Genomic DNA, 144179 nt, shown 5'->3' on the forward strand with positions numbered 1-144179 from the left:
CATTAAGGGATTTGTTTACATGAAGGCATTTATGATTTCAGTTGTTAAACTATGATTTTTTTACAGCATTTATTCAGTGCATCCTGATTCATTTCCAATATCGAAAACTATATTATACTCTATTCTGAATAAATAAACATCACTTTTGGTGGTAACATGTTTTAATGGTTTTTCCTAAATAACTAAAAATGCTATTCTGGTAAAGGGCCTGCAAATATTTCAAAGTTGTCTGGTATGTTAGTTCCTACTGTTAGAATTAAAACAGCCTTGAGATGGTATTGTCTTTTTTTTTTTTTTTAGAAACATCAATGTGTGGTTGCCTCTCACACGCCCTACACTGGGGACCTGGCCCACAACCCAGGCATGTACCCTGACTGGGGATTGAACCGGTGACCCTTTGGTTTGCAAACCAGCTCAATCCACCGACTCACACCAGCCAGGGCAGAGAGTGTTAAGCGTTATGAACACACTTTCTTTTCATTGTAAACTTCTCAAATGCAGTGGGTTGTTTAAAATAAAAGGTCATTCTAACCCACAGCCAGTAGGTCTTTTACTCAGACTTACAAGTCTGGGTAAGTGTGGGATTATTCCTTCCTCCAGTAGTGATGATATACAGGGGTGGGCAAAACGAGGTTTACAGTTGTAATACAAATAAGTAATACAGTAATTAATAAGTAATAATACAAGAATAAACTGTGTACTCTTGACTATAAAACTACATTCGCACACCCTGTATATTGACTTTTGTTCTTTCCTGGTAACCATGATGAGCACTGACTATGCTTTCTGCTGGCTACAACTAAAACTCAACAAGTTTAACCAGATCCTATAAGAATTAAGCCCGTTTTCTTTTAGAAAAGATTTTATTTATGTATTTTTAGAGAGAGGGAAAGGGAAGGAGAAAGAGGGAGAGAAATATGTGCGAGAGAAACTGATCGGTTGTCTCTCACACACCCCCAACAGGGGACCTGGCCAGCAACCCAGGCATGTGCCTGGACTGCGAATTGAACCTGCAACCTTCCAGTTCACAGGTTGGTATTTAGTCCACTGAGCCACACCAGCCAGGGCAAGCCTGTTTTCAGTAAAACTGGAAAATCAAGTCTGTGATCTAGTAAGTAGAGGTAATAGTTCAATTCATCATAATGGAGTATTTTTGTTACTGCTAAAGTATGTACATCATAATCATCCTAATAGCCATTAAGTGCCTAATTTTGTCTGCCATTCCTGCACTTAGTCACAACCGGATGGAATAAAATGGCCACATCACTCGACAATTGTTAACTCTTGCATGGAGATTACTGCAGGGCATAAATATGATGTGAGAACTGAGCTATATCATAGGCCCCTATCAAGTGAGTGTGGCACAAGAATATAATGCCACTAGCGAAATTAGTGTAAAGTGTTCTTAATCTAATGAACAGAATGCATGCTTGTGAAATTAAAGCATGAAAATAGACACCACTTAAAACCTGGACAACACCAAAATAATTTCATAACAAGAACATGGATGCGGTTTTACTGTCCACATTACTGTGCTTTTCGAAAAGGGCTAAGCCCGTGAATCTCTCAGCCTCAGGCAGTGACCCTGCACTTGAGCAGCACCTAGGAGCTTCAAAAATGCTGAAGCCCAGCCCACCCCCAGAGGGACTAATTGGCTCAGAGTTTAGCTCTGAGCATAAGATTTTTTAAAAAAATTTTTGCAGGAGTCTTTTTTTTTTTTTTTTTGAGAGAGAGAGCAAAACATTGATATGTTGTTCCACTTATTTATACATTCACTGCTTGATTCTTGTGTGTGCCCTACCTGGGCATCAATACTGCAACCTTGGCATATAAGGATGATGCTCTAACCAACTGAACTACACAGCCAGGGTTTGAGCTTAAGGTTTTTTAACAAACTCGCTAAGTTGTCCTGATAGGCAGGCAGGACTACAAAATGCTGGCCCAAGAGAAAGAGGCCTGAGGAAAAAGGTTTGCTTAAGCAGCATCATACCCCACCAGGGGGTGTTCATCTGGTTCCTGTGAGAAATGAACAAGTAGGATTAGATTGTTTTAAGGTACATCCCATATCCTAAATATCCTATTTTAAGAAGTCTTTGTAAAATAGGTAATATTTTATTTCTGTTTTCATTGTTTAATCTTCTGAAATGTGAAATGTCTTAGACTTGCAGATTGAATATGGCAGATTAAATAAATGCATTTATCTTCACTCCATCCACAAACCCCACTAAGTTAAAGGTATAAAAAGAAAAGGTATAAATTTGTATCCCTGGTTGGTGTAGCTCAGTGGATTGAACGCCTGCCTGCAAACCAAAGGGTTGCCAGTTTGATTCCCAGTCAAGGCACATGCCTGGGTTGCGGGCCAGGTCCCCAGTGAAGGGTGTGTGAAAGGCAACCACACATTGATGTTTCTCTCCTCTCTTTTTCCTTCCCTTCCCCTCTCTCTAAAAATAAATAAATAAAATCTTTTTTAAAGGAAAAGGTATAACTTTGTAATAATGACAAAAAAACAGGACAGCAAGCAATAGCAGTCAGGTCATGACAAAGACGTTTTGATGCTTCAGAACTCTGGAAAGGCTCAGGAAACACTGTTATCAGAGTGGGCAACTGGCAGTCTCTGTCATAGCTTAAAACTGAAATTCAAGGAAAAGTAGTATTAAGTGTGTTAAGCAAACAGATGAAGCCGTTAAGACTTTAAAATGGCAGTTCCTGCCCTGACCTGTGTAGCTCAGTTGCTTGTATCACAAAGCAAAAGGTCGCCAGCTCAATTCCTGCTCAGGGCACATGCCTGGGTTGCAAGTTCAGTCCCAAGTTGGAATGTCTACAAGAAGCGACCAGTCGATGTTTCTCGCTCACATGGATGTTTCTTTCCCACTCTTTTGCCCTCCCTTTCCATGTCTCTAAAAAATAAGTAAATAAAATCTTCTAAATAAACAATAAAATGGCAGTTTCTGGGAAGTGGGAATTGGGGATGGGGAAGGGCAAATCAGGGGTCTACTGTTTTTAAAAGCCTTGTGTCATTGGATTTCTAAAATTAAGTATATGCATAATTTAGATTTAAAAAGGAACACTTTTAAAAAAGATTTTATTTATTTTTAGAGAGGGAAGGGAGGGAGTAAGAGAGAGAGAGAGAGAGAAACATCAATGTGCGGTTGCTGGGGGCTGTGGCCTGCAACCCAGGCATGTGCCCTGACTGGGAATCGAACCTGCGATGCTTTGGTTCACAGCCCGCGCTCAATCCACTGAGCTACACCAGCCAGGGCTAAAAAGGAAAACTTTTAAAAAGCTACTTTTGACACGGGTATTGGGGGAAGGTATGTAATATAGATGGGAATGTAAAATTGTAAAATCTTTCTGCAGTGCTGTTGGGTAATATGGATCAAAATTTTAAATGTGCAGAACATTTAGTCCAGCATTTCCACTCTTAGAATTTATTCTAAGGGAGTGATTGGACAAACACTACTTTGATTATTTTTTAAAAATTGGAAACTACTTACATGCCTCACACCAGAATCTTGATTTGAAAAATGACAGCTCATCCACACAATGGAATTACAGATATTTCCAATGATGCATTTCACACCCAACAGACAGTCAAAAATGTAATCTGAAAATGTCAAGAGTTGTGAGCACATGAAACAACAGGAATGTTGATATTCTGCTGAGGAGAGTGTATACTGATACAATCTCCTTGGGGGAAAAGCAAATGTTGGCATCACGTAAATGTAAAGTTGAAAAGGCACTTCTGTTTGAGCAGCAATTCCTCTCTGGGGGAGTATAAAATGATATAAATGTGAAGAAAATTACCATTACATAGTTAAACGCAAGGATATACACCCATGTGCAACTAGGGGATGTGCAAGAATGTCCATAAAACATCCAACAATTGCTTCACGGTCATGTGAATGAATCTATAAACCTCACAAATACGTTGAACAGGAAAAGCAAGACCCAAAACAATAGAATGACTTTACCTAGATAAGCACCAAATACAAGTAAAATGAAACTGAACAGGAAAATGAAGAGGTGACTACCTCAGGAATCATATGCCACAGAACTAGAACAAGAGAACAGGGCTTTAGCAAACTTTCAGGGGAATAGAACAATAAAGACGTCACAGCCGCCCAAAAGAAAACAACAGAAGTTACCATACACAAATAGTAGCTCGATCACAACACAACTCTACTTTTCTTCATAGAAGTTTTTAGTAAAAGGTAAAAGATTAGTTCTATCTGAAGAAAAAGGATAGTAGGACTGTTGCAGAGACAATGAACAGAAAACTACCACTCTTGGTCCACAGAGGGTGAAGTTAAGCCCAGTTTAGGGGCTTGCAGCAGCTCTTTTCATCAACCGGGTAAAGGAAAGCCTCATTTTTTTTTTGAAATAACTGATTTAAAGAAACCTATGGCTTTTAACTTGAAAATGTATTGCGTGCAGTATAACTATGCTATGCAAATAAGATCTGAGTCATTGCCACGTAGATTTATACTGTAGCTGAAGCTGTGCTAAAGCCTGCTTGGCAGGGAAAGACCAAGGTCTCCTTCTACCCAGGATCCTGATTCCATTTGTTTTTGTTAATCCAGGCTCTGGGTGTGGTTTCTTTGAGATAAAGTATCTTGTTGACCATTTACGAAAATGATGTCAGAACCCTGTATTTGACATGAGAGAAGGTTCACAGTATAATGTTAAATGAAATATAAAAGGCAAATTGGAAAAATATAGTTAATGGATCTACACATTTTCTTCCCACAATGTGCGTGTATGCGCATGCTGGGCGTGTGTATGCATAGGAAAATGCTTGCACCAAAATATTATCAGTAGTAAAGTGGGTGGGGTGCGAAGTAACACAAAACAAAAGAAGGTGATGTAAATTTTGGGAGATTCAAGAGCAGACTAAGTTGATTCTTTCCACATCTGGGAGGGTGTGTTGTTTTTTTCATTCCTGAACTTCAAGGGAAGACTTTCATACTGTAAAAAATGCCATTGCTAAGAAAAAAACATACTTAAAGAAGAGGGAATTAAGTGCTTAAGCTGGCTGTTTTAAAGTGAAGGTAGTTAAGGTGACAGGTATTTCTGGTATATAAACGAAAGAGGAAATGTACTTAAATTTGTTATACTGTAAAATATAAGCTTTATTACAAATATCTCTTCACAAGGAGTATGGAGCCTCTGATTCCATCTGCATCAGGGTTTTCTGCGTGATGACTGTTTCTGAGAAGCTGCCTTTTTCTTTTCTTTCCTTTTTTTTTATTGTTGTTCAAGTACAGTTGTCTGCATTTCTCCTGCATCACTCCCCCGCACCCCAGCCATCCCTACCTCCCACCCTCGATCCTACCCCGCTTTGGCTTTGTCCATGTGTCCTTTATACATGTTCCTGACAACCCTTCCCCCTTTTACCAACCTTACAAAAACTACCATTTTTCAAGACCAAACGAAGTAATAATCACCAATGATGCTAAAATCATTAGAAGAAAAGTTGATAGGCAACTTTCCAAAACTTCATAAAACTAAACAAAATTCTAATATCTTGAATGACATATTAGAAAGTATTGCATCCATGAGAAATAACAGTTTCCTATAGGAAAAAAAACACTAAGCCCTGGCAGCTTAGCTCAGTCAGTTAGAGCATTATCCTCATATGCCAAGGTTGTGGGTACGAACCTGGGCAGGGCACATAAAAAGAACCAACCAATAAATTTATAAGTGGAACAAAAAACCAATGTTTCTCTCCTCAAATCAATAATTTAAAAAAATATTTAAAAAGAACTTTAAGAGAATAAGAAATAGGTCTAGAGAATTAAAAATATGATGGTATAGATATCAAAACTTCATTACAAGTATTAGAAGACAAATTTGAGACAAGGAAAGTAGAGAAAAACAAGATGTAGAAAAGTAGGAGAGAAAAGATAAGAAAAAATTAAGGGAGCATTCTAGAATGTACATCTGAGTAAAAGAAATCCAGAAAGAGAAAAATAAATGGAAAGGAAAATATTATGAAAGAATTAAAGAAACTTTTTCCTTTTTGTATTTTTTAGGACTTAAAGAAAGGTTTCCATTGAGTGTGGGCTGCGAGCCAAAATGTCGCAGGTTTGATTCCCAGTCAGGGTACATGCCTGGGTTGCAGGCCATGACCCCCAGCAACCGCACATTGATGTTTCTCTCTCTCTCCATCTCCCTCCCTTCCCTCTCTAAAAATAAATAATAAAATCTTTTTTAAAAATTAAAAAAAGAAAGGTTTCCAGCACATACACATTTCCCTACCACCATCCTCCTGATATAGTTGTTTTAATTTCATTAACTTATAATCCTTTCTTTACATTATTTCCATGTGAGTACTATTCACAACCCAGTCATATAGTATCCTATGAATGCATTACTTTCCTTGTTCAAATTCTTTTGGCCTTTGAGTTAATATTTGCCTTAAGTTTTCATTCGCCTCTCTATACGCTTACTACCCATTTCTTTTCCAGAGTGTCTGCTAGAAACGTTACTCTCCTTTCAATACACTCCAGTGCCTCATGTTGTTCAATAATTTTATCTAATATTTATATCACATTTTTTAGTATTTTTTAGCTTCCAGGAGCTTTTTTAAAAAAAAGATTTAATTTATTTATTTTTAGAGAGAAGGGAAGGGAGAAAAAGAGGAAGAGAAACATCAATGTGGGAGATACATCTATTGGTTATATGTTACTCACCTGCAGTTGGGGACCTGGCCCACAACCCAGGTATGTGCCCTGACTGGGAATTGAACTGGCAACCTTTCAGTTTGCAGGCTGAGCCAGGGCTTTATATCAAATTTTGTCTGTGCAAATAACTGTCTTGTTTCTGTCTGTTGACAGGCATGACTGATGCATCACCTGTAAATAGTTATTCATTATTTACTTAATAGCTTTTTATATATCTGGAATTTCATTCTAATATTTTAGTTTTACCATTTTAATTAGCATTAAAAATATAGAGTAGCTAGGAATACACCTGACAAAAGATGTACATGCAATGTAAGGAGATATTAAAGAACACCTTAAAATGAAAAGATATACTATTCATGGATGAGAAGGTGATAAGTAACCTTAAAGAAGCCAATCTTCTCCAAATTAGATCTTGGAGGGGGGTCCAGAATCCATATGTTATCATATAGGAGAATCTGAAATTGTGGTTCTCAGATGAATTTTGGAAAACATTGGTAAAAAAGAATAATATTTTAAGTCAGAAATGTTTTCTCAAGGAAAACTTAATATTTTATATAGTGATTTTTCAGTAGAGCCAACCCCCATAGGTATTTTCTATTTTCTTTTTTTTTTTTTAAGATTTTATTTATTTATTTTTAGAGAGGGAAGGGAGGGAGATAGAGAGAAAGAGAGAGAAACATCAATGTGCGGTTGCTGGGGGTTATGGCCTGCAACCCAGGCATGTACCCTGGCTGGGAATCGAACCTGGGACACTGGTTCCCAGCCCGCGCTCAATCCACTGAGCTATGCCAGCCAGGGGTATTTTCTATTTTCTTTACCATTGCCTTTATACATAAATATAGTTTTCATTTTCTTGAATGTTTATAATCATAAGCCAAGACTTGGGGAAAGAAATCAGAACAAAATTCATGAACCAATACTCTGAAGTCTACAATATGTATATTTTAATTTTTTAGTAAATTTATTGGGATGATATTGGTTAATAAAATTATATAGGTTTCAGGTGTATAACTCTATAATAATCATCTGTATACTGTAGTGTGTGTTTACCCCCAAGTCAAACTCTTTCCGTTACCATATATTTGACTCCCTTATCCTTTACTAACCTTCAACCCCTTTCCCTCTGGTAACTATTATACTGTTATCTGGGTCTATGAATTTTCATTTGTCTTGTTTATCCATTTGTTGCTTCCGGTTTTATGTCCCATATATGAGTGAAATCATATGGTTCCCGACTTTTGCTGTCTGATTTATTTCACTTAGCATGATATCCTCAAGATCCATCCATGTCATCACAAATGGCAGGATTTCATCTTTTCTTATGGCTGGTTAAATTTTTGAAATTGAGTGTTCCCTCTGCCAATATTCCATATCTGACGCCAGTTTTTATTTGATGTATCCTCTCGCTGCTGGAGCTGGCACCCCAGCATGTGCCAATCTAAAAGTATACTCTACAGCCTGCCATCAATATTCCTGAGCCATCTAGGTACAATGTATAATCATTTTCTAAATCTTTCAGTGTCTGCCAGACATGTGGAAGTGTATAGCAAATGCTGAAATTGGCCAAATTCCTATAAGGACTAAAATCAGGGTTAGCCCAGAAGGATGGTATTGGGTAATCGAATTAAACAATAAGCTGTTTGTTCTGTGAAAAGGCAAATACTCCTTTTCACTACCTACAACCCCAATAGTGTGCAACAAACATGAAATTCAACTCTTTTGATGAAATAATACCCTTGCCTGTTTTAAAGGTTACTGGGAGTGTTTCTTTCTCTGGAAATACTCTAAATTGGACAAATCAAACTAGCATGGTTAATTTAACTCCTGTTGACCATTCAAGATGTGGCTTAGATGTCACTTTAAATCTCCCTTAAATTGTCTCCCCCCACCAGAAGAAAATAAACCTGAAGCCTGGGTTGGTGTGGCTCAGTGGATTGAGCACCAGACTGTGAAACATAGGGTTGCTGGTTTGATTCCCAGTCAGGGCACATGCCTGAGTTGCAGGCCAGGTCCCCAATTGCAGGTGAGTGACAGGCAACCAATAGATGTATTTCCCACATCGATGTTTCTCTTCTTTTGTTTCTCCCTCCCTTTCTCTCTCTCTAAAAATACATAAATAATCTTTTAAAAGTTTTTTAAAAAAGGAAATGCGGAACACCAAAGACAAAAAAGAAAATAAACCTCAAGAGGTTATTTTGCAATACCTCTGTTTTATAAACGATGTCATGGCTTGTTGAGTACATCACTGTTCTGTGTTGGATACCCTTATTCTAGATCACGGTACGCCCTTTGTCTAATAAAGTGCTCAGAATGTAGTAGGTGCTCAGTAAATATTTAATCAATGAATGAAAGCTTTTGATTGCCACCAAGGTTATCTTGAGATGATCTTTGTCCCATGGTTGCCTGGGGTCTTCTCAGTGCTGTGGAGGGACATTGCCACCAGGAGACTCCCCAAGAGGTCCCATGCAGGGATATTACCTTGAGAAATTGAGGGTTTGGCCCTCTTCTGTACAGACACAAAAAAACTGAGTGATCAGTGCATTTTATCTATTCAGAGGTTATTTTTCTCAATAAGTATGTATTGAGAACTTTCTCTGAAGCTGGCATTCTGCTAGACACTGGGAGTCCAGGAATTTCATGGGCACAGTTCCTGCCTTTATTTCCTTTACCACCTGGCTGAGGGAAAGAATAAATTAAACAAGCCCACATCCTGAAGACTGGGACTGGCCTGGTATGGGAAGTATGGAGTGCTAGGAATGCATAATAGGCACACCTAAAACACTCCAGGCGCCAGTGGGCTTCTGGACACACTTCCAGAATACACTCTCAGACCTGGTCTACAAAGTCAGTGTCCCTTTACTAACAATGAGCAATGGCAGTGTCTCACCGAATGGAAATGTATACATATCTACATTCTCTGTCTCTGTCTCTCTGTCTCTCTGTCCCCCTGTGTGTCCCTCCCCACCCGTGTAGTGAGGCCCACATGGGAAACAGATTATAATGGCAAGGTTGTTTGTTAAGAAATCAAAACAATTCTCCACGTTCAAAGGCATTAGGTTTGAAGGACAGCGCCTCCAACCCCACACTAGGGATAGCCTTGCAAACAGGGCCATTATTTTTGAAGTTGTCTTTTTTGACCAAGGTCCTCTCTCCTCCAAACGTCCCCCAAACATTGCTAGGATGGGCTCTGCCAGCCTGGCCTCCTTGACCCTCCCTTTGCTAGGTTTCTACTCTTCTGATAAGACACATTGCTTCTTTAGATTTTTCAGTCCCTGTGATCGTATTACAGAGTATGAGAATGTCTGGAATTTACTGTCAGGAGACAGTGTAGTAGTAGTAGGAGCTTCTGTGTGTGTGCTAAATTCAGGGCTGACAATGGCCCTTCAGGACTTCACATGCCAGGGGTGGTCAGCTATATTAATTAATCAAGGAGTCCATATTCCAGCTCCTATAAATGCTTCTGTGAGCCATACTTCAATCAACACCAGATACTTTGCTAAGTAGCAAAATGAAGTTTAGAAATGGGTGTTCATTGGTGAAATGAGTAGCTTGTTAGCCAGCATAATGGCTGTCAGACATGAGCTCACATGGATGAAATCAGTGATTTCAAGATATGCCCATTGTGTAAAAATCTGTGAGACTCTCCTCACCCTTGCACTGACAGGGTATAAAAACCTGGCAGGTAAAACACACACACACACACACACCCTAGCAGGTCTAAAAACCAACAACAACAACAACAAAAAACCCATACAAACAAACAAAAAAGGAAAGAAAAACCTAGCAGGTCTGAAGCCTCTTCGCTTAAGGATAATACTACAGGCTAACCCTCTAAATGGTCCTGTGTCCAGCTATGAACTCTGGTTCCACCTTTCCCAATACCAGCTACAAGGCCAACAGAACCTTACCTCTGTAATAGTGGTGAGTCAGGCTGCCTTGAGGGCCTTGCATTTCTCGCAAAAGGACAGCGGGAGTTGAGTTTACTGTTCAGAACTGTTTTTGTGCCTCAGGCTCATGGCTATTTCATAAACATCTGAATAAATGGGCCTGTACTCAGGTTCTATTCATAGCCCTCAGGGAGCCTGGGAAGAATCCCCCTACCCTTGAGGAGCTGTTTTCCTTGTGACCTTCACCTTCCTTTCAGGCACAGTTCTTAACTGACACAATAATCCCTTCAGCACCAGTGAGAATAATTAATGCAAGCAGAACACCCAGTGCCCTTAAAAGACTTGATAGCCCTTGAAGACCTAAAATATTCCAGCAGAGATAAGCAAAGCGCTTCACAGGGCCTTGGGCAAAACCTTGACAGTAACCTCTTTGAGGCATTGAAGATAAAAATCTAAGCAAAGAATGGGTTTATAAAAAATCAGGTTAGTCTGACTCCAGGAAGAAGAGAGTGACCCAAGACCTAGAGAGCCAAGCAGAAGCAGTTGTTTCTCTCACCAGAATTGGAATCTTCACAATTCTGCTCTGCTGTATTTCTTAGCAGCTGATCACACTAAGCCTGGCCCACATTCAAGAGGAGAGGAATCAGATTCCACCTTTTGAAGGGAGGCTCATCAAAGGACTGGTGGGCAGACTTAAAAAGCACCATCGTCTGCATTAAAGATGTTCTAAGAAACAGATCTCTAAAATTCATGTCTTGCACGAGCAGTAATAGCTATGTTTCTCTTGAACAACCAGTTTGATTTTGAGATATTGTGAACCACTCTGAAAACTGTGTTTTTCTCTCTTCTCAGCTGTCAAGAAGCTCAAAACACAAATATGGTTCACGTCCAGCTTGTGTGCAAAACCTTAAGGCATGTATTTTATACATTCAACTCACCCATGACTTCATCTTATTTTCACTATCCTTTCACTTCCACTTTCTTCTTCTTCTCCTCCTCCTTCCTTTCTCTCTCTGTCTCTCTCCCCCTCCCTCCCTCCCTCTCTGAATGAATGACATGCTATATATCTATATATCTACACACTACACACATAGGTCATGGCATATTGTATATGTTTATAAGCTACCCAAGCTCTTTAAAATAGAAATGTGTGTACAAGTAAATATTTTTTGCCCTGGCCGGTGTGGCTCTGTGGATTGAGTGCTGGCCTATGAACCAAAGCATCGCCGGTTCAATTCCCAGTCAGGGCACATGCCTGGGTTGCAGGCCAGATCCCCAGTAGAGAGCACGCAGGAGGCAACCACACATTGATGTTTCTCTCCCTCTCTTTCTTTCTCCCTTCTCCTCTCTCTAAAAAGAAATAAAATCTTTAAAAATAAGTAAATAAATAGTTTTCATTTATCTTAAAACAAGGTCACTTGGAGATTTTTGTTTTCTTAATAAAGATCACCATTGATTTTTTTTGTTCCATACATACTTATACTCAAACAATACAGAAAATCATGAAGTAAAAATACTTCCAAATCTCGCCACCCAGGGAAAAGCATTATTAACATTTTGGTCAATATTTTTCTAAACATTTTTTTATAAACATACAAGCAATTCTATAAAAATGGAATTTAAAAAATGTTGTCATTGATTTTGAGAGTGAGAGACAGAGACAGACATCAATTTGTTGTTCCACTTATTTATGCATTCATTGGTTGCTTCTTCTATGTGCCCTGACTGAGGGTGGAACCACAACCTTGGCACATGGCAACTTTGGCATATGGCAACCTTGGTGTTTGGTGTATCAGGACAATGATCTAACCACTGTGAGCTACCTGACCAGGGCCCAAATGGAATTTTTTTAAAAATCCTCACCCAAGGATAAATGTTCTATTGATTTTAGAGAGATATGAAGGGAGGGAGGGAGGGAAGTGGGGAGAGAGAGAGGGAAACATTGATTGGTTGCCTTCCATAAGAGCCCTGACCTGGGATCGATCCTGAAACCTAGGTCTGTGCTTGGATGGGTAATTGAACCCACAACCTTTTTGGTGTATGGGATGACTCTCCAACCAACTGAGCCACCCAGCCAGGGTCCAAATGGAATTTTTTAATGCTTACTATGCTATATATATTTTCTAGGTCAATGTAAAATGTGTTTATCATTTTTAGCAGCTCCACGGTGTTTTATTATACCATAATTTAACTACAGTGCATTTTGACACTCAATTCCCTGGACACATCAGAAGCAGCATTATTGATTATTCTGCACCTGGCTAGGACTTTTGCCTTTAAGAAGGTGAAACATGGAGGTGCAGCCACTGTGGAAAGCAATATGGAGTTACCACAAAAAAAATTAAAAATGGAACTGCCTTATGACCCAGTGATTCTACTTCTTGGAATTTATCTTAAGAAACCCCAAAACACGAATTCAAAAGAATATATACATCCCTATGTTCATTGCAGTGTTATTTACAACGGCCAAAATTTGAAAGCAGCCCAAATGTCCATCGGTAGATGAGCAGATACAACTATGGTACATTTACACAGTGGAATTACTACTCGGCTTAAAAAAAAAAAAAGAAGGAAATCTTACCCTTTGCAACAGCATGGATGGACCTGGAGAATATTATGCTAAGTGAAATAAGGCAGTCAGAGAAAGACAAACACCATATGATTTCACTCATATGTGGAATCTAATGAACAAACTGAACTAACAAGCAAAATAGAGACAGACTCAAAGATAGAGAGCAGGCTGACAGCTCTGGGGACGGTTGGGGGAACCCAAAGGGATCTAGCAAAAAATGAAGAAAAAAAAAGAGAAAGAACTCATGGATACCTACAACAGCGTGGTAGTTGCGGGAGGTGTGTGGATGGAGGTGGAAGAGCATATAGCGGGGATAAATGGTGATGGAAAAAATAAAAATCTTTAAAAATATTCTTAAAAAAAAAAAGGTGAAACATGATGCCTGAAGCTATCAGCTTTATACAGAATCCGGGTATGGGTTCACTCTCTACTGTTTTAGTTTTGAAATCTCAAAGCTTGACTGAGGTGTTCTGCCAATGAAATAAAATGATATTTTCCTCAAATTTACAGAAATAATTAAAATTAATCAATGGAATTTCCCCAATATTGACATGTAGTCACAATTTAATTTTTGGCATCTGCTACCACTGTTTTATATCCAACTCTAATAAAACTGCTGTAGGATTTACACACATTTTCATAATGAATTACTTGAGACTGTGTGTCAGGATTTTATGGCGGTCCGTGACTTTCAGAAGCTCCTTGATTGGAGCTCTGGTTCCATCAGATGGAAATAGGGAATATTCCAGAGGAAAACTCCACCCCGCCCCCAACCGTGTTAAGAAAAAAAATGATTCCACAAAGAGTTCGTTTAAAAAATTCAGTAACCGAGACTGCAGGATGCATTCAACAAGTATGAAGCGCCAACGAAGGGCCAGAGGCCAGGGCGGTTCAGCTAAGGCGAACAGGACGCAGCCGCCACCCTGCAGGAGCTCCAGGCAGGTACTGCGTGCAGAGAGCTGCGGTCGAGCGGCAGGGCTTCCGCAGGTGTCCGAGCCAGAAACCTTCAATTCCGAAAGGCATTAGATCTTTCCCTCCTTGAAAGTCAGGAATTATTTCCCTTTACCCTCAAGTCAGTCGGGCTCAATTCCGAAGAAAAACATCCAAGCGAAACACACAACCACCCGTTCCGGCTCCCTCCCAAGCCTTGGGCTATTTCTCAACTTTTCCCTCAGGATAATAACGAGTGCTTTCCGGAGCCTGTACATCGCCCCCCAGAAAACTACAATTCCCAGTAGGCTGAGCGCGCAGCACGGTAGATACTCTGCGCGGCTCAGGGCGCCGCATTAGGCTCCAATCCCGATTGGGGGCTGCGAGCTGAGGCCGCGCTGCTTGCTGGGACTTGTAGTCAGCTCCAGAGTTCCTTTACCCGTCTGCGCAGACTCGCACGGCCTGTGTTCGCCCTTCGGCCCAGCAGAAGCCTAGTACCGGCTTCAACGCTCCCCACCCCCATTTTGCTCCATCCCCTCGGGGGCCAGCCTCCTCCGGTCACGTGGGAAACAGGGCGAACGGCGATTGGCCGTGGGGCTTAGGGGCGGGGCATGAGGTCCTGTGAGGTTCCGAGCCCCTTGTAGGACCGCTTGTTTGGTTGCTGCCGTCACCTCATGGCGACGCGGGTAGAAGAGGCAGCGCGGGGAAGAGGCGGAGGTGCCGAGGAGGTGACTGAGGCCGGACGGGGCGGACGGCGCCGCAGCCCGCGGCAGAAGGTCAGTCTGGGGGCGTCCGCGTTGTTGCTGGGCTGGGGGAATGCTCCGGCTAGCTTTTTCGGGGTCCACTTCTTCACTCTCCTCAGTTACCTTTAGACACGGGACGAACAGCCGGCTGTCTTCCTTCTCGGGGGTGACGACCGTGGAAGCGGGTGTGGGGGGCGGTGGGACCAGGATGGATGGAGTAGGAGGGAGCGACGACTGCGGTTTGGGGGCGCCCGGCGAGGCGGGGACGGAGGGCAGCGTTGTGCAACCTGACGGGAGGGGGAAAGAGTGCGAGGCGGGGGCGCGCCAGGTGTGACAGCCACGTGCGGCCGGCGCTGCGGGTGCCAGGTGTTCCCTCCCGCAGCCCCCGCCCCCCGCGTGCTCCCCGTGTTCCCTGCCCTGGGCGCAGCCTTCGGGGGTGCTGCCGCGGGCCACCGGCTCGCCCCCCTGTCGCCGGGCAGGTGCGCCGGCAGCGCTGCGGAGCGCGTCCGGGCGGTGCGGACGAGGCTGTTGCGCAGTAATATAACCGCGCGGGAGCCGGGGCTGACCTGGGCCCCCTTCCCCCGCGCTCCCCGGCACGAGGCGGGCGGGGGCTGCGGGTACTGAGGGGCTGTTGGATGCCCGGGACCCAGGCCCCCGGGGGTGGTCTGTGGGCGCCACGGGCATGGGTGCACGTGGGGCCGGCGATGCTGGAGGACCTGGGTCCCGCACAGTTGGGAGCAGCGTTGCGTGATAGCCGGTGTTCCCAATTCAGAACCCCCCTTCCTGCTATTTTTAAATTTTTTTTGTCATCTTTTCTTTTCTTTTTTTTTCTTCCTTTTTTTTTTTTTTTTTTTTTGGTTAGCGTAAACTTGAACGCCTTCCGGCCCCTGTCCTTTGGTCTCTCGTAATCTGGGAGACAGGCTGGCAGGCTGGACGGTTCCCCTTGCCTTACTTGACTCACGTCAAGGAGTTTTCAATGTCTCCCTGGATACAGGAAAATCGAGACCTTCAGAGTGGGAGAATTCCACTTGTTCTGGAGTCAGTGGGTGGAGTTCGAAAAAGATTGCACAATGAATGGCAAACAGGGCTTTCAGGGCCCAGGAATGGAGAACTGCGCCTAAAGGGGCTGGAAAGGTGGAAACCCCCTCCCTTTTCTCACAGTTAAACATCTCGAAACATTGGAGGTCCTGCTTGATCACTCAGGACTATTTAATACTCAGTCGACCCTTGAACAATGCGGGGGTGGGGTTATGGGCACCCTCCCTTGCATAACTTTTGACTCCCCCCAAACTTAACTACACGGTTGCCCTTCGGTACCCAGGGGGCTTGATTCCGGGACCCCGCAGATACCAAAATCCTGCGGATGCTCACGAGTCCCCTATATAAAATGGCGAAGATCAATGCATATACACTCTGCATCTGTGGACTCCCAACCGGGGACGGAAAGCAGTACAGGTATTTATTGAAAAAATTCCGGGTATAAGTGGACCTGTGCAGTTCAAACCCATGTTATTCAAGAGTTAGCTCTACTTAATTATGTATTTGAGTATTCTTAAAAGTCACTCCTGTATGAAATTATGAAATAATGTTTTTCTAGCATGATTCATGAACTTCAAAAAGGAGAACAAAGGCTCAGTTTACATGTGAGCGAAGGATCAAGAATTAGCTTTTGGAGGCCTGTTTCTAAGGTCAGGTATTTTCATCTCTCTGCTGAGGGTGTTACTACTTCTCAATTACCTCTTTCTCTCTATCTCTTTGTACTCTAAAAGAAAGATCCAGTACTTGCAGGAGTGAAAAAGAAGCCGAGGACCCAGTGTACTCTAGGGATTCAACACTGTCACGTTGGACACTTCACTTCTTCCCTGAGGGTGGGGAGCCATTCTCAGTGTTTGATTTCATAGGTCCCCCAGGGGAGGACTCTAATAAAAAGCCGCCGCAGTTGAGGACATAAGTTCCCTTTTATGCCACTGGGGTGAGCACAACAAGTCTGAATTGGGAACTGAGGTTTAATCAACTAGCATTTTAAGCCACCAAGATAAGCAGTAATGACTCCTTGAGGCGGCCCTCTGGTTAACAGCTGGATATGAGTAGCCATGTGTATGGTCTCACTTTTGTTTACTTACCTCATGCCCCATTCTTTTCTGCTCATGCTATTCTGGGCATCTTTTATCCTTTTGATTTCCAATTGACTATGACATGGAATTAAAATACATGGTAATATCAGTTTTTGAATCTTCATATAAAAATTGGATGAATATGTTAGGTCTGCAAAAATCACTCTTATTTCCTTATGACGCTTAATTTTTTTTTCCTCTGGGTCACTGACTTGAACAAATAAATATTCCTAATTCTAACTTGACCTCCGCCCTGTTTTTCAGGAAGCAGAAGTGATATTTAACTAATTGGGTTGTTTTGAAAATATTGAAGGAATTAAAAGCAATCTGCTTTGTCTCTTTTTGGTTACATTATGGGACTTAAAGTGAGAAAGAACTGGAGATGGACTTGATTGGTTCCTGGTGTTTTAACTAGCTACATAGTATTTTAATCTGCTAGGTTAATTGTACCATTGTTTCATAACTACATCCATTTAAATGGTCTCTTGAGGTAACTTTTTTGTTTTTAAGTTAATATTATAGTCCATTTCTACGGGTCTCTTGAATTGTCTAAAACCATGAGGTTTGATATGATAGCCACTAAACTACATGTGGCTATTTGAATGCTAATTAAAATTAAATCAAAGTGAAAAATTTCATTTCTCAGTCATACTAGCCACATTTCAAGTGTTCTGTAACCACCGTGGCCAGTGACTTCTGTACTATAGCAGATATAGAATATCTCCATCATTGCATAAAATTCTGTTGGACAATATTGATCTAAAAAGGTGGGATATACATTGTCAAGTATTCCAAGAATGTTTTAGAACACTGAGCTCATTTATATTACTTCCTAAATCCCTATGTAGACTTTATTTTATAAGAATAGGTTCTTAAAAAATTAGTAGACTTAATTTTTTTGAGCAGTTTAAGGTTTACAGAAAAATTGAGCATAATCCTAGATTGAGCATAATCTACATTGGTGGTGTAGATTCTGAGTTTTGACACGTGTATTCACCATTACAGTATCATACAGGGTAGTTTGTCCTAGAAAAACCCTATTTATCCCTCCCTCATTTTCCCCAAATCACTGTTCTTTTTACTGTCTTTATAGTTTTGCCTTTCCAGAATGTCTAAGGTTAATTTTTTTTTTTACTAGATTTTACTTAGGAATGTTACAGAATGATACAACTACTGTTAAACTTACTTTTAGATCAATAAGCCATTTGGAAGGATAAAGATATATGGAACCTAGGCTCAAATAAACCAAATCTTACATTTACATAGTGCCCTATAGTTTTTATGGCATATTTGCATACACATTAACTCTTTCAGCATCATTTGGATGCTATGGAGAAGGCTGGGCAGCTGGCATTGTCCTCATTTGCAGATGACAACTGCTTAGCAAGGTCAAGTGATTTGCCCAAGGGGTGAAGCTGAGTCTGGAACCCAATAAATACCCTTTCATCTACACTATAGTAATAAGTAGTGTAGCACAGGGTAAATACTATGGATTTTGGAGTCAAGACTCTTGGCTGTCTGCCACTTAGGTGTGTAACCTTGGGCAAGTTTCTCAATCTTTCTAAGCCTCACTTAGTTGCATCATCTGTGAAGTGGGGTTGACGCTAATACCTACCACATAGGATTGTTGTGAAGAGTAAGAGTTGATGTGATGCATTCAGCGCAGTGCCAGGCATATAGAATTTTACTTGGTTTGGAAGGGAGAACATATGAAAGATTCATTTCTCCTGCTGTTAGGTTGCTATTAATTCTGTAAATTTATCCTCCAACCTTTGTATTCTTCCTTTTTCCCAGACTCTCTGTGATAGACACAATGAGGAGCAATCAGTCCAGGGTGGGGCAGGAGTATTGGAGGTGGGAGGGTAGGAAGTAACCATTTCATTATCGTGTTTTTCTTTCTATTTTTGGTCTTTGATTAATTTCCACTCTTCTGGCACAGAGAAGAATAAGACTCAAAGTGATCTTCTGTTTACACTATTGTTGTCTAATTCCGTCATCAAGCTTTGGTAAATTTTATTTTTGTGGGACCCAAATAGGCAGACCAGTAATGAGAGCAGACCAGCTGTAGCACACTCCTCTGGTAAATCTATGGTTTTAGACCAGAATATGCCACATTTTTTTATGCTGTGAATAGAAGGTAACTTATGTTATTCTCTGTGTCATTTATATTGATTTCTACTGGAGAAGTTTCATTTAGGAATGCATATATCAAATCCAGATGCCATAACACAGGGTGCATGTGATTCCTTAGAGAAGGATCCATTATGATACATTTCTTTTCAGTAGATATGCTGTTCAGATTTTATACTTTTCAGAATTGTATTTCAAAGGAAAGAAATTCGAGTCCCCATTGTTTACCGGCACTGTCCTGGGCACTTTAAAAGTACTCACATTTTAGTATTTCCTCACCTCTGCTGAGTAGGTGGTTTTCCCAGGTATAAAGATAAGGCATTTGCGGCTCAATTGGGGAAAAAACAAAAAAAAACAAAACAAAAAAAGCCCTTACTTAAATAGCATAGCTCAGAGTTTGTAACGTTGTCCTAGAAGTGGTATGTATAAGTGTATAATTGATAGTGCAACTGATGCCCCCTACTGTATGGACAGTTTCTGCTTACCTGGTTATGTTTTAATCTAATATCCCAAAGAAGTCCCTTTGCTTCTTCCTCCCCTTCCCACCCCACCCCTCAAATTCACTTTTGTTTGGCTCTAACCTGATTATTAGTACATTTTCATTATTATATGACAGTATTTAAAATGTATAAAGTAGTATACAAATTTTATGTAGTATTCATTGAGAATTAGTGATGTTGAAATTTTTCCCAAGCATTTTCAGAGGAGGATAAAAATAGGTCAGGTGATGCTTTAAGCATTTGAACCCTGAGAGTATATTTTTATGATTCAATTTATTTCCTAGTTGAAATTCTCTTGGTACTATAACTACTTAAATTTTATTACTTGAAGGAAAAGATACAGAAAATGACAAGTGTTGTCTTCCTGTGCTGTCAAAATAATTTTATTAGTATTTATTGCTCCGGGTTTTGATTTGCATTCATTCTATGTTGCCTTTCCAAAATGTCCCCAGGATGATCCCCGTTATCTCCTACTTTCCACTCTAGTCTGCCGTGATTACTATTGTTAGATGACCACTTTTTCGTGTTTCTTTTTTTCGTACTCTCAGAAAGGTCAAATTAGAATAGTTTGGCAAGGAAGATGTGCCAGTAGCTTAGAAGCACATTAAAAAAAAAAAAGGATTCTATTTAATTTTCAGAGGGGAAGGGAGGGAGAGAGGGAAACATTGATGGGAGAGAGAAACATTAATCGGTTGCCTCTCATACACACCCCATCCAGGGACTGAATCTCTACAGCCCAGGCATGTGCCCTGACCGGGAATTGAACTGTCAACCTTTCACTTTGCAAGATGATGCCCAACTAACTGAGCCACACAGGTCGAGGCAGAATCACAGTTCTTGAAGGATTTTTTGGGTTGGCATGTACGCCACAATGAAAGTGAGAATGTAGGCATTCTGGATAATTTGCGAGTGTATCCTCATTTAGATATTATAACAGTTCTGCTGCACCATAGCAATTTATACAATATTAATTTAATCTTCTTACAACTCTAGAAGGTAGATACTGTATATCCCTAGTTTACAGATAAGGAAACTGAGAGGTTGACCTTCCTGTGGGCACACAGGAGGTAGTGAGTGGTATATTGAAAAGCAGCCATTACCCACAGTGCGTGTGGCTTGTGCTCTCTTAACACATTTCTTGAGGATAATAAATAAAAATGTGTTCCTTGTTGAATGTGAGCAAAACTTGGTGGTAGGTAAAATGAGTACTAGTTTGTACTAAATGAAAACAAATCATTAGGGGTATAAGAAACCTGTTGTAATCAAGGAACCAGGTAGTTTTAAGACTTACAGGTTTAATACCTTTTGTTTCATTCATTTAGGCCCTAGGATGGCCTCAGCCATATGGCTCAGGAGGCATGCTACTCTATAACTTCCTGCAAAGCCATGTCCCAGTGTAATTTGTATAGATTGAGAGGTAAAGAGTTTAGACATCTTTTTTTTTAAAAAAAACTTCTTAAGGTCTACATGACACTGTTAACAAAGAGCTGAAGTGGACTGGGTGAGTAGGAAAGGAAACGAGGCTTGAGGTTTCAGAGGTGCATTGTTGGTCCACGTGGAGCTGGTGAAAGGTAATTTGGTGAACTAGGGCAGGGATGTTTCATTTAGGTAACACAAAAGTAGAGGACTACCCTGGCAGGGCACCTCAGTTGGTGGGGGCATCCTCTTGATATGCCAAGGTTGAGTTTGATCTCTGGTCAGGGCACATACAAGAATCAACCAGTGAATGCATAAATAAGTGAAACAACAAATCGCTCTCTCCTTCCCTCCCTCTCTCCCCCCCTCTCTCCCTCTCTCTCAAAAAGAAAAAAATTAGAGGTTCATTTTACTTCCTAGGAGTGTGTGGCTTGAAGATGCTAATTGACCCGGTCCCTGCCCCTCTGCAAAATAGGTCAGGTCCAAGCATATTTCATTAGATTTGGACATTAAAATCTTTGGATTTCTTGATCCTTTGGCTGCCTAGACACGTGTTTAGGCTAATACAGGTATCTCTCAGATTGTAGATAATCAATTGAATTACAGTTTTAGAGTTAGAAGTGATTTTGCAAGTTATGGAGTTCAGCACCCATTATTTCTATAAAAGAAATAGCCATAGAAGTTAAGTGTGAAATCCAGTGCTATTCTTATTTTAAAAAGCAAAATGATGTGCATGGTCTCATATAAATGTTAGCACCTAATGCTATAGTACTAGAGCTCACCTACAAGAAATCATGAAGGCAGAGCAGTCATGTCCTGAAGGCCTTTTCCAGGATGGTTTGCTCAGTCTTGGTTTTTCCACCAGTGGGAAAAGTCAGGTTTCCTCATCCTCATTTCAGCACTGGTTTGCCCCTCTTTTTTTCTTTTATCTATTAATGCCTCCATGTGCACCCTGGCCTCATACATACTGTGACAAATCTTTCTGGAGCCTTTTGCTGCCAAAAGTTTGCAGTTGGAACAACAGCTAGAACTTAATCTTGTCTCCAATTTATGTCCCTCCTCAGAACTTGGTCATTGCTCTGTCTTTACTCGTGTATTCATTTAATTTTTTGGATAACAGCTTTATTGAGGTATAATTCACATACCATACAATTGGTCCACTTAAAGTAGTGTTTAGTATATTTAGAGTTGTGTGACCATCATCACACTAGTTTATTTTTAACGTAACCTTGGAAGAATGTACTCTTTGGACTATTACAGAGAAAGATAAGAATTCCATCCCTGGTTTCCAAGTTCTAGGTCCATGACTAGATAAATTATTTAAAATTACCTTGTTGCTGAGACCGTTCATCATATCTGCCTATAAGAGGGTTCTGAGGATTAAAGGAGTAAGTATATCAAGTCATTGAAGAGGCTTCTGAATGAGCCAGAGCAATGAAGGCCAAGGGAAAATGGTTTATACCGATTCTCCCTCACACCCATGTGGATTATACTGATTGGTACATCAGTCACTTAACCAAAAGGGGAAAGAGGCCAATTTGTTGAGCAAAAAGGAAATAGCACCCTTGTGCCCATCTTCCCCGCTGGTCCCAGGGCATATTCCATAGATATGGATCTGGTTGGTTATAGGTGCCAAGATATGAACTCCTTTTGACTGAACTGGTCTTCTGGTCTCTATTCCTGTTGCATTGCAACCAGGGCAGCAATTCTCAAACTTCTTGGTTTCAGGATCTTTTTGCATGCGTAAAAACCCGAGGAGCTTTTGTTTGTATGAGTTATATCTGATAATATTTTCCATATTGGAAATTGAAACAAAAAATGGTTATTTATTTTTTAAAAAAACTGATGTAATGATCTATTGCTGTGTAACAAATCACCCAAAATTTGGTGCTTGAAACAACATTTATAATCTCATAGTTTCTGTAGGTCAGGAGTCTGGGTGTGGCTTAGCTGGGTCTTTTTGCTTCAGGGTCTCATGGGCTGCAGTCATCTGAAGGCTTGACTTGAAAGGGTCCACTTCTAGCTCACTCATGTAGCTGTTGGTAGGATTCATTTCCTCATGATCTGTTGGCTAGAGGTTCCTTGGTTCCTTGAACATGGGCCTTTCTATAGGCATCTCACAACATGGCTACTGGGTTCATCAGAATGAGCAAGAGAGTATTGGTATAAGAGAGAAGGAAGAATCAGTCTTTGTTACATAATCATAGAAGTGACATCTCTCATTTTTGCCAAATTCTCTCTTCTTTAGAAGCCAGTCACTAGGTCCAGCCCACGGGCAAGGAAGGGGATTATACAAGGTTGTGAATACCAGGAGGAGCAGTGGGATCATTTAGGGGCTATATCAGAAACTGCCTACCACACATTAACTTGAAGAATGTCTTTCTTAAAATTGAAAATAACTGATTTTCTAAAATAAACCTTGGTAACAAGAGAACATTGTTTTAAGTTTCTGCAGATTTTTTTTTTTTTTTTTAAGATTTTATGTATTTATTTTTAGAGAGGGACGGGAGGGAGAGAGAAACATCAATGTGTGGTTGCTGGGGGTCATGGCCTGCAACCCAGGCATGTACCCTGACTGGGAATTGAACCTGCGACACTTTGGTTCGCAGCCCGAGCTCAATCCACTAAGCTACGCCAGCCAGGGTCAAGTTTCTGCAGATTTCTTTAATGAATGGCGTAGTAGGAGATAGATGAATTCTCACATCTCTTGCATTCAGTTTACGCCAGTCAGTATGCCATTTTAGTTAAAGTACATGAAGACAATCTGGCCTCACACATGTATGTATGTAGTTGGAACAGGGAGTAGTATTTTAATAATAGCCTTTTTAAGTAATTGTGCAAATTCTTTGATACTACACCAAAACTTGGCAAATAGTAGTTCTTGAAGGTTAGTTGCCAGTGTGGGATCTGAAACCCTGTAGAACTTTTTGTACTGTTATATTAAAATCTGTTGGTCTGTTTTGCATTTTGATTGGATGCTTTTTTTCATGCATCATTTTGTAACATCACCCATTAGTTCTTTGGGAAATATCACTTTACTGAATTGTGTTGATCTTCCAAGTACAGTGGAACCTCAGTTTTCAAACTTAATTCATTCTGGAAAACTGTTCGAGAAGCAATTTGTTCAAAAACAATCTCTTTTGTCACCTGAGAGATGCATGACTGATCATATAGGTATCAGTATGAGAGGATTGTTGGGTACAGAATCAGGACATGAATTTTTGTTCAACAACTGAGACATTTTTTCCATGAATAGCTTGGTTGAGAACCAAATTGTTCAAGGACCAAGACGTGCGAGAACTGAGGTCTGACTGTATTGACACACTTTGTTCAAAATCACATTACTAAATATCACCAGTGATGTCATCAGAAAAGTCTTTCTTTTTTAAAGGTTTTGTTTGTTTATTTTTAGACAGAGGGGTAGGCAGGGAGAAAGAGAGGGAGAGAAACGTCAGTGTGTGGTTGCCTCTTGCACGCCCGCTACTGGGGACCAGGCCTGCGACCCAGGCATGTGCCCTGACTGGGAATCGAACCAGCGACTCTTTGTTTCGCAGGCCGGAGCTCAATCCACTGACCACACCAGCCAGGGCAGAAAAGTCTTTTTAAGTGTTGGGAAGTATGGTGGCAGATAGTTTTCAGAAAATTAAAAAAAATTTTTTTGAAGACTCAAATTTTATATTGACGACAAAGACTGTTAGTTTGCCTTGAAGTAACAGGCTCAGTCACTTCATTTATTTTGGAGAAAAATTTCTGCCAAATGTCCAAGTTTGTCTTTAAAAACAAACAAACAACAAGAACAACAACAAAAAAAACAGACGGTAACCCATGAGAAAACCTGCTGACTGGGCTCAATTCAGACAGCTGCATTAGTGCTTTTCTTCCACATTGCCATCATACTTTGGTGAGTGGCAGAAGTGCCTTCTGGGTACTTTCTGTGTCTTCACACAGAATTACAAAGATGTGTACTCAAGGGTTGACATTTAATACAAATGATAATTTTTGTGTCTTTCTCAAGGGCATTTTTAAGTTACAATTGCTTTTTCTGCATGATTTCTAGTATAGAAATGTGCTGCTTCTTTGATTTGTGCTAAGGAGCCAACAATGTTACTCATTACAGCTTTTGCACAATCAATGCAAATGTCAACACCATGAAGACAAATAACAACTCAGTACTATTATGAAAATAGTTTTTGAGCTTGCAGACCACCTGGAAAGGTTCAAAGACCAGAGTTTGAAAACCAGTGCTGTCAGAAGGGAGTAGGCTTATTTTTCCCTATTCCTAAGACTTGTTCTTAGAAAAGTGGCATCCCAACTATTTTTTTTTTAAAGATTTTATTTATTTATTTTGAGAGAGAGAGATCAATGTGTGGTTGCTGGGGGCCATGGCCTGCAACCCAGGCATGTGCCCTGACTGGGAATCGAACCTGAGTTGCCTGGTTTGCAGCCTGCGCTCAATCCACTGAGCTACACCAGCCAGGGCCCAACTATTTTTTAAAAGATTTTATTTATTTATTTTTAGAGAGAGGGGAAGGGAGGGAGAAAGAGGGAGAGAAATATAAATGTGTGGTTGCTCCTCACAGGCCCCACACTGGGGACCTGGCCTGCAACCCAGACTTGTGCCCTGACTGGGAATTGAACAAGTGCCCCCCTCTTTTGTAGGCCAGTGCTCAATCCACTGAACCACATCAGCCAGGCCACATTCCAATTATTATTGACTCAACTGCTTTATCTTGCTAATGGAACAACTCAATAATCTTAGCAAGCAGAATATTTTTTACATTTTAATTTGTAACGAACAGTGTAAAGTTAGGTTTGGTTTGCTAAAGGAATCATGATTCTTTTGTGTGCAGTAAAATATGCGTAACATAAAGTTTACCATTTTAAGCATGCTGTTGAGTGGCATTAAGTTCATTAACAGTGTTGTGCAGCCATCAGCACCATCCATCTCCAGAGCTTTTTCATCTTCTCAAACTGAAACTGTTCTCCCTGGCAACCACCATTCTATATTTTTTTCCCTCTAGGAATTTGACTACTCTAGGTGTTTCATGTAAGTGGGATCATAGAACATGAATCCTTTTGTGTCTGGCTTTTTTCCACTTAGCATCCTTGCTTCCAGGTTCATCCATGTTGTAGCATGTGACAGAATTCTTTCTTCCTTTTCAAAACGGAGTAATACTCTAATGTATATATATGACCACATTTTGTTTATCCATTCATCCTTTGATGGACATTCTAGCATTAATCATCATTCTTAACTTAAATGCTATAGGACTTCCCTTATAGAAGCGTTGCCTTCAAAACAGGCTCAATAAATGTAGGTCTCTGCCCTGGCTAGTGTGGCTCAGTGGGTGGGGTGTTGTCCCACAAACCAAAAGTTCATCGCTTTGATTCCCAGTGAGGGCACATGCCTGGATTGTAGGTTCGGTCCTTGGTCAGGGTGCATATGGAGGGTGGCCAACTGATGGTTCTCTCTCATGTTGATGTTTCTCATGTTGATGTTTCTCTCCTTTTCCTTACCCGTCCCTTCCCTTCTCTCTAAAAATATTTTAAAAAATTTTTTAATGTAGTTCTCAAATAATGGCTCCCCTCCCCCCTTTTCCCATTAGTTTATGTATATGATGGAATAATGTTCTCACTATCTTAGAATTGCAGGGCTAAACTAAAATAATATCTCAAAAATGTCTGGCACATAGCAGTTAGTAAGTGTTAGGTTTTTTTTCCTTCCTCCCCTCACTCAGAACTTAGCCTTATCTATTTGGGTGGAGCAAAAGTAGGTTTATAGTTGTGAGTGCATGAAACAGAGTTTAGTCTTGTGTTATTATTTATTAATTATTCTATTTCCATATGAACAATTGTAAACCTACTTTTGCCTCACCCGGTACTATTGTAACCCTCTTTCATATATTCTGTGTATCTCAAACAGTATGCTTACATATTGACCATCTGATTTCACTTGGGAAATAATTAGTTGCCTATGAATCTGAGCCACAGTTATAAATCGAGGCCAAATTTAAATGATATCTTTCAATTTTCAGAATTGTTTTAAGAAGGAAGTAAACGAGAACTGCTGCAAAACTTCACTTTTAGTAGATCCCACTTCTATAATGCAGTAGAAGATGTGAATGTAAAGACTTGGGACAGACTCAGAGGTCTGTGGGGCAGGGTGAACGGAAAAGAGGACATGAAGCGAGACACAACTCCTACAGTCTTTAGACTCCGAGCTTGGGATAGTGGGAGAAAAATGAATAAGTTAATACTGTGATATCAATCCTACATTCATTTAATTAAAATGAAATTAATCAATATTACAGGTCTTTTTTAATAAAAGAAAGTCATTCACATAATTAAAAAAATTAAAATAGAACCAAAAAGTATAAAATGAAAACGATAAATCTTCATTTCCAACTTCTAAGTTCATACTCCAGAAGTAATCATGGTGAGTAATTTTGGTGATATCCTTATAGAAAAGTTTTATTCATGTACTGCCTAACATATGAGTACATTTATTTATCCTGACATGTTCATCTTGAACCAGATATCTGTATTTTTCCCTATTTAATGATATCTTGCAGTTCCATTCATGAGGCTGATCTATGTCAATATTCTTTTGAATAGCTGCATTAGTTTTACCTTGTATAGATGGCCCTTATTTAACCAGTTCCTTGTTGGTAGACATTAAGATGGTTCAGTGTGGCAACAAGAGGTGGTTTGGTGACTGGCCTTTGCCTGTCAGTGAGAATATCTGTGGAATAAACCAGCAGTGGAATCTGTTGGATGAAAGTCAATGCGCATTCAGATATTGGTTGATACTGCTAAATAAGTCTACACAACCAACACTACCACTTTAGATGCTCCGGGACTGTATGTACTGAGGGACTGTTTCCCACACCAAGGTTTGTTTTGTTTTTTTAAATCATCCTTTAAAATCTCGTAAGTAAAAGATGGTGTCTTTGATTTGTATTTTGATTTGTGTGTTGTTTTTTTCTTAATTGTGAATGAGGTTGAATATGTTTTTGTGTATTGGGCATATTTAGTTTGCTAACCGGTTTGCTTATTCAAAAACTTTTGAAAATTGGGTCTCTGACTTATTTAAAGCCTGTACAAATGTTGTCTTTTGGCTAGTCTGAAGATTCCAGTTACTATTTAGTAAATTGACCTTCCTCTCTAAAAAATAAAACAGCTTCTGAGTTTTTTGATAACCTTGCAAAGGCCTTTCCCATACCAAGGTTATGAAAATTTTTTTTCCTTAGGACTTTTAGTTCTGTGTCGTTTTCATGTTTCAATCTTGGTACATGTGGAAGGGTGAGATAAGATATCACTTTTCTCCCCCCCATATGGTTTGGAAGCTATCTGAAATCATTCTCTTTACTAATTGGAAATGACACCATTTTTAATATAGTAAATTCCCATATAGGGGTCTATGTGGTCTGTTTTTTAAATTAATTTTTTACAGCTTTATTTAAGTGTAATTAACATACCATACAACTCACCCATTTTTTTTGTTATTGATTTTAGTGAGAGGGGAAGGGGGGAAACAGAAGGGGGGAAAGAGAAGGAGGGAGAGAAGTATAGATGAGAGGGAAACATTGATCAGTTGCCTCTTGCTCATGCCCTGATTGGAGATCAAACCCACAACCCAGGCAGGTGCCCTGACAGGGAATCAAGCCTGCTACTTTTCTGATTATGGGATGACTCTCCAACCAACTGAGCTACACTGGCCAGGTCTGCTTGGTCTGTTTTTGAAGACAGGGCTATATAATTAAGAAATCTCAGAAAAGTATTTCATGCCTGAAATAAAAATAAGCTCTCAACTTTGGGAGTTTATATTTTGAGGTAAAAAGAATTTATTGTCTTAGCCCTGGCTGGTGTGACTTAGTGGAGGATTGAGTGCCAGCATATGATCCAAAGGGTCACAGGTTCGATTCTCAGTCTAGGGCACATGCCTGGGTTGCAGGCGAGGCCCCCAGTAGGGGCTGCGTGAGAGGCAACCACACACTGATGTTTCTCTTCCTCTCTCTCTCCCCTCTCTAAAAATATTAAATAAAACCTTAAAAAAAAAAAAAGAAAACCCTTAAAGAATATATTGTTTAAAAAAAAGAATGTATGGTCTTAAAGAATACAGGCATATTGTAGAGACACGTATACCAGAATATAATTATGTATTGGTGTACAGCAATATATAATTTTATGTTAAAAATAAAAACCCTTCCCTGACTGGTGTGGCTCAGTGGATTGAGTGCCAGCCTGCAAACTAAAAGGTTGCTGGTTCAGTTGTCAGTTAGGGCATATACCTGGGTTGCAGGCCAGGTCCCCAGTAGGGGGCATGTGGGGGGCAACCACACATTGATGTTTCTCTCCCTCATTCTCCCTCCCTTCTCTCTCTAAAAATAAATAAATAAAATCTTTAAAAAATTAAAAAACAAAATTCTTTAGTTTTGTTTTCATTTCTTTGTTCTAACACAGTAAAATACCCTGCTAGTTAAGGTATTGTGTTACATAATATATATTTTAAAGACTCTGGTCCAAAATGGTTAAAACAGAATTTTGAGATGAATGATTAATACAGTGTTAGCTGTGTGGAAAACCTTGCTGTCCAAAACAATTCTTTGAAAGATTAAAATAGCTTTAGGATATGAACTATTTGAAATGACTCATAAAGATAAAGTCACCTTTCTAATTTAAAAAGCAGATGAACTCACCAAATCCATCTACCTATTGAAAAAATAAAGCACATGAAAGTAATTTTCATAATAGGTTTGTAAAATTTGTATCTTGAAATGTAAAGGTCCCTTAAAATACTGGAAATGTTTAAGAGGGAGGTTCACATTTTAAAAACGAAATAAGGCCAATAACTGGTGCCCTAAGAGGTATGAGGTATCTTTGGTATGTTTCAGATTTCACTGTGCCTTCTGCCCACACTGGGCCACACTGGGCCAGGCAAGCACTCTTGTCCTAACATTCCTGTTTGGTAGTTGACAACTCTTAGGGTGAATTATAGAAACATAGGTATGAAGAGGTTTTTAGAGATAATTTATTTTATTTTTTAAAGATTTTATTTACTTTTAGAGAGAAGGGAAGGAAGGAAGGAAGTGAAGGAGAGAAACAGCAATGTGTGAGATATACATCAATTGGTTGCCTTTTACATGCCCCCTACTGGGGACCTGGCCCACAACCCAGGCACATGCCCTGACTGGGAATCGAACTGGCAACCTTTCGGTTCACAGGCTGGCACTCAGTCCACTAAGCCACACCAGCCAGGGTAGAGACAATTTAGTTTATGCTAAGACAGAAATACGTTTTCAAAAAAAATCCTCAATGCCTTAAATAACCACTTAAAATTATTTAAAGGCATCTGTACCCCTGGATTAATCCTGCCTCACCTCTCTAAATCCCTGACTTAATCACTGCTAAAAATTTTAGATCTCTTTCCCAGTGTTTTCTTAAATGCGGACTGGTATATCTAGCAAGCATGCTATGTATTTTTAGACATTTTGTAACTGCGTGAGATATCTGTTTGCCTTGACCTTTCATTTTGCAAGGCTGATGTATGAAGGGAGGGGAGCACCGCAATGGAGAGAACATAGGCCCTTGAGTTTGACGGACCTGGTTTTGAATTTTGCTGGCCCTTTTTACCGACTTCAATATGATCTTGGGCAAGTTACCTCACCTCACCTAAGTCTCATTTTCCTTATCTGGGAACATTAAGACCTATCTCTCAGTGGGCTGGGAAAGGTTAAATGGGGTAACAGGAATTAACAAGTTCTGAAGGCTCCCTTCACCTACTTGATAGTTTTCTTTGGAACCCAGGGCAAGCTAAGGGTCTCTCCTCAGGAAAATGCGTAAGTGTGCACAAGCTGTCCCACCAGCTCCCTCTGAAGGGCCACACCAGCCCTCAGCAGCAAGGACTGAGTGATTTCTGCTCTTAGTACATGCTTGGCACTGGTTGAAGGCATTCTAGCTTATTGAAGCAGATGGTAGTTGAAATAATTAGGAAGTGAATGTGGGTGTTGACTTCTTTGTTTTTTATTTACACCAGCTTTAGTAAAAGAACAACCATTGCTAATAATATTGAAGCTCTTTAAACAAAACAAGCCAAAGAAATATGGTTCTTTAGCAACACTTACTTGAAAGAGCATAAGTGAAAGTTTTAAACTTTAGTTATTCATCCTCTTTATTCACAGAGTAGTAGGGAAAGAAACTCATTTAACTTTTTTTCTTTTAGGCTTAAAATTTTTTTAAAATTCATTGATTAGAGAAATATCGATTTGTCATCCCACTTATTCATGCATTCATTGGTTGATTCTTTTATGTGTTTTGAATGGAGATTAAACCTTAACCCTGGCGTGTGGGTACAGTGCTCTAACCAACTGTGCTACCCAGCCAGGGCTCTGTTAGATTTTTAATTCCTGTGCAGGCTAAGTTTCAAATGTACTGATCTAAAAACCTATTACAAGTAGTAGATGAATACAGAGTATTCATTTTCATTTGCAAAGTTTTCTGAAATAGTTATTCTTTGCTTCTACAATTAATTGTTGGTAAACTGGTGACTATCCATTTTGAAGGACCCTCTTCTTCAGTTAAGGAGACATCTTAGCTCCAGGTATTGAGACAGTGGAAGGAAGATGGAGAAATATATCCTTTGATAGGTGCGTAGCATCTGGGTTGGGGAGATGTTTGGAGTTTAGGGTTCTCATAAACTCTATTGGGGCCAAATGATGTGCTCTCTAGCACACTATTGTAGTGTTTCAAGCTACAAGAGCTAAACATGCTGCTCATGACTAGAGATTGATTAGCAAAGTGAAAACGTTTTATGTTTTTGTTATATGATTTTGTTTAAGGAAAGGTTCAAATAGAAATTCATCTTGAAATTATTATTGCTTTCACTTTTATTTGAGATTGGAATTTAAATAAATATGTTCTCTTCTTTTGCCTAATAATAGATACTAAATTAACCCTATTCATCTTGGTATTTTAAAAAAAAAAAAACCCCAACAAACTGTTAGGAAGCTAATTCCTGGTCCCTAACTTGAAAGGTAAAAACAGGCCTGCTGTGGAGCCCAGTGGCCTTCCACTCTGACCCCACTCACCAGTTTCTCTCCATTAACATATTTCTTATAGAACCCTCCCCCCTACAAACACCCATTTCATGGCATACAGTGCATTACTACAGGGTATTTTTCTTTTTCCCTTTTCAACCTGTACTTACAGTTTAGTGATTATACAACTTCCTGTTCTTTTTTAACAGATGCTATAATACTCCATTGTGTGGATGTGTCACAGTTTATCTAGTCATTGTTAATTGACATTTAGGATATTTCTGATTTTTTGTTGCTATGCTTCATAAATATCCTTATGCATATCATATCACAAATATACTGGTTTATCTGTAGGAAAAATGGGTAAGAAATGAATTTGCTGATCAAAGCACATGTGGTATGATGATTTTTAACTTTATTATGAAAATTTTCAAACATGGTAAAGTTGAAAGAATTTCATGCTGAACATCCACATTGCTACCACCTAGATTCTACCTCTGACGGTTTACTATACTTCCCTTTTCATGTCTGTTCCCTTGTCTGTCCCTTCACCCATGAAGCTGTTGTTAAGTGTGTAAATGTTGAGTTGTAACAGATGCGTGCTGCTCTCTCTGTAACCAAACCCTTATCAAGATATGGAGCATTCCAGCACTCCGGAATGTTTCCTTCTGCCCGTTCTGAGATAATCCCCGCCTTGAACTGGACTGTGCAGTGGTTAAACTAATTTATCCCCCAACCAGAAATGCTTGAGAATACCTTACTTCCTCTCTTACACAATGTGTAAGAGTTTTTGATGTGAAAAATATGTGATAGTTTTAAGTTGCATTTCTCTTATTAGTAAAGGTAAGCATATACTTACAAGCCATTAGTATTTCCTTTCTGTGAATTCTTCATATTGTTTGCCTGGTTTTGTTGGGTTGGGGGTCTTAGCATTCTTTATTCCATTTGAGAATCCATTTATGTTAAGTAAAAGATTACTTTTTCTGACTGCTTATAATTTTAATAAAATTTGCATGTGTTCTGTGATACTTCCAGTGTTCTGTTATTAGTTATTAAATCTTCCTACGCCATTTTGAAATAGGTGAATATATTGTGCCTTTTCTCCAAAATTGAGAGAATGAAGAATAGTAATAACAGAAAATACTTGCAAATCATATGTCTCATCAGGGACTTGTGTATAGTGTATATAAAGAACCTGTACAACTCAATAATAAAATAACAAATAACCCAGATAAAAAATAGGCAAAGGACCTGAATAGACATCTCTTTAAAGGAGGTATACAAATGGCCGATAAGTACATGAAAAGAATTTCAACATCATTAGATGAGATACCTCCATACTTGGATGGTTGTAATCAAAAGGACAGTGTGGATATGGATAAATTAGAACCCTCATCCACTGCTGGTGGGAATGTAAAATGGTGCACTCCCTGGAAAAATAGTGTGGCAGTTCTTCAGAAGGTTAAAACAGATTGACCGTATGACGCAGTAGTTGCGCTCCAAAAGTTGATACAAATGCCCATCAACTGATGAATGGATAAATAAAACATGGTATATCCACACAGTGGATATTTCACACAGTGGAATATTATTTGGTAATAAAAAGAAATGAAGTACTGATACATACAGCATTATAACTACAAGGTTTCATGGTTGAATCTTGAAATCATTATGCTGTCTAAAACAAACCAGACACAAAAGGCCACATACTATATGATGCCATTTATATGAAATGTCCAGAATAACCACATCTGTAGAGACAGAAAGTGCATTAGTTACCTATGGCTGGAAATAATGGAAGGATTAGGGATTTATAGCTGAAGAGTACTAAGTTTCACTTTGAGGTATCAAAAGTTCTAAAATTAATTGTGATGGTGGCACAACTGTGAACACACTAAAAACCAGTGAATTGTACACTCTTGTTTCACAACTTGTATGCCATATAAATTATATCTCAGTAAAGCTGTTAAGAAAGAGCACAAATAGGACTGAAAAACTGCAAATTAACAAATTTCATTCCTCATGTAGCTTTCTTATTAAAATTGATCCTAGGATAGGCCTCAGGTTTTCCTTGGTGAAAATTACTTATGCTCCCAGTCTTCTATATTGCTTACTCGTTACGTTTGGATTTGACTTGACACCATACTTTCTGGTATTGTGTGGGGGTTATTATCATTAAGCTTCTGAGAAATTATGTGTTAGGGATAAAGAATCTTCATTTTAATTATCTTTTAATAGATTCTCACCAATATTTAAAGCCAACATTGTGGTTACGTAGTCCTATTCTTAATACTGATGGTCTTCAGGGAATAGGTTTGAAAATTATTTTTTATAAATTGGGGAAGATGGTATTAATAGTATTCATTTTTGCATAAAAGGTCTCTGTTAACATTATGGGCCCAACTAGTACATGGCAGTTTAATAACTGACATAAATTAGAGGTAGAATTAGTAGTTAAATATACAATGTAGCATTAAAATGACCCTTTGCATTTGGTTTGATAGTAATTCTTCTGTAGTATGTTATTGGGGCATATTAGTGATTTTAAGAAATTTCTGCAGTAATGAAATTTAACAAAGGACAATTCCTAAAATTTCATCATTAATTTTTTTAATCCTCACCCAAAGATATGTTTATTGATTTTAGAGAGACAGGAAGGGGAGGGGGAGAGAAACATCAATGTGAGAAACATTGATCAGTTGCCTCCCATATGCCCCCTGACTGGGGATTGAACCCCTGACCTTTTGGTGTGTGGGATGATTCTCCAACCAGCTGAGCCACCCAGCTGGGGCTCATCATTAATTTTTAAATAAACTTAACATCTATGGATTACATGAGAAATAATGCTCTATGGAATTCATTATATGTGGAAGTCAAATTTTAAATTTTTTTGAAAGAATTAAGGTCTTCAATATTACTTTGTAAATTTAAAAAATCTGAATTAGGCTTATAATCTGAAGTGGCATCAAACTTAAAGTAGCCCATTTTCCCTTAATGCATTACTTTTTTTTAAGAAGTGAAAGTATTGCAGGTACATTGTTTTTTGTTTTGCAGCCCGTGCTCAATCCACTGAGCTACACCAGCCAGTGCTGGTACATTGTTTTTAAAGTATGAAAAGCAACACGACTCTGATCTCTCTCCCCAGGGGAAGATATTTCTGTTTTGGTTCTTCATTAATTTTGAATAATGTATAAATTACAACTTTTAAAATAAACCTTACTGAAGTAAAACATATATTCAGAACAGTATACAAAGCGCAAATGTTTAGGCTTACTCAGTTTTCACAAAGTGAGCGCCTATGTTGCCCCATCTAGATCAAGACAGAATATTACCCGACACCGCAGAAGGCCTTGCCCTTACCAGTAACCACTATCCTCATTTCTAGCACCATAAATTAACTTTGCCTGGTTTTGAACTTTATATATAAATTGTTTCCTAGACTCTGTATTCTGGCATCTTCCTTGCAGCAGTTTGCCTATGAGACTCAGCTCTGCTGCTGTATGTAGTAGTATTTCATTCTCATTGCTGGATGGTATGAACATGTTAGAATGATCCTTTCTTCTGTTGATAGAAATTTGGATTGATTCCATTTTTGTGTAATTACAAATAGTGTTGCTGTAGACATTCTTGGCCTTTGGTTGCACATACATGCACACTTGGGTCAAATCCCAGGACTACAATTAACCATATTGGAAGGTATCCATATTGCTAAAGAGTTTTTCAGAGTGACTGTACCAACTTGTTCTTTTAAAAGTACGGTACTTGATATATCAGTGTTAGACTGTCAAAGATAAGCATTTAGTTTCCTTAACCTCTCTATCCCCTGCTTTGGTGCTTTAAATTAGTTTTAGTTCTTTGGTTGGATTTTTATTTTTCTATTTTTATTTCTTAAATATTTATTTACTTTTAGACAGGGGAGGAAGGGAGAAAGCAAGGGAGAGAAACATCAGTGTGTGGTTGCCTCTCGCATGCCCCCAACTGGGGGCCTGGCCAGAAACCCAGGCATGTGCCCTGACTGGGAATCGAACCAGTAACCCTTTAGCTTGTAGGCGGGTGCTCAATCCACTGAGCCCTACCGGCCAAGGCTGTATTTTTATTATTATAACTGGAAATAATCTCTGTTCTACTAATTTTGGAAAATAGCTTTTGCCCAGTTGTAATAAGAAAAAGGTATTAGACAACCCCCCCCATTGTATCATTCAAAAAGGGAGACACTCTCTTCTACACAGAACATGTACAGAATTTAAATTTGTGTTACATCATGTGACCAAGCAGTATTAACAAGGGGGGTTAACAATGTGATATGAGAGAGTAAGGTAAAGTAACTGATTTGAGAATAAAATACTAGAATAAAGCCAGCCACCTGTCCCATGCCTACTATCTGTATATGTTAGGGTTAGGATAGCTGTTTAAAACATTATTCTCAAGATTTTGGTGCTTAATGTGCAACAAATTAATTTTCTTCCTTTAATAGTTTTAATGTGGACAATATGTGGCTTTTTGTGTCTGGCTTCTTTTACACAGTGTAATGACTTCACAGGTCAACTGTGAAACCTTATAGTTTAATAATAGTAACACGGGTGTTCTTTGTAAAAAGGGTGACTTTCTTTACATGTACATGGGATTTAGGGGCCCAGGCTACTTTCATCCTGTGCCTCTGCCATCTTGTAGGATCTTGGAGACCTCTGCATTAAGCCAGAATGGGAAAGAGATAGCAGAGAAAGAACATTTGCTTCTAAGAATAAAAGTCTTGTTGCAGAAGGGACAGTCATCGCTTGGGCTCACATTCCATTCATGGGAACTTCACATGGGAATCCCACTTAAATGTAAGGGCTGGGAGTTATACTGTCCTTAGCTGAGTACTGGTCCAGCAGTGCCAGCTCCCCAGGATATTGGAGGAGCATGGGGTTTTTGTTGGGCACCTAGTGAACCATCTCTTCTGTACCATCATCTCCTTCAGGATAAGACCAGAATAATTTTTTTGAGGTAAAACTGGAATACAATCTAAGTTTCAGGTGTGCAACATTTAATTCGACCTCTGTGTACTGTTAACCATCAGAGGGATCGCCACCAAAACTCTGGTTACCACCAAGACCAGAATAATTCATGATCATTAACTCAGGATAATTTCACGTTTGTTAACTAACATGAAATTTTTTGTTGATTAAATAGTGGAGTTTTTATAGGGAAATAAGTGAAGATTTACAACTAAATGGCATTTCTTCCTTTGGTACCACTTAAGATATGTGGTTTGTTTTAACTTTTTCTTTTTTAAAGATTTTATTTATTTATTTTTAGAGAGGGAAGGGAGGGAGAAAGAGAGAGAGAGAGAAACATCAATGTGTGGTTGCTGGGGGGTCATGGCCTGCAACCCAGGCATGTACCCTGACTGGGAATTGAACCTGCGACACTATATTTTAACTTTTATTTTTCTTATCCTTTTCAGTTAGGTCACCTCTCAGTGAAACACAAACTACCTACCATATTTTCATCAATTTTACAAACCACTAAGAAAGAAAAAAGCTGTCAGCCTACAGTGTGCTATTGGTTTTAAACATTGATTACATTTGATTTAACCCCCATTTCCATTTTTTTCTCCTCCCCTCTAGTTTGTGATTGGCACAATGGAAGAAGCTGGAATATGCGGGCTAGGGGTGAAAGCAGATATGTTGCGTAACTCTCAATCAAACGATATACTTCAGCATCAAGATTCAAATTGTGGTGGCACAAGTAACAAGCATTCACTGGAAGAGGATGAAGGCAGTAACTTTATAACAAAAAACAGAAGTTTGGTGAGCTCAGCATACTGCACACAAGAGTCAAGAGAGGCCATTCCTGGGCAAGAAGCTCGAACAGATCCCCCTGATGGTCAGCAAGATTCAGAGTGCAACAGGAGCAAAGAAAAGACCTTAGGTAATATCTCTGCATAGTGGTTGGACATTTCCTTTTTCTTTTTCTTTTTCTTTTTTTTTTAAGATTTTATTTATTTTTAGAGAGGGAAGGAAGGGAGATAGAAACATCAATGTGCAGTTGCTGGGGGTTATGGCCTGCAACCCATGCATGTACTCTGGCTGGGAATCGAACCTGCCACACTTTGGTTCGCAGCCTGAGCTCAATCCACTGAGTGGTTGGACATTTTCACACACAGCCCATTTACTTACATTTCCTGTGGCACGGGTGATTATGACCGTGGCCTGTAGTGGCCAGTATTGAGGTGGGTGTTCCTACCCTTCACTGGGGTCTGTCTGCCTGTGTGCTACAGTTCTGTGCAGGAGGCGAAGAGAGCAGAGTAGGAAGTTTGCTCTAAATAAGAATTGGCTTTTGTGAAAAAAATTGGGGCCTACATGATAGAAGTAGTATTAGACTTGCCTTGTTTGCATCTTTAATGTAGCCTGACCAACATTTACTATGAAAACTGTATATTTATTTGATCACTTTAGTATTTAAAAACCAGTCAACAAAAATTTAGAGATGACATAATGTTACCTATAGTTCAGAAAGTGGGGTAAGACTGGCTCTCAAGGGTATGTTTTCTTTTGCCTCATCTATTTGAGACTTAGGACCAAGAATGTGATACATTGAATCTCGTTATGAAGTCTGAACTGACCTTTCATTTTCACCTTACTGGTTGCCCCTAAGTTTTTTATACTTATTATACTCAAGATTAACAGTGTTTAATTTGTATGGTTTTCTATATACTATGTTAGAATTATCCTTATTAAATAAATCCATTTTCTGTTAAATAGGAAAACTTAAAAATTTATAGAAATATAAAAATAATTTTAATGGAAAAATTTTTAATTCCTTACAAATAAGACAAATTTCTTCAAAGTTAGCAGGCCCAATGATATGTGAAACAGCAAATGGGGTCTTAAGAAGTTGCACATAATATTACCATGTGACCCAGCAATTCTACCTATACATATGTGCCCCAGAAAATTAAAAATGTGTCCATGCAAAGCAGTAGCTGACTGTTCCTGACAGCATTATTCACAATGGCCCCAAAGTTAAAACAAGTGTCATCCATCAGCTGATGAATGGGTAAGAAAATGTAGTATACTCATACAGTAGAGTATTATTCAGCAATAAAAACTAATGTAGTGCTGATCCCATGTTGGTGGACCTCGAAAAATTATGCCAAGTGAAAGAAACCAGACACAGAGGCCATGTTGTATATGTGAGTCAATTTTATATGAAGTGTCTAGAATTTGCAAATCCACGGAGACAAAAAGTTAGAGTAGTGGTTGCTCAGAAGAGGGAGCAGTGGGGACTGCTGAAGGGTATGGGGTTTCTTTTTGAGGTGATAAAAAGTGTTCTGAAATTAGACAGCAGTGATGGTTGCCCAACTTTGTGAATATACTCAATTGTATTCTCTTTTTTTTAAGTTTTTAATTTTAATTTTAATTTATTTATTTTTAGAGAGGGAAAGGAGGGAGAGAGAGAGAGAGAAACATCAATGTGCGGTTGCTGGGGGGTCATGGCCTGCAACCCAGGCATGTACCCCGACTGGGAATCGAACGTGCGACACTTTGGTTCGCAGCCTGTGCTCAATCCACTGAGCTATGCCAGCCAGGGCTTCAATTGTATTCTTAAAATTGTAAACTTTATGGTATATGAATTGTATGTCCAAAATACCCAGATGTAATGTGAGTTTAAAAATCATCATATAAATTGAACCTACCACCTAGCATTATTAACAAGTAAAACATTATCACTTATTTTGAAACACCACTCATCCCCTTCTGCTTTAACCACTTGCTTCTCCCTGCCAAAGTCTTTAAATGTTGTTAAGCTCTTTTCCCCAAGGGAAGAGCTGTGTTGACATCTTTTTATTTATGAAGAACTTGGTTAACACATGGAATATGCTTCCTAAATTGTCAGAAGTCACTTAGATTTCACATAGAAAAAGGCACGTGTCACAAGTGAGTATGTGTATCTTAGGCGGGCAGAGAGTACCAACTGAAATTCCCTTTGAACATCTATATTTGTACTTGCTTAGGAGGAAGCTTTTAAAAATATTCTGCCCTTTGTAACTTGCCCTTTGTTTTAACTTGGACATCAGTAGTTAAGCAGAAGGATTTTCAAGCCTTCAGCAAGAATTCTTACAAATAGCTAGCCTTGTTAGAAAGTGAAGAAATTTGGGGGTGGGGGGAGCTGCTAATCCCCGAATTTAAAAATAGCTTTCTTAATTTAGCTGGAAAATATCTTATTTCTAGTTATGGGCATAAATTATTTTATTCAGATTGTCAGAACACAGGAAATGTTATATAGAATTTGCAGGTTAGATTTGATCTCATTCTTCTTCCAGGACTTATTTGTTATCTTGTTAATCATCAGGAAAAGAAGTTTTATTACTGATGCAAGCCCTAAATACCCTTTCAACTCCAGAAGAGAAGCTGGCAGCTCTCTGTAAGAAATATGCTGATCTTGTGAGTATTACATCATGGGAGTGAGGTCCATATAAAATATAGCAAAATGGGTATGTGCTTGATCAGCTTTTTAAAATGTGACTTTGTTGTAGCTTTAAATGTAAAATTATGTTTTATTCCAAAATTGAAGAGGAGAATCTGATTTCTTGGGGCTTTATTTGTTGCTTGTATGACATCATTTTAAAACTTGATACCTATGAGAGAACATTAGAATGCTAATAAGATATGGTATACATTTTGTAAAACTCATTCTTGGAGTATTTCTAAGTCAGCCTTTTTACCCCTGTGTTATGATGCTTTTAGTCAGTTGGGATGTAGTAGTTCCTGTATTTAATTTTTCCTAGTGGAATCTAAAGTTAAAGGCTTTAGCCATTGTGATTGAAATTGTGAGTTGGATGAAATAGTCTGCTAACACATACTGTGGCTCAGGAAATTTTGATTTAGCATATGCTGTGTGCCAGGCATTCCTTTTTCCATCTTCCAAAGAAATTGATCTTAATTGTTCTGGGCCTGTGTAATTTCAAGAAGCATTAATTTTCTTTTTAAAATTAAGAAAGCAGTCTCAGCATGGAAACACTGCCATTCTTTTTAAGCTGAAGCGTAGGAAAATCATACAAGCCTTTGAATGAAAGGTTTTGGAAGACTTAGAATTCTAATGTAAATGCTAAAATTAATGCCCTTTGTGAAATACTTAATGTGAATCATCATTGGCAATTTACATGCATTTTCATGTGTTGTTAAGGCAGTTTTATTCCATATCATAAACTGCTGTTTGTCAATGACCAGTTCTAAAGTGAATTCTATTTATTTGTTACTGAAAGAATTAAAGTTACTTTCCCTCAGTTTGCAGAGGGGTCTGAGTATACCTCCACATAGCTGGCATTCAGCAGTGTGGAACCTTGTACAATTCAGAGCAGAAGGAAATCCTGGGCATCCATGAAAAATGGCCTAGAACAAATGCAGAGATGGCAGAAACCAGTGTGATCAGGAGTCCTTTAAGTTCCATTAGCTATGGAAGAAAGTCCCTTTGGTTCCATCCACATGAGGAGAATCGTGCAAGAAGTGGTGGGAACAGAAGATAAGAACAAAAAAAGGGAAAAGAGAAAACGGAGAAAAGAGTAAAAGACCAAAAGAAAGCAGTGTAGGGTTGGCTACCTGACAACAGTAGTTAGCCATGAATGGGTTAGGAGAGGAAAGGGCAAATAGTTGCATAAGGCAATCCTTAAACTCACGTAGGTCATTGGGACATTTGTTAAAAGGTACGTTCTGATTCACTGAGTCTGGGTTGGGCCCTGAGAGTCTGTTCTAACAAGCCACAAGCTCTTAGGAGGTGATAAGGGTACTAGCAGCCCTTGGGTCACAGCTTAAGTAGCAGGGATCTAAAGTGTCTCTGTTTGTGTGTATGTGTGGGGAGGGGGGGCTATGGTATTTTTAAGTACCAGTTATGGTCACTAAATCCATTTTAGGATGTGACACATTGAAGAATTGCCAAGTGAGCAACCTCTCTTAGATTTAGATTTGTGCTGAACATAAGAAGGATGAAACATTTACTGTTTTCAGAAAATACTCTAAAGCTTGATTTTTTTAAAAGATTTTATTTATTTATTTTTAGAGAGGGGAAGGGAGAGAGAAAGAGAGGGAAAGAAACATCAATGCATGGTTGCCTCTTGCGTGCCTTCCCTACTGGAAACCTTGCCTGTAACCCAGACATGTACCCTCACTGGGAATCAAACCTGCAAACCTTGGTTTGCAGGCTAGTGCTCAATCCATTGAGCCACAGCAACCAGGGCTTTCTGTGTCATTTTAGATTCAACTTACTAGTTTCATGGGAAAGAACACCACTTGGGGATTTTGAAGAGCATTTTATGGAATCTATAGATGCATTTGGGGGAGAATCACTGCCCTCGTGAAATTAAAGGAACTTGAAAAGTGGCAATTCTTATGCAAAAAAATGAAATTAGATTTTTATTTATCACATACAGTGATCAATTCTAAATGGATTAAGGATTTAAATGTCAGAAATTAAGCTTTAAAAATGTTAGATACCATTTAGATTTATTTAGATATGTTAACAGATGAATATTTTTCCAAACTTGGGTTAAGGGGAAGATTTCTTACAACACAAAAAGCACCATCATGAAAGATTGCAAGAATTGACTATTGAAATTAAGACTTTCTGTTCGTCAAAAGACACTTTAAAAGAAAGTGAGAAGACATTACACAGGAGAACATATTTCCAAAAAATATATTCAACACAAACTTTTTAGTGTCAAGGATATATGTAAGCAACACCTACAAATGAATGCAAAAAGAATAAACCAATGGAAAACTGGGCAAGAGACATGTGAGAGGTATTTCACAGAAGTAGAAAAAACAGCTACACAGATATCTTAAAGGTACATAAACATACAAAGAGATATCTGATTAGTGATCAGAGAAATGCCAATTAGGACCACAAGATGCCATTTTACGGCCATTGTAGTGGCCTAGATTAAGAATTCTGATCATACTAAGTTTTGGAGAGGATGTGCATCTGCATGATCTCTTATAAATCGTTGATGGGAGAAGAAATTTGCCAGCCACTCTGGCAAACAGTCTGGCATAGTAATGTGAAATAGAACATCAGAAATCACTGCCTAGCAACCCCACTTCTAGGTTTGCACCCAAGAGAAATTCTTGCATGTGTATACCACGAAACACATGAGAATGTCCATACCTTTGTGAGAAATGAACCCGCAAACATCCCAAATACTCACTAATAAGTGAATGAATCAATAAAGTGTACTGTATGTCGTATATTGTTTTAAAAGTGCAATATTATACAACCTGTTGGCGAAATCCAGCAAGGCTTGTTTTTGTGCTGCCTACAAACTAAGAATAGACTTCACATTTTTAAAGTTTTGCGTAAGAAACAAGGACAACACAGCAGATACCATCCGTAGCCTGCAAAAGCCTAAAATATTTACTTTTTGGACTTGAACAGACAAAGTTTGCTGTCCCCTGATCCCATAGCTACATGTGAGCCATCAGGGTGACTGTAGCCATATGATCCGCAGCCATGCTGTCCAAAACAGCCACCACATGTGGCTATTTAAGCGTATATTAATTTAAATGAAAGAAAATAAAAAATTCTGTTCCCCAGTTGCAGTAGCCACAATAAAGTCAAAACAACTAAAACCAAAATGACTTATTTTAGGACCACACACAGATGGTATAAAGAGGAGAGCAAAAAGTAGTAAACCCAGGATTCAGGACTGTGGTTACTTTGAGGTGAGGAAGGCTGGGGGACTTCCAGTCCTCGCTGGAGTTACAGATAGTTTGTGTAGAACCGGCAGCAGCCCCTTGGAACTGTGCCGCAGCCTGTGGCCCACAGAGAGATTGCTTTACGAAAGTATTACTTTTCCGGCAAGAGTTTTTATAAAGGCATTTTTAATAGCTGTAAGCACATCGCCTCTGGGGATGCTTGGTATATTTTGCTAGGCCACCAGGGGTCACTCTTGTTCGTGAAATCATGACTCAGCATCCTTTCCTTCAGTGGAAGGTCAGTAAGGCTGCCATCTTATCTATTAGTGTTGATTTAACCTTGAATAGACTCCTTTGCTCCAAACCTGAAATTGTAGTGATTCGCCACTCACTAGCTAAGAACCCTGAGCGGTGCTTATTAACTTACAGGAGGGCCATCACATTAAACTAGCCTGTGTGTGCTTTCAGAGAAGTAAAACTTGATGCGGTTGATTCCTAAAAAGGTTTCTGGAAACATCATGTTTTTGTTTTTAGTAGGAAAATAAAGAGTTGAAGATTTTTTCCCCTACTCTAAATTGTTTGTTTACTTTCCTATCACAACTGGAAAAGAGAAGGTTGGCAGAGTAGAGGGGTATGAAACAATTGAAACTAAAATAGTACACTATAATATTTGGTTATTGAAAATGTGTTCATAGCCCTTAATGTGATTCTTCTGTCCATAGCCCAGAGGTTTTCAGTGTACTTCCTAAATGTAAAGTGCTTGTTATTTTAGCTGGAGGAGAGCAGGAACGTTCAGAAGCAAATGAAGATTCTGCAGAAGAAGCAAGCTCAGATTGTGAAAGAGAAAGTTCACTTGCAGAGTGAGCACAGCAAGGCTATCTTGGCAAGAAGCAAACTAGAGTCTCTTTGCAGGGAACTTCAGCGTCACAACAAGACATTAAAGGTCGGTGCATTGTTCTCTGTTTCAGGGGGAACTAACTGCCTCTGTTTTTTTTTTTTCTATAACCCTGTGTACCTATTTAAAAGAAGTCCTTGTCTCTACTTGGAGACAGAGCTACCACCTTGCTTTCTATTTTGCTTGTACTGATGCTTAGGGTCCTTCATATTTGCTCATGGGGATCTAGATGAGATTGGTGTTTAGAACAAGCTTTCCTGCTGGGAGCCATGGCTTAGGAAGCTCAAAGCTACCAGTTTTCTGCTGAGCACTGACGTCATTCATCACCATGTATGAGAAGCTGACATGTACTGAGCAGTGAGTGGGAACAGACTAAAGGCAGAGTGAACCTTGGAAGGGAAAACACATGCTGAGCAGAAAAGCTCTTATACTTTGGCCGATCATAAAGGAAGGGGGAGCAGGTATTCAAAGACTGATGGTACCAACAGCGAAAAAGGAAAAAGCAGAGCTATGGGGCAGGCCTTTCCTCTTGTAGAGTTTTGGTTTGATTTTCACTGAGCAGGACCTCATACTCCCCCACCACAGCATACTCCTAAGGCCTAGAATACAGGAGAGCTCAGGAAATAGATCTGCACCTCATGTGGTAGCCCATGGTTTTTTTCTTTGCATTTGAACCTTTGGATTTAGGTGTTATTTAAAGTAGGTGGTATTTTTTTTTCCCCATAGCAAACCAATATTTTGATTGGACTTGTTTAGACATGTAAAAGTCTTTTAATACGTGTATCCTAGCAAGAGTTGGAAATAGACTTTTTGAGATACACATTCCATTTGTCTTTTTACCCCTAGGAAGTAGAAGATATGACTCAGAAAGTCAGCTGCAAGAAGGGATCTGTCTCTTGAGGTTAATTTAAGATGCTGCCTTTTGGAACCACAGAGGATGCTGCATTTGGGAACATAGGTGGAGGAAGCTGGCTGCATGGACAGGCTCCTTACTTGTCTTTCAGGATAGTGAACTTCAGATGGTCACATAGCACTTACAGCAGGGCATTATGTGTCTCTCTGATTGTTCTGTTTACTTAGGAAAGGCTGCTTGCTTTTAAATGAGAGCCTTTTGGTCATAAATAAAGGGAAGGAATTAGAGTTCAGAAGCATCACTTCAGGGGAAGCAGTAAATGAATCCACCTAGGAGCAGCTTTTGGGAGTACCCTTTTCCATAAGTCTATACCATTAACAAATTATTTTCCATAACAAGGAAGAAAATATGCAGCAGGCCCGAGAGGAGGAAGAAAGACGTAAAGAAGCAACTGCACACTTCCAAATTACTTTAAATGAAATCCAGGCACAGCTTGAACAGCATGACATACACAACGCCAAACTCCGCCAGGAGAACATTGAACTGGGAGAGAAACTGAAGAAGCTCATCGAACAGTATGCACTGAGGGAGGAGGTAAAGGTGTTTTCTTCATTTCAACAGCTTGTTATTAGCACAGCCTTTTCACCATTCACTACTAAAGAGGTAAAACTGTTGCCACGGGGGTCGTAGAACTCTTGTATATGTGTAGCAGAAGACAGGCCTTTATTAGGAAAGGCTCAGCCACTACATGAAGGAAGGATGCTTTGGGATCGTCACTCCACAGCGCAGGGGTCAGTAGATTTGGGTATGTGAGGCAGTTCCTTAGAGACAGGCAGTTCCTTAGAGACATAATTCAGTACTATTGTCTTCTATATGATACTGGAAGATTGTGATTTTAAGATTTTATTTCTTTATTTTTAGAGGGAGGGGAAGGGAGGGAGGAAGAGGGAGAGGAACATCGATAGGTTGCCTCATGTACACACCCTAATGGGGGGTGGGGGGTGGGGCCAAACCTGTAACCTAAGCATGTGCCCTGACCAGGAATTGAACCAGTGACCTTTTGCTTTACGGGACAACACCCAACCTACTAGGTCAGGGCTAGAAGATTGTGATTTTAGCGTACAGATTCTCCCCTTATCTAGGCTAATAATGAATAAATACTTGGCCTCAGATGCCCCATCTCTCAGACATTTGATAATCTGTACAGTCCACACCACTACTGCATTGCACCTGTGTTTCAGATATTTGTTTAAATGGGGGTTTTGTACTATTTGGGAGGCAAAAAGAACTGATTTCTGAACCTTCATACATACATCCATAGAATTTGCAAGTTTACTGGAATGGTCCATCACTGCCAATCTTGGTTATTGGCTTCTAACTAAGACTTTTATTTTCAAAGGTCGTTGGGAAGTTCAGAGGTAGTATCTAGATTAAAAGTAAATAGGTGATAACCTATTAGAGGTCAAATGGACAGTGTTAGAGGTGTTAGGGGTTTTAAATGATGCATCCCCTGTCTTTTAAGTCAGTAAAATGTTTTGCTTTTATCTGTGTTGTATTCCTCACACAAATAAAATAGATTTAAATGGGTGATTAAAAGTTCCAAAAAAAAAAAAAAAAAAAGACTGTGGCATCTTCTGTGGGTTACTTTATCCAGTTTCCAAGGCAAACCTTAAATTATATTAATTTAGAACTTTATATACAGCTCTTCGAAAACTTAGTTTTAAAAATGCTCTTACTTTTATCACTCATTCACCTTTTGCTTTTTTTTTATTATGGAGAATTGCAGGCTTAAAAAAAGTAGAGAGAAAATACATCGGCTGGCTTTAGCTGATGAAACCATGATTTCAGTTATATTTTCATCACTTTCCCCTGGGTTATTTTGAAGCAAATCCAAGGTGTCATATTATTCCATTCATAGATATTTGAGGGTGAACCTCAAAAAGATAAAGATTCCTTTTTAAGCATACCCACAATACTATTTTCACACCTAAAAATTAACAACAATTATTTAATGTTCTCTTCCCCTTAAAAAAAATCTGTTTGGATCAAGACCCAAATTAAGTTCATCATTTTCATGGTGGTTATGTCTCAAGTCTGTAACATAAAGATTTACTTTTCTTTCTTTATTCTTAGAGTGTGTTTATTGAAGAAACTTTTCTTTGACCAGAGAATAAATTTTCCATTGGATTATAAAGCCCTCAATTTCTTACAATTATTCTTTTAGTTTTGTTGTTTAAATATAACAATCTGCCACATCATAGGTGTAGAAAATTTTAAAATTATATGTTTATATCACACTACTTTTGTCTTATTTATTTTGAGCATTATCAAATGTCCTTTTTTTGGTCAAGAAGAATTATCCTTTCTACATCTGAGAATGGATGTTCTAATGACTTTATTGCCATTAAAGAGTAACTCCTTAATTTTAATTGTTAGGTGGTTACTATTCCTTTTAGAAATAGTGGCAGCCTTTTACCAAATGATTACTCTGTGTCCGACCCCACACACTTTACGTAGTGTAATCATTGGATTGACTTTACAGCTCTTCAGTGTGTATGTGACCAGCCCCCCATAGGTAGGGGACTGGGATTAGGGGGCTGGGATCTGCCTGGGGCCATTCCTGCCATCACAGCATGCTTCCTTCAACTGAAAAATTTCGGAAAATTTAATGGGAGAAAAAGTCTCCAGGAATTCTGTGTGTGATGTATGCCTTAACAGTCTGTGCTCCTTATCCATCTTTGTCTCGATACAGTCTAAGCCTCACCATCATCGTAGGGCAGAAATAGGAAGTACAGGCAAGTGGCTGCCAAAGTGTCCGATGGCCCACCTCTGAAAGGGAGGGGTATGAGGTGATAGGAGAGGGCCCCATTCCTGAGGTTCAAGACAGGAGGGCACTCTGTTATTAGCTCTGGTGGCATTAGTGGAAGAAGCAGGGTAAGAAGCAAGGCATTGTAACTTATGTTTCCTTGTCATTGTGCTCCATTTTCATTAAGTAATGGTAGGATTTGACTTTCCCTGCAGCATATTGATAAAGTGTTCAAACATAAGGAGCTCCAACAACAGCTTGTGGACGCAAAGCTTCAGCAGACGACACAGCTGATAAAGGAAGCTGATGAAAAACATCAGAGAGAGAGAGAATTTGTAAGTTCCATTTCTTACAAAAGGGATTAGTGCTTAATTGTACCCAAAGCCACTTAAAACACATAAGTTTATTCTACATGTATTTGTAGCACCTGGGTCATGCTACTTTGTTTTTAGCTCTAGATTGAGAAGGGCATGTGTGTTAAGAAACCATTTGGCTTTTTATTTCTATTAACTTTTTGTATAGAAGATACACTAGAGAGGTTAGACCATGTTACTGGAAAGACCTGCACATGTTTGACTTTCCTTAGAATATTCACCAAGACACCAAGTTAAAGAATGATACCAGTATTTAGTATATTAAATTCAGCAATTTAATATGAAGCTTACCAAGCATGGGTCTTCTATAATAACGTTACATTCTCTTTTCAAATGAGTACATTGAAACTACGGGAGCTATTTGTTTACTTATTTGTATAATTTTCTCATAAAAATTTTAACAAAATGCTCTAATGCTACTTAGCATTATTCTCAGACTATACACTCAGATTGTATCGCCTGTCTGTAATTGTGAATACAGTGGAATCTCATTGGGTGGGTATGTATATTTAACGCATGGACATTCAACTACATGTGCTTAACCAAAATAAATAATGAAAATGAGAAGTGGTTTTGATAATGAGGACTGTTCCGTCCAGCTTTCCCTCAAGTAGCGTAGGCCCCAAGGCAGGCCTGGTGTGACCACTCATTCTTGAGCAGCCCACGTGATATGCACGTGTCATGCTGAGCTTGCATCTAGGGTTCAGACAGACGCCTGTGCACACGGTCCTGCTATGTGAACCGATGGTGCTTTCCTGTGCATAACTGAAGACATAGGTGTCATTTCTGGAGTCAGAGTGTAAATTTCATGTATGCATACACATGCACACATTACACATTTACACTTTCTGGTTAGTTTAAGGACTTTTCAAGGCTTATTTGGACTGTGTGACATTTTACTTCAGGGACTGAATTTCACAGCTGCCTATTATGCAACTTCACTATATAATTTTCTTGAAAGCCCAACTACATAAATTAAAGCTCCCATCTCCCTCTCCCCTGCTTTTTAAAAAGTGATCAGAAACCAGGTCTCTATCCTCCTACGAAGGCGTGTCTGTGGTTCTCCGTCTTCAGACATGTAAGAATTGGAGGCAAAGAAATGTGGACTTGGAGAAGTCTGGGCCGGCTTGCTCCCTGCAGGCTCAAGATCAACCATCCCACATAGAGAGGGGAAAAAAAAAAAAGGAAGCCAGGTCTCTGATTTCATTGCTTTGCTTCATACCGTTTCCCCCTGCTTCATCTTGCTTCTGGGGAGTAGAGAGGTTTTCTAAAGCACCCAGATAATGTCAAGATTCCTAGCTATGTTTTCTCCTAATAATATACTTCTAATTATTTTTGCCTAAAACACAACAATTTAGCCCTGAGTTTTATAAACCTATTATTAGGCCTCCACAGTACTTTTTCTAAGCATTGAGATTATTCCTGCATTCCTAAGTGTTCACAAATGGGACAGATCAAAGATACAGGTAACTGGCGTTCGATGTAACATTTCACCTACAGACTTGGGGTTCTTGGTAAAATAATGAGTAGAAGAATTAGGCCTAACTATTGGGTCATTTGACATTATAGTCATGTTTATAATTACTATTAGTATTCTGCCAGAATGTTTCTGTTTTCTAGTTGTTAAAAGAAGCAACAGAATCGAGGCACAAATACGAACAAATGAAACAGCAAGAAGTACAACTAAAACAGCAGGTAACTTGACAGCAGGGGATAGTAGGATTTGTAAGAAAAATCTGTGGTTCATTTGATATGCACCTCGAATTTCCTAAGATGCTTTTGTCTGTTCCTGCCCAGAAATGAGAGTAAATCACGTGTCCCTCTTGGAGTTTTCCCCTTCATGTAGGGTGACCAATTCATCTCCATTTCCCCAGGACTTTCCTGCTTTTAGCACTCAAAGTGCTGTGTCCCAGAAAACACTTAGGTCTCCGGCAGACTGGGACAATTGGTGACACCATCTGCAGTGTCCCCTTTCCAATGTTCCAGGTATCTCCTCCCTTTCTCAGTCTGTTCCCATGTGTGTCCGTCAACTAATTTCTTACTGCAGAAAAACGGATAAATCTTCAGATTGTATTTCTTTTGTATTAAGTAGAACCACATGAAGTTGCTGATACATGACTTCTTCGTGTACAAAATGGCAATTTCATAGGTTAACCTAAAATCTTTGGAAATTTGTACTCTGAGAACATAATCTATTTTGAAAACTTCCTGTTGGAACCATACAGCCCCACTCCCAGGTAGAGCTGAGGGGTAGTGTTTTTAATGGGGGCCCTCCCTGCTTTTCTCTACTGTTTTTGTAGTCCACGATAAGGTATTTTTGACCATTGTCGCTGTGCTATACATTACATCCCTGGAACTTGCTCATAACAAAGTTTGTGCCCTTTGACATCCCCCCAATTTTCCTGCCCCTCACCTCCAGCCACCAGTATTTTACCCTGTTTTTATGAGCTTGACCTTTTACATTTCATATACATGTAAGTGAGATTATACAGTATTGTCGTGCTCTGACTTATTTCATTTAGCATATGCCCAAAAGGTCCATCCATGCTGTCACAAATGGAAGATTTCCTGCTATTGCTAATATTCCATTGTATATACACCACATTTCTTTTTTTCTGTTATTGTTGTTCAAGTACAGTTGGCTCCATTTTCCCGCTACTACTCCCCCCCGCCCCACCCATCCCCACCTCCCACCCTTGATCCTACTCCCCTTTGGTTTTGTCCATGGGTCCTTTATACATGTTGCTTGACAACCCTTCCCTCTTTCCCCCCATTTTCCCCTCATTTTCCCCTCCCCTCTCGCCTCTGGTTACTGCCAGTTTGTTCTTTATTTCAGTGTCTCTGGTTGTATTTTGCTTGCTTGCTTGTTTGTTGATTAGGTTTCACTTACAGGCAAGATCATATGGTATTTGTCTTTCACTGCCTGGCGTATCTCACTTAGCATAATGCTCTCCAGCTCCATCCAAGCTGTCACAAAGGGTAGGATCTCCCTCTTTCTCTCTGCTGCATAGAATTCCACTGTGTAAATGTACCATAGTTTTTTGATCCATTCATCTACTGATGGGCACTTAGGTTACTTCCAGCACTTGGCTATTGTAAATTGTGCTGCTATGAACACTGGAGTGCGTGGGTTCTTTTGGATTGGTGTTTCAGGATTCTTAGGGTATAATCCCAGCAGTGGAATTGCTGGGTCAAAAGGCAGTTCCATGTTTAATTTTCTGAGGAAATTCCATACTGTTTCCCACAGTGGCTGCACCGGTCTGCATTCCCACCAACAGTGCGCTAGGGTTCCCTTTTCTCCACATCTTTGCCAGCACTTGTTTGTTGATTTGTTTATGATGGCCATTCTGACTGGTGTGAAATGGTATCTCATTTTGGTTTTAATTTGCATCTCTCTGATGGCTAGTGATGCTGAGCATCCTTTCATATGTCTCTGGACCCTCTGTATGTCCTCCTTGGAGAAGTGTCTGTTCAGATCCTTTGCTCATTTTTTAATTGAGTTGTTTGTCTTCCTGGGGTGGAGCAGTGTGAGTTCTTTATATGTTTTGGAGATCAAACCCTTGTCCGAGGTGTCATTGGCAAATACATTTCCCCATACAGTTGGTTCCCTTTTCATTTTAGAAATTCTCTTATGTACATTTCTTACTGCTTTAGAATCTTGGAGTATGTTCTTGATCTTTATTTTTGCAGTTTTGAAGCATGTGGCTATCAGCAGTCTCCACTTGGGGGAAGCACTTACCTTTTTTTTTTTGGTAGGCACAGAGGAGATTAAACCAGATTGTGCAGCTTTTCCTTATAGTTCCACTCGTGGGTTTTTGCTTTTGGTGTCATATCTAAAAAATCATTAGCAAGACCACTTTTGGGGAGCTTTTTACCTGTTTACTTCTAGGAGTTTTATAGCTGCAGGTCTTATATTTATGTCCTTAAATCATTTCACGTTCATTTTTGTGCGTGGTGTATGACAGGGGTCTGATTGCATTTTTTCACATGTGGATATTCATTTTCCCCAGCACCATTTATTGAAGAAATGACCCTTTCCCCATTGAGTATTCTTGGTTCCCTTGTCGCACATCAGTTGACCTTATTTGTGTAGGTTTATTTCTTAGCTCTCAGTTCTGTTCCACTGATCAGTGTCTGTGTTTTTATGCCAGTACCATACTGTTCTGTGTAGTTCAGCTTTGTCGTATAGTTTGAAATCAGGGAGCATAGAGCCCCCAGCTTTGTTCTTTCTCCAGATTTCTTTGTTTGTTCGGGCTCTTTTGTGGTTCCATACAGATTTTAGTTTTTCTCAATTTCTGTGAAAAATACGATTGGAATTCTGATAGGCATTGCACTGACTATATATAGATAGCATTAGGTAGCATGGACATTTTAACAACATTAACTCTTCTGATACATGAACATAATCTTACCACTTATTTTTTTCTTCCTCGATTTCTCTCGTCAGTTTTTGGTGTAGAGAACCTTTGTTTTTTTTGGTCAGATTTATTCCTAAGTATTTTATCATTTTGGAAGCTATTATAAATAGGATTGTGTTCTTTATTTATTTTTCAGATATTTTTGTTGTTAGTATATAGAAGCACAGCTGATTTCTTATATTGATTTTGTATTTTTATATCTTGAAACTTTACTGAATTTGTTTTAACAGTGTTTTGGGTGGAGTCTTCACATTTTTGTACCTGAGATCTTTTGATCACAGATGATTTGGATGCCTTTCATTTCTTATCTCATTGCTCTAAGTAGGAATTCTAGTCATGTGTGGAATACAAGTCATGAGAGCGGGTACCCTCATCTTGCTCTTGATCTTAAAGGGAAAGCATTCAGCCTTTTACTGTTAAGTGTGATGTTAGCTGTGGGTCTTTCATATATGGCCTTTAATCTATTGAAGAATGTTTCTTGTATACTCAATTTGTTGAGAGTTTTTATCATGAATGGATGTGAATTTTGTCAAATGCTGTTTCTGTATCTATTGAGGTGATCATATAATTTTTGTCTTTTGTTCTCTTGTGGTAATCACATTTATTGATTTGTATGTGTTGAACCATTTTTGCATCCCAGGGATAAATCCCATTTGATCATGAGATCTATGGTCCTTTTAAAGGTGTGTCATCCTTTCGATGTGTTAATTGAATTCTGTTTGCTAGTGTTTTGTTGAGAATTTTTGCATCTGTGTTCATTAGGGATGTTGGTCTATAATTTTGTTGTAGTGTATTTATCTGGCTTTAGTATCAGGGTGATGTTGGTGTTGTAAAATGAGTTTGAGAGTCTTCCCTCTTATTTAATTGTTTGGAAGACTTTGGGAGGAAACAGCATTGTCATTTCAGTATTTGGGAGAATCCACCTGGCAGCTGTCTGGGCCTGGGCTTCTGTTTGTTGCGTCCCTGCTTCTCGATCCAGGTCCCGTGGGCTGTCCTAACACAGGGCCTCTGCTTGCCTTTGTGGAGTAAGGTTACCAGGTGCTGCCTCCCCCTCAGAGAAAGGGGGCAGGAGAGTTTCTGTGCCTTTATGAACCGGTGAAATTAGATGTGCATACCTGTTAAGTCACCCTGTTTTCAGTTAATAAGATGACATTCTGTTGAAAAAATTACTCACTTAAAAAAATTTATTATATAATTAGTTTCTTTAATGTAAAGACTCTAATTTAGTTCTAAAATGTACTGCTCCATTGAGATTGGCCTGGATTTTAATGAGCACCTCTTTGGCGTGGTATGTGTCTTCGAGTACTTTGTATAATGCGGTGATACTCATTTCCTAAAAAGCTAGTGTAACTCAGTGAAAATTTAAGAAGTCTTCTGAACTTTCCACCATAAGTTACAGTTGTGTTGGAATGCTTCTTAGAAATTTGAACCTTATTAACCCTATAAATTACTCGTCCATGCAAATGGAGAAGAGAGTCAATGTGGAAAAGGCATAAAAAGTTCACACGTGGCTTCAGAAGATGGAAGGTGGACTTTCCTGTGGCTGGCACTGCTCACTCTCCAGGGCAGGGCACCACAGGGTCCATCTCCCACACTCCCAGGAAGCTCTGATGGTCATACTGTTAATCAGTGCAACTTTTGTTGTCTGATCTGCATCACCCTGGGTCATGTTGTTTGATCATTAGTTGGTTTCCTTTGCTGTCACCTCTTCCTTTGCTCACTTCCTAAATGTGGCTGTCATTCCCAGGAGTTGGTCACATTCTGCGCTCTTACCATGTCAGTTTCCAGCCTTTGTTGACAGTCTCATTGTCTTGGTGTGCCTGAAGCCACTGTTTGTGACCCAGCCACATAAGCCCAGGAGTCATGACAGTCGCCACTAACTGACTACCCAGTGTGGGCCAGCACTGACCTCGCAGATGGGGCTGTCTACCTAGATGTGCATCTTCACTAAAAACGGGCCGTGCCAAAACTGCCCTAACTTGCAACCTGCCTCTGGCCCTCAAGGGCCAGAACTCCCTTGCTGTGCCTGAGCACCGCTGTTGTTCCCCCCTTCAGACCAGCTGCCTCCGGGGTACAGTCAGTGTGTGCCCCTCGACAGGCTGCTCACAAATCCTCTGCATTCTTCTTAGCTTGCCCCTAAATTTCCATTCCTCCTCACCCTCACTTTTCTGTGGGCCTGCTTTGGCTATCTTCTCCTGTCTTTGTCTAGCTTCTCACTGGTAACATTGCTTTCACTCAGCTTCTCCCTCCCACATACGGCAGAGCGTGCTTCTCAGTGCTCCGCATATGGCCCATCCCACCTGGTAACTGGTGGGCTGGTTCTGTCATATCACATCCTACCTCCTCTCCATCCCGTTCACGTGGTGGTTTAATATTCCTCATGCAGCCCTGTTGAAAGTGGAAAGGCATCACGCTATTTCTTGGCCTGTGGTGATCTTTTATTCTCTTGCTTTTCTTATGTGTATTGTGTGGTCTTGAGCAAAACAGTATTCCTCTGGGCCTTTTTCCTTATCCTGAAAATAATGTACTTACACTAGATGGGCTGTCAAGAGTTTCCTTCTGGTCTAAAGTAATTCAGCTTACCCTTGAGGCCTAGGTCAGGCCTCGCCCACATGAAACTTTCCCTAACTATTCTGTTCTGACCCCTGCTGTGTACCCCCTTCTGTGAATTGCTAGTGGGGAGAAAAAGGTGACTGCATGTTTGATATTCTGCTTGGCTTGTTGGTTAGCATTATTTTACCAAATAGAATAAAAAATTCCTTGAGGGTAGGAGTTAAAAGAAAAACCAGTGTTTCTGCCTTTTAGCTTTTTTCTTTGAACTGTACTTCCACTGAATTCTTTCTCCCTCAACCAAACCTGTTCTTTGGCTTCTGTGTTATTTTCCCTGCCTACGTCAAGGAAGAAGGTACTTTTGATATCAAGCTAAGGGTTATGCAGGTGGTATCGTAAAAGAATGATCTTTTTCCAAGGACAGTTTTTCAAATATGTGGATGGGAGGGGAATACTTCATAAAGGATTAGTTTCATGAAATTTATAGATATACATCTTTCAGTTTTTATTATAATTGGTGGGATGAAGCTAGTATTTTTACACTTTAAACATTACATCTAAAAATATGGTTAAGTCAGCAGATTTCCGAAGTTTCAGTGCATTTCAGTGAGCTATTAGAACTTAAGCCATCTATGCCTGGTGTCCAGGGATGGGGCATGCATCTGTTCTCTTTCCTGTTTAAAATGGTTTATTCACATCCAATTTTGGCATTTGTCCTTATGGCTGTCACTTATATAACAAGTAACATTTAGCCATAATGTGTTCTTTTCTAAAGTCTTTGGGATTATACATTGTTCACCTGGAACTCACAATATTTCATACTTTTTTCTGTAGCTCTCTCTTTATATGGATAAGTTTGAGGAATTCCAGACTACGATGGCAAAAAGCAATGAACTGTTTACAACCTTCCGGCAGGAAATGGAAAAGGTAATTGCATATTTTTAAAGTATTATTTAAAAGGGAATCCATACAAGAAGCTATTTTAAACATGGCCACTATTTGGATGAGCTTACATTGTGACGGTATTGTCTTAATTTCATCCTTTCTGGTCCTCCAGTGGCACCATGTTCTGTCACTTTGCCCGCAGTGTACCCAAGGCTGCTGATCTCCATGCTCTGAAAATTGTCTTCACTGAAGCGAAGTCCTTTACTTAAAATAGTTTTTTGTTAGAAATAAAGGGGGTTTTTTTTGTGTGTGTCATTTTGTTCACTTAAGGTGATTTCCACCCCACCTCCCCTTCATCACATGGCTCCATGTCATCAGAGACTAAATTTTTAAAGACTTCCAAGCCCAGAACAGTAATTTCATATTTTGGTTTGTTAATATGTAAAAACTGGTATTTCTACCATTTCTTTTTCTGCTAACTACACTCCCATGGAATTCTTTTTTCCTCAACCAAACCAATTCTTTGGCTTCTGTTTCATTTTCCTGCCTATGTCAAGGAAAGATTTCCTTGATATCAAGCTGAGAACCAAAATATATCCATCATCCATCCGTCCATCCAGCCCTGTGTCTGTTCATCCTTAGTTTACCTGGCATATTCCCTGTAAAATGGGGGCTCTTTAAAACAACGGTGGTGAGGGGGGAGCAGTATAACAGGGCCTGGCACCTTGTAAGCACTTAGGAGGTGTTAGTCAGGACTTACTAGGTCTTACTTGGTGTTTGGGAGTGCGTACGCTGGCTTCATGTCCCTGTCGCATCACAGAACGTATGACCGTGGACGAGTTATTTAACCTTTCTGTCCCTTCCTCATTAAAAATAACCAAAATAACTTCCCTTCATACAGAAAAGTAGTTTAGGCAGCGCTTAGCCATGTTTCGTGCTCAAATTACCACCTTCAGATATTTTTAGACCCAGTAATCTGGAGAATTCAGTGAGCATCAGATTAGTTCCACCTGCCAGCCATTTCAGCTGGGCTCCAGTCTGGGGGAGTCTTGGCAGCGCCCTAGCCGGGCTCCGCTGCGTGTGTGCTGCTGAGCAGAAGAGTTTAAGATGGGATCCTTCTGGAAAATGCTTTGGATTCGAAGACATTCCTCTCTGCTAGTGGCTAGACATCTCTGGCAGATAACATTCAGCCCAGACCTTCCACACCCGCTGTCCCACTCGGCCTTGTGGTAGTTTCAGGGGATCAGAGTGGGGGCACAGTCAACATTGCGTAAGGGACTCTTAAAAACAGGGCTCGTTGGCAGGCACAGATACATCTCATGGTGAATTTCTGAAAACTGGGTCTTATAACATAGGTTTAAGAACATTGCTTTTATTTTTGGACTTACTTTATCGTTAGCAAAATCTGAAGTCGTGAGGATGACCAAAGCTAAGGATTAACTACTTTTACCTTTTTCTTGGTTACTGACGTCTTTCTAAATTAGACTGCCTGTAGTTCTGAAACTGACGTGGCCTCAGAGATTGTGGTAGAGCATCGATTCCTAATCTTTTTTTTTGAGTGGGGAGCTGTCCCTTCCAAGATCAGATGAATTACTTTAATTCAGACATAAAACTCACAAACATGGCCATTTTTTTGTGCAACTCGGAGAGGAGGCTCTCTTCTCTTGCTGTCCCCAGCTAGAATGAAAGATGCACTCCATCTTAACTGAGTTCAGTGTGGGGTCTGACAGCTTCTTCCATTGCCGCTACCTCAGAAATCGAGGTCAGTTTTTCTCATAACACGAAGCCCTTGCTTTGGTTCCTAGGAGCTTCTGAGATAAGCTCTGCTATCAGCAGGCAGGCACAGCTGTCAGCTGGGTCAGGCAGGTGCAACGATGGGGGTGGGGAGGGACATTCATTCACATGTTTTTGTGGTGGGACAGGGTGTAGACATAAGAAATGGAACTTTGAGTTTAAATTTGAAATTGTGTTGATTCATAGATGACAAAGAAAATTAAAAAACTGGAAAAAGAAACAATAATATGGCGTACCAAATGGGAAAACAATAACAAAGCACTTCTACAAATGGCTGAAGAGGTAAGGTGGTTTCCTGTGACAAGGGTGTGTTCTTAGTCATGAGGACTCATGAAGTTCAAGTACCTCGCAGGTCAGGGGGCATGGGTTGAGACAGTAGTGCTGTAGTTGACTCCAGCCAGAGCCAGGGGCCCGGGGGGCATTGCTGAGCAGAACCTGTGCTGGCTTTCCTAGCAGGAAGCTGTTGTAGGTGGAGGGTAGGGCCCCCGTGAATTAGCTTGGGCTTGTGATGCAGATAGCTATAAAGCATCTAGATTTTGCTTTTGTCTACTGGTGGTTTCTCAGACTTGAGCTATTACCAAACTCCACTTCATTCAGACAGACCTGTACTGCTAGGTTGACTCCAAGTTTGATTCACTAGGTCCCGGGGTGGGGTCAGAGAACCTGCCTTCATTGTTGGTGCTGATGCTGTGGGTCCAGGGCCCCCGCCTTGAGAAGCACTGGCCAGCTTTCCCAGTGAGAGCACAAACAACTCAGGAGCCTTTACTTCCAGCTTTAACTTAGGCTTTTCAAAAAGGCAGTGTTTTTGTTTTTTTTTTAAGACTTTATATATTTTTAGAGAGGGGAAGAGAGAGAAAAAGAGGGAGAGAAACATCAATGTGTGGTTGCCTCTCGTGTACCTGGAACTGGGGACCTGGCCTGGAACCCAGGCATGTGCCCTGACTGAGGATCGAACGAGTGACCCTTTGGTTCACAGGCTGGCACTCAGTCCACTGAGCCACACCAGCCAGGGCCAAAAAAAAAAAGGCAGTCTTCTAAAGCTGAAATGTATTGCTTACATACATTAGATTTCACACGTTTGATCTTCTCATCTGAAAATTGGTAGAAGAGAAACCTAGGCAAAAATCAGTCCATTTCTGTTTTCAATTAGGCCCTTAATGTTTGTCTACTAGAGTATGTGATGAGTATTTTGAATATCCTTTTATTTCATAAACAGAATTTTTAAAAGGTGTATTTTAATTGTTTTTAAGAAACATGACAACGGGAATTTGATTTTGTCACCCTGGAATTATTTTGAGTTACAAAATAGCATGTGGTATTTCTACATACGTCTGTAGTGAAGGTAGCTAGAATGTCAGGTGGTGGTTGAAGAAACCGAACATGCTCAAGAGTTAATTGAACAAGTAGTTTCCAATGTGGCTCAGACACTTAATTTTTTGGTATCCAATAACCCAGTTTATCTTCAGTGAGGTTACATACATCTACTTTTTCTCCTCCTACAGAAAACTGTCCGTGATAAAGAATACAAGGCCTTTCAGATAAAACTGGAACGATTAGAGAAGCTGTGCAGGGCTCTCCAGACGGAGAGGAATGAGCTCAACGAGAAGGTGGAAGTGCTGAAGGAGCAGGTCTCAGGGAAGGTGGCGGATACAGATCCAGCACCACATGTGACACAGCCCTGTGCAGCCCTGGCTTCCTCCAAGGAGCCGCACACTGCCCGGCACAGCGCTGCTGGGGTCCCTGCGGAGGCGGCACCCAAGGCAGCCAAGGAGAGGCTGGTGGTGCACAAGGCCGCGTCTCCAGGCGCGGGGCCATCCATCGAGTCAGTGGACTGATATGAAGTACGATCACTGTATTGAGATGAGAGCTCTATTTTGTGTATAACTTTCTCTGTTAGTAGTAACTATTGGTTTTGTGGTGACAATTTTCTTACTTTTTCTACCATATCTGTATTTTCTTAGAACTACTGGACTTATGTGGTACAGGAGGCTGCTTAGCAGTTTTGAATAGTTTTCCTCAGCTGTATGGCACATCTGCCTCGTTTCCCTTCATTGGAATGCATGTGGTCACTGCCTTGTTGTCCTTTCTTCCCCGCTTCATGCATAGAGTCATCCTGATGAGAATTTCACTTAAGACAGGGCCAACCGTTACAACAGAACTTTGTTCTGATAATGGTTCCTTGATGTGAAAGCAATATTCATTTAAACATCTTGCCCCCCATCAATATTAATCAAAAAAAGAAAACATCAAGATGACTAGTTTTGTCTAATAGCCCATTTAAATGCCAAGTTAAAAAATAAATAAAAACCTCTAGGGTTGGGGCAGAAACAAACGTAGCATATTTGATTCAAAATAGTTTTTGATAATATTTATATCACTTGACAAAATTGAGATGGTCATAAACCTGAAATTTCTCAAAGTTTTGACAACATGTACATACAGATATCTTGTAAACAAAGTAGTATATACAGGCAAAGCACTGGACAAACAGGCGTAATGTTTATGTAACTAACAACAGTCATACTGCTTTGGTTGCAGGTTAGTTAGAGCCAGTGGTAAATTCGGACCACCCGGATGCTCACTGTGGGGTAGGTGGTCTCTGTTTGCTTTCCACTTGGGATTTGGGCACACATCCTCCACTTCCCACAGAAAGCAGCCACTGGTAGCCCTTCAAGACAACAAGGGAAAAGGAACACGTGGCTTTCACCAAGCAGGAGTCTCTTCTGGCCACTTGAAATTGGTGGTCAGCTCTTAGGACAGCCCCATCAGGGAAGTTCTCCATTCCAACTGGAACCGATTTCATTTCCAAAACAGAAAGATTAGAACTGACATTTTGAACTTTGGGAAAACTTAGCACAGTTAAGTAGTCAAGATGTATTACGCATGCTTTCCATTTGTTTCTCAACCTTTTCTGTTTTTTATTTTTAAAGAAGAAAAATACCAGTATTATCAATGTCTCTACACTTGGAATGGGGGGGACTTTCGAAATTAAGCACATCACCTTTGGGTTTATTTTCCTTTGTTCTTTACAGTGTCGTATGTAGCTAAGTTATGCAAATGGTTAATCAAGCTGCAATGACGAGTTTTGATTTTTGCCCCTAGTATAATTTGCATTGAAGTATTTATGAAACAGAAAGGCCCCACTACAGTTGATGTTATTAGCACAATCCACTGAGCAAAACTATCAAATTGACACTTCGTAAATCGCTTACTGGACTGAATAAAGTCTGTTCTGTCCAGTTAAAAGGGTTTTCTCTTTATTCAAGTTTTATTTGTAAAATCCTATCCCATTCATGGCTTAAACTGGGTTGAACGAATAGAAAATTGTCCAGTAGATAGGAAACAGCTCCTGGAGTGGAGGATTATATCTAAGCTTCCACCATCAGTCCTGTTAATCAACGGACCAGACAGTGGAGAAAAATCCACAAAGATCATCTAATCACTCTGTCAAAGTGACCTGGAAGCAGAAACAAACACACGCTCCCCAACAAAGGCCTTATAAATTACCCCACTTTGGCTTCTAAATTAAATACTGGACTCATTTCCCAGAGAGGAAATGAAGGTTTATGTATCAAAAACACCTACTTTAAAATTAGTACTAATGGTCACATTTCACAAGAGTTCTGCTGGATGTACAGCTCTTAACATTTTAAGCCATTTGTGTAGCCCACCATGTCTCACTGTGGTCCTTGTCTGTGTGGAAGATTGTAAATCTTGGACCTGTTGCCTAATTTCAAGGGCTTTATAAAGCAATGTGATTACAGTACTTGGCCTGCTGCTTTTGGCTTTCTACATAATTCTAGCTAGATGCTACCATGGTGTTCAAAGGATATGGATTCTGTCTGGGATGCGTTTGGTGTCCTTTTAGAATCTATCCGCCCATTATTATCCTGTGAATAAAAATAAATGGCACCCTGAGAAGGACACCCTCCTAGAGCAATCACCTCACTGGCCCTGTGTTGTGGCTTTGTAGCACGCTGTTGTACCTACCATATTCTAGAACACTGTAGTGCTACTAGGCCGGTCCAGAAAAGGTTTAAATGTCAAATTCACTTCCATTACATTTGTTGCACCGTCATGGAATCTTGATATGTATTATTTATAGTGGCAGTAGAGAACACCTGGTTCTTGGATAATGGACCATTTCATCCTCAGACTTGTAGGAGTACATTTCTTGGTCTTGAGACCAGTATTTTTTGTTATGTATGCAACTGCCTTTACTACACCTGGTTATCACAATTCAATTCTCAGGTGTTGCAGAAAAATCTACCTCTTTCAGACTGTAGATGGAAATAACTGTGAAAAAATGATGCAGATAATCTTCTAGTTTGTGCTAAACACACTGCTTTATTTTTACAGCCCACGTCTTTCATGAGGATACGAATTGTTAAGAGGCAGTCTTGTTTTGCTTTTCAAAGACATTTTGTAGAGATTTTTCACTAATGTGAATCTGATTTTATCTACTCAATTCTGTAGATTAAGTAAATATGTATGATAAATTTAACAGCTTCTGTGTATTCTTTTGTTACCCACATGGCCTTAATTATGTAACAGTGAAATCCAAAGACAGTTATAGGTAGTTGGTCTCTCCAACTTTAAAAGGAGAGTAAGTATACATAGGTTATGTATGTGATGCACACAGGCACGTAGGAAAGATCTTATGATAAGCAAAAGTAACACCAAATGTTAAAAGATTTTATTTGCATTTTATAGAGAGGGGAAAGGAGGGAAAGAGAGGGAGAACATCAGTGTGTGCTTGCCTCTCAGGTGCACCCGACTGTGGACCTGGCCTACAACCCAGGCATGTGCCCTACACTGAGACTTGAACCTGTGTGCCTTTGATTCACAGGCCAGTGCTCAATCCACTGAGCCACACCAGCCAGGGCAGGTGTATAGTATTTTTGACTCAGTGGGCCACCACACAAGGTCTTTGTCACACATTTTCTTATTTCTATCTAAACCGCCTTTTAAAAATGAATGTGGAAAGGCTTTCCAGGAACTACTATAAAGGACACATGGGCAAAACCAAGGGGAGGGGTGTTGTGAACAGCCCTGCCTGGTATCAGAAGCTGTGACCCCCACCAAGGCTAAAGCTGAGGAAGCAACCTTGGACCTTAAGCCAGCAAGGAGACAAAAGCTTATCTCCCTGGCAGGAGCGCTGCTTCTGCTCCTTTTACTTCATCCATAACTGGCCCCCAATGCTTGGTCGGTTAGCCAATGATAGGTAAGATTCCCCAAGGGGGGAATGACTTAAGACAGGCACGGTCACGTGGGAGGCCCCCAAGGAAGGACTTTGGGGGCTACAGCAAAAGGGGGTGATGGACCCTCGCCCCTGGGCTTTGACAAAGCCCGAGTCCTCGTTGGCGAGAAATCTCCGGCTGCCTTACTTCCCTTGCTCCACCTAAGCCTGAAACAATGACAGGGTGGTGCAGCCCTGTGCTGGAAAGGGCGGGTTCAGGCCTAAGAAAGAATGTAAAATTCTGTGAAACCTGCTTTGTTTAGAATGCCCTCAATTAAATGATAAGGGTCCAAACAAGAAGTAAGTTTGTTCCTCAAAGTTTTACAGCTCTTAAGCTATCTGACCCCGACTCAAAATAGGCACTCAGAGTTTCTTGTTATCCATTGTTTGATCCTTACTGCCTGGCAAAGATTAATGAGCTTTACCTGAATTCTTGTGTAAAGGAACCCAATAAAAGCCCATTGAGGAAAAGGCCCTTGGCCCTTCTCTTTTGAGAGATCAGCTACCTTCCCTCCCCAAGCAAAGCATGTCTTGCTCGACTTATTCTCATGGGGGGGGGTGCCCCTGTGGGCAGAGCCCCCCCCCCGCAGGGGGGGGGTTGAAGCAAGGAGGGGAGGTGGCTTTGGCTGGGGTGGGGGGATTGGTGGAAGAGAAATGCAGATAACTGTAATTGAACCATGAGGTAAAAAAAGAAAACCATTCCTAGTGTTCTGGCCTGGTGGCTCGGTTGGAACCCTGTTCCATACACCAAAAGGTTGTGGGTTTGATCCCCAGTCAATGTTTCCCTCTCCCTTCCCCCCTCTCTAAAATCCATCAACATCCTCGAGTGAGGATTCAAAACCAAAACAAAACAAAAAAACTTAGCCGACAGGCCTTACATTATAGGTTGAGGGGCCAACCTGGAAGCTGGTTTTGTCTCCTCTGTGGACCTGTGATGTAAGCAAAAAAGCCTGCCTTTTTTGTGTGTGTGTGGGTGAGGGGTGGACCTAATGTTTGTTTAAAACTGCCAAAGTTAAGGCACAACTAGGATATAGGTCAAATAACATAGAAGTTAAGGTAGTTCTAGGTTTACAAATGCACCAAACACAAAGTAGACACCTAACTTCTCCCACCTTTGGATTGAGGATACTGTCATGTACCATGGGAAGATTCAGTGAGAGCTCAGTGTACGTATGCAACAGCTTCCTCATAAGAAAGGCAGACACACACACACACATACATCTACCCACCCCCCCCCCCATCCAGGTTCTGAAAGAATAAAACAAATTTTATTTTAAAACTTTATTTTCTGCAAAGCCAATCAACAAGTGTTGGGGGGAAAAGTGTAAAAGTTATTCTTGCATATTCGGGAACAGCAAGCACTTAGGTTTCAGAAAACAAGAACTTAAAATAGTTGAATCAAAAGCAGTACCCTGCTACTTGTATTTTAAAATGCCTGTGATGTTCTTTCTTAGCAACATTTCTTTCTTCCCTAAAAGCTACAATATGATACAGAACGCAATAGCTCACTTGAAAGTGCTAGAATCAGAAGGTAAAGAATGCCATATGCCATCCCACTTAACATTTCCTACTATACAATGCTTATTTTGGCGCTTGATAAACCAAGCATTCATGGTTAGCATTACATTCAACAGAAACCTTTCTCATACTTTGGGTTTAAGATCCTTGTCCCTCCAGTTCTGATGCTGTGACATCTGACTCTTCATCATTGTAAATGTTTTCAGCCTGGAGATAACAACCAAATAAGTTCGTAAGGTAAAACCTTCCATTATATTGACAAGATTATAAAAACAGCATTTAATAAATTCTGTCTATCCAGATTTTTGGATGCACAGGTCAATGTTTCAGTGTTGAAAATGGACACATTTTTCAAGTGGTTTATTTAGCTTTCTTTGTGTTTTTTCCCCAAAGGCTCTAACAAATTTAATGAGGAAAGGCAGGTCAGTGTATAATATCCCTAGCAGCCCATGCACTATTTCAATTACTGTTCATAAAAGGTGTTCCCAAAAGCATTTTAATCGTTATTTAGAGGGAGTGAGAGCCCTGAGGTTTATAAGAGTTAACACCTCAGCACCTTAGAGATGTCGTGACTTAGTGCTAATCTTCAGAGAACTCAGTATCATGTGAACGTGCTGACACTTGCCTCCCGTATCCTCCATGCCTATGACAACAGACACAGAGCACTGCCACCAAGAGTCCAGTTGATGAAAAGTAATAATCCTGAACATCAGAGCGCATGCTGTGTCTATACCTGTGTGTTTATAGACACACACAGACATTTCTCCTGACTTGACAGGAGCACATTGAACTAAAGACCGCCATTAAAAGGGAAAAAGGTTTTTTGAAGATTGTTTCCTTTCTATAAATATTTGATACAATATATACCTAGGTGTGTGAAGTGTATTACATTATATCATTAATAAATCTCTCCTTTACATAATCATTTAGGGAAAACCAGTTTAGCTCACCATCTGCCAGATCTGCATGATGTTATCCTCAGACACTGAGCAAATGACCCATGGCTCATTGGGGTTCCAGCTGAAGTCTGATATCTTCGCAGTGTGTCCTCCATGAATAAACTGTTAATAAGAACAACAAAAAGGGCCAAGGTGTCACATCTTACGTTAAACGTTAGTTTTTAGAGCATCGGTCTTGCAACAATGGGACTGGGTGTGACTGTCTTGCAGTTTGGAGGGAGGATGGTACCAGCTTAGTGCACCATCACATAAACCTTCAAGGGGCCGATGAGATGATTTGATTAGCGACAGGAGGGGGGCAGGCACTGCTGGCATCAACAAGATCAAGAAAGTGTAGTTTCTGGGCAGTGAACTTTAAAAATCCAGTCATGAAAAATTTTCCATACTGTTAGAAAGTATTAAGTGTTGCTAAGTGAGCATCTGCTCCCCGCCACCCCCGCAAAAAACCTCTCAGAAATCAATGAGGAGTTACTATATACTATTTTCTAGGAGCTCAAATTATTATTAATGAAACGTTGGCAAAAACCTTCTGGGTTCTAGTTCTTATTTTAAGTAAATGTCAAACCCCAATCACAACGACCTCCAAGACCTCCAACTGGAAATCATCAAGAGCTAGAATCTGAAGTTGACTCATTTTCCATATACATGGATCAATGACAGAATCCAATCTGCATGTGACATTTCATCTTGCATAAGAAAGCCAACATATACCAGGAGTTCAGGAGGCCCATCTTCCGCGTCTTCCGCTGATTGTTCTTCTCCAATTTTGCTATCGAGAAAGAGCATAATGCCTTTGTTACTGAAATTCTTGCAGCACACACATACGGGAAAAACATTTCTATGCTGCTATCAATTAGAGCTTTTGTATCACTTGGTGGGAGGGTGGGGTGCTTACTTTCTGGAAATGGGTAAGAGCTGTTTATAACTGAAGCTGCAGGGTACAAATTATTAATAAATATTAAAATTCAGTATTTTTACTGTGGTGTTTACACCGCTCTAGAATTAAAAGGTGAAAAGCACATAGAATGTCTGCAGAAGAACTAATGCCGGCCCCTACACTTCACTCTTTACCACCTTTTTCTTTCCAGGCGTGAGAAGCAGTAACACGTCAGGACCACAGACCTGAAGACAGGACAACAAACCAACTTCATGGGATGTGCAGGCCAGTGAAGAGTTAATAAGTTTTTTTTCTTTTCTTAAATACTTCGATTTGTAGAATCTGCTAGCAGTCCCCAACAGTGAAATCACTCTTAAATGACACACCACTTATCAGCCCTATCTGCTTCTCTAGCCCAAAGGTGGACTTTGCTAGTAATAACTGCTGGAAAAACAGCCAAAATACACAACCTTCCAAGTGAAGTGACAGACTTTGTTCCTTCCCATAAAACCAATGAAACAAACTAAACATGTGGGACTGCTAGACATTGGGTTTGTCCTCCCCCTCTGAAGAGTGTAACTGCTAACACACTGACCATTTGAATCTGTAATTTTATCTAATGTAATTTTAATGGTAAGCAAGTCATAAGTGAATTTTAAGAGATTATACATTTATTGGTACTTTTAGGGACAATCCAATCGCCAGGGCATCAAACCTTGCTCTACTACCTCATACAACCACCATCTATTTTTGGTTTAAGGTTTCTAATTTTACTACTAAAATTGTTTTCAAATATACTCAAATATCTGCTTTAAAGGCCCTCTACATTTTTAAGCATCTATCACGGCCACAGTTTTTTTCATAAGAACACAGAACGTTAGATGTTTAGAAGTTTTACAATACCAGTATTTTATTCTTCACTGTCTCTGTCCCCTACACTGAAGGATGGGTTCTACTGTCCTGTAATTAAGGCAGCTTTGGTTTTAATGCACGAAAAACTCAGTCCACTTCAACATAATACATTTAATACAGGCAAGAAAAAAGTTATTCACTGGTAATTTAAAGATTTACACATAAGATAACAGTATCTGAAGGAGAAGTATGTATTATAACTGAGCAGCCTTATTAATGGCTCCAAAGGCTCAGGCCCAAAAAAGGAAACTGGTCTGGAAATTCGTGGAATGGCCACTCTAAAGCCAACGACTTTCAGAACTGAGAGAAAACTCTTCATACAATGAGCCCCCAGAAGAACATAAGCTCTGACAACAGGGGCTGTGCTTATCCTGTTCCTAAGTATGTCCCCAGCAGTTACAGGACCCACAGCATGAGCTCATCTGCTGAGTGCATCGATCAAAGTCCAGAAGAGCAAATGGGAGATAATCCCTGAGAAATCCCGTGAGACATAAACAGCTAACACCTCTACTGCCCCTTTCTACAGCAAAAGTCTTTTCCATATAATCATTTGGATGTTACAACACAAACGCACCCCTCCTCCAACCTCACGCCTGACTATCACAGAGAAATAAAACACTGCATAAATGTATATTATAGCACATTTGCTGATTTACTTCTGTTTTATGGAACAAAGACTCTTCAGGAAGGTACTTCAGAATTAATATTCAACTTATAAAACTGGGGTTAGCAAATTGCTTTTCTAAATTTATGAATTACATAATCTTCCAGATTAGCATATTTATGCAGTTTCTCATCACCAGACTCTGAGTTACCTTAAATCCCACACATTGAGGCGGCGATCAGTACCACTTGAAGCCAGAATAGTTTCATTATGTGGAGACCAGTGGACCTAGCAATACATATTTGAAAATGCAAAGAATCATCCACTCTTAGGTTTGTGAAGATTGTCCTAATCCTCAGTATCTTCCCATGGTGTGTTCTGTATCCTCTCCTTGGCCTACAGCCCTCTTACCCTTCTTGTCCAATTCCTTCAAGTGCTCTTAAATGGCCCATCTCCTCAGCTTGCCCCCAGAAAGGATGCACTCCCTGGTATAGAGGAACTTAGCTAGGGGGCCCAAAAACCATCCCAAAAGTTTTTACTCTTACTATTTTTTAATCCTCACCCAAGGACAAGCTTATTGATTTTAGAGAGAGGGGAAGAGAGAGAAACATCAACCAGTTGCCCATTGTATGCACCCCGACCAGGGACTGAACCCGCAACCTAGGCATGTGCCCGGACTGGGAATTGAACCCATGACCTTTCGGTTTATGGGACAATGCTCCAACCGAACCACACCAACCAGGGCCATCCCAGAAGCTTTTAAAAATTTCAGTGAACTATATCTTAACCTAAGCAAATCTCTATTTTAGACCACATACAAGATATTTTTTCACTAGAGGAGACACCATGCTGGCATACCTTAACAGGAGAATCATTGGATTTCACTTTTAAACATACTGTTTTGCAAGGCTTTTTCTTCTACTTCTGGACTAATTGTTTCTCAAAAACATCCAAGTTATTTTCCACTAGTTAAATTATACAATAGAGGAGGAACTTTAAAAAAAAAGTCCCAGGCCATGATATAAAAGAAAAAAATTTAATTTCCCCCTACCAAGAGTTACTAAAACATGACATAGGTACACCAGAAAACTCACATACCTGGAAAATTTCATCTTTATGAGACTCAAATGTATGGAGCTTTAGTTTTAAATTACGCAGATCCCATAAAGCTACAGTCTGAAGAAAAATAACATGAAAAGGAATTAAATTTTGCCCTTTCCTTAAGAGTTTTAAAATATCTGATTAGTGTGAGACAACTAGGTTGGTAAACAGCAAATATGCAAAAACTAAAAACCTTATCTGCAGAGCCAGTTGCGAGAATGAACTCGCTGTAGGGATTGAATGACAGGCAATTGACTTCAGCGGTGTGGGCATCCACCAGGTGGCTTGGCTTGGAGGTGGTATTGGACCTGGTGTCCCATCTAAAACACAAAAGTACAAGGCACACAGCACAAGAGGAGGTCACTCGACCCCGTCAACTTCTCAGCCGGCAAACTCATTTCCTCATCAGCACCACTCCACACCACCATGACGCCCACCCCTTCGGAGACAACTCATGCCTAGAGTTGGCAATCTGGACTTCCAGCCACTAAGTGATATGTTCTAAATCCACAGAGAATGAACTAGGGCTCGTTTCTTGTTTACTAGATTCCTGTCTTAATATATCAACTATTTCAAGTATACAGAAAATGCTGCCGATGTAGATGTAGTCAATAACGTGACAATTTGCTATCTGCAACCCAGCCTTGTGTGATTTCAGTCTTTTGATTTAGTTATCTCAGGTATTCCTTTGAGATAAACAGCATTCCAGGCGGATGAATGCAGCCCTGTGGCCATGCACTGATATACTCATTCTCCTCCCTCGTCTTCAAAAAAGTCGCCCTTATCCCAGTTTTGATGCTTACCTCCACACCATTTCTTAACATTTACATACTTGTTTTCTTTTTAAAATAAAAATTGGGTCCACTCATATTGCAACGTAACTTTTGTATAAAAAGACCATTATATACATGCAATTTATTATATGTAAATTATACCTCGCTATAGCTGTTTTCATTTTCAAATGCCAGGATATAACTTAAAAAGAAGAAATTAAACCACAGGCGACCATAAACTGATGGTCATTCAGGACATCCCTATAACAAGACCCCACTGAACTGTCCACCTTACATCATAAGTTTCTGATCATCAGCGACAGATCCAAACAGTGACTCGTGCAGCAGATGCCAGGCCACATCCTCAACAACAGCCGAGTGGCCAGTAAAGATCGCTTTAGCATCCACAATTTTGCCTTCCTTTGGTCCTGCATTTATATCCCACAGACAGACAGTCTGAGGAAGAAAAGAACAAAAACACATAAAAAACCCATAGAAGATTGAATTTAAATGGTAACATCTTATTTAAAAGATCTTCAGTAGAAACAAAACTATATAAACATTAGAAATAAACATGAGGAAGAGTAATATTAACAAAAGTAAAGCTTTACAAACAGTAGAATGTATGGGCATAGCTTCCATGACCTGAGATGCGAAGGGTAAAGAAAATATACTGTAATGGGAGTGGGCAGGGGGAGACAGCATGCTGGCAGGCAAAGGACACTCAGAGTTTCTACCTACATACATTCAGTTAAGTATCTAAAATTCATATAGACCAGATTCCACAACACTGAGAGCCCAGCATTTGGTATCCACTGGAAAGATTATGCCCATCCTAAAAATTCATGCTGGGCTGGGAAGCTGATAAAACAACAATGTGCCTCTTGAAAGGCAAAAGTCTTTGAACCAGCCTCTCACAGCAGGAAACACCACAGGCATCAGGGAGTCAGACAGGTAAACATCCCAGAGAGCCCTACTGGGCTACTCTGAGAGGCCATTTGGGGCCTGCAGACAGACCCCCTTGGTGTGCTCCTCCAAACATCAGCAGAGCAAACCTGAAGAGAGGTCACAGGGCCCGCAGGCTCTGGGATCTGAGTCTTCTCTTGACATCCAATCACAAAAAAAGTTAAGATGCAAGTTTTTATGAAAACAATACCACAAACTATAGGGCAATGATTCTCAGACAATGGTATAAAATAAGAGTTAATTCCATTAAAGTATAGTTACACTAATCCCACGGACACTGGTAATAGCCTCATATTTTTATTTTTCTCAAATTTTTTTCTTTCACTGATTTCAGAGAGTGGGAAAGGGAGGAGGAGAGGGAGGGAAACATTGGTCAGTCACTTCTTGCACGTACGCTGACCAGGAACCGAACCTGCAACCTTTTGGTATGCAGGACAACACCCAACCAACTGAGTCACACTGCCCAGGGCAGCTTCATCTCTTTTTAAATCAGTTTCTTATCTGAAAGAATTTCTGAAACTAAGCTAATTCCCAGTAAGAGCTATTTTCTCAGCAACAAAAAGAAATCACACATATGCATTAGTCTCTGTTGATACTTACACACTGACTCACAATTCACATGCACTGGAGAGAAAGGAACGAGTAGAGCTCTTGCTACCACCCCTCCTCTTCACCTCAGAAGGATGGATTCTGGGAAGGTTAGCAGTTGCCTGGCAAATGCAGAGCCCTTGGGAAACGTCAACTATTATTTTGAATGGTGTCTGGGAGACTCTCTCGTGTCCACCATGAGGGAAGCAGGAATGTGACACAGGCTCCAACAGTCCAAGCAGGACTTTGGGAGACTGGGGAGAATCGGTTCTGATGGTGGGGGAACACAACATCCCTTTTCCAGGATGGCAAGAGTGACATCCTCACTGGCCCGATCTGCTGGCCTCTCCTCTTTTCCGGGCCATTTTCCACCCGTCACAGCAATTCTATGTACCTCACCCAATGCCCTTCTGATAAATTCCTTTTGTTTAAATCAGCCAGAGTCAGTTTTGGTTGCTTTAACTAAAGAATCTTGAATGGAGCAATTAACTACACTCAACAGTTCAAAAAGCAAACAAAAAATACTGTCAACAGAAAATATAAAGTCTTCGATGTGACAGGCCCCGTTCTGGGCATAGGGTTATATACTAAGGAAAGCAAGGAATCCACTCTCAAAAAGCTAACATGTAATGCTAACTGTGGCCAAGTTACAGGAGTCTATTACTGGCTTTTGGTCAAAGGCATCTTCTGCTTTCAGTGTGTGAGCCATGAAGAAGATCTGAGGCTGTTAGTGGCAAGAATGCTACAAATATTAACCTACAATAAATTAATGGGACCCCTTTGAGTTTGCGTGATACTTTTAATTGTTAAAATAATTTAAATTAAGGATGCTGGGGCAAGTCAATAGGGAAAGATTTGTCTTTTCAACAAATGGTGCAAGGAAAACTGGATAGCCACATACAGAAAATGAAGCTGGATCTCTACTTCACATTATATACAAAAATTAACTCAAACTGAATCAAAGACCTAAATTTAAGAGCTAAAACTATAAAATTCTTAGAAGAAAATATAGGTGTAAATCTTTTTGATTCTGGGTTTATGTGTGGTCTCTTAGATACGATGCCAAAAGGACAAGTGATAAAATAAAAGACATAAACTGGGCTGAAAATTAAACACTTTTGTGTTGCAGAGGACATCACCCAAAAAGTGAAAAAACTAACCGCAGAATGGGAGAAAATAATTGTTTATTCCTCAGCTGAGGATGTATCTATTGATTTTTAGAGAGAGGGAGGGTAAGGAACAGAGGACAGGCAACTGATTGCCTGTCCTACGGGCCCCAACCCGGAATCAAAACCACAACACCTTTTGGTGTATGGGACGATGCTCTAACCAACTGAGCTGAATGGGAGAAAAATTTTCACATCGTATATCTGATAAAGAACTTGTTTGTAGAATACGTAAAGAACTCTTAGAACTCAACAAAACAAAATTTACAAATGGACAAAAGATTTCAATACGTGTTTTTCCAAAGATACACAAACGGCCAATAAGCACATGGAAAGGCGGTCAACTTCAATAGCCATCATGGAAATGCAAATCAATCAAAACCACAGTGAGATAGTACTTTACACCCACTAGGATGGCTATACTCAAAAAGCCAGACAATAACAAGTGTTGGTGAGGACACGGAAAAAACTACAACCCTGGTATTGCTGGTGGGAATGTGAAGTGGTGCAGCTGCTTTGGAAAACAATCTGGCAGTTCTTCAGGAGGTTAAACATAGAGTTGCCATATGACCCAGTAATTCTACTCCCAGGTAATTAATTACTGAAGAAAAATGAAAACATATGTCCACATAAAACTTGTATAAAAATGTTCACAGCAACATCATTCAAAATAGCTCCACAGTGGAAGCAAACCAAATGTTCAACTGATAAATGAATAAACTACAGTACATCCATATGATGAAATATTACTCAGCTATAGAAAGATACAAATGGCCACGTGCTATATGATGGAAGTTCTATGAAACACCGAGAATACACAAATCTATAGAGACAGGAAATAAATTAGTGGTTGCCAGGAGCTGTGGGAAGAAGGGATTGCGGAATGACTATTTAATGGGTACGGAGTTTCTTTTTGTGATATTTGAGGAAAATGTTTTAGAATTATATAGTGGTGATGATTTCACAGCTTCAAGATCACACTACATACCACAGAACTGTACACTTAACAAAACCTTTCATCTATCCAGTGCTCCTGCAATGCAGAGCTGCCCATGACACTATCTTTAACTCTCAGTATGTGAGCACATTAGGAAGAATAGGTTTCTTACATGGTCGTCAGATGCACTCAGCAGATGTCCACTCAAATTAGAATTCCAGGAAAGACCATAGCCTTCCTTTTGGTGGCCTCTTAACCTAAGGTCAGGATTACATTCTCCACTTGGGTCTAAAGAAAAAAAGAAACACATTAACTACTGATTATCTATTGATCAGAATCGGTAAGAGAAAAGCCTCACCTGAGTGAACCATAACATTTGTGCTTGGAAAAGCACTACACACACACCAGGACTTGGTCTGACCCAAAGCTGCCTTGAAAAGATGTTCTCCGTGCTTTATTTCAAACACTCAATGCAAACCAGGTCCCATCACCATAAAATTGGTTCCTTTGCAAAACCTAGTACTAGCTCTAACACAAAAAACAGAAAACTAGCTATCCTACAAATTTGCGCAATGACAACCTGCCTCACCCCTGGGTCAATTTTTAAAAATCTTTTTGTGAGGAAAGAGGTAACATAGCAGGTCTGTTTGCTCAGTCCTTGCATGCCTCTGAGGTAACCTTGGAACCATGACTGACCCTTAGCCAGCTCCTAGGAATGTGACCCTCAAAGTCTTCATGTCACTAAATGATGAAGTTATGTACACCCAGAGCACTGCCGCATGCTATGGTAGTTTCTCAAGACTTGTAGGATCGTTGAGCAAGATTCATGATGTTATCTTCACCGTTGGGGTCCAGAGTTTCCCTTACCATGACTGGTTGGTTGTACAGCGAGATGTGCCTAGATGAGCAGACCTCCATAAAACCCCCAGACCCTGAGACTCAAATGGGCTTCTCTGGGCAGAGAAATTAAATTAGCACATGCCCCTGTGATTTGCTGCTAGAGAGAAAGCAAGTTCTGTGTGGCCACAGCAGGGAAGGACTCAGAAGCCTGTGCCTGACCTCTATGGACTCTGCCCGATCTGTACTTTTTTCCTCCTGCTTTTGCTCCATATAATTTGCTGCTAGGAGCATAACCTGTTGTGAGTTCCTTCTGTTAAATCACTCAACTTGAGAGTGGTTATTGGATCCACACAATTTTTAAACCTTGAAAAATTACAGTGTATGGTAGTTTGAATGACCTCAAAACAATTACTTTGTATCAAGAAAAATGGTTAAGCAATGCCCCCCCCTTTTTTTACCTGGTTTAGCAGGGTGCTTTGTATAGTCAAAAACCAGCACGTCAGAAGATGGTGTTTTTGTAGCAATGATGTGAGGATTCTGTGGCATGTAACGAGCACGGTTTACTTCTCCTTCGTGATTAATTTTAATTTCACATTCAATTTTTCCTGTTACAGAACCAAAGCCACCAAATTCTAAAGTAAGAGGAAAGAAATGAACACACTTATGACTAAAATCCACAAGTCAATTTGATCAACCCAACAGATTTTAACATAACAGAATACAACACAAACTGAGAGAGAACACAAAAATATGGGTTCCGTTGCCACTTCAAATTAATTTATTCCCAAAGCCCACTTGCATTGGAAAATATTGAGAGCTATTTTATGCAAGTTAATTCAATTCCACCTTGGATTTAAAACAATTAAAAATCAGCCTCTTACAGTTTTGAAGATGATGTAGTTGTTCACTAAAATTCAAATTACCATATAATAAACACACTTTAGCCTTTCAGTGCAAATACAACTCATTTGGAAACACTGCAGTGAATGAACATCTTATTTTAGGTGTCATCCAGACAGGGAAGGTATAAACACCCTCCTTGCATCTCAAGTCAGAAATATCTTCAAATAGCATATCCATGCCAACTAATCCCTGCCCAAACCCAAGGCACACATACATGCTGGTTCTACCAGCATACTAGGTTCAACTGCTAGTGGAATGCCAACGCTAAAACCAGAGAGAGGGCTTAACCTCTGTATCAGGTTTGAGAATAAGCCTATAGTGTTAAATAGTTATTAAAAAGGCCCTGGAAAAGTAACAAAGCCACATAAGTATCATAATGTCTGGAAAGCAGCAAGATGATAGAATACAAGTAGAGAACATCTAAGCAGGTAACAGCAAACAAGAACATTTTCTTTTTTGTGCTCATAAAAATTTGAATTACCTGCTGACACACAAAATTTGTAGGCTTCACGTAATTATTATTTTTTTCCTGACCTATCTTACTTCTGTGCATATTCCTTTTTAGCTCACCCTGTGTCTCTCTGGTCAGGGGACATTAACTCAAATGCCTAATGGAGCCAGGCAGGTAACAAGTCAAACAGACTGGCTGGGACCTGGTGAAAACATACCAAAAGCAGTACACTATTTCTCCGCTTCAGCCAGCTCTTTCTATGTGGGAATGCTTAATGAACATGGACTCCCATGACTTAATGTCACAATTAGCCATTCTTCTCTATGGCAAACGTTAACTTACTATTTTCCTTATGGCTGAAAATGATCTCCCATTCCATACAACCCACACTCACACAACCACATGAAATCATCTATTTCTCTGTCAAAGAACTGTGCCCGCCCCCCGCCAAGACCACCCCTCTGGATTGTCTTCTCACCTCCTACCTCCAGAGTTCACTCCAAACCTGCCTCTGCCCCCATGGACTCCAAGGGTTTTTTCTCACCTTTCTTCTATCAAGATATTCAAGCTCCCCAACTCCTTTAGCTAAAACAAACTGAACAACTGTCATTTAAAAAAATTCGGTTTTTAGCTAAGATTTTGAACACCGGGCTTTGTTTTCTCAAACTTAAAAAAAAAAGTTTGAGCCCTGGCTGGTGTGGCTCAGTGGACTGAGTGCTGTCCTGCAAACTGACAGGTTTCTTAGTTCAATTCCTGGTCAGGACACATACCTGGGTTGTGGTCCAGGTCCCCATTTGGGGGCATGCAAGAGGCAACCAATCAACACCTCTCACCAATGCTTCTCTTTCTTTCTCCCTCCCTTTCCCTCAAATAAAATCTTTAAAAAATTTTTTAAAAGTTTGAAAAACCGCTATCTTAATGATAAATAGTATCCACTAAAAATATCGTAACAGAAAATAGCTGTTAAAATTATTTCAGTCATTGATTTTAAAGCCATTAAAAAGCTTTCTGATTGTAAGAAAAATCACAAAACTAAGGCATAAGGTTGTAGGGGGATGACAGCCCCTTGTAATACAGGCTCCCCCAGCTAGGCAAGTGTTGTATTCTAGGAACCCATCTGTCATCAGTGCAGCAGCTGGCATTGTCGTGAGAGGCTGCGTTTGACTTCAGTGCATTTATTTTTGAAGACTTTTTTCCAGTAAGTTTGCCCATTTCACAATGGGTGATTTACAAGCTCACCTGCCCCACACCACGCTGTGTTCAGCAGTTTTTGACCAAAACGGCATGATCCCCTGTCCCACCCTCCCTATTCATGCAAGAGACTTTTTTTTGTTTATTTCCCTGAATGAAAAAGTCCTCAAAAGGAAACGTTTTGCTGATGTGGAAGAGATGGAACACAAAATGGCAGAAGCCATAAAAGGCATCAGAATTGACAAGTTTGAAAACTGGTTTGAGCAGTGGAAAAACTTTCTTGATAGGTATATTGCATCAAATGGAGAGTACTTTGAAGGTGACTGAAGTTTAAACATGGAAGAATACACACACAATTTCTTACAAATGAATTCCACTTTTTTGGGTCCCCCCTTGTACACGATGTAATATTGAATGAAAAAAAAAAAACAAGCTGTAAAACATTATGTGCATTCACTACTGCATGAGTAATAAAAATACAGAGTTGAAATGGCACACTAACTAGGACGGTGATGAATTCTGGAGCGGGAGAAATGGAGGTAGTGGTTGGAGGAACTTGAACTACAATGTAATATATTTTCAATAAGAAAAAAAAAAACCCTAAATAGTGGAAAATGTTAAGATCTATTAAACCATTTGAGGCTGTGTGGAAAACACTAACCCACCAGGTCTGGTTGCTTAGCCCTCACAGTTCTGAGGGACACTGGGACTGTGACTGACCTCAGAATGTTCTTTATATTACCGTTGGACTGATGATTTTCTGGTGTACACCTGGAGCAATGGACCGTGCTGTACCAGTTTGTCAGGGTTACTGCGCACAAATATCAACATTGACGACATGCTCCTGATTTCATTATTGGGGTCCTGAATTTGTGTCATGGCTGGTTGCCAGCAGGACAGGATGTGCCTATGAAACCAGCCCTCCCTGAAAGCCTCAGACCTTGACACTCGAATGGGTTTTCCCTGGGCACGCATCCGTCATTTGCTGCCAGAGAGAAAGCACATCCTGTGCAGCCCTGAACAAGACTTTCACCAAACTTCCCTGGACTCCCTGATGCGAATCTTCTTCCTGCTGCTTCTGTTCTGTATGTACTCTTTATTGTAACAAGCTTTATCCATTAGTATAATTTGTTATCAAATCTTGTGAGTCCTAATAAAATCATCGGAACTTGGGTGGTTGTGGGAGTATCAAAGTAGGGAAATGTATGTTTGACTGGAGGGGAAAAAAACACAAGGAATTCAACAGCTTCCATTACAAAAAACCATTATTGCCCTGTGAACCAGAGGGTTGCTGACTCGATTCCCACTCAGGGCACATGCCTGGGTTGTAGACCAGGTCCCCAGTTGGGGGCGCGTGAAAGGCAACCACACACTGATGTTTATCTCCCTTTCTTTCTCCTTCCCTTCCCCCCTCTCTAGAAATAAATACAATCTTTTAAAAAAAACCCCACTATTAACTGATAAAACTGGTATATATGCCTCCTGAATTTATTCTATGCATACATCAGTTACCCAATATATCTTGGACACTTTTCCATCCCATTGTATACAGATTTTATCACATTCTTAGTAATTACTGCACAATATTTCAAATAAACCATCATGTGTTTAAGCAATTTCCTATAAACTACTATCTGGGTTGATCCTAATTTTTCTTTCTCTCCTGCAAATAATGCTATTGTGAAATTCTTGTGGCAAGCAGTTCTGTAGGATAATGTCCTAGCAGTTAAATAACTGGGCCAAAAGAGGTATCAGTATAAAGTTTTAATAACATGAATTAGAAAGAGGCATACTCCCTTGAAACACCAATTCTGGAATATATGGTATACCTACCACCTTTCTCACTGTCACAGTGGGAAGCATCAAACTGTGCGTCATCATTCGGAATATGGACTCGAGCAACCACGAGATGATTCTGCTCATCAGATGTGTGAGTCCCCAGCACCAGCCAATGAAGGGCATAATCCTTTCCTTCCGGTCTGTTTGGAAAAGAAAGTAAGTCACACTAATCCTACAAGAAATCAGTTGCTAAGAAATTCAGTCCATCGCTGATCCCTGTACTTATAAATCATGACATTGCCTAAAAAATATCTTCCAGTTTCCACTACATGTTTCTAATTTCCCAGTAAGCAACAACAAGGTAGAATGGAAAGAGTAAGGCATTGAGTCAGAAAAACTGTTTAAATCCTGGCTCAAACTAAAATGATCTATATACAATTTCTTAAATCACAACTTCCCTGTGGGCCTTCACTTAAAAAGCAGGTTATAAATACAAATGGCACGATGTGACAAACCCACCATTATGTTTACGGTGCTTGAAGTTTGTGAAATGGGCGTTCTCAAATTTACAGGGCGGAGGTGTGTGTCTTTGTTACCTAGTTCTATGGAAACTAACTTTGAGGCTCAAGAACCTGATTCCTCTGGACACACTGGTCCAAGCACTAATTTTTTATCTATCTATTTACAAATGCTTTCCCCTCTGCATTATCTAGAATAGCAATTTTCATCTGTGCCCCACAGCTGTACCTCAGTAAGGAGGGCAAAGAAGTAGGGCTCCGAGCCCCAACACTACATAAATTACGCTATTTACCTGGTTCTCAATTTCAGTTGTACAAAGGATTCAGTAGTTTATTTTTTTAAAAAGGGTTTGAGGGTTAATTCTAGGCATGTAATTTAGTAATAACTAAAAAATACAAGATGAAATTTTACCAAGATTTGGCTTAAGGTTTAAAAAAAAAAAATAAAACAACACACAAAAACAATCCAAGAACAGAATAAGGCCACCATGGCCAAGTAAATAGCAGCTTGTTGGAAAAAAAAAAACGTGAGTCTTAGCTGATGTATGTTCAGTGGCCAAGAATATAATGTGGTTATCAAAAAGGGTAATTAATTCCATCTTAGGTGAACTTACATGGGGATGGGGAGGCAAGGCACATGAGCACTCACTCACCTACTTATTTTTAACTGGAAAACTACACTTAGAAAATTAGGCTCTAGGCAATGTACTTCAGGAGGACTTAGACGAAATGAAACCATCATAGGGAAAAGGGGTTCAATGTGAAAGGGAACTTAAATATATCTCATGAGAACCATTTGAAAAGAAATAGGAATGCTTGAGAGAAAGGAGGCACCACAAAGCAATGTTAGGGCTGACATAAAAGGAAGGAAGTGACTTGTTATTTTATAGGTTTAAGCAGAAAAAACTAAGACCAACAGAAAAAAGTCACATTGCAGGACCTTTCTAAGGAGCACACGCCCAACATGGGCTGGAGGATCTGAAAAATTCTTCTTGACTCTAAAGCTGAATGATTATGGTTTCCTTAATCATAGTAGGATTTTTGTTTTTACTATGAATCCTTTCATCTCCATCATTAAAATAGAAGCCTATTTTCCTGAACCAATCAATATTACACTATTTTCCTCCAATACTGGATACATCTAAGGCTACAGAAGACTAATGATAAAAGACCTTGTCCATTTTCATTGCCAAAATCCTTTGACCACTTTGACTCCATGGATAAGAAAATTATGGAGGGAAGATATGTGTATGCACTCCATGCTGGCAGAATGCACAAGAAATTGTAAACAATGGGCAAGAGAACTAGAAAATAGGGAATGGGGAAGGAGGGCATTTTTCACTCTACACACTTTTGTACCACTGAATTTGAATGACTAGAAAGCTTTTTGGGTAGAGAGTAAAATAGTCGCATATGTTTAAAAAGTTATTTAATAATGGCCTGGGTGGTGTGGCTCACTGGATTGAGCACCAGCCTGGGAACCAGAAGGTTGCCAGTCCCCGACTGGGGACATGTAAGAGGCAACTGTTTCTCTCCCTATCCCCTTCCCCTCTCTCTGAAAATAAATCTTTTTAAAAGTTAGTTAATAAGAGATGTAAAATAATGACCAACCAGTTTTAAAAAATAATTTGATACTAAATGAAAAATTTTACAAAGCCAAATCAATTACCTCACTCAATTTAATGTCAACAGCTCAGAAAGTCCAAATAATCATTCAGGAGCATGCTGAATGTAGGCAGAATGTCTTATGAGGTTGAGTAGGAAGTAGTTCCTCAAAGACGTAAGAGCAGCCAACATTTCTACTGCTCTGTATAGTGACAAAACACAATCACACTCCCTTCATACCCCTAACAGAACCCTGAAAAGCACACACAGCCATCTTCATCATCCAAGAATGCAGGCTGTTTGGTATTTCCTTGCATTCCCAGAGGCAATGAACGTCCCACAACCAGATCTCACTTCTTTGTATGCAAAGAACACCCCAGAGTACATTAATTTCAAGTATTTTCTGCTAATTTCTTAAGTATTCACATAAAAGCAATATCTGGGCTGAAAACAGAGAGATTGTTTTTCTAAAAAATCTTTATACAGGACACGTTATAGGTAACATTTACAAAAGACTGCAGTAAGCAGCTTTCACTGAACTCCAAATGGAGAAACAGAGTTATTCCATCCTACCTAACAAACTATTTTGGAATAGAAAGGGGTGGGAGAATCAGTATCAGTCACCATTTACTGTATACTTACTCTGCATCAGCACCTTAATATGCATGATCTTATTTAATTCCCTCAAACGTAGGCAGCCAGCACCATCAGCACCTTCATTTACAGACCAGACAACTAGGGGATAGAGACTGACCAACTTACCCTAATTCACAAAGCTACTAAGAAGCAGGGGACAGGATCCAAACTCAGGTTTGAATCCTTAAAGCCCCACCTCTTTTTCTCCTTTCCCCGTGGGTCAAAGAGATCTAAGAGAATGTAAATTAAGTTGTTAAAATTTTAAATCCGCTTAACAGGAAGGTACAAAAAGGCAAACGCACATGAATACCTGTAAGTAGTTGATGATCAAAGTTATTTTAAAGTCAATGCTTAGAAATCTCCATTGTTTAGTTTGTGGCTACTCTTCCTACATCAATATATTTACATTGAGATTTTTGGGAACCCCAATGGAAGCCCCTATGTGTATGGAAGTCAATGTTCTCATGTGGAATATCTTGCCATTATGAGTAATTTTATATAAAATTTACCCTTATTTTTATAATTTGTTGCAAAGTCTCATTCTAGATTAGAATTCGACTAATCTCCATTAAATTATAGGCTCACAATATCGAAGTTTAATTCACTTCTAAGTACATGTCCAAGTTCCTATTAGAAAAAGCCCAAGTATATGAGAAAGGTACTCTAATGCAGGGATTGTCTCAACTCTGGGGCTACCTGTTTTGGGTTTGAAAGCCCCCTCCACCACTTGTCACCTGTGTGATCTTGGGCATATTACTTAACATCTTAGCCCCCAATTCCACATCGATAAAACAAGGATGATAAAAATGTAATCAAAGTACTTGTTTTGAATATTAAACCAAATAATAGGACATAAAACTTCATAGATGTGCCAGGCCCTGTTGTAAGAGCTCAATAAATGTCAGCAATTATTACCAGAGAAATTTTAGAAATAGCTAAAAAGAACACTGTTATGAAGACAAACAGCGACCTCAAAGTGTATTCCATATTCTAGGTCAATAACACTTTTTCTTCAGTGAACTGTTGTTAAATTCTTCCCCATTTTGCCAATTAAAATGTATTCATGTGGGGGGCTGGTTACAACGGTGTGTGGACTTTGTAAAAAATTCATCAAGCCATATACTTCTGATTTATGCAGTTTTTTGTACATATGCTATTTTTCAATAAAGTTGAAAAGAAATCCATTCGTCTGGGCTCAAAGAGATGCTGTTGTATATTTAAGCCCAAGAAATGTGAAATATATCTAGTGCATCCTACAAATATTACTAATCTCACAACAGGTTTTTTCTCCCATTTCAAGGCCGTACTTATGCCTCAGAAATCATTCCATAAATCACTTACTTTAGTTCTGAAAACAAGTCACCTGCCTCCTCATCCAAGGGCTAAATTGTCACATGCTTATGTTCTACGTATAAAATGCCCAAGTAGGAAATTCAGGACGACAGTTAAATTTGTGCAAAATAAGTTGCCAGGAACCCTTACTTAGTCACTTCAGGAAGCCACTGAACGGTAAGACTCGGCCACTGAAGAGCATGGGTCATAACCAGGTCATAGAGAAACGGTGTGTTCTTCTTCCAGATTTTATATTCTTCATTGATGACACGCTCCTCCACAGTATCTTCAAACACTGAAATCGGGAGAAATTAAGTGGCTGAGAATGATCGAAGTCAAAATCTGGACACGTACCAGAGGTCACCTCGAGATGGCCACACCTAATCTACTCCTTACCTTTCCCTCTGGTTTGGACACAAACAACTAACTGCTCTTCCAGAGCATGCAGAGGAAGCTGATTTTGTGCACTTTGAGGTCAATGCCGCGGGCACGTACAGAACTGGGCAATTAATTACGCGAACACCAACAGTGTTTTGCGGGTACAGCTGTTCGCACCTGTTCTAAGATGACGAACTGTCTGTAGAGGGGCTCCACGACCCACCAAGGGAGACAAATCCACGTGCAGCAGAAAGCCATCGAGGCGCCCCCCCGATCCCCCAGGGAGAGGCCTCCGCGGCCACGAAGCCAGCGCAGGCAGCTATAAGCTGGCGGGTTCTAGAATCCCCCGGACAAGGGCCGCGACCCCGAGGCGGTCGGCGCGCGCGTGCGCGCGCGTGAATGGAGCCGCCGTGCCCGCTTTCCGGCGGCGAAGGCCGCCTCCGCTCGGGGGCCGAGGGCGCCTAAGGGAGCGCCGCCGCCGGAGGGAGGGGGGCGGGAGGGGAAAGGGGGGCTCAACCCGGGGCCCCGCGCCCGGTCCCGGAAGTGCTTGGAGCCCCGAGCGCCTCAGCCGCGTCCCGCGTAGGCCCCTCAAGGCGCGCGCCCAGCCTCGCGCCCGGCCCCGCCCCCTGCCCCGCACGCCAATTCGCGCCTTTCTCCGGCGCGTGCCGCGGCCTCGCGCGCCCGCCGCCCCCCGCGGCCCCGGCGCGCGCCGCTCCGCGGGGCCTCTTACTCTCTTTACTCGCCATCTTGCGTCGGGTTGTTCGCCCCTCGCCGCCTCCTGACTCCCCTCGCTAGTCAAGAGCAGTCCAGCCGCAGGCGCTCCTGCCTTTCCCAGGCGCGCCACACGCTTCTAGTTCTCGAAGCCTGAGCTCCGTCTAATGGCCTGGGTGCTCCCCAGACGCCGCGTCCTTCTCGCCCGCCTCCTCCCCGATCGCGGGTACCGAGGACTGAGACGCTCTTCTCTCTCTCTCCAAACTTGGAACGAGACTTTTCAACCCGCGCCTCCCAGCCCGCCCAGGCAGCTGAGCGCAGGCGCACCCGCTCTGGGAAAAGTGAGAGGCGGTGGAGGGGCGGGTCTGGGAGCCGACAGCGACGTTCTCTCGACCAATGACGTGCGGCAGGCAGGTTTCAAGGGGCGTTCGTAGGCGGGCTTCTGGGGGGTGGGCGGGGCGTTCTACGGCAGGAAGTTGGCGAGGCGCAGGCGCGAGGACTCGCCCGACGCTCCCAGGGCTGGGCGCGAGGGCGGATGGGGGTGCGCGGGGGTGAGCGGGGGTGGGGCGAATGGTGGCGCGGCTCGCTGGCTGCGCTTGGTCTTCGATCCCCCCGGAGGCGAGCCCTGGGGCCACGGGGCGTGGTTGCTTGCTTAGGCCGGGGTTTGGGGGATGGGAAGGGGACAGTGAGACTCCATCGCTTAGCCGAGCGAAATACCCGAGAGAAGAAAATGGTTTCTGGTCTGGAGAGATTATTGTGCCCTCAAAGTCTACACGATAGCCACGGGCATGCAATTTTGTGCACCCCGGAAGGTTTCTCTCCCTTTCCTGGGACTCAGTCGAGCTGAGGTGGGGTTTGTCGAAGGCAAAGAGGTCCTTTTTGCAGAGGCCCTGGGCGTTTTCTGACTGCAGAAGACTACCGATCTCTCTGTTAGGCGAAACCTGCGGCCTGTGCTGGCACAGGCCGTCAACTGCCCGGAGCTGACTTGAATTACATTTTCGTGTGTTCACGCATTTGGTTCCTTCAGATGATGATTTATGGTCTCTCATATTCAGGAGATTTTGTCCCTGCACTGGCATTCTTGTCTCTGTCCCAACCCGGCCCCCTGCTGAGTCATTCTTATCAACTAAGAGGGTTTCAAAGGGAACCCACCCCAAGCTGGCGATGCTGGGGAGAGCTGCTCTAAGCTAACCCCAGCTGGCTTGCTAAGCCCTGCTCTGCCTGGGAACTTGATAGCCCCTGAGGAGTGCGTTGGGGTGAGGAGAAAGCGGGCTGCAAGGCCAAAAGGGCCAGGAGCAGAAGGGATGGGGTGGGGGGACGTGGTCGAGGTGCCACGTGCAAAGAGAACCTCAACCTCAGTCTGCATCCAGACTCCGATAGAGGCTCTCCCTGCAAAAGCACCCCGTGGAACGCTTGATGCTTTTAATATTTTCCAAGTGTCTTCATGCAAGTGACCATGGTGATTCTCAAACGAAATTGTGCAGTTGCCGCTGTGATGTCCACTTTTCTAATCGGGCAACGTACCCAGATGTTACCCTATTCGGTGGCAGAACCACTCATGTTACTTTGCATAGAAATTTACCGCATGGTGACCCTGTTTTCTATACCATACAATTCATTATAATACTCTCTCTGCCTTCCTGTGGGGCCCAGGATTGTTAGAGACCAAAGCTGAGGAGGGGCGGAGCTGGAGAGGGAAGAGAGTTGAAAGGGTGTTTAAACTAGTCAGCCCTCATGTTCTAGGACACTGGTTAGCAAACATTTTTCTAAAAGGAGCCAGATCAGAAACATTTCACGCTTTGGGGGGGCAAGCACTCAACTCTGGCTCTTTATAGTGAGAAAGCAGCCCTATACAGTATGAATGAACCTGGCTGTGTTCCAGTAAAACGTTACAGAAACTGAAATTTGAACTTCATATAATTTTCACGTATCCCAAAATATTCTTTTGAATTTTTTCAACCCCTTGAAAATGGAAAATCATTCTTGGATCACGGGCTATACAAAACAGACGAAGGGTTGGATTTAGCCAGAGGTCTTAGTTTGCCCACCTTGTTCTGGAATAATTGTGTATCACATCTCTGATTCAATGGTAACCTCCTCATGTGCACAGCAGAAGAGGGTTTGGCAGATGATATCCAGTCTTCCTTCAATGTACAGGGTCCAGCAGAAGTAACACAATTGAGTGTGGTTGGTACGGTACGTGAATGTCACGAGATTTGAACATTTCACCTAAAATGCCATATGGTGTGCTTGAGTGTGATATTGTTCTATTACAGAATTACATGCTTATGATTTTGTAATAAAAGATTTTATGTGATAAAAGAGGGGCGTGATTTGTGCTGGACCCTTTATTTATTTCTATTGAGTGGGCATGATATTCAAAAACTATTAAATGTTTAAAGGATTGAAAAAAATGTTCCCAGAAGATTTTAAAATCTTTAAAATCTTTAGCTGTCTGCCTCACTGAGGGTAAGAGAAGGGAGGATGGAGCAGTTATTTGGAAGTTTCTGAAAATATTCAGACACTATCATAATCTGAAAGTATCATGAACAGCATGTAATCACTAACTTTGGGTTTTGTTTTTGTTGTTGTTAAATGGAATCTGTCAATTCTGTTTCTCTAAAATTTTTTGGTCTTTCTCTGGCCAGGTACTTTTTTCGCATCAAAAATATAGTACCAGCCCTGGCTGGTATAGCTCAGTGGATTGAACGTGGGCCTGCAAACCAAAGGGTTGCCAGTTTCATTCTCAGTCAGGGCACATGCCTGGGTTGTGGGCCAGGTTCCCAGTAGGGGGCAAGTGAGACGCAACCACACACTGATGTTTCTCTCCTTCTCTCCTTTCCTTCCCCTCTCTATAAAAATAAAAATAAAAATAAATAAAATTTTAAAAATGTAATACCAGTTTTCTCTATTGAATTGCTTAACTGTTCAGTTTTGTTTTTGCCTTTTGTCCCAACTTCTTAGCTCTGGTCCTAATCTTTTCTCCCACTTTCTCTGATTGTCTTTTTTTCTCTTGTAATTCAGCCTATGCTACTCCTTGAATAAGGCACCAACAGGTTCACACACACAAGGTGTGGGCTGCTTTAACTTAGAGAGGCCCTGTTTAGGTATCTTTCTCTAAGACCGCTTACCTCAAAGTTACTGTAGTGTTAACCACCATTTCCCCATGCTGCTGGTGTTTTACAGGTGAGTATACTTGTACTTAAACCATATAAGCTGAAGCGAGTTACACCAAACAGTGCTGACATTAAATGCATGAGATGCACTCTGGTATTTTATTTCAGTTTTAAAAATATGCAGAATACCCTCTACATTGATTTGTGATTGCACTTAGTCACAACTTGAAGTTTGAAAAACATGGGGACATTCGAATTGTTTTTTTAATCCTCACCTGAGGATGTTTTTGATTTTAGAGAAAGGAAGGGGGAGAGAGAAAGAGAGAGAGACATCAGTGTGAGGGAGAAACATTGATTGGTTGCCTCCCACATGCGCCCGGCCTTGGGATTGAAATTGAACCCGGGACAGTAACTGAGGTCTCTGCATCTGTGCCCTGACCGGGGATCAAACCTGCAACCTTTTGGTGTACAGGATGTTGCTCCAACCAACTGAGCTACCCAGAGAGAGCTAAGATATTTTTGAAACTTCTAGCCAGTCCCTGAGCACCCTTTACAAAATAGCCATATGCCCTTGTCTGCCCCATAGGTATTCAGTCTGCCCCCTTTACTCCACGCTCTTTTTTCTCATAGCACTTATCACCACTGACACGTTTGTTCATAGGCTTTTTCCTCCAAGGCAGAATATGGACTAATGTCAGGATCTTTTTGTTGTATCCGCAGAACCTGGGCCAGTACTTCCCAGATGAGGAAGTTCAGGCAAAGAGTAGTAAAGTTTCTTGCCAAGGCCGCATAGCTCGTGTGTCGGAGTTGGAATTTGAAATCAATTGGTCTCATAGTAAGACAGCAAAAGTGATTGTATGTGATAGAATGAATTGTTTACCAAAGGGAATGAGAGAGGGGACTAATTCCCAGACATGGCTGCCAGGTGATTCTGTGTTCACTAGCAACGCTGTCTCACTAGTTTTCGGTGGAAATCTCAATCATCCCAAAAAAATTTTTGAAATACTGCCAAGCAGTGTTCTGGGAACTGGAGATACCTGGAAGGAACAAGACATATAGAGCACATGCTCTTTTATACATTCCTTTATTGTTTGTTTTTCTCATTACAAAGCAAAGCTTGTTACAGAAAATCTTAAAATTACACAAACAAAAGAGGAGCATAAAGAATACCAATTTTGTTTCAGCTATATCATTTTCATCCAAATCATTAGCAGCAGAAGAAAACACACAAAATATTAATAGCCATTGTCTCTTGGTTGCTGGTATTATGGATGATGGTTTTTACTCTTCACATATTGATCTATTTAAAATTTTCCTCCAATGGACAGGCACTACTCTTATAACCAGAAAAAAAAAAGCCCCACGCATTTTAGGGAAAAATACGTATATAGAAGGAATGGTAGAAGAGTAATGCAGACAAATGAGGAGAGTTGTTTTCGTGTGATGGGATTCTAAGTAATTTCTCTTAAAATATTTTTAATGCAATTGTATGAGTGGGATCTGAAGGAAAGTTATTTTAAAATAGGTAACACACTGTGCTTGTTTGAACTTGTACTTTGTTTTCATCTGCTTTTGTGATATTTCATTAGATAAAGTGAAGTAATTGTGTTATACTTATAAATGAGTTAATATTTTACTTTTGTGGGGTGTCCCTCTGGATTTCTGAAAGGCCAACTGACCCCATGGTGCTAGCTATGAATGTTAAGCAACTTGGGCTTCTCACTGACAATGAATAAAAGAAATGACCTAAACCACAATCCCTGGGGCTTAGATTTAGAATCACCAGGGCGTAGTAAATAAATATTTATCAAATGAAAAATATTGAATAGGAAACTCCTCCTGGCCTCGTCCCAATCCATAAGCAGTGATGAGAAGGCTTCCCGTGTAGGGCCTTCTTTTAGAAACATTGCTTTGAGCTTTCCACCCCAAGCACATTGTTCTTTTATTCAAAGTTTTAATATACAACGTGTTGTAATTTACAGCTGAAGAGAAGACCTCAGCTGCAGTTCATTGTAGTGAAAATTTGTTGTAATTGCTGACCATTATCCATTCTTTTTTCTCTGGGAAATAGCATGCTGAGTTTCTTTAGGGTGAGCTCCTTCCTTCTTCACATTTCTTACAGTTTTGTAGGACTGCTAATCAGGATACCCTGATGTCTACCAGCAAAAGGTTAGGCATTTAACCCCAGTGGGGCCAGTAAGCTAAGCCCTTTCTGGAATGTGGATTCCCTAGATTCCTGCTGCATGGTGTCTCTATTGGTTCCCACTCTCTAGAACTCTGGAATGGCTCTAGTTATCACTCTTTCCAAATCTGCCCCTTTGATTCTGGGAGTTCCTCATATCCTTCCATATATTCCCTTTATGCTTAAGTTAGCCTGAGTCCATCTGTTGCTCACTACCAAAGAATATCTGATGTTCACCTAACCCTTTCCCTTTCCCCCTCCAAGTCTTGAATTCAACCACAGATTCTCCTGTGAGGACCATGACCTAGGAGTTAGAAAGGAAATAGATACTAAAAAAAGTTGCAAAACTTTGTTTGCAATTGTATAAAAACTACAGGAAAACAAAGCCATACAAAGTATTTCCAGGAGGGCGGATGCACTAGAGAAAGTTGGGTACATGGGTATTAGAAGACTGAAAGAGGGGACAATGAGGTAGCCCAGATGTTTGTCACTGCTTTCTGTATGTAACCCTAAGGCTGATATTAGTAACTATGAAAAGCAGCTACCACACTTAGGGCTGAGGCAATAAAGGGAAAGAAATGAGGTTACCAGAACCTGGGAACTTGGAGGAGAGTTCCGGCGCTGGCCAGCACATGGACTTCTGGTGGGGGCACTTCACACAGCCGCTGCTCCGACCACCACTGAGGAAGGGCTAGGGTTAGCCTGGCTGGGGGAGGTGGTGACTCTGTGTGGACCTGGTGGTATACTGATGCTGGGGAGGTTGAAAGAAGCTGGAGGCTGAAGTCATGGGGTGGCGCAGTGGTGGCGGGAAGTAAGGCTGTTGATGGAAGCTGACAACCGGAAATCCCTTCTCCCTCCTTCTAATTTCCCATTAGAACCTGCCATTGACAGAATCTACCAGGAAGGCAAATGGCTTTGGAGTTTGGGAAAAGCAGTTTGCAGAATCTCAGCCCTGGCATCACAGAGCAGAGCAAAAGAGGGTTACCTTAGAGCCAAGAGATGACAGGTAAATAACCGGGACAAAAGCATGCTTTGCTTTAAAAGGATCAGTAATGGTTCTTGAAAATAGGAGAATTCCCTGGTAAATTGGAAATTTTTGATATATCTGTGGCTAAATGTAACTTACATCATTATTGTACTTTATGCTGAAAGACCTGAACCTGTAACATGTTCTCTGGCCTATAGTGATGGCATATGGATGTATTTCTGAGAAAGTGTGTCTCCTAATACATATTTATGAGGTGCAGGAGGTACAACAAGATAGTTTTGTTTGGTTAAAAAATGATATCAAGTCTAGCTCAGTGGTTCTCAACCAGGGGCGATTTTTCCTCTCAGGGGACATTTGGCAAGGTTGGGAAACATTTTGGGTTGTCACAACTGAGGGAGGGGAATGCCACTGGCATCAGTGAGTGGAGGCCAGGGATGCTGTTAAACATCCTACAGTGCATAGGACAGTCCCCACCGCAAAGAGTAATCACCAAATATTAATAGTGCTATGGTTGGGAAACTCTAGTCTAGCTAAATGACTATATCCATATGGAAGCTTTACCTCCTCCTTCATACCTGTGATCTTTTTGGTAGCCTTTTCTCTCTCTCTTTCTCATACCTGGAATACAGTGATATTCATACCTTATTTCTCTTCCTAGATAGAAAGCTCCTTTTTACAGATAAGATATATGCCTGATTCATCTTGGGGTAACCAGCAACCAGACCACCTTATGTCTTGTGATTATTTAATACATATTTGTTGAATTATTACCGAGGGAAAAATCATGACACTCTGTAATTATTGAAATGGAAAGATGTCCACAATATATTTAACTAGGAAAAAAAGCAGGTTATAAAATTGCACATGTGATCTATAGATTTAGTGCAATCCCTATCACATTCTTAGCTAACTTTTCTGCGGAAATTGATAAGCTGATCCCAACCTTGAACAAAATTGGAGGATTCACACCATAGAATTCTCAGAATAAAGTATAGGAGTAAATCTTAGCAACCTTGGGTTAGGCAATGATTTGTTAGGTATGACACCAAAAGTACAAGTGACTAAAAACATAAATGGACTTCATCAAAATGAAAACTGTGCTGCTAGTAATACTATTAAGAACATGAAATAGAACCCACGGAAGAGGAGAAAATTTTTGGAAATCATATATCTGATAAGGGATTTGTATTTAGAATATATAAAGAACTCTTACAATGATAATAAAAGACAAACGACCCAATTTAAGAATGGGCAAAGGATCTGAACAGGCATTTCTTCAATGGAAATGGACAAATGACTAATGTAGGGGAGGAAAAAAAGTTTCCGTCTACCCTTCCAAATTCTTGGCTGGGGGCCCTGTAACAAAAGACAGATTAACAAGAGGAAAGCATACACATTTATTTAATATAAGTTTACATGACACAGGAGCCTTTATAAGGAAGTGAAGACCTGAAGCAGCAGTTAAACCTGAGTGCTTTTATGCTCAGTTTGATAAAAGAGTAGGCAGTCATAGAAAAATGTAATTAAGACAAAAAGGGTATGGGCTAAGAATAGTAAACAGGGGCAGTGTGTCCTGAACCCTGTCACCAACAAGCACATTAAGAGGGAAGTGCAAATAACGACAAGACACCACTTCAGAACCACAAGATGGGCTGTAATAAAAAGACATAATAAAAAAAAGTGTTGGCAAGGATATGGAGAAACTGGACACCTCAAACATTGGTGGTAAGGATGTAAAATGGTGCAGCCACTTTGGAAAACACTTCGGCAGTTCCTCAAAAAAAAAAATTAAACACATATATCACGTGACCCCACAATTCCAGTCCTATATGTGCACAAGAGAAATGAAAACACTTGTATAGGAAAAAAGTTGTACAGGAATGTTCATAGCAGCATTATTCGTAATAGCCAAAAAGTGGAAACAACCAACTGATGCGTGGATAAATTGTGGCCTATCTATACAGTGGAATATTATTTGGCAATAGAAAGAAATGAAGTGCTGATACACACTGTAACATGGATGAACCTTGAGACTATTATGCTAAGTAAAAGAAGCCAAACATAAGAAGCCACATATTGTATGATTTGATTTGCTTATGTGAAATGTTCAGAAGAAACGGAAATGTTCAGAATCCAGTGTTGGGAGGTTTGGGAAAGAAATGGGGAGTGACTGCTAATGGGTCCATGTTTCTTTTAGGGAGGATGACCTGGTCTAAGATTAGATTGTGGTGATAGTTGCACAAGCCTGTGAATATACTAAAACTTACTCAATTGTATATTTTTAATAGACAAATTGTACAAAATGTGAATTGTATCTCAAAGCTATTTTTTAAAAAGCAAAGAAAAAGCAACACTAAGCGTATTGACTCCCTAGACTGTAGCAAGCTAAGATAAATGTAGACGGTTTGCTGCACAGCTCGTACCTCGCTTTCAAAAACATTCTTTGTGAAACCCCTGATTGATAAGTTGCAGCTACAGTAGGGAAATGTGATTTGGCACGTACTCTTAGAGACAATGCACCAACCATAGTGTGCACGTTGGTGCTGAATCCAAGGGGTGGGTTCTCTGACTTGAAGTGCTGTGCACTGGGTTCAACCCAAAGCTTACAACTGAGCATGCTCCCTGTGGTGGAGGAACCCTGAAGCTGGTCCTGGCCTCTTGTCCAGACCCCAGGAGGCAGCTGCGATTTGGAACTATGCATTGGGTATTGCATATCTTTTAAAGTTAAGTAAATGATTGTGTGTGTGTGGTGAGGAGGGGAATACCACAATGTATAGTGTGACCTTACATTTAGCTATATTAGTAAGTGATTTAGCTATATTTGGGTGACAGGATTCTGGATGATCTTTTCTTCCTTTGAAAAATTTTGTTTTTCGATTTTAGTTTACATTCAATATGATTTTGTATTAGTTTCAGGTGTATAGCATGGTGGTTAGATAATCACATGGTTTACAAAGTGAGCCCCTGATATTTCGAGTACCCAGCTGGCACCATAAATATGGTGTTATTGACTGTATTTCCTATGCTGTACTTTACATCCCCAGGACTATTCTGTGACTACCAATCTGTACATCTCAATACCTTCACCCTTTCACCCAGTTCTCCAACCCCACTCCTCTCTGGCAGCCATCGGTCTGTTCTCTGCATGGGTCTGTTTCTGTTTTGTTTGTTCATTTACAGTGTTCTTTAGATTGCACATATCAGTGAAACCATATGGTGTTTGTCTTTCTTGGAGTGACATATCACTTAGCATAATACTCTCTAGATCCACTGGATGATCTGTTTTTAAATACTTCTCTGTGTTTTCTGATTGTTGTAATCTGTAAGATTTTACTTTATTTCTTTTTAAGTAAAATGTTCTGAAAAACAAAAGTCTTTGCATTCCTGGGCTAAACTGTACTTGGCCATGGTGAGTAATTCTATTGATGTGTCAAATTATGTTTGTTATTATTTTTTATTTTTTAAAAGATTTTATTTATTTATTTTTAGAGAGGGAAGGGAGGGAGAAAAAGAGAGAGAGAGAGAGAGAGAGAGAAACATCAATGTGTGGCTGCTGGCGGCTGTGGCCTGCAACCCAGGCATGTGCCCTGACTGGGAATCAAACCTGTGATGCTTTGGTTCGCAGCTATTTTTTATTTTTTAAAATATATTTTATTGATTATGCTATTACGGTTGTCCCATTCCCCCCCCCTTATTCCCCTCTGCCCTGCACAGCCCCTCCCACCCACATCCTCCCCCCCAGCCCCTGCTTTAGTTCATGTCCATGGGTCATACATATAATTTCTTAGCTTCTACATTTCCCATAGTATTCTTGCCCTCCCCCTGTTTATTTTCTACCTACCATCTATGCTACTTATTCTCTGTACCTTCCCCCCTGTCTCCCCCTCCCACTCCCCTGCTGATAACTCTCCATGTGATCTCCATTTCTGTGGTTCTATTCTGTTCTAGTTGTTTGCTTAGTTTGTTTTTGTTTTAGGTGTGGTTGTTAATAACTGTGAGTTTGTTGTCATTGTTTGTTATTTTTTATTTATAATTTTTCATCTAGCACCTTGTGTTCTCTCTCTTCCACTATATTCTTTAAGATTGGACTGTAGGGTTGTATTGTTCTTATAAAATGAATTAGGGTGTTTGCCATGTTTTTGTATCATCAGGGACTGATAGTTGAGTATTGGAATAATCTGTTATAAATTATTGGTTTATTATAAAAAGATAAAAGTCAGGAACAGTGAGATGGAATAAATGCATAGGGCAAGGTATGGGGAAAGGGGCCTGGAGCTTCCATGCCCACTCCCAAAGGGAAACCTTCCCAGCATTTCTACTTGTTCACCAACCCAGAGGCTCTCTGACCTTTTGGGGGTGGGGTGGGGTTGAACTGCCATATTAATGTTGTCTTCAGGAAAAGTAAATCTTTACAAAGAGTTTAATTTGTTTCCTTTTCCACGCCAGGAGCGTCAGCAGTGAGGCTGAAACCTGGGCCAGAAGGGTCAGTGGCTGCCCCATTCCCCACGGTTTGTGCATCCAGTGGAGAGGGTGTTTGGGCAAGGCTGCTGAGTTCTGGCGTCAACTGCTCCAGGGGAGGCCCCACCCACCACCACTGGTCTCGGGTTTTATTGTGCAATGGTAAGAATTATCTGGCGTGATAAAAGAACAGATGGGGAATACACTTTTGGGATTTGGCACTAAGCAGGCTGAGCTTAGGTACCAGCTGTGTAGAGGAGTACTGGAAAGGGCCACGTGTCTGGCACCCAGAACCAGGCACCCCAGTGGGAAGCTGAGCCTCAGTTTAGTGGGTGCCGTACACTTCCCCTATCCATAGTGGGGGAGCCACAGGTTCTGGCTTATGTGTTGCCAGCTGTCAATGAGAGCGCCTGGTATCATTCATCAAATCATCCTGCTTGTCCGCCCTCCCTTTGAACCAGTTATGTAGTGTCCTTTGTTTAAACAGGAAGTGTCTTGTAAATGTGGGTCGTTCAAAAAACACTCAGATTTAGGAATAATGTGATTACGCTATCAGACCTTCTCAGATTTTCCTTAGTAGTCTCTAGACAATTCACAATGCATGTACGTGCACTTTATGTTACTTTTTCTAGCGGTCAGGTTACTAAAGATTTCTGAAATATCCCTTTTATAAACTGAGCCACTTCACAGCAGACACGGACTAGTTTCCATCTCCAGCCACAGGAGGGCGCACAAATACGTTCATCAAGAGAAGTTTGGGACGATCCTTCCCTGGGTTTGGGAAGAAAACACGTGAGCAGCATTGTGCTCTCGTTGGTGTAGAGCAGTGCTGTCTGATAGAACGTGGTGCGCGGGTGGAAGTGTTCTGTGCCTGCGCCGTCCACCTGGATAGCCACACGTGGAGGTTGAACCCTGGAAATGTGGGCTCATTTCTCTAATGTGACTGAGAACATTAATTTTCAATTTTAATTTAGTGATAAATTTCAATAGCCACATGTGGCTGGTGGCTGCCATACTGGACTGGGCACATTTAGAGCAGTAGGAAATATAGGAATATAGGTTTTTCTGAATGGCTTTATGATGTTGGCATTTAAGCCACTTTGAATCTAGCAACAATAATTTAAGAGATAAAGGAAACTAATGTTACTATTGACCAGCTACTTTGCCAGGTATATTTATATATTCACTGCACGTGACCCTCACTGGCACCTGAGAAATGGATATTAGTGTGTCCATTTTGTGAATGAAGAAGCAGACTCCAGAGAGCTGAAGTAACTGTTGGCCCAATGTCATTGAGATAGATGTCGAGTAAGATATACCCATCTAACATTTTTTGAGAACCTAGAATATGCTAATATATATATATATCTAGGCATTGGATGAAGCAAAAAGGAAAAAGGATTCATGGACACAGAAAACAGTGTGGTGATTGCTGGGGGAGAGAGGTATAAGGGGTATAAAATGTTAGTCAAAAAATACAATAAAATAAAATTTAAAATATATATCTAGGCACTATTATAGCTGCTGGAAATCTGTAATGGGAACCAATGCCTGATATGGGGACCTTTTCAGTAAATGCTATCATTCTGTTGTATGTAGTATTTTCTGATTTATCTGAGGATGACTGATACATTTGCATACCTCATCTTCTCAGAGTTGAAAGGAACCTCCAGGCTAACTCTGAGCACTATTTCTGCTGTATGGTATGACATTCTCTATCACTGTGAGCTCTGATCTAGGGAGGGGGATAACTGGGTTCCACTTCTGTCACTACTAGGCCTGTGACCTTAAGGATTGTAGATGGTTTGCCCTTCCAGAGCTAGAATGTCATTTGTCAAACAATGCTTTTACTCTAGGAGATGTCCAGGGGCTGTTTGATATTTCACTGATTCTGATACTCACATTTTTCACATTTTAACTTCAGCTTTCTTCTGATGGTCAATGACATTTTAGAGTATAGTTGGAAGCATTTTTCTTCAAATTTTAAATACACTTTATTGATTATGCTATTATAGTTGTCTCATTTTTTTTCTCCCCTTTATTCCCTTCCATCCTGTAGTCCCCTCCCACCAGCATTCTCCCACCTTAGTTCGTGTCCATGGGTCATACGTATAGGTTCTTTGGCTTCTCCATTTCCTGTACTATTCTTAACCTCCCCCTGGCTATTTTCCACCTACCGTTTACGCTACTTATTCTCTGTACCTTTTCCCCCTCTCTTCCCCTCCCACTCCTCCACTGGTAACCCTCCATGTGATCTCCATTTCTGTGATTCTGTTCCTATTCTAGTTGTTTGCTTAGTTTGTTTTTGTTTTGTTTTTAGGTGTGGTTGTTAATAACTGTGAGTGTTGTCATTTCACTGTTCATATTTTTTATCTTCTTCTTTTTCTTAGATAAGTTCCTTTAATATTTTATATAATAAGGGCTGAGTGATGATGAACTCTTTTAACTCGACCTTATCTGGGAAACACTTGATCTGCCCTCCCATTCTACATGATAGCTTTGCTGGAGAGAGTCATCTTGGATGGAAGTCCTTGCCTTTCATGACTTCAAATACTTCTTTCCAGCCCCTTCTTGCCTGTAAGGTTTCTTCTGAGAAATCAGCTGCTAGTCTTATGGGAACTCCCTTGTAGGTAACTGTCTCCTTTTCTCTTGCTGCTTTTCAGATTCTCTCCTAATCTTTAATCTTGGGTAATGTAATTCTGATGTGCCTTGTTGTGTGCTTCCTTAGGTCCAACTTTTTGGGGACTCTGAGCTTCTTGGACTTCCTGGAACTCTATTTCCTTTGCCAGATTGGGGGAGTACTCCTTCATTATTTTTTCAAATAAGCTTTCCATATCTTACTCTTCCTCTTCTCCTTCTGGCACCCCTATGATTCAGATGTTGGAACTTTAAAATTGGCCTGGAGGTTCCTAAGCCTCTCCTCCTTTTTTGAATTCTTATTTCTTCATTCTGTTCTGGTTGAATGTTTCTTTCTTCCTTCTGTTCTAAATTGTTGATTTGAGTCCCAGGTTCCTGCCCATCACTGTTGGTTCCCTGTACATTTTTCTGTATTTCACTTTCTATAGCCTTCATTTTTTTCCCTACTCAACCATTTTTGTGACCATACTCAACCATTTCTGTGAGTATCCTGATCACCAGTGTTTTGAACTCTGCCTTTTATAGGTTGGCTTAGTTCTCTTCATCGCTTAGTTCTGTTTTTGGAGTTTTGAGCTGTTCTTTCATTCGGGCCATTTTTTTTTTTTAATCTCTGCATGCCTATTATGTTGTAAGGGGCAGAGCCGTAGGTATTCACTGGGGTGGGGCAACACACGTCACGGCCTTGTGGCACTATATGTGGGGGAGGGGTTTGAGAGCGAACAGTGCCATTTGCTCGGCTCTCAGCTGGCTTTCAGTTACCTCCTCTGCTACCCACAAGCAAATTGGGCCCTTCTGGTGCTGATTCCCGGGTGGCTGGGTTTGTGTACGTTCCAGGACCCAGTGGATCTCTCCAACAAATTCTCCTGTGAGACTGGGAGTTTCTCCCACTGCCTCAACCCCCACAGGTTTTTTCAGTAAGAGGTTTTGAGGCTTTATTTCCCCACTCTGGAACCCTGGGTTGCGCAGTCTATCTCGCTCCCCAGTTGTTCCTCTGGTTTTATCCACGCGCAAATGTGGGACCGCCTGCTCCACCAGCCACCGCCTCACTGGTCTGCCAGCTGCTGCCTCGCTCACCCTGGTCCTCCAGCTGCTGCCTTGCCGTGAGTTGTCTCTGCCCCGGCTGCCTATCTCCACCCTTCCTACCAGTGTGGTGGAATGTTTCTTTAACTCCTTGGTTGTCAGACTTCCATACAGTTTGGTTTTCTGGCAGTTCTGGTTGTTTTTTGTTTTCAAAGTTGTTGTTGTCCTTCTTTTGGTTGTGTGAGGAGGCAAAGTGGATCTACCTATACCTCCGTCTTGGGCAGAAGTCCTGTTAGTTTTTTATATATAAAATAATGGTGTATTTTATAATCATGCCCTTTAGTCTAGATAAAATATGTACTATTTAACTTTAGACTATCAGTGAAAATATTTATATTTATATCTATTTTAATATACACTTTGAAGTCCCCTCAGAGGCAAAGACAATGACCTTCTATAGTGCATCTAAATCCACTTAGGAATATTACATAATATATGTCATAACTGGTGCTTCCTTAAGTGGCCGAGTCTTGGCATACAACACACAAAGTCAAGAATCTCTGCTATGTAGAATTGTGGATCAGCAGGATTGATCTTAGGCAAAGTTGGAGGGTGGGTGCAGTTTTGTCTGTCTCGAGAGTTTCCCATCCTTTTTCTTATTTCTCTTCTTCAGGTACTCAATGCTCTTAAGCATCGTGTCTTTTGTGATGCCCTTTATCCTTTCTCCCCTCCCTAATCCCCATTTCTATCAGCTACACTTGAGATAAATTAATTATGGGCATGTTTTCTCATGAAGATTTATGACCAAGGAAATCATTTGGTACCAGTGGTGTGTTGGTATATGCTTAACAACTGGCTCTCTGGGGATGGGGATGGAGAAAGGCCTGATTTGTAGCAGTTGCCAATTTCTGTGGTATAAATGCTCCCATGGTGGCTGATTTTAAACTACCAATATGACATCAACCACGCTGTAAAATTCCTGAAAATTTGACAGCTCACAAGCCAATGTAATCCTGCTCTGGTATCTGGTATACAGGTTTCCCACAATCTTATGTGGTTCCTGATTGCCTCTAGGATAAAAGCCAACTTCTCCAGCTTGATATATATTTTTTAAATTTTATTTATTTATTTTTAGAGAGGGAAAGGGAGAGAGAAAGAGGGAGAGAATCATCAGTGTGTGGTTGCCTCTCACATGCCCCCTACTGGGGACCTGGCCTGCAACCCAGGCATGTCCCCCAACTAGTAATGAAACCCGGGACCTTTTGGTTTAGCAGGCCAGCACTCAATCCATTGAGCTACATCAGCCAGGGCTCCAGCTGGATATTTAAAAGCAGGGGATGACCCAAGTGCCATGGGGCCCAATGCTTATGCAGTTTGTATGCCCTCTTGAAGAATAATCATGCCCACTTAATAATACATTAGGTACAAAAAGAAGAATTATTTGGAATGAGAAAAGAAATCTTAACAGCCCTGGCTGGTATGGCTCAGTGGGTTGGTTGTTGGCCCACAGGGGGAAGTGTCCAAGGTTTGATTTCCAGTCAGGGCACATGTTTGGGTTGCAGGTTTGGTCCCTGGTCTGGGCGCATATGAGAGGCAACTGATGGATCTTTCTCTCCCTCTCCTTCTCCCTCTTCCATTCCTTCTTTTCCTTCCCTTCTCTCTGAATTATATATAAATAAAATCTTTAAACAAAGAGATCATAACAAAATATAAATGTTAAAAAGCTGACCAATACCAGAAACAGAAAATTTGGAAAACAAAAACCTCACACAATATGATTGGAAGAACTTTCCATAGACTTACTTCTGGCTCTGTATATTTTAAACCTTGTTTCCTGTCCACTATCCACATACTTCTGGTGTCAGATGTCCTAAGACGTGATCATATTGCCATATTCCTGCTGGCAGTGGTCCATAGGCACATTCCTGGCAGCCATTGCTACTTGGAATCGCTGTCAGTGACCTAACCATTCGTGGTAGTGATTGTAAACCATGTAAGGATATCTGAATCCTAGTGAAATGCATCTCCAATTCAACTTCCCCTTAGCTGGTCCCCCCAAATGCCTATGGCCACTCCAGTACTAGTGAGCATGAGAAGAAGTATATCAGTCAGGGTTCATCGGAGAAGCAGAACTGCCATGTGTGATGTTGAGTAAGGGGCTCAATATAAGGTTAGATCTTTGGCAGCTGTGGGTGCTGGTGGACAAGTCTGTGGGCTGTCGCCTCTGTGTCTGTTGTTGAGCAGGAGTTGCTATAGGTCATCTGGGCCAGCAGGTGGGAAGGAGAGCTGAGTGGGGGAGATCTGGCGGCAGCTGAAGGTGTTATGGGACTGAGTAATGTCCAGTGCCGTGCAAGTGGGGGATCAGATCAGTGACACTACTGTGTGCGAGTTGCCACAGTGCTTGGTACTCTGGACTAACCTTCAGAACTTCCAAACTAGGACTGTTGGTTCATATCTGCCTCCCACGGAATGTCTCCAGTGGCCCACACTAACCTAGAACCATACAGAAAAAGAACAGAATTCTAGTTGAGCTAAGTTGATGCAGGACAAAACCACTACAAGAAGTGTGAGGAAAGGGACAATGGGATGAAAAGAGATGGTGTTTTCACCGATGGCAGCTTGAGCATTTTCCTTTTGGAAATTTAAACATATGGCCATGTAAACATGTTGCTAGGACCTTTCCTTAAGCTTCATTAATTTCATGATAAATCCATCGTGTTAGACAGTCAATAGTATCAAGTTCCAACCCTCCTCTCAACTTTATCTGGTTTTCTTCCTCCTCCATTGTGTGTCTATGTCTGTCTGTCTCTCTTTCACACATATGCATATACACACAGAAATATTTACTGACCTCTATGTACCAGACTTTTTCTAGGCGCTGGGGATCCAGAAGTGAACAAAACTGACAAAAATCCCTCCCCTGGTAGAGCCAACATTCTGGTGGGGGTGGAGTACTTAAAACAAAGAAACACATTTGTAATGGTTGTAAGTGCTCTGGATATAAGTAAAGCACAGAAGGAAGCTAGGGAGTGGGAGGGCACATGCAGGAATTTGGGACGTGGTCAGAGAAGGTCTCGTTGAGGACACTGAGCACTAACCTGAAGGAGGGCAGGGAAGGAGTCACAGGGCTATCTGGAACACAATGTCCTAGGCCAGGGAATTAATTGGCACAAAGTCCTTCAGCCAGGTGGGTCGAGCTTGCTTTGTTCTAGCAGAACAGCTCAGTAATCTATGGTAAATGGTGGGAGAACAAGGCACAAAGGTGGGTGGAGGCTTTCACTTGGAGACGAGACGGGTCACATGATGGGGGACAGAGATGGCCTTAGGAGGTTCAGTTAAGAGACCTGTACAGTAACCCTGACCCACACCGTCTGCTCCATGCACCAGTGACATTTTGCCCAGCACACCCTTTCCCATTTGCTTTGCTTTTGTTGTTTTTATCCTCATCCACCTGAATTGCGCTTCCTGCTTCCTCTTCTCTTCTAGATTAAATTTGATGTCAGATTTGACTTCAATTTTGTTTTTCAAATTTGATAACATAATTTTCAGTTTGCAACATTGCCTCCTGAACCCAATAAGAGATGGCAGATAAATTGCTTCTGTAATAAGGTGTTTTCAAAAGGAGAGACTAATATCTCCTTATCAGGGGCTAGACTAGCATTTGCCTGCCCCTGAGCCTCCTTACATTTTGTGCCTTAAGCACCTTGCTCACCTCATTTTAGTCCTGGCCCTGTAAGCCCCCACAATGATATTACAAAAGGGGTAACTAGTAACTTTACAGTGCAGAAACCTGGCAGACACCAGACCCCCACCTTAACTACTTTTCCAAGTTCACCTCACTGGGAGTGGGAGAAACTGACTTCATGATCCTCCTAATGTGGTACCCTGAGAAGCACCCAAGATCTCATGTGGTACCCCCATCCACAAATGGCAAAACTCAATCTAGTCATTAGAAAACATCAGACAAACCCAGACTGATGGACCTTCCATAACATAACTGGCCTGTACTCCTCACAACTGTCAACGTCAATCAAAAAATGCAAAAAAGGCTGAGGAACTGTTTCAGATGAAAGAACATTGGAGAGAGATGACAGTTACATGCTGTGTGTAGTTCTCTGGGTTTGGGTCCTGAACTGGAAAAAAATGCTAGAAAGGACACTATTGGGACAGTGGGAAAAGTTTGAATATGAACTGTAGATTGGATAATAGTATTATCTCAACATTAAATTTCCTGATTCTTGTGATTCAACTGTGGTTATGTAAAAGAATGTTTTTATTCTTGGGAAATATACTCTGAAGTATTTAGGTGGTAAAGAGGTATGCTAAATTTACTCTCTAAAAAATAAATAAAATCTTTAAAAAATAAACTTACTCTCATAAGGTTCAAAACTATATCTGCATCTATTTATCTTCATCTATCTATCTATCTATCTATCTATCTATCTATCGAATGATAAAGCAAATGTGGTAAAATGCTAACAATTGATGAATTTGGGTGAAGGGGATATGTGGAATTATTTTATATTATTTTTGCAACTTTTCTGTAGGTTTGAAATTATTTCACAACAAAACATTTTTTGAAAGGAAGCTACAATTTTAGACTTCTAGGTGAAGGGAGTGCAGGTTGGAATCATTCCTTATAGGAGGCATCTTCCTGCAACAACAGGGAGGGTAAATCATTAACTTTCAATGCTTTGAGCTTGCAGTCCATTTGCATCCTAACTCCACTAGTTCTGTTAGAGTGGGCAATTAATAAAGTACAAATAGTTATGAGTTAAAATGACTAACCTGTTTATCTTTAATTGCTTGAACACATAGAAATGCACAAGGAAAATTACTTTATAAAAATAGCATGTTATTAAAAAGCAAAGTGCTGTGCCAGGTGGGCACTGGAAATATCGGGGGAACACGTTGTAAAGAGTGCGATTGTCTGACCACTAAGCTGTACACCTGAAAGCAGTACAAAAGAATATTGAAAGTAAACTGTAATTTTTAAAAGAAAATAAATAAAGTAAAAATAAATATAAAAATAAAAAAGAGAAGTGCCTCCATATACAGGCATTTTTTAAAAAAAATTTTTAAAGATTTTATTTATTTATTTTTAGAGAGGGAAGGGAGGGAGAAAGAGAGAGAGAGAGAGAGAGAGAGAAACATCAATGTGCGGTTGCTGGGGGCCGTGGCCTGCAACCCAGGCATGTGCCCTGACTGGGAATCGAACCTGCGACACTTTGGTTCGCAGCCCGCACTCAATCCACTGAGCTACGCCAGCCAGGGCTATACAGGCATTTTATATACTCCCCATACAGTGCTGCATAGAATTTGGTATAGGGTTTTCTTTATTTTCAATAGTGCTTTCAGTGTTCATTCCAAGCTTTTTTTTTTTAAAGTTATTTTTTAAACGGAATTTATTGGGGTGACATTTGTTCATAAAACCATACAGGTTTCAAGTGTACAACTCAACAAAACATCATTTGCATAGTGCATCCTGTGCTCATCGCCCCAAGCAAAGTCTCTTTCCATCCTCATTTCCCCGCTTTGTTCACCTCCGCCTCCCCCCACCGCCTTTCCCTCTGGCTATCACCACACTGATGTCTGTGTCTGTGTGTTATACATACATGTTTTTTTCTTAATCCCTTCATCTTCTTTCATCCAGGCCCCCAACCTCCCTCCCCTCTGACAGCTGTCAGTGTGTTCCAGTATCCATGCCTCTGTTTCTATTTTGTTCATCAAGTTTATTTTGTTCATCAGATCCCTCATATAAGTGAGGTCATATGGTATTTGTCTTTCTCTGACTGGCTTATTTCACTTAGTATAATAATCTCCAGGTCCATCCATGCTTTATAATTTAGCTGTAAATCTGGTTTGTTGCCAGGAGCAGGTGAATAGAGCTTCTACCTACTCCGAAGCCATCTTGGAATCCTTAGCATAGGGTTTTGGATACAATAATAGTCTGTCAATTCTCGACCTTGGTTGTATATTGGAATAAAAATTCTGGGGAATTTTTACAATGCTGATCTCACCCCAGATTTTGACATAATTGGTCAGTGGTACAGTCCGAGATCTTTAAGAGAATCCCAGATGACTCTAACAAGGGGGGGAACTGATCTAGAGTCCCTTCCTTTTTCAGATTAATCATAGTAACATCCTAACAGATGCCACAGAGCAGAGGTGACTCAGCCTGGGGAGGCAGTGTCCTGGGACAGGGACGTGAACAGTAAAAATCATCGTTCTTGCCTCTCAACTCCCATAGAACTTGCCTTGCAGTTCACTTAATATTTTTTACCTTGAATTATGGTTATTTTTATTCCTATTTTCTTCCCCGCTAGACTTCAGACTCCTGCAGTACAGGATTCATGGGAAAATGACTGTATTATTTATTGTTAAGTTGAGATAACACGACCATTGTGCTGTGCTCTTAGAAGGCTGGAGAATGGCCTTTCGTCCTTTCCCTAGTGCTTACTAGCAGATGGTATTGTTCACATTTGTGTTGAAGAAATGCTAAAATATTTGGAATCTAGTAGAATCCCACCCAGTAAAACCATACGTGTAGAGAAAAGACTGGAAGGGAACAAAGCAAATGTTAACAGTGGTTGCCTCTGGTACATATGATTATGAATGACTCCTTTTTTTCCTATATTTTACATGCGTATGTACTAATTTGAAAGCTATTAAGAAAAGAAATTAAACACATCAGATATTCATTAATCAATGAATTCATCATGATTATTTGAAAAAAAACACTAAAAATTCATTGGTCACCTTTGATAAATATTAGAAAATCAAATAAAGGGAAAAAAGCAATAATTTATCCAGCTTTCTGCAATGAACTTTACCTCAGAATACTGCGTTTTGTCTATTCCATTCACTGGTTGGTAGATATTTGGGTTATTTCCAATTTTTGGCTATTATGAATAATTCTGCTATGAACTTTGGAATATAAGTCTTGGTATAGACATATTTTCATTTCTCTTGGGTGCACACCTAGGAACAGAATTGCTAGCTCATATGGCAAATTTATGTTTAACTTTTTTTTTAAAGATTTTATTTACTTATTTTTAGAGAGGGAAGGGAGAGAGAGAGAGAGAGAGAAACATCAATGTGTGGTTGCTGGGGGTTATGGCCTGCAACCCAGGCATGTACCCTGGCTGGGAATCGAACCTGGGACACTTTGGTTCCCAGCCCGCGCTCAATCCACTGAGCTACGCCAGCCAGGGCTTATGTTTAACTTTTTAATAAACTGCCAAACTGTTTTCCAAAGCACCTGTACCATGTTACTTTCCCACCAGCAATCTATGAGAGTTCCAATCTCTTTACATTCTGGCCAACACTTTTTCATTTTAATTTAATTTTAAAGATTTTATTTGTCTATATTGTTCACTTATTTTTAAATATATTTTATTGATTATGCTATTACAGTTGTCCCATTTTTTTCTCCCCTTTATTGCCTTCCACCCTGTACCCCCCTCCCACCAGCATTCCCTCACCTTAGTTTAAGTCCATGGGTTGTGTATACAAGCTCTGTGGCTTCTCCATTTCCCATACTATCCTTACCCTCCCCTTGTCTATTTTGTACCTACCACTGATGCTTCTTATTCCCTGTACTTTTTCCTCCATTCTCCTCTCCTCCCCACTGATAATGTTCCGTGTGATGTCCATTTCTGTGAATCTGTTCCTATTCTAGTTGTTTGCTTAGTTCATTTTGTTTTTGTTTTTGTTTTTAGGTTCAGTTGTTGATAGTTGTGAGTTTGTTGTCATTTTACTGTTCATGGTGTTGATCTTCTCTTTCTTAGATAAGTCCTTTAACATTTCATATAATAATGGCTTGGTGTTGACGAACTCCTTTAACTCTGCCTTATCTGGGAAGCACTTTATCTGCCCTCCCATTCTAAATGAGAGCTTTGCTGGAGACAGTCGTCTTGGATGGAGGTCCCTGCTTTTCACTATAGCCTTTCTTAAGGGTGTGAAGTGCTTTGCGCATTTGCTTAATGATGTTGAGCATCTTTTTCATCTTTTGTGCTTATTGGTCATTCATTTATCTCCTTTGGTGAACTGTCCATTGAGGTCTTCTGACCATTTTTTAAATTCAGTTATTTGACTTACTATTGAGCTGTAGGAATTATTTATATATCCTAGATACAAAATTCTTTATCTGATATATTACCTAGTAACATTTTCTCCCAATCTTGTGGCTTCTTCCTGTGTGTCTTGCATATAGGCAGTGCTCCATAAGAATATATTAAATTGGTGATTTAGCCAATTAGGCCTGTTTCACCAGGATGGCCCATTTCCAGGCTGTGCCTTTGTTTTGCTTCTGACTTGACTACAATTTTATTTAGGATTTAGCATGTGTATTCATAAGTGACATTGGCTGGTAATTTTCATTTTTCAGGCCTGTATCAACCAGGATCAGCTAGAAGACAGAGACCACATCGGATATTTAGACAAAAGACAAATACTGCATGATCTCACCTGTGAAATCTAAAATAGTCAAAAACATGTAGAAGCAGAGAATGGAATGGTGATTGCCAGTGGCCCTGGGGAGGGGGAGCAGGGGGAGTATTGGTCAAAGGGCACAAAGTTTCATTTACGCAAAATGAATAAGTTCTGGAGTAAAATAAAGGCCACCTGGAAAAGAGTTCTCTTTGTGTATAAAATCCAAAATGAGTTTTAGTATATAATTGGGCAAAAGAAAACTTTTATACAATGAATTTTCTTGAGAAATTGCAGATAACCTGGGGAAATCACTGTTAAAGGGACATCTTATAAGTCTGTATTGAGTTCTAAAATAAGTAACAGATTATAATATAAAAACAATTTTATATAAAGAATCATTAACTATGAAAGAATAAAAAGAACTGTAAGATGCCATGGCTGAGTGAACAAAAGGAAGAGGTTGGAATGATTAAAACTCAGAAACTTAGATGAGAGGACTGGGACGCAGACCTCAGGGGAGGGTGCTGCTGGCTGGGGCTGCTGTCTTTGGGGTTGAGGTACAGCCACAGTGGAGCCAGAATGTTGGAAAAGCTGCCAGCTGGATTCACATGCTGCTGTGGGAAGGGACTGCTGCTGTCAAGGTGCCGGGCTTCGGCGACATCAACTCTTCTTACTTCTCGCTCTAGCTCTCCCTACTGGCAGAGATGTGGTTTGCAGCATTCCACCAGAGGATATGTTTCTTGATTTTTACAGAGAGAGAGAGAGACAGAGAGAGAGAGAGACAGAGAGAGAGAGAGGGAGGGAGGGAGGGAGAAGAAGGGAGGGAGGGAGGAGAAGGGAGGGAGGGAGGAGAGAGAGAGAGAGAGAGAGAGGGAGAGAGAAAACATTCATGTGAAAGAGAAACATCAGTCAGATAGTTGCCTTGCCTCTGGAATGTGCCCCAACCAACTAGGGATTGAACCTGAAACCTAGGTATATGTCCTCACTGGGAATCAAACCCTTGGCCTTTTGGTTTGCAGATGGCACCCAACCAACTTAGCTACACCAGCCAGGGCTTGAAGCCATTCTTGATTCTACCTTCTATATCTAATCCAATCAGCAATTTCTTTTAAAATATTTTATTTTATTGATTTTAGAGAGAGAAGGGAGGAAGAGCGAAACATTGATTTGTTGTTCCACTTATTTATGCATTTATTTTAAATTTTTAAAATCCTCATGTGAGGATATGTTTATTGATGTGAGAGAGAGAGAGACAGAGAGAGAAAGAGAGACAGAGGGATTTCAAAGAGAAACATCAAATGGTTGCCCCAACTGAGGATCAAACCCATAACCTAAGTATGTGCCCTGACCTGGAATTGAACCCACAACCTGTTGGTATATGGGACAGCACTCCAATCAACTGAGCCACCTGCCATGGCATTTATGCATTTATTGGTTGATTCTCATATGAGCCCTAACCACAACCTTGCAATATGAAGAGGACGCTCTAACCAACTGAGGTACCTGGCTAGGGGAAAATATTTTATTTTTTTAAAAGATTTTATTTATTACTTATTTTTAGAGAGAGGGGGAGGGAGGGAGAAAAATGCCAATGTTTGGTGCCTCTCATGTGCCCCCTACTGGGGACCTGGCCCACAACTCAGGCATCATGTGCCCTAGACTGGGAATCAAACCAGCAACCCTTGATTAACAGGCTGGCACTCAACCACTGAGCTACAGCAGCCAGGACGGAAAAACTATTTTAAATGAGTAAACATTTTATGAGTCATCAGTCATCCAAGTGTAAGTGCCTGAATATAACTTTTTTTTCCATTTTAGGTGAATTAGAATGATGTGTTTCCCCAAATCCAATGACACTTATATAATACAACAGTTCATACAGATTTTAAATACCATATTTCATTTAAGTCCTTCAGAATAATTTCTTGACATCTAAATTAAAAATGGCAATATAATTTATTTATTCTTTCTAGAATACTCTTTACATTTCTTTTGCCATTTTGATCTAGGGAATATTTAATGTTTTTTTATTACTAATGAAACAAATGAGTCTATTAATATTTGGTGAGAGTCGATTTTTTAAAGCAATTTCCTCTGGTTCTAATGCCAGAATATATCTTTAGATCCCTCCAGTTTTTTCCATATTCGTGGCCATCAGCCCAGTTCCAACCTCCATTATCCCCCACCTAACTAGAACCACAGTCTCATACACGGTCACCCTTAACCATTCCAATCCATTTCCAAGAAACCATCAAGAGATATGTAATGATTTCTCTTTCCTAAGTAACTCTTCAATACCTTCTCATTGCACCTTGAATAAAACCCAAACTCTTTACTGTAGTCTGTCAGGTTGTATTTAATTAGATTCCTGACTACCTCTCAGGCAAATGTTACGCTCACTGTGACCAGGAACATTCTAGTTTTCTTTCAGTTTATTGAACTTGCCAATATTCATTCCACCTCAGTGCCTTTAAACTTGTCATTCACTTTCTGCCTCCCCACATCCCAAACCCATCCCCCCTTCTCTTTCTTTGAGTCTCAGCTTAAATGTCATTTTCCCAGGGAGACCTTTGCTAACCACCCAATCTAAGTCAGCCTTCTCTCTATTGTTTTCTGATCTAATGTAACAGTCTGCTTTCTTCCTAGTGCTTATCTCACTGTGTCAACTTTCTCATTTATTTACTTGGTTTTTCCGTGTCCTTTGCTAAAATGTAAGCTCCAAAATACTAGGACCATTTGTATCTTTTTCACTGTCCTGTCCCTAGTAACAGGACAGCACCTGTTTCATAGCAGACTCTGAAGGTTTATGGAAAGAAAACCAAAATGGAGGTTTTCCCCCTCCATCTAGTAGGCTGGGAATTGAGCAAAGAGAATGAGGGAGACTGTTTAAGGTGCCTGAGATAATGGTCAGCCTGTCTTTCCCATCCAGCCATGGGCAAGGCCCAAGTCCGGTAGGTGGAGAATGGGTCCACTTGGGCTCACATACTTTTAGTTCTTTATTCCCCTGAGGGCGGAAGAGGAAAGAGTTGTGAGAGGATGCTGACCAGAATGATCTATGCAAGTTTCCTTGTCTGCCAAATGAATAAAAGGAACATGAAGATTGCTAAAATATTTAGGAGACATGTGGAGCTGTAGAGGAGCATGGGTGGGGTCGGGGGAGCTAGTTAACTGACTACCGTGGTGGTGGTGGTGAGGTGATTGTGGTTTGGACTGTGGTGGTAGCAGTACAGATGTGAGAAGTGATTGTGTCTGAGATATACGACAAAGATCCTGCAATGACATATTATACTTGTTGCTACTTCACTTTAATTTTGTTCTATGAACTGAGGAATCCTATCCACCCTGCCCTGACACTCTATTTACATTCTGTGATGTTTGTATATCCATGGGACTCTTTCGCAATTTTCTTAAGATCTTCAAGGTTTAGGGTACTCATCTGTAAATTGCAACAATATTGTGGTGTGAATTCCCCGGTGATGCTGAGAGAGTCTTTGCCTGACCAAACTTTAGACAGGTTCCTGAACCTTCTAGGCCCATCTGTGCACTTCCTTGTAAAACCCAGGATTAGCAAGAACCTTGCTAAGTTACTTTAACCAGAACCTCCCATCTTGCTCATTGGATCCCCCTCAATATCTAATCAGGTCCCCATCCTTCACCATTCCCTAGGTGATAACTGATCACCCTGGCTTATCTTCAGCAAGGAATCCCATTAGGTCAGTTTAACCAGAATCCTCTTTATTCCTGATGTGTCCTCTTAGTAATTTTCCATCCACTGTCCCCAGGCCTGCTCTTTGGCAATAGATTCCCACTTGCTTATGCTATATTCAGAATTGAGCCCCATTCTATATTGAGGTGTCCTTTCTCTTTTGCAGTAGTCTTGCATAAAATCGGTCTTTACCACTTTTACTGCTATCCAGCTCTAGTTTTTCTGTAACAATGCCAGTGGGTAGTATGAGGGGAGGTTTAGGCCTCCCACCAATAATCCTCGTATAGGTAGGCCCATTCCTACATATGAACAACTGACATCTTCTCAGTGTCTGTGAATTGCTGTGAAACACAGATTCAAAGAGACAGCTACTTCTAGATTCTTTCCTTTATAGAAATTTGTAAGCAACTGTTATGTGGATTATAATAGCAAAGTTATTTTGAGAAATCAGCTACCCCAGTGCTGTGATAGGCACTGAGAAATGTGGCTTTCCAACTCTTCAATTTTATTAATTATTGAAAAAATAATTAAAATAGAAATCAGAATTCATTTCTCACCCAAACTAACAAAGATGGAAGACAAAACAAAATCAGCAACAAAACTCCATGGGGGTCTTTGAGGCTTTGGTGAAATGGATATTCAGACAATGTTGATGGGTGTGTAAATTGGTATGAAATCCTTTGCCAGAGTTGTTAATATGTATTGGTTCTAGAAGATATTCATACCCTTTGACCCAATTACTTAATGTGAATATTCTAAGGGAATAATCTTAAATATAAAAAGAGCTTTGTGCAGATGCACATTCATTGCAGCATATGCCAAATTGCCCAACAACAGTTAAGAAATTGTGGTTCAGCCCTGGCCTGGTAGCTCAGTTGGTTAGAGCATCATCCTAATATGCCAAGGTTGTGGGTTCAATCACTGTTCAGGGCACATAAAAGAATGAACCAATGAATGCATAAGTAAGTGGAACAACAAATTGATGTTTCTCTCTCCTTCCTCTCTCTAAAATCAATAAAAAATAAAAATAAAACATATCCCCGTGATCTTATTTTTTTAAAAAAGTAAGAAATTGTGGTTCATTCGCTGGATGAACTATCATCCAGCTATTAAAGTTGGAAGTTTTTAAGAGTAAAAAAAATGAAAAAACATACTTTCAAAATACAGTTTAAAAAGCACAATGCAAAATTGTCCACATAGAATTGTCATTACCTTATAGGAAACAAATTTGTGCAGAGAAGAAGATTGGAAATAAAGATCTTTTTAAAAAGGTTATAATGGTTATACTGAGGTAGTACAACTATGGATGACATGTTTCTTTTTTCTATGTTTCTGATTTTCCTTAATGAGTATGTATTAAGAGAAACTATTGGTTAGTGGTCTAGCATGGCATCACTCATGTACCTGGAGTGGGTGCTGGTGTTGGCTGGGGCAATGAGGGTGACTGGTCATCTGTCTCCAACAGGCTAGTGGACTTATTCTCTAAGTGACTGGCTGCATGCTTCCCAGGAAGAGCTCCAAAGTACAACCATTTTCCAAGGTTCGTATTTGTTACTGTCCCATTTTCCAAAGCAAATCACATGGCCAAGCCCAGAGTCAGAGTGGGAGGGGACTACCTAAGGCATAGATACAGAGAAGAGAATGATGGCAACCATTTCGCTAACACTAATCTATCACAGTAATCATTAACTTTAATAGCCTCTCTGAATCTGGATGATCTAGGCTAGGACATAAATATGAATGACTAGAGCATGGCTTATGATTCCCTATGAGATAAAGTTCAGAGTCCTCATCTCTGACATATGACTGCCTGCTCCACTTATCTCACCCTACCTACCCTTTCCCCCACCTTAATACCGGGCAACTGAGCTTTTTATAGATATCTGAACACACCTTACGATTTCTCACTGTATATCATTGCTTCTGCTGCTTCAAGTGGAATGTAGTCACCAACTCTGAGTCCCACACATTAATCTACCATTGATTTTTAAACATCTTTCAAGGCAGAAAAGGGTGTACATCCTTAAGAAAGCCTAGCCTGCCCATTGGGTAGAATCGAACATTTCCTTCTTTGGAACCTATAGAACCACATACAGATTTCTAATTTTGCAACTACATAATTTTAGTGTTAATTTGTTTAAATGCCCTTTTCTTTTTTTCTTTTTTAGATTCTAAGATCCTCAAAGGTAGGGACTGTATCTTTCTTATATTTATACAAGGTCTGTCCAGAATGTATCCAGCCATGTACAAAGAAAAATAGAGACATTTATTAAAGAAGATACAAGAAACATTGTACATAGGACAATGACACCTCAGTCCCCTTCCAAGTAGGCACCTTGGGACCTCATACAGTTCTCCCAGTTGCCATCAACTGCTCCATCATATTTTCCTGAATCTCATTGACAGTCTGAAATCTCTTCCCTTTCAAAGGTGATTTTAGTTTTGGGAAAAGCTGGAAGTCACAGGGCACCAAATCTGGGCTGCAGGGGAGCCGAGTCACCTGGGTGATTTGACATTTCACCAAAAAATTCTGCAGGAGACGTGATGCATGAGTGGGCACGTTGTCATGATGAAGCTGCCAATCACCAGTTGCCCACAGCTGTGGCCTTCTGAATCCTCTCAGTGGTTTCCATGGAGGAATGTTCAAGCTTACTGCAAAATTTGATGCAGATTTGCTGCTCTACTCGCTGTCATTTTGAATGTCATGGCCACACAATACACATGCTCACTCAATGCTCACTACCCCCCCCCCCACTGACTAGTGCAATGAAGTCATCATTGTTTACACATGCACATTCCAGTCCACTCTACTTGGCTGCCAGGTTACATCGATACTGCTCAAAATGTTCTTGTTATATTAACAATGGCTGGACCTTTTCTGGACAAACCTTGTGTCTGTAGAGTCTCTTAGCTGGCAATTATTGCATGATGGGTGTTTGGGTAAATTTTTTAATGTACATTTTAAAAAAGATACAAATGGCCAACAAGTAGATGAAAAGGTGCTCAACATCACTAACCATCAGGGAAATGCAAATCAGAATCACACTACAGTGTCACCCCACACTTGTCAGAATGACTATCATCAAAAAGACAAGAGATAACAGTGTCGGCGAGGATGTGGAGAGAAGGGAACCCTTGTATGTTGTTGGAAATACAAATTGGTGCAGCTACTGTAGCTACTATGGAAAGCACTATGGAGATTACTCAAGAAATTAAAAACAGAGTTGCCCATGATCTAGCAGTCCCACTTCTGGGTATTTATCCAAAGGAAATAAAAACAGGATATAGAAGAGGTATCTGTGCCCACATGTTCATTGTGGCATTATTCACAATAGAGAAGGTTTGGAAACAGCCTAAGTTTCCATCAGTGAATGAATGAAGAAGGTTTGGGAAATATATGTGATGGAATATTATTCACCCGTGAAAAGGAAGGAAATCCTGCCATTTGTGACAACATAGAACTTGAGAGCATTATACTAAATGAAGTAAGCCAGATAGAGAGAGACAAATACTTTACAGTATCACGTTTGGAATATCACAGCGTGGAATTTTACATTTCATTTACATGTGGAATGTAAAAAAGAAAAAGTCAAAGTCATAGAAACATAGAGTAGATGGGTGGTTGCCAGGGTCTTGGGGTGGGGAAAATAGGGAGAAGTTGGTAAAAGCGTACAAAAAGAAAAAAAATGTACATTGTAAGATCACTAGTAAAATCAGGCATTTTTCATATACATATCACTTGCACATTTTCCTTCATGAGATAATTTAATTACCAGTAAAATTTGTTATGTACATATTTATATTTTCATTTTCCTCATGGAATAAAGTTTACTTTTATTTAAGTGAGTTATATACAACTGTAGGATTGAATATATTAAGAGACTAACTCAAACATGCTTTCAAATCATACATATTTTGTTTTATTTACTTTGTCAAACAACAAGCTCAAAATTCTGAAAACTTCACAGCAAACTCTATGGGGAAAAATCTGATATTACTTATACTGAAAGCAGAAATACATAGTTCTGTAGTCCTAACAAAAACAAAACAGCTTGACATGACATATTAAATATAAAACAATTACTTAGGTGGAAAAATTAAAACTCAATTTTATTTAGAGTGGGTACCTGTTAAGAGTTATAACGCTTAAATTCAGAAAATCAGTCATCTCAAAAAGTTTTAACAGGTTAAATATTTTTCATACTTGTGTTCCTGAAAGCAATGAAAAGGAGAAACTCAGGGAACAGGGTGTTACTATTTACTAGTTATAATTTCTATTTTTAATACCCTGAGTTAACTTCTCTCCTCTCTGCCTCTCCCTCTCCCTCTTTCTCTCTGCATTTCAGCTTGTGGTTGGCTTTGCAAGGCTAACATTTTCTTTGGAGACAGTTTTTGAAACATAAACCAGAAGAATTTGGTCAGTAACTTCCCTATTCCATAGAACATTCAGGAACCTTTTAAAAAGTCATTTACATTGGAAGGAGAAGATAAAGCAAGGTGATGTTTTGTTAGGAAGTTGTTCGTTATATTGTTTCTTTCTTTGTTTTTAATAGCTAGACCCACACTAATGTTTTCCAGCATCTTTAGAACACCTGCAGGTATTTTAAAAAAATGTCCTTTTGTAACAGAACAAGTTATTGACTTGTCAATTTCTGATTTGTATCATCCAGTTTTCATGCTGTGTACTCCTCAGAAAGTGAACTGCTAAGACAACCTTCTCCTTGCCTCTGTTACCACCAGCCTGGCTCTGCATTCTGAATTCCAGTTGCTCAACCCCAAAAGGAGGTAAGAGCTTCTATTTTCATTCATGTTGCTAGAGGGACAGGGAGTGGAAGGAAGAATTTTGATGGATTTGTCCAAACCCAGAGGGATGGCTGGCTTTTTGGAGACTGGGAAGCAGGGTGAGTAACCTTGCTCATGAGCGAGGAACCCATAGAATCGCATAGGGCCCTGTGCTTGGTTTAATGCTCTGCTGTTACTCTCTAGAGATTCTTCATAATTTTTAAAGAAGGGGCCCTGTATTTTCATTTTGTACTCTGTCCCACAAAGTATATAGCCAGACGTGCTGGGAAGACCAAGCGGTAAGGAACAGCAGTGCTGGGGACCTTCTCCTTCTCTGACAGGGAGGCCACAGGGATACTTGAAGACAGACCATGTACCTTAGGAGTCACTGTGAGGTTCCCTGGAGCTGAGCTTGGCAAGGAATAAGTGGATCTACCAGATACCCGTGCTGTTATCATAGAGACATAGGAGCTTGGACAGTAACTGTTGTAGATGAAAAAAAAAGCCCTTTCCCTAATGTCCTGGATTTAATAAGCTCCAGAGTTCCTCTGAGATAAAGGAAGGTCTCCCTCCAAAGAGATAAGTTAGGCCTGTAATAGTGGGTTGAATGGGGTCCCCCTAAAAGATGTGTCTTCTTGGAACTTCAGAATATAACCTTAGCCCTGGCTGGTGTGGCTCAATGGATTGAGTGCCAGACTGTGAAACAAAGGGTCGCTGGTTCAATTCCCAGTCAGGACGCATGCCTGGGTTGTGGGCCAGGTCCCCAGTAGGGGGCATGTGAGAGGCAACCACACACTGATGCTTCTCTCCCTCTCTTACCCTCTCTCTATAAATGAATGAATGAATGAATGAGATATTTTCTAAAAAATGTAAACTTATTTGGAATAAGGGCCTTTTGAGATGTAACTAAGGTAAGGATCTTAAAATGAGATAATTCTGGATTATGGTAGGCTCTAAATCCAATGACAGGCATACTTATAAAAGATGGAAAAGGAGAAGGCATACAGACAGATGAAGAGAAAGGTATATGGAGTTGCAGGCAGAGATTGGAGTGATGCATCTTTACGTCAAGGAGTGCCAAGGATTGCCTGCAGCCACCAGAAGCTTGGAGAGAGGGACCAACCCTGATAACATGTTGATTTTTGGACTTCAGGCTTCCAGGACTATTAGAGAATAAGTTTCTGTTGTTTTGCGCTGCCATATTTTTTTTCAATTATACTTTACTTTCAATGTTATTATTTTTTTTTTCTTTTATTGATTCTAGAGAGAGGGGAAGGGAGGGAGAAAGTGTGAGAGAAAATCACTGATGTGAGACAGAAACATCAATCAGCTGTCTCTTGCATGCCCCAAATGGGGACCAAACCTGCAACCCATACATATGCCCTGACTGGGAATTAATACTGTGACCATTTGGTTTGCAGGATGATGCCCAACTGAGTCATACTGATTAAGGCTACTTTCAGTGTTATTTTGTAATGGTTTCAGGTGCACAGCATAGTAGTTAGACAATCATATACTTTATAGAGTGTCCCCCTGATATTTCCAGTACCCACCTGGCACCATACATAGTTATTACACTACCACTAACTATATTCCCTGTGCTGTACTTGACATCCCCATGACTATTTTGTAACTACCAATTTGTACTTCTTAATCCCTTCACCTCTTTCACCTAGTCTCCCAGTCCCCTTCCCCTCTGGCAACCATCAGTTCACTCTGTATCTGTGAGTTTGTTTCAGTTTTGTTTGCTTATTTATTTTGTTTACTAGAGTCCACAAATAAGTGAAATCATATGGTATTTATCTCTCTTCTTCGACTGACTTATTGCACTTAGTACAATACCCTCTAGGTCCATCTATGCCGTTGCAAAGGGTAAGATTTCTTTCTTTTTAACGATTGGGTAGTATTCCATTGTGTAAATGTACCGTAACATTTTATCCACTTGTCTATTGATGGGCATTTGGGTTGCTTCCATATCTTGGCTGTTTAAATAACTCTGCAATGAACATAAGTGTGTGCATATTGTTTTGAATTAGTGTTTTATTGGATAAATTCCCAGAAGTGGAATAGCTGGGTCATAAGACATTTCCATTTTTAATTTTTTGAGAAACCTATGTTTTCCATAGTAAGCTACCACATTTTTGATAATTTGTTATGACAGCCCCAGGAAACTAACATAGCCTGTGTCAGCAAAGTGTTTGGCTATTAAGATTTAATTTGATTTCGAGGGGAAAAATGTTACTTGCCTCACTGTTTGTTTTAGCCAGAAAATAAAAGCTTTCCCAGAATCCTCCCAGGAGACTGCTTCCTTCCATCCCATTGGTCAGTGTTGGGCCACATAGTAACCTTTAGATGCAAGGAGCCCTTGGGAAATGGATATTTAGTAAAGGGAACAGAATAACCAAGGTTGGATTGCTGCCTTAAGTAAAATGGGAGTTCTTTTAACAAACAGAAGGTTCATAGGTTTGGGCAAATGGGCAACTAAAGGACATTATCTGTCATAATGTGGTATTTGTATAGTTAAAAATTTATAATCGTAAATTATATTTGAATATCAACATGGACAAGATTATGATTATTCTTAGCCCCTAGCTACTAAAATGAGATCCTTGGGCTAACAAGAAAGGAGCACCTGGGAGCTGGTTAGAAATGTAGAAACTTGGACTCCATCCCAGACCTAATGAATTAAAATCTGCATTTTTAACAAGATCTCCAGTTGATTCCTATGCACATGAAGATTTGAGAGGCATTGGTTTAGGTGACTCAGTATAACATGACTGAACTATTGAAGATAAAGGTAGTTGCTGTTGTGAGACAAGAAATTGGCACCAATATACAAGAAAATACCAAGTCCAAATATAAGAACAGTAGGCAAAAATCAGAAACCTTTGAAATATTGTAATGTGACTGTAATGCAATATACATACAGGAAGAAAAAAGATCTTTTTTGGTTAATTTCAAGGGGAATGAAACATACCAGATAACCACTGTAAGACTCCCTACCATCACATTTATGATAAATTTCAGTAATATTGAATTCCTTAAAGCACATAAAAGTACCAATTAATAAGTCTTCACCAGCAAAGAAGGAATAATCAAACATTCAAAGTGATTAATCCTTAAGTCCAAAGATAGATCTGGTATCGCTAGTGATATCCAACATTAAAATTAGATGAGTTGGTATAAACATACCTCAGAAATCCAATACTTTCTTTCTGTAAGATTTTGATTCTTTATTGAAACACTTTGTAATGGATAAAAAACTTTTCTTTTTATCCTTTAATGAGACCCTACAGTTTATTTCATGCCAACCATTCTAAAAGCCTTTTGAGAACAATTAATATATGTGTGTGTCTGTACATATATTATATACACGTACATACACACATACTTTTGAAATGCTGTAATGTGAGCATATATACAGACATACACACATATCTATACGTTATATGTGTTTGTTGCTTCAGCCTCATTTTGAGGGAACAGAGATACTTATGATTGGCAATGTTGCCTTAGGCTAGGGTTCATTTAGGGTTCAAAGCAAATGCATTGGTTTTTAAAAACATAATTTATTTATAATAGACCATAGCCCCCAGTTGTTGTGCCTGTGCTGAAACCGTTTATTTAGCATGCGTTCATAAACCCCAGAGTTGGAAATAAAATAGTACAGTCAGCATTTTACTTTGGGGATGTCATACCAATTTATTTGAGCAAGGGCATTTGCTTTTTAACAATGAAATGTATCAGTATAAAAATATTAGCTAGCCCTGGCTGGTGTGGCTCAGTGGGCTGAGTGCCAGCCTGAGAACCAAAAGGTCACCAGTTCGATTCCCAGTCAGCACACATGCCTGGGTTGCAGGCCAGGTCCCCAGTATCCCTTACACATCGATGCTTCTCTCCCTCTCTTTCTCTCTTCCCCTCTCTCTAAAAATAAATAAATGGAATCTTTTTTTTTACTTTCTTTTTTTTAAAGATTTTATTTATTTATTTTTAGAAAGGGAAGGGAGGGAGAAAGAGAGAGAGAAACATCAATGTGTGGTTGCTGGGGGCTGTGGCCTGCAACCCAGGCATGTACCCTGGCTGGGAATCGAACCTGCAACACTTTGGTTCACAGCCCGTGCTCAATCCACTGAGCTATGCCAGCCAGGGCTAATAAATGGAATCTTAAAAAATTTAAAAACTATTAGCTAAATATACTGCTTGAATTGATCTGTTTTATCACAGAACTCTTTCAGGTAGCAAACTTGGATGACTGCTTCTTTAAGGGGGTAAAGCAGACTGTAAAAAAGGCAGGTAGATTGGAGGCATTAAAGTCAGACGGTTCACAAAAGAAGCTATAGGAATGTCCAATGAACCCATGAAAAGGTGCTCAACGTGATTGATTATCACAGAAGTGGAATTAAAACCCAATTGAGATATCACTACAGTGACTGAAATTAAAAAGACTGATGACACCAACTATTGGCAAGGATGTGGAGCAACTAGAATTGTTTTGAATTGCCAGTAGGAATGTAAAATGATTCACCTTTGAAAACCTTTTTGTCAGTTCCTTATAGAGTTAGACATACTCTAGGACCCAAGAATCCCACTATTAGGCATTTTTCTCATGAGTCATAAAAACATTTGTCCTCCAAAACATTATATAAAAATGTTTGTTAGCCTGGCTGGTGTAGCTCAGTGGATTGAGTGCGGGCTGCGACCCAGGCATTGCAGGTTCGATTCCCAGTCAGGGCACATGCCTAGGTTGCAGGCCATGACCCCCAGCAACCGCACATTGATTTCTCTCTCCCTCCCTCCCTCCATCTCTCTCTCTCTCTCTCTCTCTCTCTCTAAAAATAAATAAATAAAAATCTTTAAAAAAAAAGGAAAAAAAATGTTTGTTAGCAACTTTATTTATAAAAGCCCCAACCTAGAAACAACTCAAATATCTATCAGCAGGAGAATGGATTATCAAATAGTGGTATATTTATACAGTGGAATACTACTGAGTAATAAAAAGAGTGTAAGTAAATAGGACATGGGTAGGAACACAGATGAATCTCAAAAACATTATGTTGAGTGCAAGATGTCATTCTGTTGGATCCCATGCAAATGAAATTCTGGAGCAAGCAAAACTAACCTGTGGTGATAAAAATCAGAAACTGGAGGGAATTGGGGATTGGATGGGAATTGACTAGAAAGAGGCACAAGAAGGCTTTCAGGAAAGAAGGATATATTGTCTTGATTAAGGTGGTGGTTACATGGGTATATACTTGTCAAAACCCATTGAACTGTATACTTAATGTCTTTGTGTTTATTTCATGTCAATTATGCTTAAAAAAATAAGAGTTCCTCCTACTCCCACTCCATCCAAGAAAATGTCTGCCCAAACAACCTATAGTGCAAAAGATTTCTCTTTTAGGCTAAGGCCTCCTAGGTCATACTTTGCCAATTCATGCTGGAGCTCTAAGCTGGTTCCTCTGCATGGATTGCCTATTATAGGTGGCAAACACAAGGCCCGTGGGCTGAATCCAGCCCACCACCTTGTTTTATCCGGCCTGGCACCTTGCTTCTACCCAGTGGCAGCGCCGAGCTCCTTGCCCCTAGGTAAGGAGCAGTTACCTGTATACAGTCCTAAAGTTATATTCAGCCCTCTGAAGGCAACTTTGAGGCGGATGTGGCCCCTGGTGAAAATGAGTTTGACACCTCTGGATGTCAGGTGTTAAACCACCTGATGATCTTGGTGGTTTAACTCCAGTCTCACTTTGGTGTCTCAGTGAAGGCTGCTTATCTTACCTCAAGTTTTATTTTTATTTCCCGTCATATCTTTTCCTTCGTCTTTTGACTACAAGCACTTGTTGGTAAGGCTCAATATATATGAAAAAAATTGTTGTCTCTTTTGAGTCTTATTCCCTCTCTATTTTTTTTAAAAAGACAGCTTAATGGTGTGTTTGGTTTTTCTAACTGCCAAATCTGATGCAATGTAATTACTTAATTAGATTAGATTGCTGTTTATATGAAACTCAAATAATGATTAAATTGGAAATTTTATGGCAACAGCTCACAGGTAAAATCAGCCGAAATCAACCAGTACTTGTCTTAACTCATTCTTTGTGTATCCTACGTCCATCACCAGGAGGCCTACAAGGCCGAGCTGACAGATGAACGGCCCATTAATGGAATGCATCTAGGTCACAGTTAAACTGACATATGAAGCCAGACATGGGCAGCGGCACTTCCAAAGCTCTCTGTCCTCACTGCCATATGGCAGGAACCCAGGTGGTGCCCTCAAGTGTGCTCTCTCTCTCTGATGCTCAGTCTCCCCAGTATACAACCTACCTCCAGCTCCAGAGTTTACAGCATCTGCAAATGATGACTTTAGAAACCTCCCTAAGTTGAGGTATAACATGTATACAGTTGTGGCAGCTACTCTGTATGCTCTGGTAGTCCCCTCCCACATTGAATGTGGCTGGTCTGTGACTTGAGTTAAACAATAGAATGTGTCATAAAAGGCCCTGCGCCGGTTCTGGGTCTAGCTTTAGAAGCATTTAGGTTTTCTTTTCTCTTGGAACACTTGTTTTTAAACACCTGTCAGTTTAGGCCCTCCAAGAAGCAAACACTGAAACCAAATGATATATGCAAGAGACGTATTAGGGGACATGCTAGTGGAGGGTAAAGGGAGGGAGAACAGGAGTACCCCGAGAAAGTCATCAGATTGTGTTGCTGGTCTGACACCCCCTTCCTCAGCAAGTTGAATACATCCAGGTTTGTGGGATTCAAGGGCAGCCCTGATGGTCTCTGTATGCTTTGTATTGCTATATAGAAAGTGAAGAGTGGGAAAAAAAGACAAAACAAGAACATCCCCAAATACAACTTGAAGCAAGGTTCTATTAGTGTAGACTTCTTGGAATTTGTTATAAACGGAACTGTCCATCATTCTTGGTTTGAGAACAGGCCTCCTCCTGTATTCATAGTTAATGCCAAACCATGGTTACATGGTGGAAACTGCTGGAGAAGGGGAAGTTGGAGGAAGTGTTGAGTCCCAAGTGGCTGCAGTCTCTTTCCAAACAAATCACTCCCTGCTTGCCCCAAATCACATGATGATATTTCTTGGTCCTATCTCTCTGCAGTATCTGACAATTTGATCACTGCCTTCTTCTTAAAATTCTTCTGTAGACCTTTATAATATTGTGCTTTCTGGATTATCTTTCATCCTCTCTGATAATTCCTTCTCAGTTCTAGATGGGCAGGGAGCTGAAGTGAGATAAGGAACAAGAAATGACCACTGAGTTAGTAGTTATGATGTCATCCACACTCTTAGAAAAAGCAGTACAGTGGAGGAAACAGAAGATGGATTGCAAGAGACAGGGGAAAGAGTAGTAAGTGACTGTGGGTCTCTCTTTCACAAAGCTTAGAGGTTGATATTGTTTTTGTTTGGGGTTTTTGCTTGCTTTTTGGTCTCTTCTCTATTTTTAGAAATACTTTATTTATTTATTTTTAGAGAGAGGGGAAGGGAAGGAGAAAGAGAGGGACAGAAACATCAATGTGTGGTTGCCTCTTGTGCGCCCCCACTGGGGACCTGGCCTGCAACCCAGGCATGTGCCCTGACTGGGAATTGAACCAGTGCCCATTTGGTTCAAAGGCCGGTTGTCAATCCACTGAGCCACACCATCCAGCGTCTTCTCTACTTTATCACACAGTTCTTCAAGCAGTAGCTATTCCTGGAGATGCTGGGATGTAGAGATGGCAAGGACCCTCCCTGTCCTCCAGGAGCAGGTTTCTGATCATGACCAGTGACTACATAATCACAGAAAATGATGAGAATACCACATGAGCCTCCAAGTTACCTGGATAGATTTGTTTTCAAAAAGTCAAGAGGGTTGAACATACTTATATAGGAAGAGAAAAGACAGACATATGTTAATCCACCAATGAATACATAAATAAGTGGAACAACACATCTGTGCCTCCCCTCCCCTCCCCCCTCCCCTCCCCTCCCCTCCCCTCCCCTCTCCTCTCCCCCTTCCCTCATCCCTTCCTTTCCTCCTTCCTCTCTAAAATCAATAAAACATAAAATAAATTAAAAAAATGGAAGTCCCTTGTTGCTGGAGCACGTTGCTAGGGAACGAAGGCACCTGTGTTGGCGGGCAAGCAGGCTGGCTGCTTGGAGGGTTATCACTCCAGGGACCGAGGCAGGAACACATGTCCCTTCTCTTCTGGAGGCCTCTGCTCTGTGTAGCACCACTGCCCACTGAAGTGTCACCTTGTGTAGACTGAACGGTCCTCAGGATCTCTCAGTATTTGTTGTCTCAATGTCCTCCTGCCACAGCTGCTTCTCCACAGGCTCTGACTGATAGGCTCGGCTGAGGACTGCTTCTCAGTGACAGTTGAGACGATGGCATCCTGACACAACTGACTTCATCTTCATGCCAAAACAACTTCACTTCTAAAAACAAACTTTTTTCTTTGTTACAAAGAAGTGGATTTGAAATCATATCAAATCCATAAACAACAATGGTATTAGGATTGCCTTGGTTTCAGAGATGGACAGGCTGAGGTTTGAGGAGGGAGAAACAGGAAGCCAGAGAGAGGCCAGTGGGATTTTGAGGACCTAGAAATCTATGCAGAGAAAACATTATGGAGGGCTATTTAGGCAGAGCCAGGGAGCCTCATGAACACAGTGGTTTGAGTCTCTTGACCCTGTCCAGGCAATGAGAAAGCCCATTTCTACTTTGTGACTCTGCCCCTGTTACGTTTCTTTACTAGGGCATGTTTCCTTAAAATATGGTCAGACTCTGGTGGGCCTGATTCTGTCCTCTTTAAACACAAACACCACAGACAACAGTATGGAATTTTCCTCAGAACACTAAAAATGGAACTGCCTTTTGACCTGGCAATTTCACTGCTGGGATTATACCCTAAGAAGCCTGAAACACCAATCCAGAATAACCTACACACCCCAATGTTCATAGCAGCACAATTCACAATAGCCAAGTGCTGGAAGCAACCTAGGTGCCCATCAGCAAATGAATGGATCAAAAAACTATGGTACATTTACACAATGGGATTCTATGCAGCGGAAAGAAAGAACTCCTACCCTTCATGACAGCATGGATGGAACTGGGGAGCGTTATGCTAAGTGAAATAAGCCAGGCAGTAAAAGACAAATACCATATGATCTCACCTTTAACTGGAACATAATCAACAAAACAAACAAGGAAGCAAGCAAAGCAGAACCAGAGACATTAGAGTAAAGAACAAACTGACAGTAACCAGAGGGGAGGTGGTAGGGAATAATGGGAGGAAAAGGGGGAAGGTTTGTCAAGCAACATGTATAAAGGACCCATGGACAAAGCCAAAGAAGGGTAGGATCAAGGGTGGGAGGTACAGATGGGTGGGGTAGGAGGGAATGGTCGGGGGCGGGGGTGGAAATGGAGACAACTGTGCTTGAACAGCAATAAACACAGAAAAAAAGCAAACACAATAGGTTAGGTTTACACAATTAGTTTTAAAAACCAATATTCCAAGGGGAAGGAGCTGGCACCGTAGAAAAGGTTACAATCACATGTGAGGAGAATATTCTTGGTATTGTCATATGGAGAATGCTTGTAAATTTTCAGATTATGGCTTTCCAAAAAGATGTCTGTTTCTCTTATTGAGAAAAATTATTCAAAACATAAAAACAAGGCAAGAGGGTGACTGAATGTCCTTTTGATACCCTGTTGCAGCACTGTACCACAGTCCTGCCCAAGGATTATTTTATTCTCTGGGCTCTGGATCTTTGATGGACATACTACTTTCTATTGATTAGGGTTCGTAATCTGGAAACTTACATGTTAACTTGTATATTTTTGTTCAACAGAGATGTCTAATAGAAACGCCAACTCCCAGGGTTATAGTTTTATTGGCCTGTGGGATAGTAATAGCTTTGTTGCTAAGTTAACAAACTTATGTCAGCATGTTTTTCCTGTTTGAATAGGTAAAAGATTTCTTTATTATAAATGAAGTAAAATTGTTACACACATTCATTCCGTATTAGGGGATGGGTGGGGTTAGGATGAAGAAATCTAGGGGTCTAGCTGTTCCTCTGAAAGAACTTGCAGCCACTCTGCTTTGGGCTCCACCCTGCACCCCACCTTCAGAGGGCCTTCTCCCTCAAGTTGCTGAGCTTTTCTGGGGGTTCCATGACATGGATTGTCTTACTTTTCATTGAACTTCTACCTCACAGGCAATTGCTGTTTCTACTTCATTATATCATATACCATTGGGCCATCCACCTACCAGCTTTTAAAGTTTTATTGTTATATCCTATCGGCTGTCATCTTCTCTAGGGCTTCCTGTTTCCTTGCAAGTCTGTGCCTTTAAAATTTTCCTTTCACCCTTTCCAGTGTTTCAAAAGGGACTATATATATATATGAGGTCAATTTGCCTTGTTTGAGTAAAATAGCATGTGATTCTAAAATATACCCCAAAATATAGCAGTCGTTTTTTTCTCCATTGCTTGAAGGAACTCATTGAAGGCTGAGAGAAGATCAAAAAGTCCTGTGGATTCAGTCACTTGTACCTCAGTCCGATCTCTAAAAAGTCCAATATCTTACCCTGAACATTAGAAATTACAGTATTTTGGATCTCTAATGATAAGCTCAAAATATTCAGTGTTTTCAATGCATCATTGAATTGCAGTCGGGAAGTAGCAAACACTGGTATATGCAGAAGTAGTATTTACTGGCACAATCAGTGTCATGCTTACATGAGCATCATTTTTCTTGATAGTTAATACACTCCAGTATGGAAAAGCCATCTTGTATATGCTGCCTATTTCTTTTCACTGCATACTGAAAAAACAGGCAACTGGTGGTGGCAGTTTAGTCAGAGTATTTCAACACTGAATGAAGAAGCAGGTCACTGACATCTGGCTGTCCTGAGTGAATAAAGGAGTGTGAAAAAGTGTCACTGTATTCATACGCTATAGCTATTGTCTCTTATCATCCCCCTCCATATCATTCATTCAATCTCTGCTTGATACAATTTCCTGGTTTTCCTTTGCAAGACCCACCCCTCTTGTATCTCAGATTCTGTGCTTTGGTGATATTTGAATTCATCCCCAGTTCCAGAGATGGATGGTGTGACTCAAGTGTGGTCAGTCAAAGCATAGCATTCCCTTGGCCAAAGAAGCTGATTCATGGATGGGCATGTGACCCAACTAGACTTAGCCAAGGGGATTTAAGTAGATGTTAGTTGGGGCTATTGGAAGAGTGGCCAGTTGGACTTCAAGCTGAGAGCATGTGCAAGTAGAGCATCTGGGAGACTCTCTATGGAGCCTGAAAATGAAGCTAAAAGAGGAGAAGGCAGAGAGGAAAACTGGAGACAAACAGTTTGTGATGATATTGCTGGAGTGCTTGAACTAAGTTACTTGAGACAATCAATGATCAATGGCTTAAGGCAGTTTCAACTATTTTTCTGTCACTCGTCACCAATCTGAGTCACCTAGCAAAGCCCTGCATTGCTGCATGCATAGTTGGTGCTTTAGCAGCACTGGCTTCTACAGTATTTTTACCTAAATGAAAAATTGCTGTGTAACATGGGTATTGAGAGATAAAAGAAAGCACTGAGCACATTTCACTCATATATGATCATTTTATATGCCAAGATCAAATTTATTGTAGCTGTGATGTGAAATATCTATTCACATAAACACCATAAGAAGTGCTTGTTTATATAGAATACCACTGATATTAGCGGACGTACAACAACATCATTTGATCAGAGAATTTTGGCAACTGGCCATTCCATTTTCCTCCTTAGCATAACATTTCCATTAACTTTGTGAGTGGTTTTACAAACTTCTTGGCAGTAGTACAAATTGAACCTTTAGCATCCTGGAAAGCACAATTTTTAGCTTATTCTGGAAATTCTGTTGGTTTACCAGAGAGGTCATTGTGCTTTGTTTGTGAACAGTATTCAAAGGCTTCAGTGGCTTCCTGCCACCATGTGACAGTTTTGGAATAGAGAAAGCGGGGGGATCTAGAGACAAAATCTAATTTGTATATAATTATTGTATTTTTTATTCCTATTCTTTTTTGTCTGCCCATTGCACTTATAGATTCTCCTGCCCAGCAATACAAAGTCAGCTCTATTTTCACACAGACTTCTTATGCACTTGTGCTCTTATGAATTTATTCTGCACTGCAGTATATAGATAACTTTTTCTTAACTGCTTTCATGCTTCAATGGACCGCTGACCCAGTTTTACAAATTGGGAATATGAGGAAGTACTTTGGTTACAACAAAAATGAAAGGTAGACAAATGTAAGTAATAATGTACAGGGGACATAAAAATGCATTAGCTGAGATCAAATGCCCTTAGCAACTCAATGTTAGCTGAAAGAAACTGATCAATTGAGTTTTTATGGTGAATGCACAAACTTTAGGATTGTAATGATAATTGAAGTTTCTGTGAAAAATCATAATGTACTTTACATTTCAAATGTATTGCATGTATGTGGACACAATTGTTTTATTTTTCCTCTTGAGACTCCTGAACTGTACATCCCTTCTGAGGACTCCAGGCATTACCAGTGATCTGAGGACTGCACTCAGCCAACACTTCTCAGAGGATACTTGTTGGAAGGTAACCAAGAAAGCTTTGACAGTAGGAGGGAGAGCCATTGGCATCAACAGTATGATTTACCAAAATATCAGTAGTATGGGACTTTTAAGATCTTCTCTCTTACTGACTTTCAAATATATAATGCAGTATTGTTAACTATAGTCACCATGCTGTACATTATATCCCAGAACTTACTTATCTTATAGCTGAAAATTTATACACTCTGACTAACAACTCCCCATGTCCCCCACCCCTCAGCTCTGGCTACCACCATTCTACTCTCTGTTTCTATGAGCTCAATGTTTTTAGATTCCTTATATAAGTGAACTCATAGAGTATTTGTCTTTCTCTGTCTGACTTACTTTATGGATGGCCTCAACATCTATCCATATTGTAGCATATGTCAGGATTTCCTTAATTTGTATAGCTGAATAATATTGTATTGCATGTTTATACAACATTATTTATATAAGTGGTGATTCATCTGCTGATGAGAATTTGGGCCAGATAATTATATTATTAAAAATTTTGTTATTTTACATGTTTATACTCTATCTCATTCTTATGTAAATTAATTTGAGGGAGAGTTTTCACATATTTAAAAAAAAGAAAGAAAAATAAAACAACAAAACTCACTTAGAGTTTGCCTTACTAATTTACTAAATATGTTTTGGATGTGTGGTTTGAAAGCTGCTAAAAAGAAAGTTTTAAATTAATTTCATTAAATTAAAATTGAACCAATGATTTTCTGGGTTCAGGAAATTCTTCTGTGATGAATTAAAGATATAAATATTCATATATGTTTATATGTATCTATAATAAAGAATCTTCAGGTGTCTTCTGTGTTTTAAGTCAAGTAGATCAGGGGTCCCCAGCCCCTGGACTACGGACCAGTACTGGTCAGGTCTGTGGTCTGTTAGGAACCTAGGAACCGGGTTGCACAGCAGGAGGTGAGTGACAGGCAAGCTAGTGAAGCTTCCTTGGCATTTATAGCCATTTCTCGATCTCTGGCATTACCACCTGAGCTCCGCCTCCTGTCAGATCAGTGGCATTAGATACTCATAGCAGCGCAAACCCTACTATGAACTGTGCATGTGAGGGATCTAGGCTGCACACCCCTTATGAGAATCTAGTGCCTGATGGTCTGAGGTGGAGCTGAGGCAGTGATGCTAGTGCTAGGGAGCAGCTGCAAGCACAGATGATCATTAGCAGAGAGGTTGGACTGCACAGAGGCCGTAATAAATCAACTGCTTGCAGACTCATATCAAAACCCCTATGAGTGAGAGGCAAGTAACCATTCAACTGCATCTGGTGGCAGGCTATAAAGCCATCCCCCACTCCCGTGCAAGGAAAAATTGTCTTCTATGAAACCAGTCCCCAAAAAGGCTAGGGACTGCTGAGCTACATACATGAAAATCAAGGATGACTCAACAAAGAAATAGAGGTAATTAACAAAATGATTCATAATGAAATTAATTTTTAAGCCTGAGTCTCTTTAAATGTCAGTTATCTTTATGAAAATGTGGTTTATACAGTTTCGAAACCTATGTGAAACATACCCATTGTGTCAAGCAAGACCCCACTGAGCTATTAAAATGCTTTCCTCTACAGGGTGGGAAAGTCAGGAAGCCTGAGAAAAGTCTGGAGACCTGCCCTCTCCACCTGGACACCCAGATGGAGCTGCCACAGGTGGTCCTGCTCTCAGGAACCACTGGCTTCTGTTGAAGACTCTGATCCAGGGTAAGGAAGAGGCAGGGGGAGGCAAGATTTAAAAGGCCACCATTTGAGAAGGCTCAGTTTCACTGCTCTCCCTGTCTAGTCTTTATGTTTGTTTTTAGTTGAAGTAGTCCAAGGTGATCATGGCATTTGCATGATGTAATGAAGCGGCCAAGACAGGCAACACCCCCAGTGTGAAGCATTGCTTGTTTGTATCAGTGTGGATTGCTATAGGCTGGGAGTTAAATTCCTAGCATGATTTAGGTACAAGAGAGGAATTAGATTTGTTGTCCTACCCGCAACACACTGTTCTTTCTTTGCTCTGACAAGGAAATGATGGAGAGGTGATAGGGACATGCTGTGTAGTTTAAAAACATTTAAAAAATTTGAGACATAATTCACATGCCATAAAATTAACCCTTTTAAATGATATAATTCAATGGGGTTTAGCATATTCACAAGGTTGTACAGACATCACTACTAATTCTAGAACATTTTCTTTTTATTTTAGATTTTATTTATTTATTTTTAGAGAGGGAATGGAGGGAGATAGAGAGACAGAGAGAAAGAGAGAGAGAGAAACATCCATGTGCGGTTGCTGGGGGTTATGGCCTGCAACCCAGGCATGTACCCTGTCTGGGAATCGAACCTGGGACACCCGCAGCCCTCACTCAATCCACTGAGCTACGCCAGCCAGGGCCTAGAACATTTTCATCATGTTCCAAAAGAAACCCTGTAGCCACTGGCAGTCACTCTCCATTTTCCTCCAATCTGTCCCCACCCAGCCCTAGGCAACCACTCTGTCTCTCTAGCTTTGCCTGTTGTGGTCGTTTCATAGAAATAGAATCATATAATATGTGGTCCTTTGTGTCCAGATTATTTCACTCAGCATAATGTTTTCCATGTTTATCCATGTTGTAGCATATACCGTTACTTTACTCTTTTTTAGTATCAAGTAATATTTCATTGTATGGATAGACCACATTTTGTTTATCCATGCATCATCGGTGGACATTTGAGTTGTTCCACTTTATGGATAAAGGAATCATACTGCTATGAACATATGCGTACAACTTTTATGTGGACATTTGTTTTCATGTCTAATTGCTGGGTCATATGGTAACTCTGTGTAATCTGTTGAGGAACTCAGACTGCTTTCCTAAGCAGCTTCACCATCTGATATTCCCAACAGCACTGTGTGAGGGTCTGATTTTCTCTGCAGCCTCACCAATACTTGTTATTATCTCTCTTTTTGATTATAGTCATCCTAGTGGGTCATGCTATATATTTGATGAACTCTCATAGACTTGCCTAAATACATATTTTAACCCAGTTGTTAACTCTGGGGACATAAAAAGGCTTGTAAAAGTTTTCTAATAGTGCTTTTAAATCCTCATTGTGCATTAAAGCCTTTTTCTATCAATGCAAGTACAGCACTCTGGTTCCAAAATGGAAATAATTACAGAGGTGATAAACTCTTCAGTTTTGTAATCCAGTGTTGTTATTTTCATCGTTACTGAGTTGGCATGTGTAGTAATATAGAAACTGTTTGCAAACACACATTTCCTCAAGAGTTTCTGAAGCTAAAAAAAGAAAAAAAATCCAGCTTATTAGTGGATGCTCCTGTTCCTGGCTCCCATTTCAGTTAAGGGGTGGAGTTTTGTGAGGATAATCTGCCACATGTGAAATAAACATCCTTTTTCAAATGAACATACTCTTCCAATTTCTTTCAGTGCAAAAGGAAGGCAGGCATTGTCAGCCAGATGCGCTGAACTTTCTCATGAGGTCACATTCCTTAAAAAAAGCTTGAGTAATTGCCAGATATGTCACTATTTTCAAAGAGAAAGGCATAACCTAATATTGTTATTTTGTTTAATATTTGTGTCTAATGTTAAGGTTTAAAAACACTTAGATGTAGGAGTCCAGGTGAGAGCTTGCACATTGGAATTAAAAAATGGGACTGCTAAAGGGTGTTCATAAAGATTGTATTTTATTTTAATATAAAATAAATAGCCCTGGCTGGTGTGGCTGCTCAGTGGATTGAGTGTCATCCTGCAAACTGAAAGGTCATGGCTTCGATTCCCAGTCAGGCCACATGCCTGGGTTGCACGCCAGGTCCCCAGTTGGGGCCTGTGCAAAAGGCAACCAATTGATGTTTTCTTTCACATATCACTGTTTCTCTCCCTCTCTTTCTCCCTCTCTTTCCCTCTCTCTAGAAATAAAGAAATAAAATGTTCAAACATAAAACTTCAAACATAAAAAATTAGATTGATATAATTCTCCTCTTGTACCCATCACTTAGCTAAAACAGTTGTCAACATTTTACAATTCTTGTTTCAAATAAATCCTTCCCTGCTTTTTTCTTTTGTGCCTGAGTTCTTTAATACCAAATCAAGATATTATGTCATTTTGCCTGTAGATCATACAGAATGCATCTGTATTGTTTTTCATAAACACTATGACCTTATGTCATTATCACACTTTAAAAATAAATAATATTATTTAACATCATCTAATACACAGTCCATATTCAAATTTCCCTTATGGTTGACTGAGTTTGTTTTTAAGTTTTTTTTATTATGGGAAATTCAGACATATACAATATAAAAAGAATAATAAAAATGAACCCACTCATGTATGTATCACCCACTTTCAACAATTATCAACTCTAATTTAGTTGTTTCATCTATAATCTCACATGCTCCCCCATTATAGTTTTATTTTTCTTTCAAATATATTTCTTTTTGTATTGCGGTAACATTCACCTAACATAAAATTCACCACTTCTACCATTTAAAAGTGTACAGTTAAGTGGCATTTAGTAATTCACATTCTTGTGCACTCATCACCCTCATTTCAGAAGGGTTTTATCAGCCCAAAAGGAAACCCCATGCCCCTTAAGCTGTCAGTCCCCATTCCCTGCTCCTTCCAGTCCTAGTAAACACTAATTTTCTTCAGTTTCTAGAATATGCATATTCTGGGTACTTCATATAAATGTATATCCTTTGTAACTTTGTTTTGTTTTTATTTTTATTGTTCTTCAATTATAGTTGTCCCCATTACCCCACCATTACTCTCCCCTGCCCTACCCACCCTTACCTTCCACTTTCAATCCTCCCTCGCCATTGTCTTTGTCTGTGGGTCCTTTATACATATTCCTTGACCGGACTCTTTGTCATCTTTCTCCCATTATCGGTCACTGTCAGTTTGTTCCTTATTGTCATGTTTCTGGTTATATTTTGCTCACTTGTTTGTTTTGCTGATTAGGTTCCACTTATAGGTGAGATCATATGGTATTGGTCTTTTACCACCTGACTTATTTCACTTAGCATAATGCTCTCCAGTTCCATCCATGCTGTTGTGAAGGGTAGGAGCTTCTTCTTTCTTTCTACTGAGTAGTATTCCATCGTGTAAATGTACCACAGTTCTTGGATCCACTCATTTACTGATGGGCACTTAGGCTGTTTCCAGCACTTGGCTATTGTAAATTGTGCTTCAATGAACATTGGGGTGCATAGGTTCTTTTGAATTGGTGAATCAGGATTCTTAGGGTATAGTCCTAGCAGTGGGATCACTGGATTGAAAGACAAGGCAAATGGGACTTTTTTCTATATGTCTTGTTGTTTGAAGTGAATCTGAAACACAATATAATTTCACTCATAAATACTTTACACTATATCTTTATAAGGACTCTTCCTTTATACTTAATTATAAGAGTATTATCACAGTAATTACTATCACAGAATATCTAGCCAGTGTTCAAATTTCCATTTGCATCATAAGTGCTGTACATTTGTTTTAGTTTGTTTGAATGAGGACCCAAATAAGATCCACAGATTATGATTAAATGATTGCACCCAAAACCTCTTTCCATGTAAAGATTCCTTATCATTATCTTCTCTTCTTCCTCAGCATTTATTTGTTGAAAAAAACTGGCTTGGAAACAGTCCCTCTGTCTGGTTTTGGCTGCTTGTTACTCTGTGGTGGTATCTAAAATGTTCTTCTGTCTTCTGCATTTCCTGTCCATTGATAGTTCTGTCTATAGTTACACTGTCCTGTATTGTGGCCACTGGCCATATGTGGTTGTTGAGTACTTGAGATGTGACTAATGGCAAAAAGTCTCTCTTTGACTAAACTTGAGTCAACCTCCTCTGACTCTGAACCTTTCTGACTAGGTTCTGGCATTGTGCTTTGTCCTTGACCTGCTTAATTCAGTTATAGCAAGAATCCTTCCGGGTTAGTTTAGTGAAAATCTCCCAATCTTACTATCTGATCAAGTTCCTCATCCCCTACCCTCAATGTCTTCTCCTCCTCGTGGCCTACCTTCAGTTGAGTTAATCCTAGAAAACTCCCTATAGCCTTGATGTTTCATCTTAGTAATATTTCATCCACTGATCCCCACTCTGCTCCTTGGCTATAAATCTCCACTTGTCCCTGTATTTGCAGTTGAGCCTAATTTGTCTCCCCTACTGCAAAACCCCAGTGTAGTAGTAAGCCCTCCTGAATAAAGTCTACCTTAACCCTCTTTAACAAGTATATGACTAATTATTTTCTTTAACACTAGCTGAACTTGAGATGTGCTATAAATATAAAATATGTACCAGATTTCTAAGACTTAGTACAAAAAGGAATGCAAACTATCCCATTTATAATTTTATATTGATTTCATGTTGACATGACAATATTTTAGATATATTGGGTTAAATAAATGTTAGTAAAATTATTTTCACATATTTATATTTAGTTGCTTTTACTGTGGCAACTAGAAGATACATAATTATATACTGGCTTGCTTGGACAGTGCTGATTGAGAGGCTTGATGAAATTGAGGTTTGCTTTTTTGGCAGTTGTACTTCACAGGTAGCATTGTATATGACTAGTCAGAAGCACACAATGTCTGACTCTCTTTTTTGGAAAAGAGTTTACTTATCTATTTTTAGAACGAGGGGAAGGGAGGGAGAAAGAAAAGGAGAGAAACATCAATATGAGAAACACCCATTGGTTGCCTCTCAGAGGTGTCCTGACCTGGGGTTGGAACCTGAAACCCAGGATGTGCCCTGACCGGGAACTGAACCTGCAACCTTTTCCTTTGCAGGGTGATACCCAACCAACTAAACCACACCAGCCAGGGCTGTCTGACTCTCTTTGTATATTATCAGCCATTGATGATCAATGTTCGGATTTATTTATTCATTAGGGGCTGCAAAATGGTGATATTTTAATTCTGCCATTCCTATTATAATTCTATTTCATCTGCTATTTGGTTCACTGGTGGTACAGCTTGATAAGGAAGGCAAGATCAATGTTTGATTTTTTTCTCTTTATTAATTCTCAAAATTATCAGTTGGCTCACTGGCCATTGATAGACTTTAAAAATATTTAAGGGTGCTTATCAGAATGATTTACAAAGCTTACATAGGAATGAAGATGCAGGTTTGTAAGCAAATTGAATACTATCTGCTCACAAACTGAGATAATAAATGGCTTATAGTCTTCAAGAGTGTCAAGGTCATGAGACAAAGAAAGACTAAGAAACTGCTTCAGATGAAAGGAGGGTAAAGAGAAGTGAAAAATACAATATCTGTTCTTGAACTGGATCTGGATTAAGAAAAAAAAGTTTTTTCCTCCTTTTACTCTAAAGAACATTAATGGGACAATTAGTGACAATTGAATAAAGTTTGTAGATTAGATGATAGTCACTTTCCTGATTTTGACAATTATGTACAGTGATTATATAAGAGAATATCCTAATTTTTAGGAAATGTACACTGAAGTATTCAAGGGTAAAGGGATATTATGCCTACAACTTATTCATAGGAAAAATATGTCTAGGAAGAGAGTTGGAGGGAGGGGAGATAGAGAGAAAGGAAGCAAACATGGAAACCTTTGGGTAGCCTAGGTAAAATGTATACAGGAATTCTTTGTACTAGTTTAGCTATTTTCTGTGAATCCAAAATTACTGGAATAAGTTAATAAACTAAAATAATGCTTATGAATTTAAAAAACCCTGTCCTCATTATCAGGTTATAAATACAGGGTCTGGCAGAAGTAAAGCCTGCTTGAATGTGGTTGGTAGAGTAATAATATGGGTGTAATAATTTATAGTTTTAATTCGAACATTTTGCCTAAAATGTCATATGATGTGCATGAGTGTGGTATTGTTATGTTACAGGATTACATCCTTATGATTTGGTAATAAAAGATTTTATTAAAAAGGAGGTGTTATTTGTGCCGGACACTGTAGATAAACATCAGTTTGAACTCAAAACCAGTGCACTTTGCAAATTTGAGATTGAGCCTGTGAGGAACAAGACAATAGTTGGGAACGAGTTTTGTGAAGAGTTATGTGGTGGTTTAAAATGTGTCCATAAATTCTTTTAATATTCTGTTTAAGAACTGGAGATCAAATCTCCTCCTCTTGAGTATGAGTTGGGCTTAGTGACTTGCTTCTAACAAATAGAATGTGGCAGAAGTGGTGTGTCTCTTCTGAGACTCCATTGTATAAAAGACAGTGTGTTTGTGGAAGCACTGTCTTGGATCACTAGTTCTGGGGGAAGTTAGCTACCTTGTCCTGAAGCTACTCAGACAGCCTTGTGAGAAGCCTACACAAGGAGGACCTGGGGCCTTTTGTCAACAGCCCTGTGCGTGTGTCGTCTTGGACATCTAGTGACTAGCTGGACTCCTAGGAAAAAGAATAAAGAAATGAGTGAAAATGTACAATAAGACATGAAGTTGAGATAAAATCACATCACAAAAATAGGTTTAAACTAGGAGGAGATTTAGTGTCAAAGGCAAATATAAGCCTCTTATGAGAGGAGATTTTGAAAGGATACTTTGCCCTTGTGTTTCTAGTACTTCCCAGGTAATTCTGATTCCTCCTTTAATTTAACCAATCATTTATTGAGCACCAAATGATTAAGGCATTCTCCTTTTTCTCAAAATGCTATCTGGAGACATCCTTGACTGAAAAAAATTTTTTCATGTGATTGTCCTTACTTCTTTTGTGTCTGTGGTTCTATATTTGAGAAGCAATTTTATTATTTAAAATTTATCTCCAACTCCAGGAATTTGTGGCGGAGTGGGCAAATAACTGCAGCTTTCCTGGCGCCCAGAGATTTGCACCATGCCAAGGTTCAAGCAGGTGAAACCACAACACATCAACTTGGAGAAACACCAGGGACGGCAACAGCCACAGCACCAGGCCCCAGAGTTTACAGATGTAGCTCCAGCAGCACCTGTGGCAGGGGAGCTGGGTACTCCAGTGAACTATGTAGGGACTGGTGATGACATGATTGGGGACCAAGTGCCGGCAAAGAGGCCTCGTCGGGAGGAGACTCACATCTGTGAGAAATGCTGTGGAGAGTTCTTCAGCTTCTCTGAGCTCTTAGAACATAAGAAAAATTGCACTGAACGTCTACCTGTCTTCGTCATGAATGACAGTGAGGGACTAGTGCCTTTGGAAGACTTCTCTGGGGCTGTGTCGAGCCACCAGCCACAGAGTTCAAGCAGTAAGGATAGTCACAGGGAGGATGGTAGCAGCTCAGGGGATGGGAAGGAGAAGCCAGGGGCGGAGTCTGTTCTATACTTAAAGAAGGAGAGTACTCTGCCCTCCCTACCCCAAGACTTAAGCTATTTACCCAAAGGCAAAGTGACCAGCACTAATGTGACTCTTCAAGCACTGTGGGGCACCAAGGTGGCAGTGAAGCAGCAGAGCGCGGATGCACTGCCTGCCTCCCTGCCTGGTGCCAACAGGATCCCATCGGTCCTGGAGCAGATCTTCTGTCTGCAGAAGCAGCAGCTACAGCAGATCCAGCTCATTGAGCAGATCCGCATCCAGATGGACATGTGGGCCACCAATACCGTCCACTCTGGCACAACGGGAGCTGACAACCTTAACACCTTAGGCAACCGTGTGTCTCAGCCAGTTTCTTCAGCAGTGGCTTCACTCAGTCAGAAAGCTGGAAGTCAAGGTTTGCCTCTGGACACCTTGAAACAAGCCAGGCTACCTCACACAAACATCCCTCCCACCACCAGCTCTGTGTCCTCAGGACTGACATCCTCCGCCTTGAGGCTGGATGGGTCGAGGGTACTCCCTAGCCGCCTTTCAGGTACTTTGCTACCTGAGACCCGGAGCTCTGTGCTCTTCCAGAGCCCTTGCTCCACTGCGCCATTAGATCTGTCCAAGCAAGGGAAAGAGAAGCCACCCAACATGTTCCCGGCGGATGTCAAATCCAAAAATCTGTCTGGCTCCTGTAAGCGTGTGTGTAAGTACTGTGGCAGGGTTTTTGAGACTGATACCTCCTTGCAGATCCACCTCTGTTCCCATACTGGAAAGAAACTCTTTACGTGCTCTATCTGTGGTCACTGGTTCACCAGTGAAGGCACACTGAAGGAGCACTTTTATCAACATCTCCGGGCGAAGGAAAACGCCCAGCTACTTGCTGAGTTCCACAACAGAATGGCGATGGGCAGTGGCGCTCGCTGTGTACGCTCTGTCCCTGTCCCTGTAGGTGAATCTAGTCTCTCTTTAGGCAGCAGACCTGTCTTGGTACCAGGGACCCCCAAGGTAGGGCTACCTCAGAATCTCTTTTTGGTGAGTAATCCCAAGGACCTAAAGAGTGGCCCACTAGCCCAAGACCTGCATCCTAGACCTTCTCCCGAAATTGAGGATGGATCCATGTACTCTGGGGTGGGGCCGAGCCATAGTTCCCTGAGGGTTGGTGGTTTCCAAGGGAGAGGAAGACCTGAGCTGGGGTCACAGACCCTGAAGTTGCAGCAGCTAGTGAAGAACGTTGACAAGGCCACTGCTGACCCCAATGAATGTCTCATTTGCCACCGTGCCTTAAGCTGCCAAAGCTCCCTCAGAATGCATTATCGCACCCACGCTGAAGAGAGGCCATTCCGGTGTACGATCTGTGACCGAGCCTTCTCTACCAAAGGCAGCCTGAAGATACACTTAGGGGTTCACCAGACTAACACCTCCGTAAAGACGCAGTATTCGTGCCCCATCTGCCAGAAGAAGTTCACCAACGCAGTCATGTTGCAGCAGCACATCCGGATGCACATGGGTGGTCACATTCCCAACACGCCCCTCCCAGAGAATCCCAATGACTTGGCAGGTTCTGAGCTGATGGTGGTCAGTGAGAGTGGCAGCACAAGCGCCGTCTGTCACAATGACATTGAGTGCATTGATGTAGATGAAGTCAGCTCCCAGGATGCCCCCAGCAGCTCCTCAAAGGTCCCTGTGCCTCTTTCCAGCATCCACTTGGCATCACCCACACTAGGGTTCACCATGGTGACCCCCATTGATGCCCCAGGAAAGGTGAGCCCTGCTCCTGTGGTCCTGAAGCAGCAGAGCAGCAGAGGAAAAGGTTCAGTGAAAAGTGGCTGCTTGACCAACGACTCGTCCTCAGTGATGGGAGACCCACAGCCTCAGAGCCGAAGTCCAGATGTCCAGGAGACCGCATCTTTTCAAGGTAGTCAAGCAGAAGGCATCAAGTATAAGTCTCCTGATGCTGGTGGCAAAACAGAGAGGTTGGAGAGCAGCCTCACTGAGATGGAAGGTTGGAGCAGTCTCCCATCTGACCGAGCCCAACCAGCCTATGTCAAAGTTGAAGTTAGTGGTGCATCTGGATGCTCAGCCAGGTCCCCAGGCATGACACCTTTGTTAATGGCCCGACCGGGCCAACAGAGCAAGCAATATGGCTGCACATGGTACAGGGAGAACCACTCATCGGCCAGTGCTCTTCAGATTCGTGAGCAGACACGCACTAGGAAGAAGCCTTTCGTGTGTAGCATATGTGGACAAGCTTTCACCACCAAAGGCAAGTTGCAGGTCCACTATATGACTCATGTTGCTAACAATAGCTCTGCACACGGTGGGAGGAAGCTGGCAATTGAGAACACCACGGATCTGTCAGGAACAGATGGAAAGAAGCTCCCTGAGATGTTTCCCCAGAAAATCATGGCCCCTTCAGTGAGCATGGGTCCTGTTATGGGGAACCAGTACACTAACATGCCCAATGATGGTCTGGCCACGAAGACCAACAAGATCTCAGTGATCAAGACTGTAGGCATTTCTACTCCTCTGGCTAGCCTGGGGGCCAGCCCCCTTGTCAGTAACACCACTGTCTCCAAGGTAGATTCACAGCGTTCCCAAACACCAGTTCCCTCACTTACTGGGGGAAAACGAGATAGTGGTCAGCTAAGCTAAAGGAGAGCCCATTCAGAAGGAGAAGTGCAGAGTGACTGCTCTAGTACTGGGACGTTTTTTGAACCCCATCTCCTCCTGCTTGTTTTTTTACTGACATGCAAATGTTTACAGTTGTGACCACAACCTCAGGCAAGTCCTACAGTCACAGTGTTGGTATGCTGCTTTGCAAAAACAACAACACAAGATCATACTAAAACAAATACACTGGTGGGTTTTTTTTTTTTATTTTGAGAGGTGGGTCTTGCAAAGTAGCCTTGTTACTTGTGACAAATCTATACATAAAACCTTTGTACAAGTTGAAGAAACTCACAGAAGGATGTGTTTCTTATTAGAAGTTCACATACTAATTTTAATAAAAATTTCCTTGGTGTAACTTATGCCAAGTAATTATGAAGATCCCCCCCTCCCCCGCAACCTTAGTATTGCATAAAGTCTACGAAGTTGGAACAGGCAAGTCCTGTGTATGAAAATTTTAATTTATCTACTTCATTTATTTTTAACTTTTATAGCCTTAATCTCTCTTTTAATACTTTATGACTACTGAATTGTACCTAGTCCCTGTCTTAAACCTAAGAGTTGATGTTTATTGGCAGGAGCAGCTGAATGTTTTAACATGTTTTTGCTATTTTAATCACTTTTTGTGTGTGTACTATTAAGCAAAATAACAAAATATTGCTCTAATGGTTTAATGAGGAGGAAGAAGGAAAGACTCTAAGTCCTGGGTGGAGGAGTCTTTCCCCCTCCATGTGGAAATGTAGATCAAGGCTGTGCTCAAAAGTTTGTCTCTGAGTTATTGCACCTGACTTTTGTATCGAAAATTTTTTTCCCCAAGTTGTGCCTTTCCTTCTAGAATTGTAAGTGAACACAATAACAGTACCTGTTCACATTGTGAAGTGGATATTGTTACAGTGGATACACCAGAAGCAATAAATAAATAAATACATAAATAAATAAATAAAACTTATCTCCAGAGAAAATTTATGCACCTGGGAGAGAAGTGCTATGTGCCTGAGAGTAACAGTTCACAGAACATATTGCTGTGGATGTAAATCAGTTGACTGGAATTGTGATTTATGTACCTGTACTGTTGTATGGGTTGCCATACCTCCAAAGAAGTGATAATATGTATTTCTGGCCTTGCAAGGCCAAGACTCAGACCCTAGATGACCCCGTAGCCACATCAACTTGGTCAAAGTAGAAAAGGGCAGGAAACAAAAATGAGGCATGAGCCCACAACCCATATTCACCATAAAAGGATTCTGTTTGCAGTGCTGGGAAAGCGGTTTTTGTTTATTGAGTGCGAGACTATATATACTCTACTGAAATTACTTAAATATTTACAGATCAACTTGTGCCACTCATGCTTTTTCTATGAGATGTGAGTCATATTACTCTCTGATGTAAAATCCTGGCTCAGGTGGAGTTCTCTGGGAGTAGAAATTGAAGTGGAGATTTGTGTGTAAGTGCTGTCTTGAGGGACAGGTCTCAGGCAAAGGGAAGTGAGGGAAATCCAGTGGGGCTGAAGAAGGAGCTAAGTAAGGATGTAGTCTCAGCTGGAGCCTCAGCCTGATCCCACAGGGCTCTCTGGAGCAAGATTTGTACCATAGAGCAAAGGATGGATGGCTTTTTCTCCTTAGCGTCAGCAAGCCATTGGCTGTGGGCTGCTCTGTAGGCAGTCTGGAGGTATAACCTCGCTGAAAGTGGCTCCAGGTTGGCTGACGGGGAGTCTTCAAAGAAAGGAGCAGCTGTGAGCCATTAGCAGAGAACACTGACTGATGGATGTGTTGCCTCATGACGGGAATCTTGGCAGTGAACTAACAGTGTCTACAATAGGTCTGAAATTTTTATGTGGTAATTGTATCAGAATCTGGCTAGATGTTCCCCAAACCTATTTCTTCTGTCTGGATATAAAGCTTGACTACATTGCCCAGACTCCCTTGCAGTTTGGTATGACCGCATGACTCAGCTCTAACCAATAGAAATTGGGAGAAGGGATGTGTACCACTTCTGGCCCTGGTCCATAACCCCCCCTGTGAAAGCAGTCTTCCCTGCACCCTTTCTTGCCAGTTCTGCTGAGCTTCCTTTTTATTTTTATGACTGTCAGGTACAGAGCATCTAGTGGAGGGCTTTGAGGTCCCAGGGGATGGAGGAGCTCCTAGGTAGTGTGTCTGAATGAACAACCCCTCCACGCCCCTTGGACTGTGCCATGAGAAAGAAACAAATCATTATTATGTTTGTTTCAGGAGTTAGCCTACTCTGACTCATTTAGTGAACCTCACATTTTTCAGAAACACGAATAGCTTCTGCACATTTGATTTTCAGAATTTTATCAATGTAATAAATAATTCTTGCTGAAATTTGTGATGACCGAGGTGCTGAATAACTAAAGTTTTTTTTCTTATTCCTTAAAACAGAAAAAAGCTCTGAGGTATGGGTGACTTAAAAAAGCACTATGAAAATACATGGCTAGGGTAATTATTATCCAAAATACTGTTCAGGGAAACAAAGCAGGAAGCTGCCTTCCCAAGGTTAGACAGCTTGCTATTGTTAACAAGTAGTGCGAATGTTGGCTCCAGTTCGTCTGACATAACTGTTGGACTTTCCCAGTGCACAGAAAGCTTTTAACATTTCTGCTCAGCCATTTCCAGGGCTACCAAAGGTTTCATTCCATGGAGAGAGGTCAGCTGTCTGATAACTTACATAAGAGACCAGCAGGGCTGCTGAGAACAAGCTGTTTGTTGCCTGAGAACAGCCACCTTGTCTATTTGTCAAGCTTTTGCTTCAGGGGATGGACTTGGTATAGGAAGGAAGAGGATACATTCTCTCCTTCCTACCTCCCTCCCCCCACACACGGGTGGATACTGTATATAACTTCACTAATGTTCAAAACTTGTTTATAATTTTTAAAAAGATTTGATTTATTTATTTTTAGAGAGGGAAGGGAGGGAGATAGAGAGAGAGAGAAACATCCATGTGCGGTTGCTGGGGGCCGTGGCCTGCAACCCAGGCATGTGCCCTGACTGGGAATCGAACCTGCGACACTTTGGTTCGCAGCCCACGCTCAATCCACTGAGCTACGCCAGCCAGGGAAAACTGGTGTTATAGGAGACAGTAACTCTTGTCCCAGCCTGCTGTCCCTCACCCATCTCTTCCCTGCCACCAAGTCTCTGGGGGGCTCCTCCCTCTCCAATGATCTTACCTCTTGGTGGTGTCCCTTTGCCTCTGCAGTTCCACGCATTCATCAACATCCATCTTGGGCCCCCTTCATCAAACCTTTCTGGTTGAGCGTTGGCTCATGAATTTTCTCTCTTGTCTTCTCAAAATTCCCACAGCACTTAGCCCAGGGGACACAATTTAGCACTTAATTATATACCATTTTTTTGTTTGTTTTTATTGTGTTAGTTTTGTCTTTTCCAGTGAGGCTGCAGACTCCTTGAAAGCAACACATCTTTTTTTTTTTAAATCCCCCACAGTATTCCTGGAGGGTTATCCCTGTTCTATCAGTAAGTGTTGACTGATGGATTGATAGGCACAGATGTGAGACTTTCTACCCATCTCTGCAGTATCTGGTGCTCAAGAAAACCTGTCAAATATATTAAACTGAATTCAGTAAAGCAGATCAGCTCTGAATCTGGTCTTTGGTTGGGCAAATCACACCACCTCTGCATCCATTTTCTCATCCGCAAAATCCAGATAAAAATGTTTCTGTGAGGCCCAAAGGAGGTAATGTAGCTTTGAACTACCAAATGTTAGGGGTCACCATCCCTCACATTTCTTTTCTCAGGAGTTGCAGGAGAAAGTAGGGTTTGGCATTTATCACAAGGAGTGGGTCCCTTTTTTTAACCTCTGTTAGAATGGTGGGCCATGCTTAGGGAAGCGTGAGTACAATTGGGAAGGTAGGAAGAGAATGAACATGATCTCTTGGCTGCGAGTTTTCCTCAGAAGGTATTACAGTTGTGAAAAATACAATGGTGGTAAGATTTTGAAATGGAAATTCCCCAGCTAAGTTAGTCTTTACTGCTCCTAACTTATCTATCCTTCCTGTACGCTTGGCCCAAGCCTACTTCTGTCTTAATTCTCTCCTGGTATTGTTA

At 40.5% G+C, this 144179-nt stretch overlaps 3 protein-coding genes, 1 long non-coding RNA gene and 1 other non-coding gene across 6 annotated transcripts; 4 read left to right on the forward strand and 1 right to left on the reverse strand.

Moving 5' to 3' along the window:
* The first annotated feature begins 14681 nt into the window (after window positions 1-14681).
* On the forward strand, window positions 14682-62765 carry TXLNG (taxilin gamma). 2 transcript variants are annotated; one of them, XM_028522586.2, is made up of 10 exons: window positions 14682-14851; window positions 37624-37927; window positions 40352-40443; window positions 44459-44629; window positions 45834-46028; window positions 48456-48575; window positions 50235-50309; window positions 56417-56509; window positions 58448-58543; window positions 59764-62765. In XM_028522586.2, the coding sequence occupies exons 1-10, from the start codon at window positions 14750-14752 to the stop codon at window positions 60094-60096; spliced, it is 1581 nt and encodes a 526-aa protein (XP_028378387.1). In that variant the 5' UTR covers window positions 14682-14749; the 3' UTR covers window positions 60097-62765. The 2 variants fall into 2 exon arrangements, with proteins under 2 accessions (XP_028378387.1, XP_035872859.1); XM_036016966.1 differs by lacking the exon at window positions 14682-14851 and adding an exon at window positions 15665-16273.
* On the forward strand, window positions 49650-49779 carry LOC114505866. The gene has a single exon (XR_003685323.1). It is a non-coding gene; the product is annotated as a small nucleolar RNA SNORA38 (small nucleolar RNA).
* A 2001-nt stretch (window positions 62766-64766) lies between the features above and the next one.
* RBBP7 (RB binding protein 7, chromatin remodeling factor) lies at window positions 64767-84643 on the reverse strand. The gene is made up of 12 exons (XM_028522438.2): window positions 84265-84643; window positions 83307-83451; window positions 79120-79265; window positions 75200-75373; window positions 74074-74189; window positions 70540-70700; window positions 69665-69791; window positions 69469-69546; window positions 68582-68658; window positions 66689-66746; window positions 65969-66079; window positions 64767-65225 (listed from the first exon to the last, which is right to left on the reverse strand). Exons 1-12 carry the CDS (start codon window positions 84278-84280, stop codon window positions 65157-65159), a joined length of 1278 nt encoding a protein of 425 aa, XP_028378239.1. The 5' UTR covers window positions 84281-84643; the 3' UTR covers window positions 64767-65156.
* On the forward strand, window positions 69484-81926 carry LOC118498591. Its single transcript, XR_004901084.1, has 3 exons — window positions 69484-69615; window positions 80826-80829; window positions 81915-81926. It is a non-coding gene; the product is annotated as an uncharacterized LOC118498591 (long non-coding RNA).
* A 52304-nt stretch (window positions 84644-136947) lies between the features above and the next one.
* Window positions 136948-140292, forward strand: LOC114505571 (sal-like protein 4). Its single transcript, XM_036016632.1, has one exon. The coding sequence runs from the start codon at window positions 136996-136998 to the stop codon at window positions 140083-140085; it is 3090 nt and encodes a 1029-aa protein (XP_035872525.1). The 5' UTR covers window positions 136948-136995; the 3' UTR covers window positions 140086-140292.
* Window positions 140293-144179: the final 3887 nt, after the last annotated feature.

The sequence above is a fragment of the Phyllostomus discolor genome, chromosome X (assembly GCF_004126475.2).
Source record: "Phyllostomus discolor isolate MPI-MPIP mPhyDis1 chromosome X, mPhyDis1.pri.v3, whole genome shotgun sequence".
Lineage (NCBI taxonomy): Eukaryota > Metazoa > Chordata > Mammalia > Chiroptera > Phyllostomidae > Phyllostomus > Phyllostomus discolor.

Bases quoted from the DNA above. Each gene is read 5' to 3' on its own strand.
- RBBP7 (XM_028522438.2), bottom strand. The intron at 70,701-74,073 runs GTAAGAAACCTA...TTTCTTCCTCAG, and splicing joins TGAGTGCATCTGACGACCAT to ACTGTCTGTCTGTGGGATAT. The intron at 66,747-68,581 runs GTAACTCAGAGT...CTTTCTCGATAG, and splicing joins CTCAATGTGTGGGATTTAAG to CAAAATTGGAGAAGAACAAT.
- LOC114505571 (XM_036016632.1), top strand. From the start codon at position 136,996: ATGCCAAGGTTCAAGCAGGTGAAACCACAACACATCAACTTGGAGAAA.
- TXLNG (XM_028522586.2), top strand. From the start codon at position 14,750: ATGGCGACGCGGGTAGAAGAGGCAGCGCGGGGAAGAGGCGGAGGTGCC. The intron at 48,576-50,234 runs GTAAGTTCCATT...TCTGTTTTCTAG, and splicing joins ATCAGAGAGAGAGAGAATTT to TTGTTAAAAGAAGCAACAGA. The intron at 50,310-56,416 runs GTAACTTGACAG...TTTTTTCTGTAG, and splicing joins AAGTACAACTAAAACAGCAG to CTCTCTCTTTATATGGATAA.